General features: G+C 32.5%; 1 protein-coding gene across 1 annotated transcript; it reads left to right on the top strand.

Moving 5' to 3' along the window:
* The first annotated feature begins 102,251 nt into the window (after window positions 1-102,251).
* LOC140434900 (E3 SUMO-protein ligase KIAA1586-like) lies at window positions 102,252-103,355 on the top strand. The gene has a single exon (XM_072523522.1). It carries the CDS (start codon window positions 102,252-102,254, stop codon window positions 103,353-103,355), a length of 1,104 nt encoding a protein of 367 aa, XP_072379623.1.
* Window positions 103,356-144,179: the final 40,824 nt, after the last annotated feature.

Here is a 144,179-nt window from a genome sequence, read left to right as displayed (position 1 = left end):
CGCAATAGCGACATCTGATAGAAAAATTGGTAAGATAGTTTCGAAACAAATTCAGATTTCTGCTTTAATCTGAAACTTCTAAAAATGCAAGGTATAACAGACGTTGATAAAGATGTTAATAGAGACATGGGGAATCTAAAATTTGCATTCCACGACATGTCTATCAACTAAGCAGAAATCCTTAACGAATTTGTTTCTTGTACTCATACAGAGTAGATCCGAATAAAATGAAAAAGACAGCAAAGATTTGATTTCACGTACAAAGCGTCTATGTATCTGTTGATACGTATTTCGACGTAATAAGTCTCATCAGAACAGTTATTCATAGGCGTTTTCAACGAGAAAAATGAATCTTTTCTGTCTTTTAAGAAGCAACAATAAAATGGCTTCGTTTTGGACGCAATAGCGACATCTGATAGAAAAATCGGTAAGATAGTTTCGAAACAAATTCAGATTTCTGCTTTAATCTGAACCTTCTAAAAATGCAAGGTATAACAGTCGTTGATAAAGATGTTAATAGAGACATGGGGAATCTAAAATTCGCATTCCACGACATGTCTATCAACTAAGCAGCAATACTTAACGAATTTGTTTCTTGTACTCATACAGAGTAGATCCGAATAAAATGAAAAAGACAGCAAAGATTTGATTTCACGTACAAAGAGTCTATTCTGCTGTCTGTAAGACATGTCGTGGAATGCAAATTTTAGATTCCCTTTGTCTCTATTAACATCTTTATCAACGTCTGTTATACCTTGCATTTTTAGAAGGTTCAGATTAAAGCAGAAATCTGAATTTGTTTCAAAACCATCTTAACGATTTTTCTATCAGATGTCGCTATTGCGTCCATAACGAAGCCATTTTATTGTTGCTTCTTAAAAGACAGAAAAGATTCATTTTTCACGTTGAAAACGCCTACGAATAACTGTTCTGATGAGACTTATTAAGTCGAAATACGTATCAACAGATACATAGACGCTTTGTACGTGAAATCAAATCTTTGCTGTCTTTTTCATTTTATTCGGATCTACTCTGTATGAGTACAAGAAACAAATTTGTTAAGGATTTCTGCTTAGTTGATAGACATGTCGTGGAATGCAAATTTTAGATTTCCCATGTCTCTATTAACATCTTTATCAACGTCTGTTATACCTTGCATTTTTAGAAGGTTCAGATTAAAGCAGAAATCTGAATTTGTTTCGAAACTATCTTACCGATGTTTATATTCTCTTCGCGATTTCTGAGCTCTCTCGTTTTTAATTGCTTACTAAAAACGTTTCCTTTTTCTAGATTTGGATTTTTTCCTTTTTCAAAGTGGATAGTATTGATGGTTTCTTACTCGATTTTTGTGAGGAAAAGTGTATTAAAAAAAAATTTAGTATTTTCTTTTAACATTAATTGACGTGGTATAAAAGAAATCCCAAGGGTCAATCTAAAGTAGGTAGTTGACTTAATGGTTCAGGAATACATTAAACTGATATATTTAATAAATTCTAAATTATACCACTTTGATTTTCGCAAATTACAATGTAAATCGAGTTACAGCCAATGAAAGATAACATCACTAAGGCACATAAAGGAAAGCATTTTCGTAACATCACATGCATTTACATAACGTTTTATTTATGCGAACGAAATGAATATTTGGTGGAAGTGATATAATAATAAGATGCTTTCCAACATTACTGCACATTTCTAAGCACATGGAGCACTAACTGTGGGAAAATGAACCAGCTCCAGCTTCTAATAGCATAATATATAATGTCATATATATGCAAAAACAGTTTTATGCTTAAATAGTTAATAGAACAATTTAAAATCCCTTTTACACTCTTTCGTTGTTTTCTTTAAAAGACATAAAATGATCTCGGTTAAATTATAAGCAATAGCGATATCGCTGCAAGAAGGTGAAAAAATAAATAAAAGAAATTAAAATTTAATTAATTAATTAATTTAAATAATTAATTAAATTAATATTTTTCGTAAGTGGCAAGGGGTATTTTAAATAACAGTATTTGAAATTTTTTAAATTAAATTGTCGTAATAAATGTTTACATCGTATTTTTAAATGTACATTAGCAAATTCGATGGGCCATAAAATATAAATAATTAAAAAGGCATTGTAACGAGTCCGTTACTTACATAATCGTTTACCTTTTTTTTGTGACTGGAATCTTTTAATTTAATTCTAAATTAAATTCATATTGAAATATTCTTAAACTAAATATTTAAATAACTCCCAGTAAATCTTATTTTCTAAGGTTGGCATTAAACCGCGCCACCAGTGGTAAGATTCTGAAAGTACATCCATCCGACGACTTGTAGAACCTTAACAGGGTTACTTGTCAACTGGATGTGAAAGATCGCTTCGATTAGAATAGTAGCGGCTGGGAAGTGCCATTTTTCCCGAATTGAGTTTAAGTTTATTTTATTGTCAAGAGCTGTTCGTTTTGGAAGAAATCATTTGAGTTATTTTGTTGTTTGTACGAGGATACTTTCAGTTGGGTCACCCTAACCGGTAAGATGAAATTACAAATAAATTATAAGAAAAAATCCTTCATATCATCCGCCATTGTTAGTAAAATTCAGATCTATTTTAATTTCTTCTTTGATAGGTATTTCATATATTTTATACATGTCATATTTCACCTTATTCCATTAAGGAAAATGTTTTATACCTAAATAAATTATAAGTATTAGATTCTATTTCTATCTCAAATTTTTATTTTCTTTCAAGAGTGAAAGCAAACAATTATTTATTTTAATTTCATACCGTTTAAACCGGCTAATATTTCTTTTTTTTCCTATTCTATAATATATAAAGATCATGCTTTCCGTTAAAACTACCTATTTAATATATCCATACATTATAAAAACATTGTCACACCATTCGAAGGTCACTATTTACCGAAAACCATTAAGGTGTTTATTTCAATTTAAGGTCACTTGTTGACATTTCTTGTATCGCCTTTCAAGGTTGATAAACCTTGTGTTTTTCCTTACCTTTTGTACGTACAAAGAACATGAAGTAACACAATTGTTCCTTTTTAGCCTACTCCCAGAATCCAGTTGCAAGTTACGGGAATAAATCTTTTTAGTTTTTTTGGGTTGTACTTACTAAGGACAAGGGGAAGAAGTTTTAAGTTCACTGGTTTTTATTGGCAATTTAAAAAGAATTTTAAGTTGACTTATCTGTCTAAGAGTACTTGATCCAGGGAATCCAGGTTTGGTGTACCTTTTACCACCTGAGTCTAGTTCTCCACCGGATCATCTTCAAGGGCAACCTACGGAAACCGGCAGGAAGAACTTACTTTTATTTTTGTTTCTCATTCAATTATTTTAAATAACTTTTGCTACGTCATCTTCAAGGTTTTAACTTTTGGTTCCAATTTTAATTAAAATATATATCCTTAATAATAAATACCTTCAATTTTCTTAAAACATTAATCATTGTAACTTAATTTAATTATTTATTGTCTACCAAGGGATGAGGTTATAACTCTCCCTTGAATTTCTCTTTGTTAGGTTATCATGTGCACACATATCCAGAGAGTTTTCACTTGAAAACCTAAACAATTCTTGAACGAAAACTAAACTATTAATGAGTAGTATATAATTATATTTATTATTTATACATTATTATTGGGTATAACTTTTGTCACGATTTGAAATTAACGGGTATATCAGGGGTAAATTGTTTTATAATTATATTCAGGGATTTTACTGTAAATATAGCTAAGTTAACTGTACATAAGAGGTGGTGGGTAGTATATAAGCATTTAAAATAGTCTGTACCTAAGTTTGGTAATTATTAAAGTTGTGGTTAAAATTTAATATTTCAATTAGTACCTATCTTTCATATTTCAGCAATACAAGATATCTCGGAAGAAAATATTTAACTTCCTGGCGCCCAAGCATTCATTAGAGCAACTTTTATCTTTCATCTGTTTATTTCTTGGTGGTTTTCTTGTCATTAGTTCTTATATCTTACGGTCTCTGTAGGGCATGTAAATTGGCCGAATCCTTCTTTGAGTGTCAAGTGGTCATTCTCCTGCATAGTCTCTAACCAACACTTAATTCTGCTATATTTTAAAATTCATAATTACCCTTTATTTATTTCTTTTACATAATTTATTTCTATCTAATCCCTTTCATCTTCCGTTATTCCACATATTAGTTCGTTGGTGTATCAAGGTACATTTTAGAGTTCACCCTTTTGCTACACTGGATAGAGTCACCCAGACTCCTTAGCAGATTTTTGTTACAGCACCTCAAATAAACACCGTCTACCGAAAATTTATAGATACTACTATTTTTTTTAAATAGCTTTAAAATTAAAAATATACACGAAAAAAAACTGTCTAATGATAAGTAAAGTTCATTCAATGCGTCTGGAGACCTGAAAATGTCGGTAAAACGACTGTGACGAATTATATAGATAAATAGCTAATTTTTTTAACATACTTTCGATACTTTCAGTGTCGAGTGAGAAGTAGGCAGATTGAGACCTCAGTGCCGTTTGACGGTTCTTGTATTTATACAGAACAAGATACCAGTGCGTCACGAGTGAGGGGAGTAGGCAACGGAACCGTATCCTTCTTGAAAATGGTTTCAAAATGGGTGCCGAAACGTCGAGGTTTAAATTCTCAACTGGGTTCTTCCCGAGAACTTAGTAATTTTCATTTATATGACCGCGAAAATTTATCCGAACAATATATATATATATATATACATATACATATATATATATATATATATATATATATATATATATATATATATATATATATATATATATATACAGGTATTCTTTAATTAAATTAAAAAGTATTTTATCTTCTATATGTTTATGACTGGACACAACGAATGGCAGCTGGTAAGCCGACTCTGGAAAAGATACTTCTGGGATAGACGTAGCTGGAATTGATAGGATATCCCGGATCACATGAGCCATGATACGAAATTTATTCTGGTTGTCTTTATAGCAAGATAAGATGTGAACTTTTATGTCTTCTTTTTCTTCTTCTAGACATTGATCCAGTTTGTCGAAAGACACAGCATTTTCTTGTAAATTCACAAAATTTTAAGATCGTCCTTGCCAGTAGAGTACCCAAAGAAAAATAGACCATAGGAGGACATAGACCAAAACAATTTTTTGCATACCAGGTGTGCATCGCAATAAATCAAAATAAATTGTCAAAAACATTTTAAAATTTTGTGTTATTCTAAATGTATTAATTATGTTTTAGCAATAAGAACTATTTAAACAGAAACAGTTTAATTTCTATAAATTCTTTTACGTTGCAAACATAGTGCAGATAGTTATAGATACTTATATATATATATATTTAGTTACCAAATCATTCTAAAAATAATAAAAGTGCAGTTTTTGCGGGACATGCGTGACAAAGCGCTAGTTCCTTCCCCTGTCTCGTCCCGCAGAAAAATTGCTGTTCCGTCCTTCGTCCCATCTTGCACCAAAAATGTCTTGTCCTATCCCTCGGGACCGATCGGGGACGGTGCGGGACGAGACATCCCGTGTGCATCCCAAGCAATATCCTACTACATCGTATGAAAGCCTTGATGCTGACAATTAGCTCATTGTGACGCCTGGAAAACTTTGAGATGTGGATATTCAGCCGCATTCTACAAATTCCATGGACTGACCATATTAAAAATGAAGAAGTTTTAAGACGTACCAATAGAGATCGTGAACTTGTAGAACTTATTAGAAAACCGAAAACATCTTATCTTGGACATATATTCAGACAATAGAGATACAACTTCCTTCAACTAATAATGGAAGAAAAATAAAAAAACGTGCTTCTGGCAGACAACAGTGTACAGTGTGTACAAAAGTGTACACCTCGCAAGCTGTACACGTGGAAATCCCCTCAAGACAGACCCGGGAAAATTATTAGAAATCAAATAGACTACATTTTAGTAAATAAAAGATTCCGAAACAGCTTTACATCTGTCAAGACTTAGAGACAGACTTAGAGACAGACCACGTTCCACTGGTGGAAGTATTTCGAGTCAAACTCAAAACAGTGCAGAAAATAAAAGCAAAATCATACGACCTACGTCTGCTAAAAGACCTTGACACGATTATGGGAGTCCAAGGCACGTTAAACGAGCAACTGACTGCAATTAGAAACGAATCGAACGAAGAACAAACGATCAAACATATTACAGAAATAGTGCAAAATGTAAGGGATAAACACTTAAAAGCAGATAGATTAATGAAGAAAAATCATGGATGACAAATGAGATCCTAAAACTAATGGACGTGAGAAGAGAAGCCAAAAATGACCCCAACGAATATACAACCATAAATATATTAATAAGAACGAAAATCAGAGAAGCAAAAGAAAAAGAAGCAAGGGAAACATGCGAAGAAATTGAGACTCTGCAGTCAAAGTACAATAGTCACAATGTACATAGAAAAGTTAAAAAAGTCACAGGGGGACTAAGACGAAGGCAGAAAGCAAATATAACGGATTCTGACGGAAACGTCATCTTGGAGAAACAGAGTAAAATAAGAACATGGAAAGAATATCTAGAAAAACTGTTTGAAGACCAAAGAGATAACACCTTTGAGCTAGAAGAAGAGATGGAAGATGGACCAAGAATATTACAGCAGGAAGTTTATTCCGCAATAACACAGTTAAAGGATGGCAAAGCGGCAAGCCCTGATAATATACAAGCAGAACTACTCAAACTAATGGACAACGAATTAATAGCAATAATCACAAAGATATTCAAAAATATATACAGCTCTAGAGAAATACCAACAGAATGGCTGAAATCTGAGTTTATTGCACTTTCAAAAAAATCAGGAGCCAGAAAATGTGAAGATTACCGTACAATAAGCCTTATGAGTCATCTCCTAAAATTGTTCCTGAAGATAATTCATAAGAGAATCTACAAGCTGTGGGAAAGTCAAATTTCCCCCAACCAGTTCTGATTCACAAATGATGTTGGTACTAAAGAGGCTTTGTTCTCAAGTCTTTTTCCAAAGATGCAGAGACGTCAACTGCGACGTATGCGCATGTCTGGTTGATTACGAGAAAGCGTTTGATCGAGTACAGCACGCCAAGATGATGTAAATACTAAAATAAGCAGGAATTAACAACCAAGATCTGAAAATAATTAGAAATATTTACTAGAATCAAAGAGTAAATCTCAGGTGAACATACTAGCTATGTGAAAATCATACGTGGAGTGAGATAAGGCTGTATTTTGTCTCCTCTAATCTTTAATCTGCACTCTGAAAGAATATTTATCGAAGCTTTGCACGAAACTGAAAAAGGTATTCTACTAAATAGTTACCCGCTAAACAACATCAAATATGCAGATGACACCATGGTATCTGCGAACAACTTAAAAGACCTACAAGTTCTTATGAACGAAATCACGTATTACAGTCAACAATAGGGACTCAATATAAACGTTAAGAAGACCAAGCTTATGATAATAAGCAAGAAAAGTATAACAGAAGGTCAACTCTATGTCAACCAATCCCCTGTAGAAAGAGTGACGTACTACAACTACCTCGGCACCATAATAAATGAAAAATGGACCAACAACCAGAAGATTAGAGCACGCATCGGAAAAGCTAAATCCATCTTTATTCGGCCTTCTTTAAGAGTCACAAGTTCTCTTTTTGATACAAAAGTAAGAATGGTGAGACGTTGAACGAAGATATGTGCAGAAAACGGAAAGTATTTAAGATATGGCTATATCGGAGAATACTTAAGATCCCGTGGACTGACCGAGTCACAAATGAGAAGGTCCTCAGAAGAATAAATAAGAACCGAGAGGTACTGACCACCATTAAATCTCGAAAGTTACAATTCTTCGGACATATTATGCAAAATGAATCCAGATATGCTCTCCTTCAAGCCATCCTGCAAGAAAAAATATTTGGTAAACGAGATCCAGGAAGAAAAAGAACATCTTGGTTAAAGAACCTTAGAATTTGGTTCAATACAACACCTGTGCAGCTTTTCCGCGCTACTGCAGATCAGATAAAGATTGCCATGATGATCGCCAACATTCGTGACAGATAAGTACATCAAGAAGAAGAAGGTAGACAACAAATGGCTGCGTAACATCAAGAATTGGACAGGACTAGACGTTCAAGCCCTAATAAGAAAAGCACCGTTAGACACGAATTTAAAGAGATCATCGCCAACCTCCATTAGTAACGGTACTTATAGGAGAAGAAAATTTATGCTAGATTGGTGCCTTAAAGGTTTATTAAAAGATGATTCATCATTTTCTTTTAGAATTTTTAAAACGATTTCCCTATTGGACAAAACAAATCTCAAATGTAATTCTCATTACAATCAATTGTGGTTTACCCCATAGAAAATAATATTTTTTATAACTAATGTAATATGTCACGATTTCTAGCGTAAATTTATTAATATTATTACATCATCAACAATTTCTTGCATGACATACATATTATTGGCTACTAAGCTTTAGATATATATAGTATATTTATTAAAAGAATTCTCAAATAAAAAAATCGACTCTACCCAATAATGGTTCACGTCCTAACTTTCCCCTATTCTGATAAGCAACATATAAATTTAGATAATGGACTCTCTGTTGTAAGTGTGGGAAAATATTATTATATTGATTTCATTGACACGTGGGTTAATTTTGTACTCAGTGCTTGTTTTTGTAAGGAAAACACATACAAAATTAACATGACTTTTTTGTAGGTTAAGTTGAGTATCGTCTAATAAAAACGGGCAATAAATGAAATAAATATGTTTCTTTTGTAAATAACGATCAATAGAGTCTCTCTTGTCTGTTAGTTATTATCTTAATATATTAATACACAGTATAGTCACATAAATAATATTAATTTATTTGTAACGTAATAATCTTAGCTTAATTTGGGATCCATATGCAACAAATTTGGCAAAGACAATGGAGAAGAAGGGCACAAGAAAGATCTGAATGAAAGGACATAGCCAGACAGGCAAAGACCCATCCAGGGTTATGATGCCAAAAGAAGAAGAAGAATAGGCAACAAATTTGGCAAAGAAGGCTTTGAGAAAGAAGTAGACTTGAAAAAGAAGGCGTCTCTATAAGCAAATATTTTTATTAAAAAAGGGAGAAATATATTTATTATACAAAGTAAATTAACCCAATATTAACTTATAACAGCTATATTTTCACAAGATAACATAATAAATTAATAACTAAATAATTGTTAATTAATATTAATACTTGAAATTTTATTATTACTAGCTACAACTAAAAGCTTTTTCATCGACAAATGTAATTGGAGCATATTGGGAGGGTGGTGATAAATCTGCCTCAATTTGTATTTCCTCTGAAAATGCACTATTCAAAACTTTAGTACTTTAGTCACATTATATAAACACCAAAAACTAAAAAACGTTTTTAATTTTTTTTTTAAATATTAATTGACCATTTTTTACAGACGCCGATTTATTTTTTGACTTTTAATTTTTCTGATTCACATATATTTACCTTTTGTCTTCCTAATAAAGTAATTCTCGCAACAATTAATTTATAATTGCTACATAATATATGCAAGTTGCTGTTTTAATTTCGGATTTTTTAAATATTTTGTTTGTTCCCGAATGGCTTTAGATATATCATCATCAGATACTAACATTATTAGATCTATTTCATTGCAGTGTTTAAAGAAAAAAACTGCTTCGAGTCATGTCCCCACCTTGTAATTATTGGTTTTGGTGGCAAGATGACACCGAAAAGTTTTTCTTTATATATTTGCACCCTGAGCAGAGCCTCTACAAAAACTTTTTTCATAAAATTTATAAAATCATTAACCAGCGGAAACATATTTCTTATTTCTTCTGCAATTTCATTTATTCCGTGTGCTACGAGACGAATTAAGTTAGAATAAAAAATCTTCAAATTAGCCGCAGCAGCATATGAAAACATTAAACTTCTTTTATTCACTAGTATAGGGTTAGATAAAAAGAGGTTTAATAAACTTTCTTGTATAAATCTACTTATGGTTAAATTGTTTGTTTTTTTTGCTTGTTTACAATTTTTTAACTTAACAAATATCGGTTTTATCGCAAAGTTTTTGTTTAAAATTGAAATAATTAAATTAGCTATATACCTACCGTATACATCTGTCGTTTTGTCTACAATAATGTACAAAAAATTGCCATCTAACTACCAGTTTTTGAAATACATTCCATAAAGCATTTTTCCGTAGTTTGTTTTCTCAATGCAATCTCCTCCGGTAAAGATTTAAAAAAATAAATCTCGAAAGTATAAAACCGAAGATTTCTATTGAAGAAACCAAAATTTAAATTTTTGCTTTAATATGTACCTTCTATAAATTTGCAAGGTAATACAGATGTTGTTAAAGATGCAAGAGGATATGGAGAATCCAAAATCTTTGGCGAATTGGTTTCTTGTACTCATAAAGAGTAAACCGTAATGAAAGAAAGGACAGTTAAGATTTGATTTCACGTATAGTGCGTCTGTATATTTGCTTATACATATTTAATCCTAACAGGAATCATCAAAGCGACTGGTGTGGAAGCTCTTTTCGTAAAAACAAATATTTTTTGTCAAAAGAAGCAACAATAAAATGACAATCAATTTGGAAGCTAAAGCGACATCTGATAATAAATTTCGAAAGTAGAAATCCGAAGATTTCTATGGACGAAATCAAAATTTAGATTTTTGCTTTAATCTGTGTCTTCTATAAACTTGCAAGGCAAAACAGACGATGCTGAAGATGTAGAAGAGATATGGGGAACCTAAATGTTGCATTCTATAACATATCTCCTCATATAAGCAACTCATAAAGACCAAACCGCAATAAATGATTACTGCTAGGATAAAAGAAGTATAAGCAAATATACAAAGGCACTATACGTGAAATCAAATCTTAACTGCCCTTTATTTTATTCCGGTTTACTCTTCATGAGTACAAGAAATCAAGTTATCAAAGATTTTTGCTGAGATGATTTGAATGCTTACAAAATGCTTCATCTTCTTCTAGAGAAAGTTTTCTATATGTTCCTGTCCATTCACTTAACTCATAAGTCATCTTTCTAAACAAACGTCTACAACTTTTTAAAGTGTATGGTTTTTAGCTTTTCAACATGCACAACAAAAATAAACTCTGATACAGTGACCGATTGTACAACTGATACTTGTTCATTAAACAAGGAAAAAAGGTTAGGGAATTTCTAATATTTAGGTATCAAGTCTCATTCAGGTAGATTTTAATAGAAATCTATTATAAATAAACGGTTGATAATAATTATTAACCTAAAATTTTATTATAGAAAAACTAAGTACTAGTAGAATGAATAATATCGTAGCATACAGTTTAAAAAAATAACACAAACAGGTGGAATTTACGAAAAATGCAAAATGTGAAAAAAAAAACACCTAAGATCTGAAAAATCTACAAAAAAGGCATTTTGACTCTAATCCGAGATTTAGTTTTAAAAAACACTATAAAGTGTGTATACCTACGGGATACGGATACATCTTTTAAATTTTTTTTTTAATTTTACACTTCATCCTTTATTTACAATTTCCAATGTTTTTGACACATTTTAAAATTACTTAAAATTAAAACAGTAATTATTTGAAATGTATCAAATGTATTAAAATTGCATAAAAATAACTATGGCAAGTAAACGAAAAGCATTTTTTCTGACCCGAAAACCTTTACAATGGGTACCTTCTATAATAAATTCAGGTCTAAACGACTGCAACCCAAGATATATATGTGGAATCTAAGACGATGATTTTATATTTTCGAAGAAAATAAAAGCTAGTAATTTCATAGACCAAAAATATTGGAAGAAAAAAGATATTTGTTGCGGGTATATTTATAGGGAAAGATATGACGAGGTTCTTGTTAATAGAAGATATTGTAACGTTTTAAAATAAAACGAGCAGTTCGAATTTATATAAATATATATTTATTTATAAGTTTACAGCACGAAAATATCTTAGCAACTAATTTAACTCATAGAAGGTATGTTTATATATAAAAGTAATTATGTACTAGAACATTCTGGAGTATCCCACCTCTAATTCGCCTATTTGACGGGTTGATCTCTCTCGCGCTCGAGACATCGCCGGAAACTTCTAGTCGCTTTCGAGATGCAACCATTACACGGGCCACGCCGAATGCATGCTCGTAACAATATCTTTGACCACTCTTAGTAAGAAATTAACCTCATTCAAGGCTCGAATGAAAGAAATTTCCAATGTTGGGTTAAAGAGTAAAAAGAAACGCCCTTAGTTAACCTTATAAATTTCAATAATGGGGCTTTTTAGTGTTTAATATAATTGTTTTTTTTTGTTAATTCGGTACCTCTTATAGTGGTCACCTAAATTTATAAAATAAATCTGGGTATAAGAAGTAGACCTAAACTTCCTACCTAAAAGTAGTTATAAAAATGTGTAAATTTCAGGCGGTAACCAGAAAAATTTAATAATAATTTTTGATAAATAAATAAAAAAATGTCGTTACGATGTTAAAACCTCGTTTCTCAATTTTCGATGTTTTTTTTTATTCTTGTGTTGCCTACATTAGGACTTCAAGTTGCATCGATTGCAAAACCTATTATCTTAAAGCGTGTGAAATTTCACCTACGCCACTTGAATTTAGAAACCTCGCATGCTGTACACAAAACCTCGTAAGTCAACACCTGTCTGCAAAATTTGTAAATTATGAACTTTTTTTTGCAAGTTATGTGGGTTTATACGAATTATAAATGTTTATTAAAAGCTATGGTAAGTGAAAACATATTAATACTTTGTTTTAATAATACGTGGACGCATTGTTTTACATTAAATAGAAATATAACTAATATTATTACAAAAAATTTCAGTTGTTCAACAAAAATAAATTATATCAACCAATTAATAAAAATAAGAGATGGTTTCGTCCGTTACTTAATGGATATTCATTTTATATAACAAGAAAACACTGAAAACTTTTATTTTCAAAAGTTCCACAAAATTTATTATAAATTCTTATTACTACGCCTGTTTCGACAGCATGCCTTTCTCTACTTGATTTCTTTCTCTATTTATTTAAGAAATATTTTTTTAAAATCTGTTTCAATAAAACATATATAATACATAATGATATATGATGTACAATATTACAATTAATAGTAGTTTTTGTCGATAGGTGGCGCTGGGGTTTTCATTACGGAAAGACAGACAGAATAACCAAATTTGTTTTTGTGTGCAAAAAAGGCGTAAGAAAGATAAAAATATGCTACCAAAACCTCGTCATGTAGCTTCATCACAGCTTGCCATGAGTTCGCTCTGATGAAGCCAAGAGGCAGAAATATACATATCAGCGAATGGTGGTACACTGCAACGAAATCAACCCTAAACCGTCTACTTTTTTTTGTATGTTTTTTACTCTAGTATGGAGTATTAGGAGATCGTTTTCATGAAGCGATTTTTGTCTAGACGAATTTTCATAGCGTGGATACAATTATAAATCCACATGCCAGTACATTTGTCGTCTGCTTGTTTAGCAACGTTAGAAAACGCAAATTTAACGTGAAATCCTGAATTCAATTTCCGATTTATATTCTCATAATAAAATAGAGTTCGGCCATCCTGATAAATTATACCACGTTATCAGCTGTTCTGAAATATTGTCATTTAGATGGTAAAAACAAGATAGAAATATAATTTTACATTTTATATTTTTACTACAAATATAGTGTTGATAAATTCATCCTGACAGTTTCATTTAATTTCGTAAATTTTTAGAACTACGACAAAAATAACTTACCAAAAATACCCTTAACCAGTTTTTGAGCGATCGGTAGAGCCGGTTCTGATCAAGGAAATTAATAAAATCAATTGTTGAGTAAATTATTTTTAACATCCTTCGAAATAACAAGCTATAATCAGTTCCAGAATTGAGGGTACAATAGTTTATGATTTTATTGTACCTGTTGGATCACTAGTTACTCCAAATAAAGTGATTTTCACCTCTAGAGATTCTAATAACAGGATATGCATATACCTAATGAACCTAATGATAATATGCATTTACAGTATTACCAGCTGTGGATAAAGTATATGTAGATAACAATACTATGACACCAAAAACATCAATATACTCAAATAATGTACATAATTCCAAACTGGTGAGAAGACATTCTACATCGTCTCCTAAAACTAACGGAGATAATTAAAAAACCGTCTTACGCATCTTCATCTGTAAGAAATCTAGATTTAAAGAAGCTCAAAACTTTATCCAAAACCTTCCGAGAAGATCTCGTTCACTCTTTAGAAACCATCAAAGACAAAATCGAAAATAGATCACCTTCGTTTCTAACACATTATAATAAAATATGTGATTTTCTGTAAACTCCTTTATACTCTCATTAAGATCCTAAATTTTGTTTATTATTATACCCAAAATTCTACACTAAAAAATAATATTATCAAGTGAGAAACAAAAACCACAACCATTCTTCAGCTGGTAAAACAGGTGAACCATTTTCACAAGTTGAATTATAATTACGACAGGCCACTTCGTTTATAGCTCAATGGGTTTTATGCATATTATAAACACTTAAAAAAAAGAATCCAAAGACGTCAACCTGCAGAAACTATTCCGTTCCGTTGACGGTCAAGCATATTCTGACTGATTGCCGGTATTACGAAGAAAAAACACGAAAATATGGAGTCTCAGATGACCTCAAAACCACCTTGACTACAAACAGTGAACATGTATTAGATGATTTAAAAGTATATGATATTTAATGTAAATAAATCAAATCCTTGTGTAAGTTACTGAAGTTGTAACCCTGAGTGGTTAATGTGAATTGTATGTTTTAAATAATAAAACATAATTAAAAAAAAAACTAAATGTTTAATTTAATTATATAAATATTTGGAAAAAATACAATTTTTAATGATACGTCATTGATAGATTTTAATTCAACAGAACTAAAAACTCCAGATATACTTAAGTAGTTCATGCAGCTCCACTGAAGTAAGATGATAGCCGCTAATAGCTCTTTTGTACCTAAATCTTTCTACAATGTTTCAAGTTGTACCGTTTCTTTTTTAATTTCCTAATTATACGAGTAATACCGTTACACGGACTACTCTTTTGACAGGCTACGGAGCTGAGTATTACTCTTAAAAACGAAATGATCCTCCAACAAGTAGTAGGAAAACATTAGCGCTAAAATGCCGTAAATACCGCGGCCGTAGATAAGTAAGTCTACTAATGAAGGATAATTAAGAAACTCTGCAACGTTTTACGGTCTTCGGTGGAGAGACCAGGCAAAAGGCAATGTCGGAACTTTTATGATTTTTTAAGGGATCGTCGTTGTGATTACATTCTATAAAAGTTTCCTTTTTTATTTATCCGTAAAGTTCAAATTAATATGTCTCATAAACTAAGTATATATGAGAATAAAAACTACTAGATTTATAAAGGTAAAACAAAAAGCGTTAACATTGTTTCAAAGCTTTGAGATCATTTATTCTGTTTCATGAGTTTATTTTCTTTTATTCGTTGTAATATTTTATACATTTACACAGTAAGATGCAAAAATATGGAAAGAGACGACGGTAAAAAAATCTTAAAGCACGTTAATTTTAATTTTTGAATGGAAATTAATTGCTACATATGTGTTGGACATGACGTCATCAGTGTTGGCAAAATGAGGTAATCGACCTTTTTTAAATACAAGCCTAGGTCACAGGACACCTCGTTTAAAAGTTCTTCTAAACGCCTTTGTAAAGATGTATTGTTTGGATATTTATTTCTACAGGCATAACCAAAATTATATACTTAGTTTATGTTGTAGTTTATAGGCATAAAACAAAGCGTGCAAATAATATATAAATATATAAAGTGCATTTACTGTTAGCACCGATTCTCGCATCCTAATTTCCAGCGTTTTTTGTTGAAGCGTGGTCATTACATCTTTGACATCTTTGCTTCGTGACCGTTTTGGTCTAAGTCGTTTTCTTCTATTGGAGAAAGCATTTTTATAACTTCTTTGGCTATCTGTTTGCAGAAGTTCTCTGCACTTGTCCATACTAGTTTAGTCTTTTAGCTTTACTAGTGTCTATTATGTCTAGGTTGATTTACATTTCTCTCCTAATATCTACGTTTCTCACCCTATCAAGTCTAGTGGGCCGGCAACATTTTCTCCAGTAATCCATTTCCAATAATTTTTGATTTGTTTGTTTGATTTATTTCCCAGAGTTCGGCGTCTTAAATTCTTCCATGCTATCTACATAGGATCCGCCTGCACAAAAGCCATTACTTTTTCAATTTTATTTAAATATTTAATATTTTTAATAATAAATATTAAATATTTTTTTATAAAGTCTTGAGAGTGATATTATAACATTTAGCCTCCTGTAGTATAAACAATTATTTTTCCTTTTTGGTGGAGAATGGTAATATGTGGTTTCATCCACTCCGGTGGTAAATCATGTCCTTTACAAAATAAGATAAAAACATACGCCAGTAATTCACGAAATGCTGGTGAGCTCTGTTTTAGTAATTCAGCGGGAACACCTTGTGGCCGCATGCTTTTTGATTTTATAGATTTCGTATTGTATCTTCGCCTTCCTGTTGTGTTATTTCATCGTTTTTATTGTCTTCCACTTCTATGTTGTGTTTATAAATTTCAGTCTTATTTCAGTTTGTAAGTAATATTCGATCCAAGATCTTTCTTCTATTAAATCTATCTTACTCACTTCTTTCTTGTTTGTTCTCAGGTTTTTTCCATTTTCCATGCTTCTCTTGATATTTATCCTTTAACCCTATATAGTTGTTAAGCTCTTCGCATTTAAATCACCAAAGTAAAAATGCGAAGATTTTTTTGACGAAACCAAAATTTAGATTTTTGCTTTAATTTGTCTCTTTTGCAAATTGCAAGTTAAAACAGACGATGAAAAGAGCGTAAGAAAGGTATAATGAATCTAAAAATTGCATTTTACAACATATCTCCTCATCTAACCAAAAATCCTTGGTGAACTGGTTTCTTGTTTTCATAAAGAATAAACCGAAATAAAAGAAAAGACATTTAAGATTTGATTTCACTTATAGCGCCTCTGTATATTTGCTTATGGGTATTTAATCCTACCAGGATTCAAAATGTCTTCAATATAAACGCTGCTATAGCGAAATCTGAGAATAAATCACTAAAGTAGAAATGCAAAGATTTCTTTGACGAAACCAAAATTTTTGCTTTAATCTGTGCCTTTTATAAATTGCAAGGCAAAACAGACGATACAAAAGGTGTAAGAGAGACATAGGAAATCTAAAATATGCATTCCACGCGATATCTCTTCGTCTAAGCAAAAATTATGGGTGAACTGGTTTCTTTTACTGATAAAGAGTAAACCGAAATAAAAGAAAAGAGATACATTTTACGCATAATAACAAGCTCCAACATAGGAGAAAAATAGTTCCTTTAATTATCTTGCAATCGCCTAGGGCATATACTCACCATATGCCCTCAAAAAAAAGTTCCATTTTAACTATGGTATACATCCAACTACTGAGATTTTCCTATTCATTTTTTTTTGTTCTTCTCTCGACCAAACTTCTCAACTTGGCTACAAACGAACTTCCTGATGAGTAATTCGACACCTTAGAAGCAACGTCCCTAACATATCGTAGATGGTTACAAGATGCAAGCCAAAATTCTCAATTGAAAGAGCCGTTTCCACATGTATAGCTGGTAATATGCGAAGGTACCCCTCACGACGGCATCGCTAAAAATCTTCCTCAACAAACAATTTTGACTACTGCTTCTTAGCAACCCAATTGTCTTCCTAATCTCTGAATACTAATTAAATTCGTAGACTGATGTCTGCTCTTGGCCCAACTCTCTCCCTGGCAAGGAAGCTTTCACACCTTGAAGAGGCGCTCTGCCTAAACGAGGTATAATAACGTTGTCATTCATTACTTTCTTGTCTATATTTAGTAATTTGTTCTTTGTTTACGTCTGCTAACTATTCTTTGGCTTTCCATAACTGCTTAACATTTATTGATTGTTTTAAAGAGTTTTCTCACAGTATTTTAAGTTATGGCCGACTATTTCCATTTTTTTTGGTAATATTTCTATGGTAAGTATTTTATTGCTTCTATATCAGTCATAAGTAGTGGTTTTCGATAGTTTTAAAAGTCTGTTCTTCTTCTTTAAGTGCCATCTCCGCGACGAAGGTTGGCAATTATTATGGCTATTCTGACCTTCGAGGCAGCTCTGAACAATTGCCTTGAGCTGCAACCAAACCACTCTCTCAGGTTCTTCAACCAGGAAACGCGTCTTCTTCCTACGCTCCTCCTACCCTCTACTTTTCCTTGAATTATGAGTCTCAAGATTTTGTATCTTTTGCCTCTTATCACATGTCCGAGATATTGCAATTTCCTTTCTTTTATTGTATTTTCCATTTCCCTCTCTCTGCCTATTCTCCTTAACACTTCTGTATTCGTGATTCTATCTACCCATGGAATCCTTAACAATCTTCTAAATGTCTACATTTCAAACGCTTTAAGTCGATTTATTGTATTCCGGTTTAATGTCCATGATTCAGCTCCATAGTAGAGTACACTGTGTACATAGCATTTAACTAGCCTTAGTCTGAGGGCTAATGTCAGATCTTTGCTGCATAAAATCTTTTTCATTTTCACGAAGTTGGCACGTGATTTTTCAATTCTGACTCTTATTTCTGCAGTATAATCGTTATTTTCTGTGATTATCGTTCCAAGTAAGTATATCTTTTTACTCTCTCAATTTGCTGGCCGCCTACCGTTAATATTTCGTTTATTGTTGTTCTTGCTAAGTCTTCCAAGTTGTCGGCTATTATGACTGTATCGTCGGCATACCTAATGTTTTTAATTAAACTTCAGTTCACTTTTATGCCGATTGTCTCGTTTACCAAAGCTTCTTGTATGATTTCTTCAGAATTAGCATTAAACAATAACGGCGACAGTATACAACCTTGCCTGACCCCTCTCCTTATCTCCACTTCTTCTGACACTTCTCTTTCAATTTTTATATTTGATCGTTGGCTGTAGTATAAATTTGATATCAATGTTACATCCCTCACATCCAGATTCTTGTTTTTGAGTACTTATTTGAATACCTTATAGAATGCCTTGTTGTAGTCTATACAGCATACATAAAGATCTCGATTAACAGTTAAGTCTGTTAGAAGTATCTGTAAGTCTTAAACATTTATAGCACTATAGATAGTGGGGTTCATTTTTAACTATTTTATGTATAGTTTAAAATGAAATTTCTGTTAAATCAGAAGTTGCTTGTATCAACAGTTTTTTAGCGAAGCCGAATTTCTTATGTAGATTTTGTACACACTAAAACATACTTCATATGTTTCAGTAATTAAATATATTCTAATCTTCTTTACAAGTATTTTTTTATGAACTATATTTACACTGGCTCTGGCACTGGAACTTTCTACAAAATAAGTGTTGTTATCTTATGCAATATTTTCAACCACATTGTCCCACGGATGCCACATCAATATTGAAAGTAATTAAATTACAGCAAACAACACTCTACACTCCACTAACGAACTGATTCCCAACTAAAACGCTCATCTTACTAAAACGACATCCGGTGGGTTGTGATCAAGCATCGCCGCATTTAAACCATTCTTAAATATAAATTACCGCGACTATAGATACAAAAATGTGTAAAATTCAAAGTGGTAAAAGATTTTAAAAAACGTATTACTGAACGCAGAGATAATTTTCTGAAAAAACTTTAAAAATACGCTGTGACTAAGTCTTTATCGAAACTGCTACACGATTTAGTTTAGATAAATTAAAAAAGTTAAAATCAGTTTCTACAAAGTTATTGCTAATATCATACACTATTTAAGACAAGTTATCTTAATAAAGGTGAGATAGATGATGCTGTTAAATTCTTTGTATTTTTTTTACAATTCCTAACTAAACAAAACATTAAAATACGCCATTTATAAATAATACAATTAGAAAGAATCTCTTGTTGAGTTACCTCTTGAATACAGAGACAATAAAACATTTTCGTTACTGTCTCATGGGGCGTAAAGTTAGCCAGAGGGTGATGCAAAATACCTGTATTATTAAAGCACAATCTGTCACCGGAAATCAAGATAATGTGAACGAGGAAAGGTGACATTAGATGTGGGTCATTGCCGCGGATAATTGTAATGGTCCTGTTGTCAGCATTTCTGACGGGAGGTATTCCATGCGGGATGAGATTTGTGGCGAAATGTCGATAATTATAAAAGAAGCAGTCAGCAATGCGGATATCTAGTTAACAGTATATCGACAGCTTATACAAAGGAGTTATTAGAAAAATTACTTTAACCCATCTTATACCAAGGGTAATAAAAATTAATATAATTTCACAAAATAAGTTTTATTCATTAGTAAAGCCTAATCAAGGAAAAACTAAAACAAAAAATTTTTTCATGCACATAACTTAAGAGAAAAACACTGGTGCGTATACGCACCACTGGCTAAATCTGTTAAGAATGGTATTGCGAAAAACAATTATTGGCGTAAATATTGGTGTAAATGTACTTTGCACTTTTGGCAAGTATACTCTGTATGATTATGGCATACTCTGCAACGTCTACCATTTTCTTGCTTAAAAATAACGTGATCCAGATGATCTGTGCGAAGTTCATTTGGTACATTCACTGGAGCCGCTTGAGATTCTCAGGTATTTTTGAATTTAAAAAGTCGCAAAGCTAAGTAAGATCTCAAGTCGATTTGCGACATTTTATCATCATTTGCTATATTATACTGGGTGTTTCAAAAAGGTATGTCATAAATTAAATCACGTATTTCGGGGACAGAAATAAATTGATTGAATCTAACTTACCTTAGTACAAAAGTGTACACTAAAAAAGTTACAGCCCTTTGAAGTTACATCATAAAAATTGTTTTTTTTTGCATTATCTCCTAAACTACTTGTCACTTTGTAATAAAAATGAACACGTTACTTTCTTGTTCTGAAAGCATTTCTTATAAAAAAGAAACAACAAAATCTAAGCGCACAGAAAAATTTTAAGGGGTGTGTGCAACCCTAAATCCCCCCAAACTTTTGAGTACGTTTGAATCAAATGAATTTTGTAGCATCATTAGTTTAACAAATTATTTTTAAAATTTTTTTGCCTCTTATTCATTTTTTCAAAAAACAGTTTTTATTGAGTTACGGCCCTTTTCATTAACCTTTAAAAAATTACGTGCAACTAAATTAATGGCTTAAATGAATTAACAAGTACAAAAAATGTCAATAACCTCTAAAAATATGATACTACAATAAATGTTCAAAATGACCCCCATTTTCTTCAATACACATTCGGTATCGTTTTAATAAGAAAAACCCAATGCGCTGAAAATCATATATTTCTGACAAAGTTGATTTGCAGCTTTAATTATTCTAATCCTCAATTGTTGTTTGTTCCCTATTGTTACAGAATACACTTATATATATATATATATATATATATATATATATATATATATATATATATATATATATATATATATATATATATATATATAAGCGGGGATCCTACAGCTTCTGCCGCTTCCCGCATTTCGATCTCTCCAGGTGTCTTCATCAATGGCTCTATCTTTCATGGTTTCCATAACACCTTGTATCCAAGACTTGGCTGGTCTTCCTCGTTTCCTTCTATTACTTGGATTGTATTCCATAGCTCTTTTTGGCCATCTGTTGTCGTCCATCCTCTGTACGTGTCCATACCATATTAACTGTCTAGTTTCTATTCTTTCAGAAGTTGTATGTACTCTATCTGTTTTTCTTCTAATTTCAGAATTAGGTATACGTTCTACTCTTGATATACGGCAAGCTCTTCTTAGGTAGTCCATTTCAACCGTGTCAACTTTTTTCTTTCCTTTTACTGTCATTTGCCAACATTCTGCTCCATATGTAAGAATGGGCTCTACAATTACTTTGTAGATAGTCATTTTAGTTCTCATAGTAGCTTTGTTGGACCAAAGTATTGAATTCAGAATTTGAACACTCTTCCTGCCTTGTTGCACTCTATAGTCTATATCTCGTTCCGTTGTTCCTTTACTGCAGATAATACTTCCCAAATATTTGTATTCGTAGCACCTTTTTATTTGTCTAATTTCCAAATCCGGGTCTTCGTCTTCACTGCCTATTCGCATATATTCTGTTGTAGACATATTCATACTCATCCCCCATTTTTCGTATTCATCTTTCAGCTTTCTAAGCATATAATCTGCATCTTCTTCACAGCTTGCAATTAGTACTGGATCATCTGCAAAGAACAGCGTTGTCAGATAATGGTTGTTAAGCTTCAACCCCATTCCCGCACATTTTTGTCTCCATTGGTGCAGTGCTTCTTGGATATATATTTTGAATAGGGTGGGGGAAAGACAACACCCTTGTCTTAAGCCTTTCGTTACTGTAAATACCCTTGAGAAAGTATTTCCTGTTTTTACAGTGCTTTGAGGACATTTATAGATGTTCAGTATTGCTTTTAGATATGTTTTACTAAGGTCCGTTTTCGTCAAGACACTAAATAAGAGTTTTAAAAGAACTATATCATAAGCCTTCTCCAGATCTATAAATACCAGATGCGTAGGGAGGTTTCGAGCTGTTCGTTTTTCAATTACTTGTTGAAGGGTAAATGTGTTGTCCACGCACGATCTTCCTGCTCTGAAGCCGCTTTGTTCTTCAATTTCTTTATACTCCTCTTCTATTCTTCTTTTCAATATACGACCATATAACCTTCCCAGCGAGCTAGTTACGCTAATGGCTCTATAATTTCCGCATTCTTTTCTGTCTCCCTTTTTATAAATGGGGCTAATGTGGGCCAAATTCCAGTCGTCTGGAATCGTTTGGCCTTCAATTAAGCATTTATTGAAAATATTCACTATGCTTTCCAAAAGAGCATCCAGTCCATGTTTCACCAACTCGATGGGAATGTCTCCAGGCCCGGGTGCTTTTTTATTTTTCATTTGTTTCAATTCTTTTTTCAGTTCTTCTTTGTTTATCTTATGCACCTCTGAGTTTTCTGTCATTGAAATATGGTCAGGTCTTTCCATAAATTCGTGCCTACTTTCTGTTAATAGCGTTTCGTAATATTTTTCCCACTTTTTATTTTGAATCAGGTTTTTATATTTCCCTCATCTTTTCTTTCTTTTCTAATACTTTTTATGAATTTCCAAGCTTGTGTCACTTTGGTCCCTCCTAAGCATCGGTCCATTTCTTCGCATTTCTCTTCCCACATTTCGTTTTTTCTTTTAGTGACTTCCTTCTTTGCTTCCCTGTTGAGTCTGCTGTAAATTCTGCGGTCTTCTGAGTCTTTCGTGGATAGCCATGTTTGATAAGCTTTTTTTTTGTCTTTAATTAATTTTCCTACTTCTTCGTTCCACCACTCAGGATTTTTTCTTTTGTCAGCTTCTTCGTACCCCAATGCCTCTTTGGCCGCCTGATGAATGCAATTTTTTATATCTTGATATTTTTTTTCGGCTGTTTCTCTTCGAGTTAAGTGAGTTAGTTTTGAGGCTAGTCTAAGTTTGTAGAGGAATTGTACTGATTCTTGTTTGAGGCTATCAATATTATATCTTATCTTTGTGGAAGCTGCTACCTTCTCCTGTTCAATTTTGTTCTTGTTTACTTTCCTGTAGTGTATGGCTATTTTGCGACCACCATATAGTGGTCAGATCCGCATTTGGCACCACGATACACCCTTACGTCATTTGTTTGGAGCCTTTTGTTTTCTGGTTGGATGAGATAGTCGATTATAGATTTTATCTTTTTCTTTGGTTGTTCCCAGGTAAATTTATGTATATCTTTGTGCTGATAAAATCCATTCATTATTTTAAGCTGTAATGTTTCACAAAGATCAATGAGTCGCTCTCCGTTGTTGTTTATTTTGTCTTCATCCATATCTTCCTACCACATTGTCTTGTAATTGTTTGCCTACCCGAGCATTGAAATCTCCTAATAGGCATATTTCTTTGGATCGGTTTACATGGGTCAACACGTCAAGCAATTTGTCATAGAATTCATCCTTAACTTTTGTATCAGAGTCGTCACTAGGAGCATATACTCCTATTATAACTATCGTCTCCCCATGTTTCTCAAGATCCATCATAATGATCTGCTCGTCTATCTCTTCCCAACTCTTGATATTGTTTTTGAGTTTTGTATGCACGGCTATAGACACACCTCTTTTTGCTCTTAATGATTTTTGCTCTTAATGATTTAAGAGCATAAAGAATACACTTTCTACACACACACACTAGACACACACATTATACACACACTATACACACACGAATTACACACTACAGAATACACTTTCTCTTTCATAAACCCCCAAAAGCAAAAGTCCATGGGGTTAAGACCTGGACTTCTGGGTAACCAAGAAATAGGTGTGTCACGATCCTTCCAATCCACCGACCAGGATACTGCCTGCAAAGGTATTCCCGGATTTCATTACTGTATTGCGGTGGAGCGCCATCTTGTAGAAACCACATATTTTGCCTTATTGCAATATTCACTTCTTCCAAATACTCTTATAAATCGTTTGCCAAGAACTGCAAATAATTATCACCATTTAAATTGTTGAGAAGAAATACTGGGCCTATTAGATTGTTATCCACAATTTCTGCCCAAACATTAACTTTGAAAGTTCTTTGGTGATGAGTCGTTTTGTTGGCGTGAGGATTTTCATCGGCCCAAATGTGCTCATTATGATAGTTTGTTATTCCATTTCTACTGAAGGTAACCTCGTCGGTAAACAAAATATTTCTAATAAAATTAACATTTCAAGTGTTTTCCATTAACAACCAATCGCAAAATCTAATCCTTTTAGGATAATCTTCAATCAATAACTCTTGAACCGTTGTTAAGTGATAGGGTTTAAGCAGCTGATCCTTCCAAACCCTTACGTGAGGAACATTTAGTTGAGTACCTATTACCCTCGTACTTGTTCCAGGGACTTCTTCAATGATTTCTAAAATGTCTTTATCAGTTGCATCCATTATTGGACGACCACTATTGCCAGCAACTTGCGGTTGGAATGTACCCGTTTCACGTAAACGACGATTAATGGTCAGAAATAATCGTCTATCGGGTGTATTTCGATTGGGGTATTTTACTGCATAACACCTTGCGGCTGCTGCACTATTTCCTTGACATTCACCTACGATATTCCTGATAGTTTATTGAAATCATAATTTAATCTGATCCAACTTACCCAAAGTTGAATGCATATCTGCCATTTCCTGAAATGTGTGGGCCATTGTAATATCAAAATTTTTAATATTAATCTTATTCACACAATAAATAATAGCTTTAAATTATTGACTATTATTAATGGGACTGTTTGTAATTATTGTATTCGTATAAACTAATTGTAATTTTATGGCCAACTAGGAAAAAACTAGTTTTTCGAAAAAGTAATAAGAGCAAAAAAGTTTTAAAAATAATGTGTTAAACTAATGATGCCACAAAATTCATTTTATTTGAACGTACTCAAAAAATTGGGGCGATTTAGGGCTACACACCCACCTTAAATTTTTTCTGTGCAGGTATGTTTAGAAAGTTTAATGTCACTACGATGTGAAGTAAGGCGTCCTTTAAGGGAACGGCCCGTCTGACCAATATAACATGCATCACATTCAGAACAGGGTATGTGATAGACTACACTCACTTGTTCCAAAAAGGATAGAGGTGTTTTAAATTATACAAACAGAACAATATCTCGGTTAAGATTGCTATCAATAATGCTAAGACGGTTAGGAACTTGTTTTCTAAAATTAAATTTCTAAAATTCTGTGTTTTTTTTTGCTGATGTATTTAATATATTATTTTTTGATGTTTGCCTTTTTGATGTTTCTTCACACTAATACCATTTTAACGCTACAGATCTTTTAAAGGTAAGATCATTTACTTAATTGTTTCTCTTATTAGATGTATCGCTAATAACACTCTTTTGGATGAACAGATGATGCTCAATAAACAGTGGGCGAAACATCTTTATTAAATAGATAAAGTAGCACAACTCTTGTCTTTTTTATCTTTAAATTGACCGAAAACATCCCATTCACTTACGAGTGCACTTTATATATATATATATATATATATATATATATATATATATATATATATATATATATATATATATATATATATATATATATATATATATATATATATATATATATATATATATATATGTGAATGGTAAAAACCGAAATTGGATAAAACTAGTTTTATCCAGACGCTTCGCGTAATATCTAAATTAGCTGGATAAAAGGCAAACGAGATTAATAACTTTTTAATTTACCATTCATTCTAGATCTATCCAATGTCAAAAGGATAAGGCATTTTAAACTTTGGTAAAAATAACACTACTTACATTTAAATTTATTTTATTTGACTGCTTTTCTTTATTGATAATCTACTAAAAAATTATTGTCCAAAAGACATAACGAAGCATTGAGAACTTAGGAACTCGAGATATAGATAACAGCGATACAAATTATATTCATTTTTATTCCACATTAGAAATTAATATTTATTTGAACAGGATAATATAGTATTAACCATATTAATCCAGAAAATAACGAAATATTTACAAATATACAGCTTTATCCTCCATGCCTGCATAATTCTAACACTATCCGGGTAATTTTAGTCTAGCATTATCCGATATTGGCGTTTTAACCGTAACATAATATACGTAACATACATCGTAAGAATTGAAATAACGTAAAAGAGGCTTTTATGATCTTTTTTTTGCTGTAGACAATTATTATCTTACTGGCGCATGAATGTAGGTCTGACTATCAGCAAGAGCGTAGGCGCAAAATTTCGGGCAAATGCTTTTTAAATGCATTCATTTTTTTCGAATCCTGAGAAAACTGATAAGTATTTTTGAAAAATTTAAACGCAGAATGAAAGAATACATTATTACTGAGGACCGAAAGTCCCTGAAAACTTCTATAATGTTTATAAGTAACATAAGTGAAAAAGAAGAGAAAACTTAGTGTGATTTGTAATTTCAAATATCTCATTCAAAAAAACTTTTTGTTTATTCTAAGGGACTTTCGCTTCTTGCTAATATAATCTTTCATTCTGCGTTTAAAGTTTTCAAAAATATTTGTTAGTTTTCACAGGATTCGAAAAAAATTAATGCATTTAAAAAGCATTGGCTCGAAATTTTGCGCTTACGCTCTTGTGTTTTTTACACTAAAATGTGTATCCCAGTATTTATATTGTTAATTTCAACTTTTTGGTGGATTCGCCGGACAAAAACACAACCAATTATGTCTATATCTAAAACAGTTTTCTTGTGTGGCATGTTTAAGTTAAATATTGTATTTATATGGCATTAAACCACAATTGATTGTAATGAGAATTATATTTTACATTTATGTGTGACGTTTCTCTGTAGGTTTTAATCTAACAAGAAAGTATTTTAAACAGCCTTTATTATAGGTGGGAAAAACCTACCGGTTATAACCAAAAACCGGTCTTTCGCCCTGCAATAATCAGTTTTTCCAGTTTTTTTTTGTCACAGATAAAAATTGGCAAAATTTTGCCACCGCGCAAGCAGGGCGCTCAACGGTTTGACTAGTGTAGCCTTACATAGCTGCAATGTTGGCAGATCCCTTAATTAAAAAAGCACCGCGAATGATTTCTGGTGCAGACAGAATTGATCAATGAAATTGTAAGAATTTTATTGCCTTTCGATATGAACGCAATACACTTAACCAGTCATTTTAAAAACCAGTTATTTCAAAAAACGGTTTTCAGTTTTTCTAATCAATAGTCAATATCCAATAGAATCGATATCCAGTAAAATCAATATCAATATTATTAATATCGATACTATCGATTCCATTTGGCTACTTGCTTTTCCCTTCTTCAGCAATTAAATGACTTAAATTCTTTGTCAATATTAGGTGACGACTTAAAATAAAGGAGCGTTGACGTATTTTGTCTAGTTAAAGTTTTATCACTTGATTTTGCGTTATATGTTTTCTTGAGCTGCAAGGTGATGCATTTTCTGCTCTAGGATTAATTTTTGCTTTTTGTTTTCTTCTGCGTATGCTATTCTATTTTTCAAACTATAGTATGTAGAACACGTAAGTATCTCTTTGGTTTTTTTTTTTAATTATAATTCTAGTTCATGAAATTTTGCATAGTAAATTCTCATTGAAACACAATTTTTTATTTTGGTGTTTTCTTTATAAAGGCCATACATTTTAGCAAGAGTTAAATCTGATTGTAAGTATAATTTAGATTGTATTTATCTACACTTCATCTAATTTAGTTAACGATGTACGTCATTGGCGTCATAGCGTGTGACGTCACATGATACCAACACGAAATATTTAGGGTGTAGGTGTGTTCTTTTTTAGAATCACTTTACCGAGTACACTGGCATTACAGCCACTAGACATATTTTATTATATACGCTTAGAACTAATATTTAAAAGTTTCTATTAATGTTAACTTAAAGAAATACACAATAATATGTTTCATTTAATTTGTATAAATGCATTATAAAGCGTTTTTATCAAGAACATTTGTTCGGAACACACTGTAACTGTAATTGAACGAAGGTAAAATTTTGGCATAAATTGGTAACACCTATTTGACAGTTGCGGTGTTGACACTTTTTGTACATTATTATTTTAAATCTTAAAGTGAATACCTCTTGTTTTATATTTTTAACTATTTAATAAAATCTGTTCTTTTTAGAACAAAATTAGTGTATTTTATTTCAAAAATGTCATGTAAGAATTTAAATAGTCGTTGTAAAGAGTATATTAATAATTATGTGACCTATTTGATTTAAAATGGATTCAGGATTTTTTTATACTTTGGCAACTATGTCAACTTCAATCTCTGACGTATATAATGACGTAAATCGTTATCTAAATTAGATGGACTGTACAATAATGACTCGCATATGCAGGAAAGCTTATGGGACAACACGATTTAAAACTTTTTACGACCATTTATTTTTGGGTTAACTCAGACCTTTTTGATTTGCTATAATTGTCGTATACGTCGACAAATGCCTGTTTAATATAATCTGATTTATGAAGGCATTGCTTTCTTCAAATGTAGTAATGAGACACTTCTAGTATACTGGTTCCTGTTTTTTACTAACACAAACTTCATATTTACAGAAAAATTTTCGTGCTCTGTCAGAATTATTTTGCACTCATAGAATTTTTTATCCGCTAGGCAAATTAAAGAGGATATAAAATTTGCCCTTTTATTGTGGTCATCAAGTTTTCAGTATTTATCAAAAAGTAAACCTCTTTTATCATCCGCAAAACCTTATTTAACACTTAAGGCGACAGTCGTTTAGTGAGTTCATGGTTCTTTCTGCTATTGTTTTTCTCTTTTGTGTTATGTATGACTTTCGTGTGTTTCTTAATACTTTAACTAGTTTTATCTGTTTCCTGGATCGACGTTTTTTTCTTACCTCTACGTTTAGCTTAGGTAGTAGGAATGTCTTTATTCTTTTTGTTTGGAACTGTTGTTGTTTCTTTATCTCTTTTTATACCGTTATTTAAATTCGAAATGCAGGTAAAGTTTGTATCATCTATTATCACTAAGATTCAAATAAGTCTTAATTTCGACTCATCCGATATTAAATTCGATATTTTTTATGGCTTATGGCACTATAATTATCTATGACGTATATGGTGAGAAGATTCTACTATTTAAGTTTTAAGTGGACACAGTCGGCCAAATCGCATTGTGGATAAGCAAATAAAATAAATTATCTGCTCATTGCCAAACCACAGAAATTGATTGAAATAGTATAACACTGGTTATTTTTTTAAATTTCATAATTTTTGAGATATTTGAATATACACAATCATGCTCATCATTTGCTAAATTTAAAGATATTTAACTTACTTGCTTATACAAAGGCTTGTTTGCATTTTATTATTAAGGACATAAATATCTCACTTTTGAAAATTTGCTGACTTATGTCTTTATTGATAGGAGCTAGAAAATTTTAAATACGCTATTGTAAAAAAAGGTACAAAAGCAAGTACAAAACAAACAATAGTAGCAAAATCAACAACATAAATGTTATCGAATAATAACTGTAAAAAATGGAGTCTAGCTAGAAATTTGCGAAAAATCTCAGTTGAACATTAAATTAAAAGAAAATAATGAAAGGGTATATTATTAAAATAAACGAAGGATGTTGACATTAATGTTGCATAATGACATTTTAAAAATCAGCAATAAGAAATGGCATATCGAAGAGAAAATTAAAAAAATCCGAGCAAAGTAACAAAGTAAAATCTGCAATTAGCTAGATTTTTATTTAGAGTTATTCTCTTTAAAATATATATTAAAAAACCACTTTAGCCAAAATTTTAGCTCCCTAAATGGTCCCTGGAGTCCCCTATCGTAAAAATGTGTTTAAAAAAATTTTTATTCTAAGCGATCTTTTGCTTTCAAAAATCTGAAAAAAGTTTATAAACATACATTTTAATTCTTAAAAATTCTCCCATTTTTTTCAGATTTTTGTCATTAGTAATGATATTGTTTAGATTACAGTAAAACTTCTGTTAAACGACAACTCTCCTCAACTAAAACCTCTGCTGAACAGACAGTTTTTAGGTCTACGAAAATTTCATATGTAGCTTAATAGGAAGAGACCTTCAAACAACGGACCCTTCTTACAACGACTCGGGATAACATTTTTTGCCTTTGAAAGTTTGAAGACATTATTTTAGTTAAGAATTATTGTAATTTCACCTGTCAACAATGGACAGTCAAGTAGTGATTATAAGATTAAAATTGAGCCTGCGGAAATCCATTTATGTACATATCTTATTGTTTCCATAAACTAATTATATAAGTAGTTATTTATGGTATAACACTAAGTGCTTTAAGTACATAGAGTTTGATTTGGAAAAACTGATTTTAGAATTGATTCACCCTTTGTTTACAGTTTTAATTTAGATGCAATATTCTAATCTAAGGGTAAAAGTGTCTTCGACTAAAAGAAAGTTTTTAAGTTTGGAAGAAAAAATATCGGTGATAAAAGGATCTGAAAAAAATAATTATAGTGCTCGAGTTTTGGCCCAGAAAGTTCAAATGGGAAAAACTCATGTTAGTGACATTTTAAGAACACGACCGATTTAAAAAGTGGTATAGTGAAAGTGAGAATGTTCAACAAAAAAAAAAGAGAATTAAAACTAAAGATGTTGCCATCGATACTATAGTGTACGATTGGTTTTGTAAAGTGAGAAGTATAAACATTCCATTATCTAGACCGATAATAAAAAAAAGAGCTTTAGAAGCGGCGAAAAAACTCAATTTGAACTTTAAAGCTTCTAATGGTCGGCTTAACAAGTTTTGCTTAAGACATAATATTAAATTTATAGCAATATCTCTAAAAGCTGCAAATGTTAACCTTAACGACTTTTCAGAGTAGCAAATAAAACTGCCAAATTTATTAAGTGGCTATTTACCTGAAGATATTTATAACGCTGACCAGACTGGTCTAAATTATTAAGCCTTGCTAGGTAAAACTTTTATATATTGTAATGAAAGCTGCAGTGGGGGTAAATCTGCTAAGAAAAGGCTGACCGTATTATTGTGTGCAAATTGAAATGTGGATAAAAAAAACCTTTGGTGATTGGTAAAACTAAAAATTCCCCGATGTTTTAGAAATTTTCATGTTGATAAACTCCAAGTCGACTGGTACTACAAGAAGAAAGCCTGGATAACCAAAGATATCATGACAGATTGGCTTTACAAATTTGACAAAAAAATTCAACTTCAAAATAGAAAAATTCTCTTATTCCTAGACAACGTAACATCCCATCTGGATATTCAGTTATCTAACATATCGATAATATTTTTGCCACCTAATACTACAGCACATTGTTAACCGTTACACCAAAGAACAATTAAAAACTTTATATCCCTGTATAAAAAATTTTTGATGAGAAGAATGTTATCATGTATAGAATGTTCTTTATCAATGGCTTAACTAGGGAACACCTTAATTTGGATTGTGGAAGTATGGAGACACGTTTTAACAAAAACAATAGAAAAGTGTTTCATTAGGTACGGTTTTTAAAAAACGACAATAACGGAGAAGAAATTGTGGAAAATCTGGAGCTACAAGATCTGGAAGATGATTTGCCATTGTCAACCTTTTTTGAAAGTCATGGAGTTGAAAATTTTTTGAACTACCTAGGAAATTATGCAGCCCTACTGACGGGAAATCCTGAAGTAAGCTTAGCTAGTAGTGTTATTGATTTTAAATAAAACGAATAGGTGTCCAATGTTTCCGACAATGAGAGTGAGGATGAACTAGGACTTACTACAACTGTAAGTAATTTACCTATATGATGCTTACCTAAAATTAATCTTTTTTACATTAGTATTTTATTTGTTTTATTTGTGTATATGTTTATGCAAATATGTACGAAAACGTATATATCAAGCAAATTAAAACATCTTTTTTATTTCAATTAATCGAGCGATAATTCTACACAACGGACAATTACTTTCCCCGTTGATGTCCGTTATGGAGAAGCTTCACTGTATGTATATTATTTTTTTATATTTATGACTTGGTGTGACCCCATAAAATTCTTACAACATTATTACCATTTAGTTCGAATATTAAAAAAACAGTATAAGATGAATTTTTAGTTTTAATAGTTATTTAATCAACAAGTGTATTAATAAGGGCGATTAACAATTGAGATATATTAACGCGCGAGCGAAGCGAGTGCGTTAATGTTCGAGATTGTTAATCACCATTTTAATTCACGAGTTCGTAACAAAACTTTTCCGTCGACCATACTTTTCAGAAATAAAAATATCTTAGTTTAAATTTTTATTTACTTAACGATAAATAATGACATACAATGACAGACAGTACTTACAGCGGCTACTTCATTTTAAATAATTTGTTAGTGAGAATATACATAGGTATGTTTGGTTGCCTACACCACAGGTAACTGCCAATCACAGAGCGTTAAATGTGGTTAAATTAATTTATGCAAGCAATGTATGTTGTGTTGCCTATACTAAAATCGTTCATTAATAGAAAATCATTCATTAATAGGGGTCAATAATCAATGATTTTGAGGGTGTTAAAATTAATCATAAATGGATGGTCGACGGAAAAAGTATATTAAACAATACAAATAGTATTATTATAACAAAATGTTTTAATCTCAAATACACTCAAAGCAATAAACGTTATTATTCGGAACATTATGGTATGCAATTAAAAATACGACTGATCTTTATCATCTATTTTTTAGTTTTTTTTTAAAGGGTTTTATTATTACTGTCATCGCATAAACTATTATTTTATGTAAAACCATTTCAGAGTATGTTTGGAGACAAGATAGACGGCTGGTATTAAATTTTGGCAAACGTGATGGACGTTTATAAATACTCTGTCGCCACAAACTTCTAATTTAAATCCAGTAATCTTCGAGGACCATTAGTAAAGATTTAGATTAAACTAAGTTTATAAGTAGAGTAAACGTTATTGATTGCTTTGATGCAAGACATACAACGTAAATCTGAGATTATCCCTTTAACAAGAAAGGACACTTCAGTCCAATGCAAATTCTATTGATCACATCGGATTCTATAACTACATTCAATATACTTAAAGTCGATTTTACTTCAAATCGCCGCATCTTACGATGTCCTGTTTAATTTCATCTTAGTCACTAAAGCGAGAGATAGTAGTTTAGGAATTTAACTGGCTTAACAGAATTTACATTTATTTTGTGAAAGTTTGGACTGTCTAATAAATAAAAATATCGTACATATATATATATATATATATATATATATATATATTTATATATATATATATATATATATATATATATATATATACATATATTCAACTTTGTAAGATATTTTGTCTTTTTTAGCAGCTCTTGATAATAATTGTAAACACAATTAAAAGCTCGAGATAAAAAATAGTTAGCCAATATCCCTTTTATTGACTCCAACCCATCCAAAACAGTTATATATTTTTTCCAAACGACTCACAAGTATTTTTTTTTCTTATTCTTATATATACATATATATATATATATATATATATATATACATATATTTAAGATTCCAAATTTTAAACAAAACAAATATCACCGACAGTAAAATAATCGAAAACACCCTGTAAAGAGAAATATATTATTTGTAATGATATACCAGTTACTGTAAGAAGAAACCAAGTTTCTTTGTTAAAAACATTCGTGAATGGACATAGATATCAAATGCAGGACAATTATTCCATATTGCAGAAGATCGAAAAGCCTTCGCAATGGTGATCGCCAACGCCGGATAATTATTCTGATATGACACGCGAAGAAGAAGATACCAGTTACGGGAAAAGAAAGTTAGTGTTTTTCTAAATTTAGTAAATAATAGTTAATTTAGAGGCTTTCGGGGAGAAATGGACAATAGTAATTTTGTAAATAATTTCGATGAAGTGTACGGTCCGATATATTAAGTGGGATTTTTGGTGAATCATATTATTTTGTTCTTTTCATAAATATAGAATTCCAAGTCCTTTTAAGTAAACTGTTCGTTGTGTTTAGTACATCAGGTAATTTTTGGAAAAACCAAAAAAACGAATTGACACAAATAAGTTGGAGATGCGTTTGAGAGGGGCTGAGTTTCGGATAGGTTAGGAAGGAAAAAAAAGTAGGAGAGTAGTCGGATAAACCTTTTATATATGGAAGAGTTGTATAAGTAGTTTTCCTTATAAGTAGTATCCGAAAAATTGACAAATCTTTTAGCTAAACATAACATAACAGTTGTCCACAAAGGCAACAACATTTTAAATAAATATTTTACTAAACTAAAAACACAAACTTCAAACCTCAAAAAATCACATGTTGTTTACGAGATACCATGTATTATCTGTCAAGGTGTCTATATCGGTCAAACCAGTCAACTGCTACAATCCAGAATTCGTTCTCACAAATATGAAAAGAACAATATCACTGCGCTCACAAAACATGAAAATGAGAAGAAGCATAAATTTGACTTCTAAAACATCAAAATTTTAAAAACCGAACAAAACAAAAAGAAAAGAGAGTTACACGAATTAATAGAAATAAAAATAAATTTCAACGCAATAAATGACAAAAAAGTTACACAAAACCTAAATAAAATATGTTTCAATCTGATTTAAATAATAATAAATATAACACCATAAAAAGCTCTTAAAGTCATAACATATCTCCACTTTACATTTTTCGAAAACATCAATGATACGTCCATATAAAAATAAGTCTACACTAATGACAGTAAATCATGAGATATCAGATATCAACTTTTATTTGTCACTGCATTAATGTCAGTGTCCCGTTTAACGTTTTGGTAAGTTATATATATACATATTTTACAATAACTGTTTGTTCTTAATCGCGTGCATTTTAGACTCTTGACAAAGGCAAGGGTTTCCTGCCGAAACTTTAATTTCTATGGAAAATAAAATCTAGTTCCACATGTAATATAATTTATTGAACGTAAACCCAAGAAAAACTAATTTTATATTAAATATAATACGGTTCAAGAAACTAAAAACTATAATCTATCACACGTTTGTGATAGATCTGTAAGATCCGTTTTATTTAGCGACAGTATGCGCTTATGTCGCCAATAATAAAATTCTGAAACTACCAATAAAGCTTGGATTTGGACCTATAGGATAACGCAGATATTAAATTACATTCAAAACTCCCGCGGTCGTTCCTACGGCTCAGGTTACAGAAAGCTCAATTTTAATTAGTCGAGTGTCGACCAGTGAACGGAAAGAAGTTGTCTTGTTGAATTAGGTAAGCATGTTTTTGCATAATAGTGACTCATAAAATCTTAGTTTTATGATAAGTTGAATACCTATATAGTAAATATATGACTTTAAATAAGTTGTTGATAAATAATTTTATGGTAAATATTCCTAATGTTTAATTAAAAAACAGGTGTCGATATTTGTTACAGAAATTGCTGGGTGTAATATCGACTCAGGTCGATAAACGAATCTCAGCAAACCAATCTTGATTTTAGTTTACTAATTTAACAAACCAGTTTTACAAGTTTCTATCTACAGTGTTTTACTTAAATTTCTTGTTAATTTCTGCGTACCATTTATCGACATCCCGGAATTATATAGAAATGATTAAGTAACTTACAGCAACTCTTGTGACATCGCAATATATATATATATATATATATATATATATATATATATACATATATATATATATATATATATATATATTTATATATATATATATATATATATATATATATATATATATATATATATATATATATATATATATAGCAACAGCAGCCTTAACTTAACGCTTCGATATCGCTTTGTAAAATGTTACATTTACTCCATACTACTATAAACCTGGACCATAAAGGCCAATGTGATCAACTGATTGGATGCCTTTAAAATGTGGGTATTTAGAAGACTACTTAAAATTCCCTGGACAGATCACACAACAAATGTCGAAGTATTTAATCGAATGGGCAGAGAAGGAGAATTGCTGCCAATAATAAAAAGAAGAAAAACTGCTTATCTGGGTCATATATTTGGAAATTCCAAGTACCAGTTGTTAAAGCTTATTAGGGAAGGAAAGATAGAAGGAAAACAGGGCATCGGAAGAAAGAAATACTCATGGCTTAAAAACAAGAGATTATGCCAGAGTATGCCAGAATTGTCGCCAACATCCACTAATTGGATAGGGCACCATAAGAAAAGAATCAAGTAACAGCTTAAAATGTTTTGATGACAATGTAAGTTTCACAGTGGTGTCGATAAATGGTTCACTAAGTCGGTTTTAATAAAATTTAAAGTTACTGACACTCTTTTAGTTGCCGCCAATATTAAAGAGTAAGAAGATTTTAATTGGTCATGGACACATTAATACTTTTACTAGTTTTTTCTAATTATTAGTAACCTACATTTGTCTAATTTAAAAAATATATTAGTATTTTTGTTTAAATTTCAGTTTTATTTCTACATTAAAAATGTCTAGAAAATTACAGTACACAGAAGAAAACATGAAAAGTGCAATAGTTGCTGTAAAATAATGTGGGATACCAGCATTGACAACATCTAAAGAGTTTGGTGTGCCAAGAACAATCTGGCTTGATGAAATAGCCGGAAGAGTGCAACTAGAGAGAAAAATTGGTCCTGAAACAGTATTGTCAGCGAAGGAAGAATCATTGCTCGTAAAATGGATGTTTCATGTTGTGAAATCTGGTTTTCCTTTGCCTGTTACTAAAACAAATAAATAAATAAATACCTTTAACGAATGGTTAACCGGGAAGAAAGTGGTATCACTTGTTTTTAAGACTTCATCCAGAGGTCTCTCTGAGAGTACCGCAAAATTTACCAAAAGCTAAAGCTTCTGTAACAGATCAAAGCGTACGAGTACGTATTTCTGAAATCAATAAATATATCAAACATAATAACTTAACGAAAGTATGGACGGACTCAAGACGAGTAAATAATTGTGAAAAATCAGAAGTCCAAAGAAAGAAAAAGGGCTAGTTAAAAAGGAAAAAAACTCATATATTCCTTTATAAACAACGATGAGAAAGTGTGTGTCACCACTCTCGTAATTTCAAATGCTACTGGAGAATTGCCACTCATGATGATTATGTTTCCTTATAAAAGGCTGCCTCAGTATATAACTGCCAAAGTATCTCCCACTTGGGCCGTTGGTCGCTCCGATTCCGGATGGACGACGGGAGAGTCAATTTATGAACATATAGTTAACCTATTCTTTCCTGGTCTAAAAAATAGCATAATCTTTCTAATAGTACTATTTATCGATGGACAGTCCTCCCACCTTACGTTATCTTATAGCGAATTTGGTCCCAGAAATAATATTATTTTAGAAAAAAGACAGTTAAGATTTGATTTCACGTATAGTGCGTCTGTGTATCGGTTTATACGTATTTCGCCCTAAAAGGGCCAGAACGGCTGTTCACAGTTCTTCTGAACGTGAAAATAAATCTCTTCTGTCTTAGGAAGCAACTCTCACATGGCTTCGTATGGACGCAAATAGTGACTAATTTTCGAAACCAAATTCAGACTTTTTCTTTAAGCTGTGCCTTCTAAGAATTGCAAGACAAAACAGACGTTGATAAAGATTTTTGCTTAGTTGAGGAGATATGTTGTGGAATGCAATTTTTAGATTCCCCATGACTCTATTAACATCTTTATCACCGTCTGTTTTGCCTTGCAATTCTTAGAAGGCACAGATTAAAACAAAAATCTGAATTTGGTTTTGAAAATTAGTTTATGGAGTTTAATATTATTTTAATTAGTCTTTTTACTAATGCACATACTACAGCCGCTTGATATTGCATTATTTCGACCACTCAAAATTGGCTGGAAAATCAAACAAACCGATTGCGTAAAGAAGACTTCGCTCCTTTGCTAAAAAATATATAAAACAGCGTCAAGGGGTTTCTGATATACTAAAAAGCGGTTTTCGATGTTGTGGGTTATTTTAATTTGACCCAAACAATATAAAATTTGATAAATACTTAAGAAAAAGAGATTAACAAATCAATTTTATTATTTATTATGATTAATACAAGAGTGGAAAAAAACAGCAGTGTGTGACTTACACAGACTCCTCAGAATATAACATTTTCAATCGTTGCGTGAAAGTCTGTAGCTACCAATCACAATATTACACATTTTCTACCAAGTTGTACAACGCTCAAACAGCAGTTATACATTTCTCGATGTTTCTCTACCGCATATACGTACCGATCACGCCGATGAAAATGCCTAGAATGCTTTTAGCATGATTAACTCATTCCCGGCTTCAATATTATCGAAAAATAAAATTGTACCGTTTCAGATGAAAATTAAAACCATATCTACCATTTTATTTCAATTAAAATTCCATTCATATCGGACATATCTACTGTTTTTAAACAATGAACTTGATTGCCTGCTTTTGTTAGGTGAACTATGGGGTATTTGGGTTGTATGAATATTATCCCATTGATTTTGATCCAGTAGAATATATGTAATTCGCTGAAAAATTGGTTTGTCATACTATTTTTATATTTTTTGTTTCAGTTAATAATAACGCGTGAAATAATTTTTATGAACTTTTTTTTGTTAATATGTACACTACCATAAACCTTATTAATTACTATTCCTATACATTCAGTAACTAGTTTCGTCGTCTCACGTATAATAATTTTTTACTAAGTGACTTATTGCTGGCAATATAAGTATTATTCTTTTCCTGTCAATTTTCCACTGAGGTTCTCTGCAACCGTTATTCATTATTTTCTTAATTCTAATTAGGTTATATTTTTGATTCCGCGATAACCTACCACATAATAACGAACTACACTAAACACAATTTATTTTCCAGATAACCTTGTATTCAGTACTATTTGACAGATAAATATTTTATATTTTATGTCCGAAAATTTTAATTTATTTTATCTGTTAGTTTATCTGTTCAGATTTCTCTGCTAGATGACGCTAGGTTATGTTCATATATTTCTATGTTAAACGCTATGACTCATAGGTTGAAATATCAGTAGTTAAAATTTCTTTGTTCAGATAGCGTTAGGGTTTTAAATCTAAACTAACATAAAGCTTTAAATTATTTAATTTAAAGCTTAATTAATTTATATAATTAAATATTATATATATATATATATAATTATATATATAATATATATATATATATATATATATATATATATATATATAATTATATATATAATATATATATATATATATATATATAATATATATATATATATATATATAATATATATATATATATATATATATATATATATATATATATATATAATTCCATGATTACTTCATTTTCATAAAATTTTGAGTTACTGCAGTCTTGCACTGAGTGTGCGATATATATATATATATATATATATATATATATATATATATATAAAGTAATATGGTGTATCAACTACATCCTGAACTGATTCCAATAAAAAATACTTCTATGGAAAATGTCCATTATTATGGCCTGCTTTTTCACACATCCTGCCTGGACTAAAGTACTCATATTAATTGTTAATAATTAAAAAAAAACCGAAATTTCTGCAGACAACGTATAGGCTTGCTAACTAGAGGTATATATTAACAAGAAAACTCATCAAATACCTGGCTATTGAGAGACCTGAACACGGATAAATTTTACTAAAGTATTCGGAAATAATTAAACGTAATAATATTCGTATAATAACCAAGCCACAACGAAGCGTGGCTTGGTTATTACATAAATAATAATGTTTATTATTGTAATAGATTTAATTAAATAAAGCAGATTTAATTATTTTCAGGTTCATTTTAATTAGTAGACTGAATGTACTTCCTAGATGTTTAAATAATAAACTCTAGGTGCTCTAAATATAAATCGTATACCTAAATAAACATACAAAAGTATAAACGAAAATCGCCTTGCGTATAAATTTCATCACGTTGTAGACGATCCGGTTATAATAATTTTCGCGTAAATTCGTCTTTGTGCAGAGGGCTTGTGATGTTTTCTGCTGGATAACGTTCTTATTTAAAATTCGAGACACCGTGCGATCCTGCATGTGCAAGCTTCACTTATCGAAACATAATTTGCACCGGTTTGTTTGCGTTTGTTATTGGGTTCTATAACCGGAAGTAACATCCAATTACACCTTCTCCAGTTTCTGATGTAATTATAGCAATTAAATCCGCTAGTAGATATGATTCGCAGGTAACTTGATTGTCTATTGACATTTAATTAATAGGAAATAAGGAAGGGTGTAAGTGAAATGAATAACTAATGATGTAGGTGGATCGTGGTATAGTGGAGCTGTAGGTGTTCTCCAAGTTTAATTAAATATCAATACCTCACGCGTCACTCCGTCTTTTACTTCTGATAGACCTGAAAGGAAAATAAATTTCATATTCGCACGGTTCGCTTTCTATTGCCAATGTAAATAATTAGTCATTTTAGGGGATAACGTTATGTAATGCTTTAGGATTTGGGAAGATTATATATTAGCTATTTATGTTATATTTGTTTTGTGGTTTTGAAATATGGTTTTGGTCTTTATCTTCTACGTATGTTGTACAAGTTTAAATTATTTCTGCGTATAACTGCTTTAAGTTACATAATTATGTAAGAATATTTAGTAAACTTTAAAGATAAGGGTACTATTGCTAATAACTTACTATAGAATAATTAACATAATAAATGAATGTAAGTCTATAAAACAAACTGTTGACCTAGTATAATAAACAACAGAGAATGGAGGTTTGTAGTGAAGAAAATGATCAACAGAAACAAGGCCCATTCTAGATAGTCGGCTGCCCGCGTGCAAAGACCTAATTTGCCAACCTTTCTAAAGAATTATATTTTTACAAATTAATACTTAACGATAGCGATGACATAAAATTGTAAAACACTGGTAAAAATGCAAATAAAATTTACATCATCATCATCAGTAGCTCGACAACCCTTTCTGGGTCCTGGCTTGTTCTAGGATTTTCCGCCATTCTGTTCTGTTCCTTGCTTTGTTTTTCCAGTTGGTAATCTCAAGCGTTTTCAGATTTTGTTCCACTTGTTCCCTGTATTTAAGTTTGGGTCTTCCCTTTGACCTTCTTCCTACTGGTGTTTGCCTCATAATATGTTTTGGTGTTTCAGTCTCCAACATTCGTTCAACATGGCCCATCCAGCGCAGACGTCCGATCTTTATGGATGTTATGATCTCGGGTTCATTGTATGCTGTGTATAGTTCAAAGTTATATCTTCTTCGCCATATGTCATTTTCCTTTACCCTCTTATATATGTGTTTAAGGATTTTTCGTTCAAATGTGCCTAATAGGTTTTCATCGCTTTTCGACAGTGTCCAGGTCCATGTCTCTGATCCATATACAAGGACCGGTTTTATCAGGGTCTTGTATATTTTGCATTTGGTTTTTTTTGTGATGTTAGATCCTAGATGTTTAATTAGTCCATTATATGTTTTATTAGCGATATGTATTCTTCTCTTAACTTCTTCACTGACATTGTTATCTGCGGTAACTAGTGAACCTAGGGATGTAAAATTTTTCACGCTTTCGATGTTATAGTCTCCTATTGTCAGATTCTGTAGGTTCTTTGGCCTGTCGATTTACTGGCCTTCATGTATTTGGTTTTTATTTCATTAATGTTTAGGCCACTGTTTTGTGCCGCTGTTTCTATCGCATTAAATGCTTCTATCATCTCTCTTTCGCTTCTAGCTATGATATCAACATCATCTGCAAATGCCAATATTTGTACACTTTTTGTTATTATTGTTCCTCTGGTGTTGACTTTTGACTCCCTAATTATTTTCTCTAATGTGAAGTTGAATAGAATACAGGATAGGGCATCTCCCTGTCGTATGCATGTTCTCACATAAATTGTATCTGTTAGTTTGTTTTGAATTCGAATTTTGCTTTGTATTTTAAGTGTTTCTTTTATGATATCAATGAGTTGAGTTGGAATATTAAACTCTTTCAGTGCATGGATCAGAAATTCTCGATGGATGCTATCATAGGCACTCTCAAAGTCAATGAAAAGATGATGTGTGTCTATATTAAATTCACTAGTCTTTTCCAAGATTTGCCTCAAGACGAAGATCTGATCTATTGTGGACTTCTGCCTGCGGAAGCCACATTGATATCCCCCAACTATTTATTCCGCATATGGTCTCAATCGGTCATACACAATATTTGACAGTATTTTATATGCCACAGTCAGTAGCATTATTGCCCGGTAGTTTTTACATTGAAGCTGATCTCCCTTTTTATGTAGTGGAATAATTACTCCGGTATTCCAGTCTTGTGGCAGTTGTTTATTATTCTATATGTTTACTATTAGTTCGTGTATCTCATTCAATAGGGAGTCTCCTTCTTCTTCTTCTTAAAGTGCTCTCTCCTCAATGGAGGTTGGCTACTACAATTTTAAACTCTTCTCTATCTTCAGCTGTTCTTATTAGCTGTTCAAAATTTAGCCCTGTCCATTGTCGGATGTTTCTGAGCCACGATAGTCTTTTTCTTCCTAGGCCTCTCTTTCCCTCGATTTTTCCTTTCACTATAAGTTGGGCATATTGGTACTTATTATTTCTCAGTATGTGGCCTAGGTATGATGTTTTTCTAACTTTTACTGTGTTAAAAAGTTCTCTTTTCTTGCCTATTCTATGCAGCACTTCTTCGTTTGAGGTATGCAATGTCCATGAAATTTTGAGTATTCTCCGGTAGATCCACATTTCAAAGGCAAAATTTATTTACGGTTGATGTTTTAAGGGTCCACGTTTCAACTGCATATAGAAGAGTCGACCAGACGTAGCATTTTGATAAACGTAGTCGAATTTCGAGTTTTATTCGAGAATCACAAAGCAGTTTTTTTATTTTTTCGAGGGAGTCTCCACCTTCCTTTATTAATTCTGCGCTAATATTGTCTAATCCAGGTGACTTGTTGTTTTTCTGTCTGGTAACTGCTTCTTGCATTTCAGCCACTGAAGGGGGGGGTTGTTTCTCTGGTATCCGTTTGATCCAGTATAATTCCATCATATAGTGGATCTTCGTTTTTTTCAAACTTTTCTTTGAAGAATTCTGTCCATCTTTGTAGTATTTCACTCTGTTGAGTTACTATATCTCCTGCTTTGCCTCAACACATCATTGTTCTTGGTTTAAATTCTTTTCTACTTTTGTTAAGTTTTTGGTAGAATTTTCTGGTTTCTGATGGTTTATTTAGTTCTTCTATTTCTTGGAGTTCTTTTTCTATGTGTTCTCTTTTCTTTCTGCGATGTATTTTCTGCTCTTCCCTTCTTAGCATTCTATATTCCTCCTCTGCCTTTCGAGTTCTATGTCGTTGTTGTAATCGTTGATATGCATTATTTTTTCTCTCTGTTATGTTACGACACTCTTCTTTGAACCACTGCCCTTCAGTTGATTTGGGCTTTTTTTGTAGACCCAGGGTCTCTTTGACCGCGTCTTGTATGATGTTTTTACACGCTTCCCATTCTCTGTTTATATCCTCGTGCTTTTGTCTGTTTTCTAGCCTTCTTTTTATATATTCTTTGTATTTTGCCGTTTTGCTGTTGTCTAAGTTTTTTATTTCATATTTTTCAATTTTGGATCCCTTTTCTTTTTTAATGTTTGAGATTCTGACTCTTATTCTACTTTCCACTAGATAGTGATCCGAGTCTGAATTTGCCCCTCTTCTGCTGCATACGTTTATTACGTCTGAGTGATGTCTTGAGTCAATAATAACATGATCGATCATGTTTACTGTAACCCCATCTGGAGATCTCCATGTTCCCTTATGAATATTTTTTCGCTGGAAGTATGTGCTGGCAATGACCATGTTAAGGGAAGTTGCTAGATTTATTAGTCTGATGCCATTGTCATTGGATACTTCATGAAGGCTGTGCTTACCTATAGTTGGTAGGTATCGTAGCTCTTTTCCTATTTTTGCGTTGAGATTACCATAAATAATTTTAATGTTATTCTTTGGGGATGAATGGTATGCAGCTTCATCGTTCTTCAGTTCTTCATCAGTTCTTCATAGAATTTTTCTTTGACATCGTCTCCCTTTTCCTCTGTAGGGGCATGCACATTTAAGATACTGTAATTAAAAAATGTTCCCCTTAGTCTCAGTTTGCACATTCTAGGGTTTATAGCACGAAAGTCTCGTACGAGGTGTTTAACCTTTTTATTAACAATGAAGCTAGTACCTAGTGCGTGGTCTTTAGCGTCGCAACTATAGAATATAATGTGGTGTCTTTTGTCAATGGTGCCACTCCCGGTTCATCTCATTTCCTGCAGAGCTATTATATCTATTTCATATCTATTCAAAATAAAATTTACATATTTGCATCAAATAAGATTTGATACGAGATTATTTTTAGTCCAGCCGTCAGAGAGTTGACCCCTAAAAATTATACGAACGAGCTGAATTCTGCAGAGAATATTAATTTTGGGACCCCAAAAAAGATGCAAAAAAGTTTACCACGTTTACCTCCAGGGCTTCCCCCTAAAACCCCCCTCGAAGTGGGTAAAAATGCAAAAAAATCGATTTAGCAAGAATCTGTACACCGTAGAAAAAAATATTTCAAATAAAAAATGTAGCTGAGATAATTCTAAACAAATATGTTAATAATCATTTTTTGTGTCGAATCAACCGTTCTCTTAGAAACAACGCTTGAACAACGCTCGACAACCGTCGATTTTGCATGTCAGTTACGCGAAATCTTTGTTCAATAAAATTTCAGGATGACGGTAAAAATTCGATATCTTTTGATCTAAACGTCCTATCGACAAAAATTAAGATGCGTTTTATAAGCAAAGAGTGCAGCTTTCATACGCAGTTTTTGTATTTTGCCGAGAATCAACTCAATTTTTGCCATTTTTTACGATTCTCGTGAGATCAATAAAACTGATCACTTTCATTGACCAGTTGTAGTAAAATTTCCATTTCTAGAGATGTCTTTAAAACCCATGAAATAAAGTTTTAATTTTGAGTCGTGTTAATAAATGTAAGGCATTTGAAGTATGAATAAAAAACGCAGAATTTAATGTTTTATATTATAAACGATCACACGTCACGGTAAATGTATTTAAAAAGACGATTTTCGATACAGTTTATTGAAAAAGTTTAGTTCTTTTGAAAAAGGTACTGGTATAATTAAAATAAAAAGTTTTACATGTTTTAGATCGTTTGTTGTATGAAAGTTTGAATTCTGCATTTTTTAGGTAGGAATGCCTCACATAAGTTAGGCACTAGTAATCAAAACTTTATGGTGGCCAGCCAATTTTATTGATCTCGCGAGAAACATAAAAACTAGCAAAAATCGCGCCACGTTTATTTATTTAAACACCTGTATAAAATCTAAGTTTATTTGCAGCAAAATACAAAAACTTCATTAGAAATATAAACTCTTTACCTTTAAAATGCATCTTGATTTTTGTCGATAGGTCACTCGGATCAAAAAAAGATATCGAATTTTTTCTGTCAAGCTGATACAAATTTTATTGAACATTGATTTTGAGCGCGTAACTTACATGCAAAATCGACGGTCGCTTCAAACGTTGTTTCTAAGATAACGGTTGCTATACAAAAAATGCATATACACATTTTTGTTTAAAATTATCTTAGCTACATTTTTTATTTGAAACATTTTTTTTCTACGGTGTACAAACTCTTGCTAAATCGATTTTTATGCGTTTTCATCCCGCTGCGAGGGGGTTTTAGGGGAAAGTACAGGGGTAAAAGTGGTAAATTTTTTTGCATCTTTCAAAATTGTCACATCTTTTTAATTTCAAATATTTTTTTTAATTATCTAAGCCATACATGCAGTTCGCTATATATAATTTAGAATGTTGAAGCATTTTGCTTAAAATAAAATGCTTTAAGTAAAACGAGGGTCAACATGGGGCCTGTAGATATTTAAAAATATTGAAGATGTTTTCGAGGACGCGGCGCAGGGACTCGATCTTTGTCTTCTACATGTAGGTCAGACAGTCTACCGCCTGAGATATGCAACTCTAAAGCATTTTACTTAAGACATTATTTCTCATTCAATTGGGGCATTTAATCAATTCTTAATGTTATTTTGGCCTTTTTTTAGAGGTCTACGAGCATTGTTACGACTTTCTAATCGTATTCTTTTAGTAAATCCAGTCAATAAGGGGACACGGAAATCGCCATTATCATCCACCTGTATGCATCTACTGCTGGATAGAGGTCTCCCTCAGCTCTTTTCATCTCTGTCTGTCTTATGCGGCTTGCATCTGGTTACTACTAACACGGTTCTGTTCGTCAGTCCATCTGGTTCGTGGGTATTTTTTCGATGGCGTCTGTTGTTTTTGTTTTACGAAGTATTTCTTTGTTTTTAATTCGGTCTCTTAGAGAAACATCCAACATCTGATGCTCCATAGCCCTCTGAGTCATTCGAATCTTACTCACTTCCTTTTTTGTGAGTATATTTTATGTTTCCGCTTCACAATTGAGTATAGGTTACACACATTAGTCAAAGATTTTTCTTTTGAAGTATATGGGTAGGTCCGATTTAAACACATAGTTTAATTTAGAAAATACTGTCCAGGTTAATCTTATGCCACTTAGCAGCTCACATGTCTGGTTAACTTCTTTCCAACCAAATTTCATGTCTTTATTCCTTATACGTTGCAGTGTGTACAATATCCATTCCATCAACAGCAATATTTCTATTTAGCATCAGGTTTGTCATTATTTGCGTCTTGTTCATATTAATCTTTAGTGTGACCTCCAAGAACGCGTGATATAATTTTTCAAACATAATCATCATCCATTCGATCGGCTATAAGAACGATGTCATCTGCAAATCTCAAATGCATGAGCTACTCTTTATTTATGTTAATATTATGCTCATTCAGATCTACCTCCTACCAAGTATGTTCTAAAAGCGTCGTGAAGTGATGGTCTATTCGGCATTCTGTCAATGCTTGTAACATTTTCTGATGGCTAATGCTATCAAATGCTTTCTCGTAGTCCACGAACGAGGACATCCTACGACAGATTTAATCTATAAGCCGCACACGATATGTGTAATATTCTATGATTTATATCAAGAACTCGTTCCTCAAGCCATATATGTTCGATCCCTTTTATTTTATATATCTGATCTCCTATATCTTTAAACTCGAGCTGCAGATTGGGAAATAGCTTCTCTGGTAGTATTAATTATTGGAAAAAATCCTATAAATTTTTTTAAAATATCTACCTTACTTTCAGTAGTATTCACACACCTAATAACAAACGTTATTTGTTCTTACCGTTTACTTGTTTTTCAGTATTTCCTTTTAAACTGTCAAACTAATAGGTTTTGATTGTTTTTTGATAATTTTTGGATATTTAAATCATCACTTTTAAAAATAAATTTAAAAATTAACTTAAATTTACCCTATACATGACAACTTAGTAATTTTCAATTTTAATTTGTTGACATAGTTCGCTTAGGTTGGCTTTGGCCTTCATTACATTCCAATGCACGGCTGTTCTCTTGTTTTAAGCAGGCAGCCTTTGGTCCAATAAGGACTCTTAAATGTGATAGGGCTCTATCCCTACAACAAAAAGTTTGGCCTTTTCATGTGTCTTTTGAATCTTGCAATCGTGACATACGGGCTCTCAGACCATACTTTTAAATAAATTAACTTAGTACTTTTAGCCTGTAGTGTATTCTGTAGCTGACAAGTCTTTGCTTGTGCTGTACCAGCTATTGCTTTGGAAACTTAGTCTGTAAGATCAAGGTTTCTACCACGTCCTAATATTTTTAAATTTTTTGAGGTATAACGTAAAAAAAATTGTCGTTTGTACTAAAATTTTTTATATAAATAGTTGGTTTGATTTTATGAGTCATCTGAGATCAAAATAGGGGTCGATTATGGTTGTTCATATGTCAGGGAATTATAATGTCACAAAATAATACATGAAGGTGGTCAATTGTACTTTTTTACACTGTAATAAATGTCAGGAATTAATAGCTACGTTATAGCTGAACACTGAAGAAGATAATCTCGTACCTAGGCGATCTTTCCTTTATACACTTGTCAACCAACTGACATGCACATATGCCCAGAAGGTCAGCTGATATTCATTTGTCTTAGATATTGAGGGGGAAGCTGACTAGTGCCTCATAGCCCAATTTACAGCATGAACCAGAGAAAACAGTAGCTAGAGGTCGTTGTGTAATGTGCAATTGGAAAAAAAATCGTAAAACTAAATTCTCCTGTAACAAGTGTAAAATATCTCTGTGCCTTGAAAATTTTATCGGTATTTGCGCAAAGTGCGTACAAAATACAGATGGCGCAGTGTTATGGTTTGTTTTATTTTTTCCATTTATAAATTATCGACATGTTTAATATCAATAATTTTATTATTTAAATATTAATTCATAAGTTATTTAAGGTGTTTCATACACTATAACGTATATTAAACATTTTGAAAAAGAAAAAATATGTTTGTTCTTTTTTTCTCAAATACAATGGGATATTATCGCTTAAAACATAAACACGGTTTGAGAGACGTGGTCACGGCACTTTTTTCACGTCACGACTTCAGGGTTAATGTGTTTTTGTTGGCAGTTACTTTTCTATGAGGTATTTATAACCTTCTATAAGACGTAAGTTTCTTTTTATGTTTGTAATTAATATAAAAAATACTCTTAAAGTATTGTTTTTGTAGGAAACTGTGAAGATGGCATTTGAAATATTAAAAGTACTTAGCTGATTTTAATAAACATTTTACACACTACTAAGTTTTTGAAAACATACACCTGTTGCCAGTTTGATCTATATTTTAGAAGTGTGTACAAGTCATACAGTCATTTTCTAACAAAACCAACAAAATATTATATTGCACAATTTTTACCAGGTTAGGTGCATCGATGTGCTGTTAGTGAAAAAATCTAAATAATGTGTTTTTCGAGAAAATGTCAAAAAAAAAAGAAAATAGTTAAACGCATTATTTGTCAACATACTCAATTTTCATATTTGTCAAATTCCTGTGTTCCCACAAATTCTTCATTCTGTGATGCTATAAAAGCTTTAGCAAGTGGCCACTCGTCAAAAAGGTTATATGTATTAATCTTTTGTCGATCGTCCGAACCGTGTATTGTTTTTATAGTTTCAACAGACCGTTCGATCTCGTGTCATTGTAATATATAATTCAAATATATCATTTTACGAAATGCATCGTCTGTAAAAACCAGTTACTTCTGTTTTAAAATCAGTATTACTAAAAAGCTTACTCAATAATAACTGTTTCACTTCTTGTGGTACAAAATTGCTATCCATACGTTTTCTTAAATCCAAAATAATAACAAGTGCGCTTGCTTTACTTTTTTCCATGAATAGTACAGTCCTATTAAAATTTTTTTTTTATCCATTGCACATTGGACAGTTTTCTTGGAAAAGAAAATATGATTTTCTTCTTTCGAAAATATTTAGAATTTTTTCAATTATCGGCAACAGAGATAGAAATCGAATACCTCTATGGTGGACTAGGTTTTTTATTTCACATCTACACATTCATAAAATTCCTTCGACTAAGTTGTATTGTCAACGTATTGTGTACCATACGTGCACCGCATCAAATTCCTACATACATCTGTACAGTACGTTAAGTTTTGGATTAGGTATTGTACACAACATACAGGACTAAAATCGGCAACATTGCCTCTCCGTAATTATAATTGTCCGATCCCGTTTAGACAGAAAATGACATCTAGACATGACATCCAGACAGAAAACGAGAAAATCATTTAGTAACACATGTTCACTGTATAGAATATGCATCTCCGTCCGTCGATTTTTGTTTTCATTAAGTATGCCCGGTTAATTTCTTATAACATAAACTCGATAAAATATACACTCATTTTTATAAGGCGGTGTATTAGTATCGGTTTTTGATAATATGAACAGTTTTTTGTTGTTACAATAAAAATTCAAGCGCATTTCTTTAAAAAGATAACACAAAAAATATACTCTTATTGAAAATAAAAAATAATTCCTAATAAAATAAGAAATAATTCTTTATGCTCTACAGTGATGATTAAAATATTTGACCTTTTACGGCTGAATAGTATCCCAATCGGTCATAAAAACTTCTGCGGACAGATAAAAGAGTTTCTGCTGTAACAGAATTGGAGATTTCTCTCATTTGACTTTTCAATTCATCTCAATTTTGGGTTCTAGCCTTATAATGATATGAATAGATAAGGCTTTTAAAATGTCCACAAAAAAAGTCCATGGGTGTAAGATCTGGAGATCGCACAGGCTACTTACTATCGCCTTTTCCATTGGTAACTCGATTCGGGACTAATTGTTCGAGCGTTATGTACTGAACAGCTTGATGACACCAAACATTCACCAGGCTTAGATCGGAAAGATTAAGAATAGCGAGAAGAACATCATCCTGTAACAAATCGAGATATACTCTACTATTTAAGTTGCTCTCAATTAAAAATAAACTTATTACGTCTACCCAAATGAAAGTCCAGACATTAACTTTTTGAGGACGTTGAGTTCGGTAAATAATACTTCTAAGCTGGTTTTCCCTGGTTTAACTCAAACCTCGTAATGGAAGGATTGTATCTATCTACTATGAAACAGAAAATTCATTAGTAATTAAAATGTCTTTAATATAATTTGGTTCATCATTAGCCTTCGTTGTTAGAGTTTCACAAAACTTTATTCTTCGAAAGTACTCTGGATAAAGATACTGCGTTTTCGAATATTTAAAAATCTTTTAACCGTGCTTTTTCCAAACTTTCGTTGCAGTAACATTGCTAACATCCAACTCTCTAGTATCGCTTCTACTTGAACGTATTGAATCTACCTCGATTGTTGCACAAATTTGTGTATCCCGGTATTCTCTTTCCTTAAATTTTTCTGGTGACACTTTTTGAGCGTGACATTTTTAGCAATTTTTGAGGCAATAATAACTCTCAAAATTTTTACCAATAATATGAATTGACTGTACGCAAGGAATTGGTCTCCCCCCAAAAAAACGCAGAAAATAAATCTACACACTCTTGTCCAGAATAACCACCATAAAATCATTTTATTATTTGAACCTTTTCTGCGGGCGTATAAACAGACATGTTTACAAAAATAACTTAAAAATCTACGCTGTTATTGCTTTAAACAATCACGGTATAAAGACAAATTATTGGCAACGGGTCAACGGAGGTAGAGATAGTTCAAACACTCCTGACCATGGAGCTGCGCGAAGGCGGAGTCAAATTCACGTAAAGGCAGAGAGGTTCTATTGTAAGTTGAATTATACAGTGCATAATACAATGCGTTTCGCATGGAAGTGGGGACTAAACCAAATTTCGTCTACTGCGCCATGGTCAGGAGTGCTTGCACTATCTCTACGTGGAAAGTCGACGGCGCACAATGTTGCCATTTATATGCAGATATTGCATGTCTAATTTAAAACTTAACGCAGTGTATCTAAGCCGAGTTCTTGTTTGAGCCTATTGTTAACATTATTCTATCCTCTTCTATCCACACCTCCAAAATTTGTATTACAATTTTCGCCACAAAATGCAGCTAGTGTTTTTACAATGTTATGACAGCGTAATTATTGTAATACGTATCTAACAATAATAGGTATATTTTATGTGTTTTCTATCTGAAGTGTCGTTGGTAACATTTACAAAAAGAGATTTCTGCAAATCGGTCTATTGCAACTCGTAGCACAGAAAAAGGGACCAAAACATTTATCGCTTTATATTTTGGTTCAAAGAATTCTGATATTTTTGACGTACAAACTGATGTTTTAAAACTTCATACAATGCATTTCTGTGTAAAATGTGGCCTCTTTGGCTGCAAAAATTAAATCATTTTAAATAATGCTAAAATATGTGAATAGGTGAAGTACTTGCAGTGTCCGTTACACCTGCTTTGTGTTTCGCACGTTTCAACTGATCTTTGATCAGTTGCACAATTGAAACTAAAAACATTGTTGGAATTTCTCTCTGCTATCATTACTACAAAGTTTTTTTATACAAGGGTAATCTTTTAGCCGTTCGCTTGTGAATTTATAATTGCTTTTCGGCATTGTAAATCAAATTCAGAAATAAAATAAAAAAAAAACAAGATTAAGCTTTCTCGTGCTACCGTTCGCCAAAAAACGAAACGTAATCGCGTTGCAAGTGATTATAGTAAAATAAGCTGTGTTACAGTATTGTGACTTTTAAGAATTAAACTGTGGCTATGTACTATTATGCTAAGAGCAAGCGAAGCCAAAGAAATAGACAAAGAAGAGGAGAAGTTCGGGGAGGGAGCGCGTGTACTTCTCATTTTCCAACAGGTTTACACTAAGGGTAGCTACCACTGAATATGTTTTGAATTTGTAGTTTTTAGGTTGTACAACCCGGACAAAATATCATATTGGGCGGGACGCCAGGACCGATGTCTAAAACTGGGACAATCCCGGTTAATCCGGGACGCATGGTAAGATGAGTTATCTGATATACCTGTCCCTTGATAGCTTCATCATCATCACCATCATCATCCAGCCTTCATTTATTACATCTACTGCTGGAGATAGGCCTCCCTTAAACTTCTCCATTTTTTATGATTTTGTGCTCTTTGTCGCCAATTTTTGGTGATACGTCTAATGTCGTCAGCCCAACGGTAGGTGGTCTTCCTCTACTACCTTTTTCTGATTTTGGCCTTCAATTCGTAAATTTTCTCGTTGATCGTGAGTAGTGCATTCTAGCTACATGACCTGCCTAGTTCCATTTCAGTTCCGCCATGCGTTTCACAACATCAGCAATACTCGTCTTTCTTCGCAGATATTCGTTTCTTATTGGGTCCCGTAGTGTTACTCCCAGTATAGACCGTTCCATTCGTCTTTGTCCACTCTTAATTTCGAGTCTTGGTTACTCCTAGTTTCTGCCCCTGCCGCATTGATCAAATACTTTTCTTTTAAGGCTTATTTGCATGTTGGCCCTAACTGTGTCTCGCAGTTCTCCAATGGCTGCTCACGTTAAAGTAATTCTTCTTTGAATTTCGCATGTTTGGTTATCCCTACTGATTCTTATTTCATGACCCAAATACGTATATTTTTCCACCAGTTCTACCACTTTCTCTGGAATAGTTAAACGGTTATTGGGGACCATATTTGTCATAAACTTAGTTTTGGTCAAGTTCATTCCGAGGATCTACTTCGAACATGTAAAGTCCAATTCATTTAATATATCTGTGACTTCTTCTAAATTATCTGTAATAAGGACAATGCCATCTGCAAAACGGAGATGATTAAGCTTTTCGCTGTCTATTGTAACTCCTCTGTGGTCCCAATTGAACATCTTAAAGGCATACTCTAATGCCGTTATGAATAATTTCGGTGACAATGCATCTCCTTGCCTCATTTTTATTGTTCGGTTTTATCTTTATTGGTTTTATTTCACCTCGTTTTATTTTTATTGGTCGGTTTTATCGTGTATCTTAACAGTCATAGTGGAATTTTTGTAAATATTGTAAATAAGTTCACTATACCTATGATCAACCTTGCTGTCATTCATTGCTTCTATACGGTTGTCAATTCGATCGTGTCGAACGCTTTATAAATATTTATAAAAGCAAGGACAGGATGTTTATTGTATTCTATAGATTTTTGAATGAGTGTCATTACTGTATGGAGGTGATCATTGGTATCATAATTTGAACGGAATCCTGCCTGCTCGCTTGTTTGGTAGAAATCTAATTTTTTCTCCATTCTTGATATCACTAACCTAGTGAAGTGCTTGTATATGTGGTTAAACAGACTAATAGGTCTATAATTTTCTAGGTCCGTTCTATCTTCTTTTTATGCAAAATGATGGATATAGCATTGTTTTATTCTTTGGGCACCTTTCATTGCTGCAAACATAGATTAAACAGTTTTCTTAATTTATTTATTAGCATATCTTCTTCATTTACGATAGCTTGTATTAAAATTCTATCCTCCCTACGGCTTTGTTATTTTTCATTTTTCTTAATGCTTGTCGAATCACATCTACCTTTATCTCTGGCATTAGTTCGGAACCTTGATTCATGATCTTCTTTGAAATGGCTGTTTGTATTCCTATTTGACTTTCTCGTCTACTTTTATATAATTCCTCGTAGAACTCTTCGATGACCTGTATTAACTCCTCTCTATGTGATATTATTTCATTTTGCTTATTTCCTTAATTTATAAATTTGGCATTTGCCATTCGTTAGCTTTCTACGTAGAACTTTTAGGCTGTTATTTTTCTCTATAGTGAGTTAGAGTGATATTATCGGTTTTAAATTTTCTTAAATCTCTCCTGATTGCTTTTGAAACAATTTTATTCATTTTTCTTAGAATGTGGCTGTCTGCATTCTTATCGCTTAGCATTTGTCTTCTTTGATACAGCAGCGCTTCAGAATAATGACTTATTTTACTCTCTAATAGCTTAAATTCTTTAATTTTAAAACAATGTCGCACTTAAATGTATGCTGTATGGCTTTAGCAGTGTCCGGTATAAATAAAAATTACTTATCTGCTTATAGTTTGGTTGATAGTTCGTTTACACAAAATATACAACAATATACACGTACGACTAATATAACTGTACTAACTAAATAAAACGTCCCAGCCGACAATTACATCACAATCAACTTTATAGTATTGAGCTTTCATACTACTATCTGACAAAAAGTTATCTAAACGTATTTAAAATTAATAAAAAAATGGCAGCTTTTACTTAAAATATAAAATTTCAAATAAAATATTTCTGTCCTTACTGTAATTCATCGTAGAAAATATTAAGCTTTTGCTTAAACGTTAAAATGTATATTTTACTTATGTGTTTCTCTGCGAATAACCCGACTTTGCTTCGAAATATCAAGTTTCTTGAAAATAGAGATCTCAACCTAACATATTACTCGCAATAAGTACTTCATTTACTAGCAGTAAATCTAAAATAAATCTAATCCCAATCGTAGACTTTGAGCGCCTAAAAGCTTCTAACTGGAAGACGAAAAGACATTAAAGTTTTAAACAATGATTGAGTAGCCCCTAGGGCTTCCGATACAGCTGAATTCCATTTCCGTTACTAGTCGACGACGTGTTTGTATACACTCCCAATTACGCTAACCACACGATCTCGGAATTTATGAGCTTTTCGAAAGCGCCAGCGTAATGAACGAAAATTAATTGTGTAATCGTTTATTCTTAATTAAACGGGTATTTTAAGAGTAAGTTTGGAAATTATAGAAAACATTAAAAAAAAATTTGTAATATTTTTTGTTATCTACAGTTGTTTATATATACAATATACTTCTTCCTCTTCTTCTTTTTATATAGACATGACTGTCTTTTTTTTAATGTGCCTTCAGTAAGTTGTCGTTCCATCGTTTTCGTGGTCTTCCTACTAATCGTCTTCCTATTGGGGAACCTTATCTTGCCATCTTTACCACTCTCTTTGTTGTCATTCGGCTTATATGATCGTTCCATTCTACTTTTCTATTTCCTACCCAGTTCTTGATGTTCTCCACCTTGCATCTACGTCGTATATCTGTACTTCTAGCTCTGTCTCGTAGTGTCGTACAATTAATGTTTCATCTCTGCTGTTACTAACATCCTTTTTGTCCTTTTTGTGTCAGGTCTTGTTTCTGCCGCGTCTGTTATTATTGGTCTGATGACTGTTTTGTAAATTCTGCCTTTCGTTTCTTTCTCGATATTTTTATTTCTCCATACTGTTTCGTTTAGGCAGCCTGCGGCTCTGTTTACTCTATTCACTTGATCTTTCACTTTAGTTTCGAGCTTTCCGTAGCTAGATAATGTGATGCCCAGATATTTAAACTCCACCACTTGTTCTATTATCTGACCTTCCAGCTCCAATTTACATCCTAGTAAATTTGCTGTTGTAACCATGCGTTTTGTCTTTTTTGGGGAAATTAACATGTTAAATTTTCTGGCGGTTATATTAAATTGGTGCAGCATATCTTGTAAATTTTCTTCACTTTGAGACAGTAGTATTACGTCGTCTGCATAGCAGATTTTTTAAGTTGTTTTTCTCCCACTTGGTATCCTTTTTTAGTTCTTACTTTTTTTATTATTTTATCCATAATCAGGTTGAATAATAATGGACTCAGGAAATCTACCTGTCTTATCCCATTGCCAGCTTCAATAGAGTCGGTTAGTTCTTCTTCTACTTTAACTTTTATTGTGTTGTGTCATTGATTATAAACCACACATGGTTGATTGATATTTTCGATCGTTTTGATTATTCCTAAAGGTATCTCTCTATTCTTCTGCTAGTGTTATAATTTCATTCAGTTTATTTTTTATTAATTTGATTGTTAATTTTAGTGTTGTGTTTAATAAATTAATTCTGTAATTTTCCACGTCTGATTGTCTCCCTCTTTGAGGAGAGGTATTAGGATGCTTGATCTCCTTTCTTGAGAAGTTCTGTTTTGTTTTATTTTTTTTGGATTAGTCTTAGTTCGTTCGGTATTCTATCCTCTCTTGGTGATTTTCTATTTTTTATTGTCGTTAAAGCTTCCTTTACCTATTTCTTCTCAATATTTATTTCTTCGTTTATCGTCACCTCTGGCGTTGGTGGTTCATTATCGTCACCTTTAGCAAATATGGATCAAAAGTAGTCCCATGTTTCCTTCTAAATGTGTTTTGTTTTTATTAGTTCGTTCATCTCCTTTCTTCGTCCTCTGATCATTCTCCATAGTTCTTTTTGTATTCCGTAGAAGTCATGTTCCATCTGTTTTGAGAAACTCTGCCAATGTTCCTTTTTTATTTGTCTAGCTTAAGTATTCATTTCTGATTCGTTTATAGTGGTTGTATGCCTGTTGTGTTTGTTGTGTTGTGTATTGTAAAAAGGCATTCTTTTTTTACATTTTGTCTTCATTTTTTCTCTAAACCATGGTGTTTTCTTTTTTGGTATGTTAATGTTCGTTACTTTCCTCTCTTCAAGTTATTCTTTTGCTGCGTTAATTATGTTATTTTTGAGATTTTCCCAGCTTTCCTTGATGTTATTGTTTCGTTATATTTCATTCCCAACGATTTTCTCTGATATTCTTTTCCTGTATAAATATTTCGTAGATTCCGTATTTAGTCCTTCGATTTTGATTTTTGTTTGTGTTGGGGCCGCTCTCTTGGGTGGGAAGTATTTCAGGATAATTCTTATTTTACATAATACTAGGCTATGGTCGCTACCTACATCTGCTGAGTTGAGGCATCTTACGTTGATTATTTTCGTTGGATGTATATCTCTGTTGGATATAACGTAATCTATCATAGATCTTTGTCCACTGGTGTTATTAAAGGTATTTGTGTTAGTCCTTGTTGTCAAAAAATATGTTGTTTATTCTTAGTTCGTTATTCGTGCAGAAGTTGATCATCAGTTCTACATTTTCGTTTTTAACATTCTCGTTATGCTTTTGTTTAATGGCGGGTATTACTTAATTGCCCATTCGAACGTTAAAATCCCCCAACAATATCATCTTCCCTCTGACTTAATCTACTACTTTTGTAATTGGTCATAAAACTCTTCTCTTGTTGTTTGAGTCTTGTTATTTTCTGGGTCGTATATTTCGATGATGTTCAGGTCTTCCTACATAGCTGACCTAATTAGATAAGTTACGTCTGTTTTTTAGTGCACTAATTTTCAATACTTCAGTAGGCTTCAAAGCTTCAGTAGGCTTACCTTACATTTCTAGCTCTTTTCACCTAAATAAATTGTTTATAAATTAGCTAATGTCCATTAGTAAAGTACAGTAGTGATGAGTTATTTTTGCCGATATGTAAAAAAACGCATTTTTCAATGTTAAACGGAAGTAACCATTCTGAGGACCATTTAAATATTGCATCAAAATCTTGTTGAAGAACATGTTGGTTAACAGTTGTATTCACATATAATTTCGTATCATCAGCATAAATTAAAACCTTACCGGATACAATGAGTGGCAGATCACTGATGTAGATACAAAAAAGTAGCAGTCCAAGTACTGATCCTTGTGAGACTCCACTCTTGGCTTGTGTAGTGAGTGAGCTTCCCCAACACGAACCCTGAAGTATATGTCGGATAAAAAATTCCAAATGATTCACTTTTCGCGGATACCACAATAATCCAATTTAGCTAGTAATCGACTTTGGAGTCGGTCGAAAGCTTTGGAGAATTCTAAGTAGACTACATCCACAGGATGCCGATTTTTTAAAGATAATGATCAATCATTAGCACAATGAAGTAAGTTTGTGATCGTTGAACCACCTTTGATAAACCTTTGTTTGTTCTTAAAGAAGAAACTTAGACATAGCTTCGGATATAATTGATTCCACGACCTTGCCGACAATAGGAACCACGCTAATTGGACAATAATTATTGCAATCAAGTTTATTTCCTTTCTTGAATATAATATTAACCAAAGCCAATTCCCAGAAGGATAGGAAAGAACCTTGAATAAAGCAATCATTCATTAGGGTTAGAAAAATTACGCTGGGTAAAAATATCATCAAGTGAATCAGTAAGTTTATATGTTCGCCAAAGCTTTCGCTTATGTCGAATTAAATGGGTCGCTGAGATGCAAGTCCGAGGTTTTTGCCGATTTTTGTATAGCTGCTGTTCGGTTGTGTGATCAGAAATTGTAGTAATAGCAGTATGAAGAAAAGAGTAATACATTAATGATGGATCAAAGTGATTAAGAAAAAAAGATTGCCAGTTTAACTGGAATAAAACTGAATTTACATTAAAGAAATAAGTAGTAGAATACGTCACAAAATTATTTTTGTAAAGCGGTGTTTAACTAAATTGAATGTGAGCAGTTATAAGCGAGTGCTCACAAAGACTCACAGGAGAGGACACTTCAAGTGTAGAAATTAATTGATCGCCATTTGTGGAAAATAAGTCTAAAATTGAAGGATCATTGTTGGCTCTAAACCTGGTAGGTTCAGCTATCAGTTGTAATAAATTTGAGTTCATGATACAGTTTTTAAACAAATTTTGAGAATTGATAATATCAGTTTTGGAAATATTGGGCCAGCTTATCTCTGGAAAATTGAAATCTCCAACAACAATCAGATTTTCAAGGGATGATATTTCCTTAAGTTTGTCAATAAGCATATTGTCCTAAGTAAGTACTGTATCCGGAGGTCGGTATATGCAAACTATATTAAATGTGAAAGAGTTATTAGTAATAAATAAGTGGATAATTTCTACAGCGGGTACGTCTATTGTTTTATTACTGATGGAAAAAGTATTATTAATTTCATTTGCTAAATAGAAAACCTCTATCTCTACGAAATATAGCAAAATTATCAACGTTAACAATGGCACCGGGAATAAAAGAATTAAGCCACGTTTCTGTTGGGAAAATAATATGAGGTTTTAAAAGTTGAATAGTACTTATAAATTCATTAAATTTGGACATAAGAGAGTTAATATTCGTATACATTCGTATACGAATCCGTAAATTTTGGTGCAAAAAAAATTATGAAATTTCATTATCTTTGGACAGCCATTCACATATTTGATCGTAAGGTCATTTTCTCCATTATTTTTACGAGTTTCAAGCTCAGTACGAAGTTTCTTTAAACGAAGTTGGTGCATAGGTGTCTTGTTACCAATAAAATAATAATTTTCAATAGATTTGTTTTCCAAAAGTTTATTCTTGTTACGAAGAATTTTTCGAGTGTGGTTTTCAGAACTCATTATCACTTTAATCATGCGGGGATACCGTTCATTTTAATTTGGTTTACTGACTCTATAAAATGTAACAGGACTTTCTTGACATCCAATGACTTCTAGGGCTAAATTTATTTTATTCTTATCATGATTTTTTTTATGTCAGTAATAAATTTAGCAACGAAAGGCAACAGCAGGTTACTAATGTAACAGCATGCAATTTGAAACAATAATTTCAACAATTGAACATCATAAATAATCCTTTCGAGAAAGGGCAGTTTCGATGCAAAATAGTTTTAACAAAGAAAAATTTCCAAAACTGTTAAAAAAACAAGTTATATTTATAAAAGCCCCGATTTATTCATACGTTAGGACCAAGAGATCATGACAAACGATTTAAGAATCGGTACACGATTTAAGAATCGCGACATGGAACATCCGATCCCTATACAGATCGGGAGCCCTCCAAATCTGCTCGGTGAACTGAATAGATATGATATAGATATAACAGCTCTGCAGGAAATGAGATGGACCGGGAGTGGCACCATTGACAAAAGACACCACATTATATTCTATAGTTGCGACGCTAAAGACCACGCACTAGGTACTGGCTTCATTGTAAATAAAAAGGTTAAGCACCTCGTACGAGACTTTCGTGCTATGAACCCTAGAATGTGCATCCTGAGACTAAGGGGAACATTCTTTAATTACAGCATCTTAAATGTGCATGCCCCTACAGAGGAAAAGGAAGACGATGTCAAAGAAAAATTCTATGAAGAACTAGAAGCTGCGTACCATTCATGCCCAAAGAATGACATTAAAATTATTTATGGTGATCTCAACGCAAAAATAGGAAAAGAACTACAATACCTACCAACTATAGGTAAGCACAACGTTCATGAGGTATCCAATGACAATGGCATCAGACTAATAAATCTAGCAACTTCCCTTAACATGGTCATTGCCAGCACATGCTTCCAGCGAAAAAATATTCATAAGGGAACATGGAGATCTCCAGATGGGGTTACAGTAAACATGATCGATCATGTTATTATTGACTCAAGACATCACTCAGACGTAATAAATGTATGCAGCAGAAGAGGAGCAAATGCAGACTCGGATCACTATCTAGTGGAAAGTAGAATAAGAGCCAGAATCTCAAACATTAAAAAAGAAAAGGGATCCAAAATTGAAAAATATGAAATAAAAAACTTAGCGGACAACAGCAAAAAGGCAAAATACAAAGAATATATAAAAGTAAGGCTAGAAAACAGACAAAAGCACGAGTAAATAAACAGAGAATGGGAAGCGTGTAAAACCATCATACAAGACGCGGCCAAAGAGATCCTAGGTCTACAAAAAAAGCCCAAATCAACTGAAGGACAGTGGTTCGATGAAGAGTGTCGCAACATAACAGAGAGGAAAAATAATGCATATCAACGACTACAACAACGACATAGAACACGAAAGGCAGAGGAGGAATATAGAATGCTAAGGAGGGAAGAGAAAAAAATACATCGCAGAAAGAAAAGAGAACACATAGAAAAAGAACTCCAAGAAATGGAAGAACTAAATAAACCATCAGAAACCAGAAAATTCTACCAAAAACTTAACAAAAGTAGAAAAGAATTTAAACCAAGAACAATGATGTGTAGAGGCAAAGAAGGAGATATAGTAACTCAACAAAGTGAAATACTACAAAGATGGACAGAATTCTTCAAAGAAAAGTTTGAAAAAAACGAAGATCCACTATATGATGGAATTATACTGGATAAAACGGATACCAGAGAAACAACCCCACCTTCAGTGTCTGAAATGCAAGAAGCAGTTACCAGACTGAAAAACAACAAGTCACCTGGATTAGACAATATCAGCGCAGAATTAATAAAGGAAGGTGGAGACTCCCTATTAAATGCGATACACGAACTAATAGTGAACATATGGAATAATAAACAACTGCCACAAGACTGGAATACCGGAGTAATTATTCCACTACATAAGAAGGGAGATCAGCTTCAATGTGAAAACTACCGAGCAATAACGCTACTGACTGTGGCATATAAAATACTGTCAAATATTGTGTATGACCGATTGAGACCATATGCGGAACAAATAGTTGGGGGATATCAATGTGGTTTCCGCAGGCAGAAGTCCACAATAGATCAGATCTTCGTCTTGAGGCAAATCTTGGAAAAGACTAGTGAATTTAATATAGACACACATCATCTTTTCATTGACTTTGAGAGTGCCTATGATAGCATCCATCGAGAATTTCTGATTCATGCACTGAAAGACTTTAATATTCCAACTCAACTCATTGATATCATAAAAGAAACACTTAAAGTATAAAGCAAAATTCGAATTCAAAACGAATTAACAGATACAATTCATGTGAGAACGGGCCTACGACAGGGAGATGCCCTATCCTGTATTCAATTCAACATCACATTAGAGAAAATAATTAGGGAGTCAAAAGTCAACACCAGAGGAACAATAACCCTTAAATGCCCAATCGGGGTCACTATGGGACCCCAGACATACATTTTTGGCTATAATATCTTTATTTGAAACATTTGGCAACCGCGCAATCAGGTATTTGTGTGGACGTGTCTCCTACGTTTTCTGTTAGTATACCACGAACATTCGTGAGGTGCAGTGGTCTGTAAGAGAGATTTAGATAAGTGGGGTCTCGCTGTGACCCCGATTGGGCATTTAGAGGCACCAGAATATTTTTATTATTTTTAACATTTTTCGTCAGTTTACATTGAAAAATGGACCGTAAGAGAATGAAAATGACAATAAGCGACCAAGAACATGAAAAAATTATCCGAAATATAGAAGAAGGGATATCAGACTCCGATTTCGACTATGAGATTACCGACGAATCAGATAGCGAAGAGCAAGATGTTTTTGAGGAAAATGTTTCGGAAACTGAGGACAATTTAGAAGTCAACAGTGACGAGGAATCAGATGCAGAACCTACCGAAGTGGACGATAATATTAGTGAGGTTAGTGGTCCAACATATACATCCAAATCTGGAATGCAGTGGAATAGCCTACCTTTCGTGAGATCCAAGAGGCAACAAAAAAATATTATAAATGTACATCCAGGCTTAACAAACTATAGTAAAAATTCCAACACGTTTTTAGACTATTTCAATTTATTTTTGACCGAAGAGATGAAGAATGTCATATGCCTTCATACTAATGAAGAAGCTGTTAGGCGTTATCAAGAGTGGAACGAAAAACATCCGAATAACAAAAAAGAGTGGACGGTACTTACCAACAATGAACTGGATAGCTTTTTAGGAGCACTTATCAAAGCTGGTGCTTTAAGGTGTGGGAAAGTATCGACACGAGAGATATGGTCTACAGACACCTCAATACGCCGGTCATTTTTTACAGCCGCATTCGCTAGGAACCGATTTGAAGAATTATCGAGTTTCTTGAGGTTTGATGACAAAGTGACCAGGGTGGAGCGGAAGGAACAGGATAAGTTAGCGGCGATACGAGTAATTTGGGACATGTTCGTCTCTAACTGTGACAAAGTATTTGAACCATACGAACATATAACCGTTGACGAACAGTTAGTGAGTTTTAGAGGAAAGTGTCCTTTTAGACAATATATAAAATCAAAACCTTGCCGCTATGGGATAAAAATTTGGGCTGCCGCGGATGTTAAAACATCTTATTTATCAAAACTTCAGGTGTACCTTGGAAAACTACCAGGTGGTAGAATAGAGAAAAATCAGGGATTTCGTGTTGTGAAAGATCTGGTGGAACCATATCATGGCAGTTGGAGAGGAATTACAACTGACAACTTTTTTACCAGTGTTCCTCTTGCTCAATATCTTTTATCTAAAAACCTTACTTTACTTGGGACCGTCCGCAAAAATAAACCTGATACACCACCACAACTAAGTTTGACAAAAAGACCTGCGGAGTCGTCAATATTTGCTTTTACTAAAGAATTAGCTATGGTTTCGTACATACCTAAAATACACAGGATGGTACATCTTCTTTCAAGTCAACACGATAGTGATATAATTTGTCAAGACTCTCAAAACAAACCCTTGATAATTTTAGACTATAATAATACCAAGGGTGGTGTTGATAATGCCGACAAACTGATTAGGGAATATTCCTGTAAAAGAAGAACTGCTCGTTGGCCATTCAGGCTCTTTATGAATATTATAGACATATGTGCACTAAATGCCTATATTTTATACATTGAAAAAAATCCTGATTGGAAGAAAAATAATTTTTCACGAAGACGTATTTTCCTGTTACAATTAGGGGCTGAGCTTGCTCGAAACAACATGGAAAAAAGAGCGAAATATATAAAACATAAAGCCTATGTAAAATCTGCTCTAAAAGATTGTGGCATACCAATGGTAAACCCAACTACCGAAGTTGCAACTCAATCCGTCCATTCAGCTAAGAAACGTGCTCGTTGTTACCAGTGTCCGCGAAACTGTGACAGAAAAGTGAATACCGTTTGCTCTTTTTGCAAAAAATTTATATGCCAGGTGCACAGAAAAGAAGAAAAAAATATTGTATGTAAAAATTGCAACTAAAAGTTATATGCTTATATTATTATTTAATTTTAATTTTGTTCGAATTGAAAATAATTTGTTTCTAGAAAAGCCGTTAATTTTGTATGAAAAATAAATAAAAATTATTCAAATATGCTTAAAATTATTTTTAACCGTGTTTTCCTTTTAGTCAGTGCTAAATGACGTTACTAAATTGAAAATTTTAGTGGGGTCCCTAGGAGACCCCACATGGGCATTTATGGTTATTTTCATATCATGGGTATTTAAGGGATAATAACAAAAAGTGTACAAATATTGGCATTTGCAGATGATGTTGATATCATAGCCAGAAGCGAAAGAGAGATGATAGAAGCATTTAATGCGATAGAAAGAGCGGCACAAAACAGTGGCCTAAACATTAATGAAATAAAAACCAAATACATGAAGGTCAGTAAATCGACAGGCCAAAGAAACCTACAGAATCTGACAATAGGAGACTATAACATCGAAAGCGTGAAAAATTTTAATCACTAGTTACCGCAGATAACAATGTCAGTGAAGAAGTTAAGAGAAGAATACATATCGCTAATAAAACATATAATGGACTAATTAAACATCTAAGATCTAACAACATCACAAGAAGCACCAAATGCAAAATATACAAGACCCTGATAAAACCGGTCCTTGTATATGGATCAGAGACATGGACACTATCGAAAAGCGATGAAAACCTATTAGGCACATTTGAACGAAAAATCCTTAGACACATATATAAAAGGGGAAAAGGAAAATGACATATGGCGCAGAAGATATAACTTTGAACTGTACACAGCATACAACGAACCCGAGATCATAACATCCATAAAGATCGGACGTCTGCGCTGGATGCGCCATGTTGAACGAATGTTGGAGACTGAAACACCAAAACATATTATGAGACAAACACCAGTAGGAAGAAGGTCAAAGGGAAGACCCAAACTTAGATACATGGAACAAGTGGAGCAAGATCTGAAAACACTTAAGATTACCAACTGGAAATAAAAAAGCAAGGAACAGAACAGAATGGCGGAAAATCCTAGAACAAGCCAAGACCCAGAAAGGGTTGTCGAGCTACTGATGATGATGATGATATTCATAAAAGCCCCGATTTATTCATACGTTAAGACCAAGAGATCATGACAAACGATTTGATTTTTGCTGTAATATCTAAAGAATGTTAGATATTACAGCTTAAAACTTAATAAAAGATAACGCATTTATGCCAAGACATATTTTTTTTTTCGGATGAAGCTGCAGATGAAAATGAATTAAATGGAACAGTTTCTAGCCAAAACTGTAGTTGGTGAGGTAATATAAATCCAAATTTTACCATCAAAATTCGAAACCACATACATACAATAGTAATCCCTGACCTGAATGACAGTTGCAAAACCGCAGAAACATTTAGGCATACAATTTATTAGGATGAGGAGAATTGATCCAAGTAAATCAAGGACAAATTATCTGAGTTCCAGTGCTTTTCAGGTATTTCTCCATAACCCTCTTTATAGCACGCTGATGCACTATGAGAGGCTACTATCATAATGCTTGTCGCGTGAAAGTCTTGTGAAACGAGACTCCCACTTAAAGTCTTTACTCCGTGAGGCGTATTAGTCCAGTGATCTTTTTTTCTTGTTATCTTTATGTGTTTCGTGTCTCCAACCATCGAGCTTACATATTTCTACCAGAGCCTTTCGGCCGAGCAAACTGAATAATCTTAACACTCAGATGAGAAAATAGACTCCTCTGGCCTGATTTCTTAGTGTTTTGTTAGTACTTTTTTTTTTGTTTTGCGTGAGCCAGTTTTGTTTTAATTTTTTATTTTTATTTGGTGACCTGGGCCTTTTTGTGTTTTTTAGGATTTTTTGAGGAAGTTTGGGATGAGGATCGGCTAAGGGTGGGAATTAGTTGAGCATTGCAGAGCTACCTACTTATATGCTATTTCTTCTTAGTCATTGCCTAGCAGTTGCAGTTTTTGTCTTCTGACTTATCATCGGTAAGAGACTTAATACCTTATAATCTTACGCAGAACGTGGTTGGAATGGTCTATTAGTTCGGCGAATTTTGTTCTTGCTTTGTCGCGTATCTGGTCTAATACTTTGAGCTTTTGGGTGTCTCTGAAAAGGAATCTTTCCGCTACGTATCTAGATACGTTTGCTGCTTCTTAAGTGCTCCGTTGTGGACAGCTTTGATCTTCTTTCTGTTCGTCTTGCAAATTTGTTTCTATGCGAGAGATGCGTGTGTCAGGATAGGTAGTGTGGTATTGTTGATGAGCAATTTTTTGTCCATGGTGACTCCGAGGTACTTTGCTTCTTTTGACCATCCGATGGGAATATCGAACATCTCTAATTGTTCGACTTGGTACACCGCGTCGACGTTAAAATCCAAGAAAACTGTTGTCTATTCCCGAAATTGACCAAATTTCTTTTAGTTGTGGTTTATACAAAACAGTATACCACCAAACTGTTTTCCAAGAAACACATTTTTTATGTTTTTTTGGTCCTATTATACATAACTACACAGTCAGAAACTAATGTTTTAATTTGGTTTGATTAAAGGCTATTAGGGCATTTTAATAAACAATACAAGGTAGACAAATAATAAAAAAAAACATGTACAAATGAAAAAGTCGTGTTATATTTATATTCTCGGTATTTTGACGACTGATAACAAATAGTCGTAAATATACATTTTCTATCTAAAACGAGCAAATACATTATGTTATATAACCTTCCGATGTTTAATTGGGAAAGTTTTCTGAACTGTTCATCAAATTGTAACCTATATTTTCATCAGTCAAGGAAAATGTGGTCGGGGTCTCTCATTTTGTTACAAACATCACAAAGGTTACTTTGAAGTATTTTGATTTTATGTAAGCGTACTAGATAACTTTCCCGATCAAACTTTATTCTGCTAATAATAGCTGTTATACTTTTGCGGTTGTAGTCATTTTTATTGTACCAACATTTTCTTCTCAATTTGGTTTTTAATCTGGTGTACTGTGTTGGATTTGCAAAAAAGGAAACTTTTTCACAAGTAGAACCATTTTCTCTAAATTTTTTGTGTTGATATGCTTACTTTTTTTCTGTTGGTAATTGGCAATTTATTTTCTACCTCATCTATATGCTTACTTTTTGTTTTTCCTGCACGTGCCTTTACCCAGAATAACTTTTTTATTTTGATCTTAAATTTTTTTTAATTGTTTAAGTGTTAAAAATAATATGACTGGATGTTTTGAATTGTATTTTGAATTATTAAGAGCTGGAAGTAAATTGAATTTTGGTAATCTTCTTTTTGTATCTGATCTAGTGCTTTTGGAATAGCTATTAGTTATGCTGTGCTGTAACGACAGATGAGTATTTATGTATTTGCTATTAGTGTTCTTTGATGCATCGGTAAAAATTTGTTGTATAGATTTATTAATACATGATGGTAAATCACAGTACATATGCTTGGTCGAACATCACGCCACTAGAGTTAATTGAATTTAAATAAAAAAACACCCCATCGAGTGTTTTTAAATGAAAGTATTTATATACAGGGTGGAAACCACTTATAAAATAAAATTATTTCTGTCCTTTTTTAACAAAATTATAAAAAAAGCTGGGGCCCGCCGACTTTTATATATAAACTAGTGATTTTATTCGTGATCCAATCAATTACCATCTACAGTCACTCCACTCAATTTATTCCGATTTCCTCCTATTAGAAGTAAGGGTTCTTGAGCCAGACGGTTAAAGTTTTATTCTGTCAAATGTCGGTAACTAGTGGATCTGCAATACCGGCGGATGCGTACAATTAATTTAAGGTCATATTGTAAAAAAAAATTTCTAATTTGTCCCATAAGAAGTTGGAAATATTGATTTTTTTAATTGTTTGAAGAATAAATGTGGACTTTCGTAATGAACATTCATTCCATGCGATTGGTATTATTTGTTGTTCGTTAATTTGTGAGGTAAGAGTATCAAATTATTAAGATATTTACTATGAATGGTCATATTTTAAGGTTATGTTATTGTTAGATTAAAACCTTAATTATTTTTTACTGTATTTCAAGGCATATTGTTGTTGTTTTTATCGCGGTGTTTTAAAAAATAATCTGTAAATCATTGAATTAAATTAAAAAAATATTTACATTTATGTTTTATTCTTTATTAAGTGCTAGTGATTTTATCCCCTAACAGACTAAATATATTCGTTTTCTCGTAATTTAAATAGTTAATAGTAGTTTTATCATTACTAGAAAATTCAGTAATACTGAATGTCTTCAACACATGTTTACTAGCCAGTATATACTAAGATGTGAAAAAAATAATAAACTCAAAAAATATTGCAAAATGTTCAAAAACCATTTTTTAAAACACTCATTATAACAATTTGATAGCATGGTTTCCACAGAATCTTATTTTACAATTTAAACTACGAGAAGACGAATATCTTTCGTCTTTTACAGGATAAACTCACTAGCAACGAAAAAAGAATAAAATAGTAATTTAAATATTTATTAACTTTGTAAATAAGTTTATTGATTTATTTTGAAATAACCCTGTTAAAAACAACAACAAAATACCTTGAAATACAATAAAAAAAATATTTAAAATTTTATTCTAACAATAACATAACGCACATAATGAATGTTTATAACCAAAAGTCCTTATTTACTCTTCACACAATTAAAAACCCAATATTTCGAACTTCTTATGGGATATATACACACAAAATGGAAATGTTTGGAAAGGTTTTCTAAGCCTCGCCCATTGTGACATCTGACTTAGGTAGTCTATATTTTGTTAACAAACAAAATGAACCTCAAAAAAAGTCAAATCGTTATCAGATGTGCCTATTGTAGAGTATTTGTGCCAAATGTAGGCAACTTTAGTTACAGTCCGGCTTTCTACATTTCCTTAACACTAGAAGTGCCACCTTTCGACCAGTCGTATAACTCCGAACGAATCATTTTTGATCCGTATGATCTATGTTGAAAATGTAAAAGAAAACAAAATATTATATATTTATTTTATAATAAATGATGGTGATAAACTAAATAAAAAACTAATATAAAACATTATATAGTGCTCTTACCTACATAATGAACACAAAATATTGCGTGAAAGTGCATTTTTTACAAACTAATTTTTAAACGCGTGGCATTTCACAAATTATTTGTTTCCAGAGTACTGTGATTTAATTTCACAACGTTTTGGCTTTTTTTGAGGTTTATCGGTTTCATTTGGATGGCAGATCGATTAACAGCAGCTCTTCTTCTTTTTGTAGGGTCTATCCGTTTCGGATGTTAGCGACCATCATGGCAATCTGTATTTTGCAAACTGCTGCTCTGAAAAGATTTGTGATTGTTGTGTTAAACCACGTACGCAGATTTTTCAGCCAGTAAATTCTTCGCCTTCTTGGTCCTCATTTTTTTTTTCTGCTTTTCCTTGAAGAATTAATTGCAGCAACCCATATCTTGCGCTGTTCCTCATGATGTGACCGAGGTATTCAATTTTGGCTTTTTTGGTTAACTCTTTTCATTTTTGCATTATTAATAAAACGTCCTGGTTGGTAACGTGGTCGGTATAGGATATCTTCAGGATTCTATGATAAAGCCACATTTCGAAAGCCATAATTTTCTTACAAGTAGCGTCTGTGAGAGTCCACGACTAAACTTCGTACATCAGTATAGGAAAGATATAACATCGTAGTAACCTGATTTGTATGGATACTGATAAATCGTGGCATTTGAATAGCTTAGCCATTTGTTGAAATGCAGATCTTGCTTTCTCTATCCTAGATTTTATTTCTCGATAATAATCCTAATTTTCATTGACGTTCGTACTAAGGTATGTGTATGCTTTTAACTCTTTCTATTGGTTGACAATTAACACTAATTCTTTTAATTTGCTGTTTCCTCTTAGAGATCATGATACATTTTGTTTTCTTAGTGTTCAGTGAAAGTCCATATCTCTGACTCACTTCTGTGATTCTATTCATTAACTTCTGGAGGGCCTCATAACTGTCAGCGAATATCATCGTATTATCCGCGTATCTGATGTTATTGACACATTTTCCGGTAATTCAAAGCAGCTCTAGTCCCTGCGTATTTTTCTGAGGGTTCTCCTAGCTTCAGACTAGTTTCTGCGACTTATTTGCAAATTATTTAACGATTTATATAAGATCTAGGCATTTATTACAGCTAAGTCCAGTAAATTGTAAAACGTGTGAAGTATCCAACGCCTAGACATGCCTTCATTGAATACTTGCATGCCATTTGGTCACTAAATCAACACCGTATATTGCCTCATTATAAAATACAATAGTTTCAAGTTTCTTTTTCTCAGTGGATGCAATTTGTACATCTGAGAGCGTTGTATTAAGCATGATCATATTTTTGTTGCTTTTAGCCTGATGAAAAGTCAATAAGATATCACCTGTCTTTCCAAGTATTGTACTGTACAAATTTTTTTCGCGAACTTCCCACAAGCCGAGATTTTACATCGATCTTTATTCATAGTACCAACGAGACTAATATTATTAGCTTTCAAAAATTTACCCAGTGATAGTGACTTGACGAAACTGTCACACGTGTCATTTCTTCTTTTTTTTTAATATGATTGCGTCAACTTTTTACCACATAATTACCGAGGCGCTCGTTATTTGGTCTCGCTTTGTAGTTAAGATAACGTAGTTTATGTTTTTGTCTACGACCATCTAGAATTTTTAACTATATTTATTGGGTCTTGAGGCAATAAACTCAATAAACGTACACCTACATTTTGATGGAAACATTTGCTCTTGATATATGATCCTGGAATGTAGTTGTTCTGTCAATTTGCAATGAAATTGTACCGAATTTCCGACACAAATACAAACTTGTCGTCTTTTAGCCTCTACGATTGTATAGACCTAACATCAAATCTTAATTTTTTTTTTAATTTGTCACGTGACATTGCCGCTTTTACAAAATCATTGCCCTAATTTTCGGACCTCAGCGAATCCAAATCTATACCTTTAGCATCCATGGTTCCTTGGACATATATTATAGCTATAAATGATTCTAATTTTTCTATTCTTGAAAAACAAGTGTTTAAATGAACTCGAAATGCTTCTTGAAAATTATAGTCGATAATATGTTTTAAAATTTTATCGTCAATAAGAAGTTCCCAAGCATTGTTACACGTTTCATCGACACGACGTTTGGCATATGTTGTAGGCTCGGAAACTTTGAACACGTTTTGATGGGTTCTTTTACCAAGAGATGCATTACATAATGCTTCGATCTTCTTGGAAGTGTATTATTAAGAGCTATAATTTCTGCGCTAACAAAAATTTAAGAAAGAACATAGTAGTTAGATCCTTCTGCTCTCACCGTTGGTCGACTACAGCCACGTCTACTTCTAAATCTTCTTCGTCCATCACATCCTCGGCTTTTTGCATATAGGCTGCCATTATTCACTGAAAAAATCATTCTACAAAACAACGACTTTGACAAAATACATAAAAGTACGAAAAAGTATCATCATCTTATCTTATCACATAAGAACTTATAACATACCTTCTACAATGTTCCTCCCAACAGACTCTGATGCACTGTCAATTCCGTGTCACCATTAAATGTAAAATCAACTTATTATTTCTGGTTGTTCCCAGTCTTTATCAGATGAAAAGTACAATACTTTGTTGTTGATGATTCAAGAGCCGAGTATTGATAGTCACGATATTAGATATACTCAATAAAAGTAAAAAAGACATACTATCATTTCACTAGCACAAAATCGATTAAACGATGCGATGGACGATCTGGCGAACTTAAGTATGGTGTCCCCTCCCACTCAGACGGTATTTATGTATTTCGACATTCTGTTATTCCATATAAATAATTTTAGTCCACAAGTGACTTTTCCCCTATATAAGCATTAGGAAATACAAACGCTCTCTGTAGACGCACCGAAAATTTCAGTAATTAATACGATCAACCGACAAATTCCGAGCAAAACTAAAGGCTATAAATTGAGCAGATATTTAGGGAATGTCATCACTGAACGACAGGAGATTAAGAAGATTAACGTTTTGCCTTTTATAATGTCTCACACAGTTGTAGGTGAAATTCAAAAAGTAAATCATTTTAAACCACGGCCGATATACCCCGTAAACAGGGGGTTTAAACCCAGTTTTTATTAAACTAGTCAAATAAAAACATTGCGTTACCTTTACAATTCATTGAATATATGTCAATATACATAAACTGTCTCTGCATTTACGAAATGCCATTCTTAACCATGTATTTTTCATTTCAGAACACGAACACATAAATTTTATATTTTTGATCTTCTTTTCAACAGAAATAATATTCCGCAATAGAAATGCAATACTTAGGAAACAGAAATAAGTGAAAATAAAAATATTGCTATAACCCACGTTCTCGGCAAATAAAACAGTTACTCCACCTAGCGACTGGCGTACTGATTAAACTGCCAGAACGTAAAAAGGAAATAAAGATTTAATTTTTATGACGATAAAATTATATGACTTCTCCATTATCTTGGACATTCGAATCTCGTCCTTTTGCAGTAAAAACAAATTATGACGCAATAAAAGCTAAGAGCTTGTTTTCACTTTTTAGAAATGAACAAATTTTAAATTCGACGAGGGAAGTTTTCGGCACAATTATTTGATTACTAAAAATAACCATAAAAAGGTATTTTCAGATTAAGATTTTTATTTTCTTTTTTTTTTGTTTTGTTTTATTAATATTACCTAAATGTTTTTTTTTACTTATTTAATGTCGTCCGAATCACTCGCGTTCTAGACGACAACAATGGAAAAATACATATTAAAATCAAGAAAGGTTACAATACTAATTACAATTTAACATAAAAGAAGATTGTAGCGGTTATATTGCCTACCTCATTAGGTATCACTTCATAGGGAATTAAAAACTGGGGACTGAACAATTACTGAGCTGGAGATAGGGTTAGCAAATAAACCGGAACGTTTGCGAACGGCCACTCTTGGTTTGTTTGGAGAGGTGGGTCGTAGGTAAGTGAATAAAAAGGGGGACTGGAAAGGGGTAACTACAAAAAGAAGAAATCAGAAGGTACTTACATGGATTTCCTGGACAAGACAACACAAGAAGGTTCCTAAACTATTTAATTTTGGACGCCGTTTACAAGAATCTTCCTGCTGGATTGAAAGAAAGGCTTTTCTATCCTAAAAAATACATTAAAATGGTTATAATCTTTTTAAAGGAAATAATACTACTCTTTTAGGGAGAAACATATTTATTATTATTTCACCATAAACAGTTACAAATACAAATAATAATAACAAAGTGCGAATATAACCTACAATGATGCTATCAATTTAAAAAAAACTCTAGACGTTGGGTACACAATAAGAACTTTAATTATTTTTAAATTGAAATCATCTAAATCTTTTAATGGAGGGTAAAATCATCAAGGTCAATCTTTTTGGAACAGAACAAAACAAATTCGAAATTTATGGTTTGGTATGTACCAAATGTCCGAAGAAGATAGTGCTAACTGTCAACTGTCGAGATTAAATATTAAACCTTTTTAAGAATAATTAATATGACAGTTAGCCAATACCTAAAATTTATAATTTTATTTATTACAATTTTTTAACCTATCATATCAATTATTAATGAAAAATATCTATTTTTACTTTAAAAAATTTTTAACAAAAAAGAGTACCTGATATCACTGGCTATTGTATTTGCTTTAAAAGTTTTGGGGTTGAGACTGAATTCAAAACACTATAAAATAACACAAATGCGTCTCACAAGCTGAAAAATGGTCTGAAATCACCAGGAATAACAAATAGACGATGGAGGTTGGGCACTGGAATGTTGTTGCAATCGTCAAAGCTTGGCTTTTCAAAAACTCAAGTTCTGGCTTCAAACCATGTTGACATCATTAAAATTCAATACAGTTCTGTAAAACACAGAACGAACAAATCGGTGATTAACTCAGACAAAAACTGACACATTACATTTGAGTATAAAATTCTCTCTACATAAAAAAATTGTCGGTTTTTCCGAAGATTACACGCCGAGCTGTTTTCACTTCAAGATCTTACTCTAACCTAAATTTGACCTTCTTCACTCTCTGTACCGGCTTCTCTCTCTTCCATCTCACCCCTTCTATCAGTCAAAGGGACTAGCCAATCGGAATTCTTTTCAACGACGCTATTCAGGGTATTCGACCTTGATCATTGCTTGGCTTTGAAAATCGCAAAATTTAAAACGTAAAATATGTTTTTTGAAACAATAGTTATAAGGAATTTATACATGCTACAAGATTGATATAATTTACGATATTAACTACATTTTAATTCAAATATCTTTTATGCTTATACCCGTTAAAAACTTTATGATGTTGTTTAGAAAATTATTTTCTCTAAGAAACTCGGCTCTGTCACTAGGAAGATTGAGTTTTCTTCTGGTTTCCTGGAAAATTTGACATTCGATTAAAATATGTTTTACTATACTGTTGGTTTGACACTAGTTGCAGTATCGGGGGCTGTCTCTCTTGTGATTCGGTAAAGGTGTGTATGGCAGGTGTGGCCAAGTCGGAGTCGAGTGAAGATGACTTGTTTTTTCCTAGGTAACAAAAGGGCTTGATTTTGTCAAATATAAAGCATTGTCTTTAATTTGACTTAGTTTTTCGGAACACTGCGACCATTTGTTTTGCAACGCTTAACTAACTACATCTGTTTTTAGGCACATTTTAAGATCACTTGTTGCTTCGTGAGCTAGGCGGTTCACAACCCAGTTACCGTGTACTCCAATATGTGATGGAGATGTGATTAATACCACACATTTGTTTTCCTTTTCAGCATTTTAAAGTTCTTTGTCATTAATATAATATTTTTGGGAAAAAATTGCCAAGTACTAATGAATCACTTATGGATCCTAATGAAGAAAATAAGATTATGTGTTAAAATGAAGAAACCTCGAGTAACGCTGTAATTGTCAGAATTTTCATCAGATATTTATAATTTAAAATAAATAAAATGCTCTATTGTATGCTATTTCTCGAAAAAAAAAAAATGTAAAGATATAATAAATGTGAAGTGAAAAGAAAAAAAATGAAGGATTTTGTCATCGAAAATATAATAAGAAAAATTGCTTAAGGATCGGTAGATTCTTACAAATGCTAACATATTGTGTATAATAATAAACAAGTAAAGAAAATATAATCGATATAAAACTCTCTTCTTCTTTTTCTTCTTATGTAAACTGACTGTGTCTGTTTTTCAATGTGCCTCCAGTAAGTTGTCCTTCCATCTTTTTAGTGATCTTCTTATTAGAGAACTGTCTCTCGGAATATTTATTACTCAATTTGTTGCCATTCGGCTTGTAGGCTCGTTTCATTCTACTCTTCTATTTCTTACCCAGTCCATCCAGGCATCTACAAGTACGTTGTATATCTGCACTTCTAGCTCTGCCCCATAGTTTCAAGGTATACATTGTTTTTGTAGGTATACTAGTTCCGAGATGCTGGTGGTTGGATTTAGTCCTGACATTAACTTTCCATAAATGCTGTATATATTTTTGAAACATTTAATTCTGTAGACAGTGGTCTGTCTATAGTATCTGCATTTTGATTCTTCACTCATCATAAGTTTATAGTTCTTTACCTTATCATCACACAGACTGTAGTTTCCAATACTAAACTGGCCTTCCTGAGTTGTCTCCACTATCCCCATGTTGTGCCGTGTAAATCCAGTTTGTTGTTATCCTTGTTATAGCATCTGCTTGCCGTGTTAAAGTTCTACAGAGACCTCTCCTGTCTGAAATTTAAGACACTCCATTATACGTTTCAAACACCTAGCACCATTTTTTATTGCCAATTTTTTGATCCCGTAAGTTTCTATCCGTGCCATCATTTTCAAAGCTTATTTCTTATTGGGGCTTTTATAATGACATTTGAAACTTAATCTCTGAGCGTTATTCATATCATCGACCGCTTTATGGTTCGTTGTATTACTCTGATTTTTTTTTAATCTTTAGTACCTTTTAAAGTGGGCCGGCGTAGCGCAAGCGGTAGGATGCTTGACTCGCAAGCTGGTGGTCCGGGGTTCGAATCCCACCGCCGGCAAGAACATCTAGACATTTTAAAAATGTCTATAGGCCCCAGGTCGACTCAGCCTGAATAAAAATGAGTACCTTGGGTAAAACCAGGGGTAATAATAGACGGTTGAAGCGTAGCACTGGCCATGTTACCTTCCTTGTATACCGTAGGCCCTAGATATAGCAGACTACCCTGCTATACTCCCAAAGCCGCGACAGCGGTATAAAACGGGAGACTATTATATTATTACCTTTTAAAGTGTCTGCATCGAAAGCACACACTATTTGAAAGCCTAAAAATCTTTCTTTTTAGAAATATCGGTATATTCGTTATAACTACGGTACTACTCTGTTTGCCGAAAGACGCCGTAGCTAATTTTGTTCGTGTTTTAATTTCGCATCTTTGGTTATCTCAACCTATCTCAGCCTTAAATTTGTAAAGTCAATATTTTTTAGGGACTAAGTTTTTCGTAGAATAAGTAATTAAAGATACTTTTAAACTTTTCTGTGTCGATGGAGAGTTTGATATACTTCTTGTATTAGTTTCTTAAATATCTGTCTTCTGCTTTTTTTTCTTATCTTAGTGATTAATTGGTACTGTCGTTGCCAGTTTTTTCCACTGTCATTCCTTATCTAGATCACTTTCTGTTTTAATAATAAAATGCTACCTTTCTTCGATTTATCTATCGCTTGTCTCGCACCGTCACAGTAACGGCTGTTTGGGCCTTAAGTGTTTTAGATGCTATGTGAATGTATGTTCGAAAATAACAAAAATAAATAATTTTTTGGTGTCCGCAGTCATATAAAACCAAACAAACAAAAACAACAATGGCGACTTAAAAATTATGGCGAAAACTAATCTTTACACCCTATCCATTTTCAGATATCTTGTATTAAGTGCCGTATACACCGCCCCTTACTAGTGTTTCTGACCATTAATTATGCCATTTTTGCATGGTAGTTTCTCTAAAGTCTTTCCTATTTTTACCATTGGTGCGATTTGTGACATATCTACTCTTCTGCACAAGTAAGGCCATTGAAACTGATTCAATATAACATGTAGAGCCGTCGTAGATATTGCTTTAAAATACCTGGCTATTTTCTTCTGCTTCAGCCTGTTTACATTCACTCTTGGACAAAGGCTTTCCTATGACTTCTCCACTCTTCTCTGTTTCTCTGTTTTACACAGAAAGTATAATCATGTTTGGCAGACGCTAAGAGTCCAACGCTCACGTGGCTGGCGCCAATGGCGGTAATCATTGAATCTATATTACTAGGCAGTGCTTACGGTTCAGAACCTTGCGTAGTTATGATTGGAGCCGATGACTTCATAGTCGCCGTAAACTTGTCGCCGCAGCATCGCTTTCCTTCTTTTTGATGTATATGGGTTCGTGCATCTCCATCAATATCTATCCGATCATAAAATGTGTTAGGTATTGGCTTTTACGTAGCCTGGCTATTTTTTTGAGCACTTTCGAGTTTACTTCTATATAAGTTTGCGAGTAGTCTTCTTGATCACAGTACGTCCGTATATAGTAAAATCGCGGGTAAAACCCTTGATAATGTGGCAGTCTCAAGTAGGTACAGCTTTATTGACTACTTTATTTAAAATATCATGTCCTCTTTGCCTTTTTTAACTGAAGGAATTACCGCTTTCGTCATTTTGGCTGCCAGCTTTAGGTTTTTTTTTTTAGTTACTAATTTATTTCCCAAATTGTATAGTATACTCAAAAACTGAAACTTGATCTGATTCAAACACAGAAATCAAGGTAGAATTAAAACACAGGATACAACATGATCTGGAAGAAAAAACAACCTTCAAATGGAATGTAAAAAGATATTTTGTTAGAAGAGACGATAATAGGTGGATTATTATTGAATTGAGATCCTAAGAAAATCTGCCACTCTATGAGCAGAACAGAAGTTTACGAAGCACTAATTATCAAATAAAACTGACTAACTATTTTTTGCGATATAAGAAAATATACGATACAAACACCTGGTATTAATTTAGATTCCATCTTATATAGACTACAAGTTTATTGGATATTTTAAAGGGATCATTTAACCTAACATGAATCACATGTGATTCAATACTTCTTAACTTTCTTGTAATGCCTATCCATGACGACAGTTGGCGAGTGTCATGGCAATCTTTGACTTATCTGCAGCAGCGCGAGAAAGCTACACAGTTGTGTTGAACTGGGTTCTAAGGTTTGTAAACCAGAATGTTCTTTTTTTTTCTGACCTTGCATTCCAAATATTTTGTCTTGTAGAAAGGGAAATCTGGACTCATTTCGTATAATACAATATGTACGCACTACAATATGGAATACGCACTACAATAGGTAATAACAACTTTATAATATTGTATACCGTGACTTATTATTGGTACTCAAGGCATGGGGGTTTAAATTAAGGCTTGCGCTTAAAAGTTTTTACCCCTGTTCCAGCCGAAATGTACAGCGTTACAAAATAATTTTTCTATATATCAATCCGAACCTTTGTGTCTGAATGCTGTACTGTGTCAAATTGCCAAAAATGGGGAAAGAGTTTTTCGAAAATAAAAAAGAAAATTTCCCGATCCTAGTACCAATATTTTTTTACGGCATTAAGTCGCAGGTCATCATTACTTACGTAAGTTATAAATGCCGTACAAATATGTTTGGCTAAAAAGTCCTTCACCCTCCGTAAGTAGTAAGTTTATCTTACTTACTTCCTAAAATTGTTATTGCATATTGTAGTATTGGCTACTACTACTACTACTATAGGCGTTTACCAATAACTGTTACTGTTTTATTTCTTTTTGGACAAATATATGTTGTTACTGATACTGTCTTAGCCCTTTTAATATTCTCTGAATCTAAGCGCTATTAGCGTCATTAAATAGATTAATTATAGTTGCGTTTTTTTTATTTCCGATTGTTTGTAATCAAGTTTGAGATTTTAAGTTTTAACTCAACGTTCTTTTGGGCGTATAAAATTTAATCAAAATACTCTGACCTGTATGCAGATTTTAACTTAATAAATATTAATGAGGTAAGATAAAAATTAATTGGAAGAATAATTTGGTTGGTTGCACTATTGCGGAATTGCTTGATACCAATCTAAATATCGATAAATGCAAATAAAGCTGCAAACAAGGTACCCAATTAGATCGCAAATTGGAAAAAAACTTATGTACACCGGAAGAGAGAAGAAATGTTTAAATTGGCTATCAAAAATAAATCGTCAATAAGAGGAGTAAGTATGCTAATGTTGTGTTAATTATAGTCTATCTTCGATTCGCACGGAACTAAATAGATCGAATTTAGATGGGTAAATACGAGGGCTAATCGTTTTCTTCATTGTCTAACGGAGAAAACTCGACTTATAAAATATTTTAGTTGTTCCTTTCAGTTGGCCTCCAATAACACTCAGTATTTAATTTTTCCCTTTTGTAAGTAGTTAGCTTAAATAATAGTTTTTGCATCTTTTCATGATAGAAAATCTTTGTCTGTTCATTGTTTGGACTATTATTTGACTTATTATTAATGGGGTCCAATATTAAAAGCGGTTTCTTTGGAGAATATGAAACGATACATATTGTGTCTAATTTTCATTTAAACCTAAAAAAAGAGATAACACGTTAACGATTAACTCGTTGCTCTGGTAGATCTATGTATCTTTTTCATAGGGTCCATTTGGCTGCTTACCGACGTATACTTCCATTGACGATGTATAACACATGTTCGCGTCTACAAGAGCATATATTTTTATGCCATAATTTCGTGATCTGTTAGGCATGTAAACTCGAAACTGACACCTGCCGCGAAGTTCTAACAACATTTCGTCTACCGTTGTGAAATGGGACATTAAATAAATAATGTTTTGGAAGCAGTAAAGATGTCAAAAAATTCCCTCATTGCAGCTAGTTTGTCACATTGTCGGTACTGTATTCGAGTAGTTTTATCATCAAAATGCAAATTTCTTAACAGAAACCTAAACCTTTCTGAGGAAATTGTCAATGTGTATATCTTCGTTGACATCATTGGTTTTAGAAAGGTCTTTAGAATTTCGGAGGTTACTCTTGTTGGCAGCTGCTATCTACAGTAATCATAGATATTTTTTTGGTTTACTTACGTCTATCGTCCATCGGGCTAGCTGTTTTATAGGTCTGGTCGTACTTTTTTAGTAAAATATATTTATTCTTATTTTGGACGATAATGTCTAATAAATCCGGCGTAAAAAATAAACTCAAAATGTTGAGGGCTTCTATTTTTTAGTTAGCATCTTTTTTCATGCCAGGCACTTGCGTTACAAGAGATTTAGGACGTGAGTACGTATAGCTGTTTGAGAGAAAATATGCTTATTCCATCTAATAATCTTATTTTTTCCAAGAAAATACGGAATTCTGTGAAGAGAGCCATTTTTGTCGAGATTTTTGTTGGAACTATTTCTTTAAGTGACACTGTCTGTTTCAGTGTCAGTATTGTAGTCTTGAGCTTCTAATTTGTCAAAAACCAGGCTATTATCATCGCCATTGTCTTGTATTTGTTGATTGTCAGATTCGTCCTCCATCTCATTTCATAGTATTTAAATTTTCTCTTGTTGAATTTATCTATCATGAAAAATATGCCATCAAATCAAACGCCAAAAAAGAACACTACGGTAAAAATTTTATAATAACACGTTTACTGACCTCAGTCTCAATAAACGGTTCTGATTCTAGCAAGAAAGATGAACACAGTCTGTCAACATCGCTGTTACACTAAACAGAAGACGTCAGTCGAAGAAGCTACTGCGATGTACTGTCATCGAATGCGATAGTCTGTGGACTAGTGCGCATTTCGATGCGCATCGCCACGCCTCGAATTTTCCCATTGGCTCTTGACCTGGAAATCCCTATTTATCGCTCGAACAGCGCATATAAATATTAGCGATTTTCAGGTCAGCCAGGTCAGTCCCTCACGGGCTCTCCGAGAGTTTATTGCTCTTGGGGCTCTGCTTCCTGCATTTTATTTTCCATACTCTGTGGCTGAGAATTGTTTCAACTTAACTTGGTGTTTTTATTTCGACGAAGAAATTGTCATGTAAGAAATATCTTGCCTTTTCCAAGGCAAGACACCGAAGATAAATATTTTCCAAGTCCATAACCCGAAAATGGACTTAAGTAGAGGACCTCTCGATGTTCACTCCGAAGCCCTCTACAGAGCACCCGGGGGTATCAGAAGGTGGTTAGACCCTTATTTGTTCCCCCGAGGTGACAGTACCGCCTTTGATATTAACGAATCGGCAGTTTTTGCCAAATTTTCAGTCTGTATCAAAGACTATAGGTTAGTAACTAATGGTTAGGAAAAAATTTGATAATATATAAAAAGTCAGGCAATTAATATTCTTGCACACAAATAATCATCAAAAATAATATTATGCTAGTTATATACGCATATATGATACTCAAGTGCTTCTATAAAATTGTTGTGCTGTTATACATTACAAACATCTTTTAAATTTTTATGTTTTATTTTATCTGATGTGGTTCAATTCTGTTATATTGCAATGTCTGTAATCCTGTATTAAAAGGGCTACATCGGGAGAACAGCCTGACAACACAGCACTCAAAGTGAAAAATCTTGTTGGAAAGAAAAATATAGCAACCTCACAAAAGATTGATATTTGATAAACGAGTTCTATTTTTTTCAAACAGCAAATTTATTTCACTTAGTTTCTGTTTTGCGTGCTTCTGTACTGTTCTATATGTATATATTAAAATGTAAATAAGTTCGGAAAAAAATAACTACATCGATTTGTTAAAAGCTTTAAGGAATAAAAAAGTGTTTATATCCATATCCAATGTAAATCCTGTACCTGGTTTTGTAAACCAAAGACAAATGTCTCTAACGAAAATAGGCCATTTCTGGTATGCAAATTCCATCTGATTGCTTTAAATTTGACAATCCGATCGTAATCCTTAGGGAGCTCTACGCTGGTTTTTTTCTTCGAGTTGAAAAGTAATTGAGGACCGGAGAAGTTTTGAATAATCTTTTATTTATCGAAAGTATTATGGGTATTGAAACGAAAACAGTTTTTGAATTTTCGTGGATTTTATTAACTTTCCTTTGTATAAAATGATAATTATTTTAAGGTCCTTCAATAAATGTTTATTTCTTTTTTTATTTTGTTTTATTTCTTAGTAAGGTTATCGCCACTTATTGTATACAAATCTTCTGCGTAAAAATGCTGTCTCAACAGAACACAAGGTCAACCGAGGATATTTATTATTATTATTATTATTATATCTAATCCTTGTAATATCAAGGATTAAATTTAAGTGTATAAAGAAGTAATTATTGACTCGTTTGGGAAAAATATAAATATGTTTGGATGGATTGGAGTCAACAAAAAGGGGCTATTAGATAACTATTCTTTACTACTCGAGCTTTTAATTATGTTTTACAATTGATTTTAGAGTTAAAATAAAATTACAAAATATATGATAAAGTGGAACGAATAATTGCAAAAAAGTAGTAACTCACCAAATAAAATTAATTTTGGTAATAAAATTTTGCTGCTCCACATGCCTAAAAAAAACATAAAAAATCTTTGGTCTACTAAATGTTTCTGTCTCTTTTTTGAATTCTTATTACCAAAGACGACTCGTATACTGGTTCGCCCAATTAATGTTCTTGGAATATTGTTCGTTTTTTATTTCAATCAAAACTCTTCTATAGTATATTTGAAGAATAAACTGGAGTAAATTCTCAGAATACTAATCTTTGCATCTCGAAATACATAGGCGTGCACATCTTCTAACTAAAACGTAATCTTAAAAGAAAAGTTTGCGTTAAATTTATTTGGATATTCATACCAAAGTAATTAATCAAATCCAATACTGGTTTAATATAAAAAGATAGACATAAAAAGAATAAAAATTCTATTATTTGTGAAACATACAGTTAATATAAAATAATAAAATACAATAAATTATACTGAAACGTAAAATACATACACAAAAACTGTAAGTTTTTATATATTCCTATCAATAAATAATAATATTCTTATTACTAATAATATTGGAAATAAGAATGAAAACTATATTGGCAATAAAAAATAAACAATGAAGTCGGTTATTAGTTCAAATGTAAAATAAACTTCTGAGCTACAGTTTAAAGTTAGGCTTAATCATATTCGGTTTCAGACGAAGTGTTATCCGATCCGCGATGAATTATTACTGCTATGTATTATATAATCAAGCTACCACATATTTTTCTTAATATCCATAACGTGATTAATACATTTTTGCCAATGTTCAGTCGTTACTTCGGATATTGATTTATGAAAAAGAATAGTAACATCTGAAAATTTGAAAGTTGTATTATTTCGAGTAACGTTACTTTTATCTTCGGCCCATACTAATTCAATCGGATTTAGCTCGCAATGATACGATGGTAGGCGAAGTATTTCAATTCCTCGTTTTTTGGCTATCTCCTCAATCACATATTTTTTATAATTTTGTTTATTAATTTTAGCAAGCTCTAATAATTCTGCTTTTGTCATTGTATCGTCAAAGATTAAATTCTTAGAAGTTAACCACATTGCAATTTCAACTTTTCTCCATTTTGAGTAGTTGGTAAACGTTCAACTAATCTAGAGTGGAAATTTGCATTGTCCATCACAATAACTGAATTTTTAGGTATGAATTCAATCATCTGTTCGAAATATTCTTTAAACACGTCTCCTCGTGAAAATCAGTCTTTTCGTGATAATCATAGGTCTTTTTTGATTCAAACAAAAGTAAACCCTCCTTAACAAATTCATTCATACTATCTATATGGGTAATAATTAATCGTCGACCTATACCTGTTGGTTCCTTGAAACCAGGTGAATATCCTTCCAGAAATGCTTTTCGACATGTTTTTATAGTTTTGTCTCTCCAAACTCTCCCTACAGTATGCCCTTCATTAACCTACGTTTCATCTAAATAATAAATGTTCCTATTTTCTGTCATCATTTTTTTTAATTTTTCTAAAGTAGCCTCGTCTCCAACACACAATTTCTTCGGAATCGATAAGCATTGACTGTGTGCCCACTTTTTCATACTTAAAGTTTAACTCATGCAAGACTGACCAAAGTTTGTTTCGACTTATTGTGGGTAAATCGGGATCGTCGGGAATGGCTTGTTAAACTTTATCTAAAGTTGGTATTTGTATGTTAAAAAAAAATGAGTGGACCATTCTATGAAATGCATTTTTGAAAAATTAATCCACATTGACTTTCGAAAATTTTGGTCTTCCTGGTCTCGGTTTGGTTGGCGTTATACCAGCTGATTTTTCCTCTTTTAAAATGTTATATACAGTTGATTTTGAATATCCCATTACTTTCATACTACGAAATTTCAACTATACTATCAACAGTAATGGAAGGATTGTAGTGCTTAAAATAATTATAGATGTTAAGTATAACACTCTTTTCGTTAAGTGATAAATGATTCAACTTTAATTTTTTAACTGGTGCATAATTACACGTTAATACCATATTCTATAAACTCACTATTCACTCTTGCAAAAAACAACTGTGTCAGATCTCTTCACTCGCTTATAGTTGACTAAACAAAAGTTTTCTGATATTAATAAATGACTATTTAAAAACCATTAACCATTTTATTAATCATTGGTTTTCCAAACAAAATCGAAATTTATACTATTTTAAGATAGCGTTCACATTTATCAGAAACCATCTTTCGCTAATCGACTTTTTCTATCTAAACTATCAAAATACCATTAACTAAATACCTATGTATTTTAAGAGTTTCTTTATTTCTTGTTATTTAATGGGTCATTATCGTAACGATAAAAATAACCATAAATAACGTTACTAAAATAAACAGATTTATATAAATATAATATGCTTTGAAAATGGTTTAAATATCTAACAAACCAAAACAAATAATGTAATTCCCTTAAAGTACGTCTATGACCAGCTAAAAAACCCTAGGCTACACAGTTCTAACAATAGCAGGTATTTAAATTTTACGATAGTCCATGTGACATGGAAAAATTTCTATCTAAATAGTCAAACCCAACGTAAAATAAGCTAAAATATTGATGTTGCACGAAAAGCACACGTACTAAAATATGCTTAACAATTTAGTTTTTTTTTTTTGAGAATTTATTCCAGCTTATTCTTCAAATATACTATAAATGTAAATTAATAGGTTACAATTTATTATTTTTTTTATTATTATTAATAAACAGAACAAAGTCAGCTATTAAAAAAGTTTTAAAGAACAAAAGTATATAAAAATGTGTGTTAACGAACAATATACGTTCTAACATGGAGCACAAATATAATCCCCGAAATACTGATAGTGTGGTTTAATTATCGTTATTATCGACACTATTAGTGGTTATACGTTAAAAACAACTGAACGTCTAATTCTATGGTTCCTGAGTTAAACTTTTGCTTCACTTCCATCTTTCTATAGTTCCAAATTCTTATGAACTGATGATGTGTCAATATTATTTCTTGAAAAAGGCATGGAATTCCTGCCGAAACGTAGTAAAAAGTAAAGATAAATGTCTTAGTGTCATGATAATCTTTTTTATGAACCTAAGCCCAAAAAAATCTACTAAAAAATATATAACAAGCTTCAAGAACTAAACTCAAACAATATATGCAGGTATGGGTGAAAATATACCTTTTTACCGTGTTATTGAAACCTACTTTGGAAGGACAACCGTCTAACAGATAAAACTATACAAAAAATTATTGGCTAAAAGGACAAATCAAAGAAATTAAAGAATTTTTTTAATTAGATGTAAGTGTATGTAGAGTCACATATTCCTAATTTTACAGGAGAGCAAAAAAACTAAATAGTTGAAAGATGGATGAAATGGATGACCTTCAAAGTTATATTGTAATTGTGTTTGTAATCATAATGATCTATAAATCGTCTCAAAAAAAATAAAGAATTTTTAAAAAATGACTTTTGAAATATTGGACTAACGCTGTTTTTGCATAAAACGAAAAAAAAAACAGAAATACAACCATTTATATTTTTATTTCGAAAGTCTAGTAACTACAAAAACTGGTAATTATTAAATAATAAATAATATTATGGAACAAAATCAAATTCATTATCTGACTCAGGGACTACGTCGTCAGCTTGCTCACTAGTAGGCCACTGGAAAATTTTCTAGTAAAATGGTTTATATTCTTCTAAAATGCTGTTTTGAACTTGCCTGATATTTGCAATTTTTTTCGGATTAATGGCTACAGCATTATGGGTAAGCTAATTATGTTGGCAGCAACACGGAGCGTTTGGTTTTGGAAAGACGAAACATGAGTCACAACAACTGTACCTTTTGCATGCTTACCGTATTTAAACGACATAAACAACGATGGAGAAAAGGTTCTTTTTTGTTGTTTTTGTAACTTTGAACCTAGGCTTTCATTGGAGAGGCAGTTTCACTTCTTCAGCATTACTTTAAAGTAATGGATTATTTTGGAAAATCTGCCTGTATCCTTTAATGAGAGCAATAACCGGATCATCGTATGGTTTTTATTTTGTCCAGGACTGTTGTCACTGAACAAAAATACTTCTTGTATTTTTTATCTGGGGGAAAAAAGTTTCAAAATCATACGACAACATGGAACAAACTTCATTAGCGCCTTTATTGGCTTAGCCTTAATGATAAACGTAAAACACAGATTCCTTGATTTTAACATTTTTTATACCAAAGCAGTTCACCCATAGTTGACGCAAATAAAATATCTCTTTTATTGGTATACAAGGCAGAGAAAGATTTGGCATACAATCGAAAGTGAGAACAACTGTGTCCTCTCGATTTTCACAAATATCTCTCACAGAATTTATCTTGTGAAATTTCTTGGACTTCTTTTATGAATCGCTAGTTCAGCATTTGCGGTACGTTTAGCATGTGCTCCTAGGGACTGGCTGTTGATTTTAGTAACCAATTATTCGCACTTAATACAGGTATAAACTTGGGGTCTACCAAAAGGCAAAGAAAACTGTTCTTTAAAATATTTTGCGTAGTATTTATACTTAACATCCACATTTAGATGTTTTTCTTTAAAAAGACTATGCATGGTTTTGACATCTAGGCGTGCATCAAGGTATTCCATTTTTTTACTTGAATAGTGTGTCTGTTTTCTGGGAAATGACAAAATATGATCATAAATGAGCTTATGTACTTCGGGGGATTTGGTATTCCATTTTGGGTGTTGTCCTTGCCTATCACGGGGGGTCAAAGACTTAAGAAGCGGGCTGCAAATTCTTCTTACACGACCTTTTGATATCTCATAAATCGAAGTAAAATCCTTTTTACAGACCTTTTCGTTCTTCTTTCGATTTGGAACATGATAGGTGAAAAGAACTTCTTTCAACACTGCTTCTTCTTTTTGGGCACGGTGTCTCTGAACAGGCACCTTTTCGATATTTTGCTGCAAAAATATGTCTTGGTCATTTTTGGTAAAAAATTTGTTTAGTGTGTCAACACAAAAAGCCAATTCTTCTTCAGAACATTTTTGGAAACATTTTGCTCTGCATCTAAAAAGAAAAAAAAAATTAAGGAATGGTAAAATTTCTAGCACACTAGAACATAAAATAAGTTTGTAGTTAATAAATTCCTGTATATTAAACCTCTTATTAATATTACAAAAAACGCCGATTTTTATCCTTGGAACAAGTATTCATTGAACTGACACTAATTTTTAAAATTAGCAAAACAAGAACTTTAACGACAATATTACATTACTGTAGTTTTTTTATTTATTGCGGAAAAAAATATGGTTTTATTAATGAAATATTAAACTATGTTATGAAAACTATAAAAATTTGCCTATTGCTAATACAAACGGTAATAAACAAACCTCTGTAAAACTACATAACAGCATAAATTATTGCTTGCCTTTAGGTCCTGTAGCTCTAGCCAGTACAATATTTCCTTTATAGTTAGTGTGTTGTAAACCTTTATCTTTGGCATTACGTACAACATTCCTTCTGTATTTATCTGGATTGGGTTTTCTCTTTTTTAAGAGTAAATGTTCATGCACACTATCGTCAAATGAAGTAGGCACATTATTTCTTTGTTTAAGTAACAAAAAACTAATTAATTTAAATTAATCGATGTTAAGCACTTAACCTCACAACACAACACATTATTGAAAACTAAAACAAAAACATGGTAACATAAACGACTCAACAATCATACGATCTCGGCTACCAACCAAATTCTTAGAAATTATGTTTACAAACTCACAGCAAAAACTGCATACGTCCTGGACTAGCGTTGTTTTTGCACAGACCTTTAATTTTAGTTGTAGAGTATTTCGACATATTATGTACGGACTGGTGTCGTTTTTGCATACAACGTGAGTTTATCTTAGAGGAGCCTATTCCGCACCAAAACTTAGTTTCTGAAAATTGTGGACTTATGCACTTTTTAAAATGAACGATTCAAATAAAGATTACATTAATCTTAATTCTGTATATTTTACTCAGCAGGTACCACTATCTCATTAAAAACTTTGGACTCGAAACTAGAAAAACCAGAAACAAAATTAATCGAATTATTACCAGTTGCTACTTTTATTACATTTAAAGAAACATTCATACAATACAATGAACGTATTTTTTGTAAAATTGGCGATAAAAATTAATCAAAAAATTAATTTGGTATCAATAAAAATCATAACAATAAATTTCAGGATACTTCGTTAGAAAATTTAAATGTAGAAATTCCCAATGACGTACAAGATGTTTTAAGGTTAGGAGATAATTTGGCAGTTCCCTTCCTTAATAAAAATGATATTCCAACATAAGAAATTATTTGTTCGATTGAGAGTTCCATTTTTTAACTTAAGTACCAATGTACAGGATGATAATAAAACTTAATGTTGTAATCTTTTAACAAATTTTAAAAACAAAAACAAATACCCTTTTGAAAACAAAACGCTACAAAAGAAAATTAAAAAGACAAAAGCTTTTTTAAATGAGAATTCCAATTTAGTCGTTCTGAAACATGACAAAACTAACAAGACTGTTATTATGGAGTCCGATGACTATGACAGTAAAATGGATTCTCTATTGAATGACAATACAACATACCGTGAAATAAAAAATCACCTACAAATATTTCCCAAAAAAGAAATAACGAATTAGTCGATAGATGGGAAAAAATGTGCTATATCTCTCTAAACATTGCTAATTCCCTCAGTATACATAATGCTGTAACTCCAAAAATATACGATCTGCCCAAAACACATAAAAAGTCTTCTTTTTGAAAACCTTTCAAAATATTTAAAGAACATTATTTCCAACGTAATACATAAAAATCCATACTATTTAAAAGACGCTGAACACCTGAAATCAAAACTCAAAAATATACATTTACCTCCAAATTATAAATTAGTTTCTCTCGATGTGGTATCTTTATCCACCAATATTCCAATAGCTTTAGCGAAAGACATTATTAAAAAAAAGTGGAATGAAATCAAAGTATTCACAGACATCCCTCTAGAAGAATTTCTACTAGCAATCGAAACAACATTAAAGTCAACCTATTTCCTATATAAAAACAAAATCTTCCAACAAATAGATGGATGTGCTATGGCTGTTAGCACATAATTATCGGACTCGCCGATAGAGCTATCAGATTATCCGATCCTATCAATAGACCTAAGGCCATTAAAAAAGCAAAAGCGGCACTAACACTTAATTCATACCCACACCACCTTATCGACAACACTTTCAAATCGCGACTGCATACATTTTACAATAACAATAATGACAATAAAACCAACACGGTAAAGAAAAACTTTATGCCTCTCCCCTATATTAAAGGTTTATCAGAACAACTTGCAAATCTTCTGTCTAAACATAACATTACGGTTGCTCATAAAGGACACAATGTTTTGAAAAAGAATTTTACAAGACAAAAAACAAAAACCCCTCTATTAAAAAAATCGCATGTTGTGCACAAAATTCCCTGCTCGAATTGTGATGGAGTATATATTGGACAAACCAGTCAGCTACTTAACTCAAGAATACGTTCTCGCAAATATGACAAAAAAAACTCAACCGCCCTCACAAAACATGAAAACGAAAAGAAACATAAATTTGAATTTGCCAAAACCAAAATCCTATAAAGTGAACATAACAGGAAGAAGAGAGAGCTTCTAGAGTCTATACAAATCAAAAAGAATAATAATAAAACAGAATAAATGATAAAAAAATGTGTCAAAAATTTAAACAAGATAAATTTTAATTTACTTTCACACAAAAAGATAATCTCCATAATAAACCAACATCAATAAACCACATATTAAATTTTAAAATACATTTTACATGTAGTGACTTAGTGGGTCTGTCCTATGCTTTTATTATTCTTTCAATTGTGACGTTTAATGTATACTTGTTAGCAACGAACTTTTACATGCTTGGTAAGTCAAAAAAACCTTTGATATCTTTGATAAAATGTTTTTTAGTTAATATTATTTCTTAAAAAGGGCATGGATTTCCTGCCGAAACGTAGAAAAAAGCAAATAAAAACGTCTTAGTATCATGACAATCTTTATTATGAACCTAAGCTCAAGAGTATAACTATATTCTATATACATGTTTCTTCACTTTTCAGAAATTTAAATGCAGCAACATATAAACCAAAAGTCTATCTTTGTCTGTGTGATGTAAATATCGTATGTGAATTAAGTGTGTATTGGCATCTAGAAAACCTAAACATCTTTATAACCGTGCTAGCTAGAGTACCTATTGTTACCTCTGTTACACATTTTCTTTGTCATCGCTTTGTAAATATTTTAATTTGCATCACGAGTATCACATCAAAAATGTAATAAACCTAAAGCACTTCATCTAAAATAAATTCTACAATGCAAACCACAAGGGAAAAGGGAAAAGGGAAACCAATACTTTGTTGACAAAGCTCGGTTACGCCGTCACCAGACTGACTAATTGAAGAGATCAATATCGAAGTGACTTCCAACGTCGAATAATCTACGTTTAATTTAAAACGTTCGATCATTTTTTAATCTAGTACCTCCACACAACAGAACGTCAAACTCAGCAGTTATTTAGCAATTTTTCATTGGGAATTCGAATGGCGATTTGATGAAATTCGCAAAATGGTGTTAATAATGAGTTTTTAGGAAATACAGATTTAATTACTGTTGTATTGAAATGACATCAATTTTGAAGGTTGTCTTTGAATTGTTTTATATCTTGTATATAATTTATTGTTCTAATTGCATTTTACTCTAAGAATATAGCATCCAGCTATATATATGAATATATATATATATATATATATATATATATATATATATATATATATATATATATATATATATAATTTTCTTTGATATACGTTAGGTTCTGTCGGTCTGGAATTAAAACAATTCTATTTTCTAGTCACTTAATATTTCGCCAACTGATTGTTGGCTTTATCAGAAGTGCACTACAAATTTATTAAAACGAAGAGATAAGCAACATGAAGATACAATTATATAAATATTTACTTACAGAGGTAGAACTGTTCACAAAAAAAATACAAGACAAACATTTGTTTTACATCTTCACAATTAGACTGACAATTTTTAAAATAAGTTAATATACACATAAAACAACAAATAGTGTATAGTCGAATAGACGAGTTCCTTTAAATTTCTATATATAAAAAAAAGGTAGCAGGTATACCGTAAATTAATTTTGACTTAAATGAATTGCAGATTATTGCTGTAGATGCTGATTAGCTGATTCTGCTTACTATCGTATCTGCTTTGTAATTTATTACATTTTTTGTGTTAGTAATATAACGGATTCCAGAAGCAGCCTGTTTTTATAATTAGTTGCTGTTTGTAGGATTTCAACATTATAGTGTATTTTTATGTATGAGAGAGTAATAAAACAATAAATTATGTATGCAAATCCCTAAACTGTTGATACGGGTGACTCAATGAAAAACAGATATTTGTCAACAAGTTTACAGAAGTATATAGGAAAACAATTTTAAATTGAGTATGACCACCAGGTATAAAGGTTGGAGCAGAATAGAATACAATAGTTGTGAGGGTTACTAATCTCTAAATAAGGTTGCCAGTGTCGGAGTGATGGAGGTTAACAGATACTAATGAATTTGCAAGAAATGTAAGATGTTTATTTTATTTGTTATATATAACCAATAAAAGTTTAATAAGTACCTACCTATTTGCAAAATAAAGTTTAATTCTTTAGATGAAATAAAACGTTTTATTTTATCTATTTGCAAAATAAAGTTTAATTATTTGCCTATTTGCAAAATAAAGTTTAATTCTTTAGATAAAATAAAACGTTTTATTTTATCTGAAATGAGTGCATTCCACGAAGTAAGGGTTTCAACAATCAAACATTTAATTCTTTAATTCCAAGAATCTACGACAGTAATTGACTAGATAATTACCTTCTAAACTTATTCCACAGAAAATGTGATAGTGGGTTTTTCCATTTTGTATATAGGAAGGTCCAAGTGGCGTATTCAAAATTCTTAACAGTTCACTAAAAGTAGGTACTTCAGTTGCAAGGTGCAGTTTATTGTGTATACTAGTGTTATGGAAAATTTGGAAGTGCCGTGTAAACGCCGAAAAATTGGTCCTCTAACAGTTAATGAAAAAACATTAATATTTAATTGTTTTAAATCATTTACAGACAAACGTTTATGTGAAAGTGTTGATGAGACCGTTGAGTTAGTTAGCAGTACACTTGGTGTTGGGAAATCTACGATTTACAGAGTTATTAAAGAAGAGAAATGTGGTAGTTTTCAAATGCCACGTAATGCTCCAGGGAAACCAAAATTTCAAATAGAATATCATTTTAAAGAAGGACTTCGACGGAAAGTGCATGAATTCTTCTTTAGACAAGAATTTCCAACATTGGATAAAGTTCTTGTCTCAGTTCGAGATGATAAGGATTACCCAGAAATGAGTCGAAGTACGTTATGGAAACTTTTAAAAGAAATAGGCTTCCGCTGGAAAAAGAATCCCAGAAAGTCTATGTTATTAGAAAGAAGCGATATTGTCATATGGAGAAGACATTTTCTAAGAACCATAAAGGAAATGAGAAACCAAAAAAGAAAAATATTTTATCTTGATGAAACATGGATCAACGAGGGTCATACACCAAATAAATTTTGGCAGGATGAAACTGTTACAAGTCAAAGGCACGCTTTTGTAAATAACTTATCTACTGGTTTAAACCCACCATCAGGAACGGGACGCAGGCTGATAATAGTACACATTGGCAGTTCAGACGGTTTTGTTGAAGGTGGTTTATTAACTTTTGAATCAACTCGTACCGGTGACTACCATGAAGACATGAACGCTGATGTCTTTCAAGAATGGTTCGAACAAATGATAGATCTTTTTCCTAAGAACTGTGTAATAGTAATGGATAATGCAAGTTATTACTCCAAACTTATAGAAGGACTGCCTACAACCAAGTGGTTAAAAAAAGACTTGCAGAATTGGCTGAGTTCAAAAAATATTACGTACCATCCCGGATCTATAAGAAAGGAACTTTATTCGTTGTGTGCCCTTTATAAAGAAAAATTTAAAAAATACGAAATTGATGAAATTGCCAAAAATCGTGGAATGACAGTACTTAGATCCCCACCATATCATTGTGAATTAAACCCGATTGAACTGGTATGGGCACAGATAAAGAGTGAAGTTTCAAGAAAAAATACCACTTTTAAAATTCATGATGTTAAACAGTTGTTTTTGGAGGCCGTAAATAATGTAAAACCTGAAAACTGGGAAAAGGCAGTAAATCACACTATTAAAGAAGAGGAAAAAATGTGGAAGCTGGACAATATTACTGATAAAATGATCGAGCCAGTTATTATAAATCTTGGTTCTGAAAGTTCATCTTCTGAATCTGATTTGGATTTGTAACAAGTAGCTGTAAGTTTTATAATAATATTTTTATTCATCTATTTAACATACCTTAGACGGTTTTAAAAACTCTTTTTCTCTTTTGTAATTTTTAAAAATTAAAAAAAATGTGAATTTTTTAAAACCCTTTTTAATGTAGGCCAGTCAGTTCTAATATAGTGTGTGATAAAAGAGGTCACTTTTGTTTACATACACATAACACTTTATAACACTGAAATAATTCATTTATTTTTTACAATTATTCAAAGTAATTTTTCAATTAATCTTGAGCACGCCCATGGAGTGGTCGGAGCTACCAGTTTAAATTATGCTAATTACTCTCTCGTTCATAAAAATAAACTATAGTATAGTCAAATTTGTGACCTGTGTTAATGAACTGTTTGACAACAGCGCATGTGTATTTGCCTTTATGGCAGTCACTTTTGTGCTGGGTAATACGTTGACTTAACCACTGACTTGTCTTTCCAATATAGCAACCTTTGCAGCCTAAACACGCAATTTTATAGATTGTATTGTTAGTATACATTAGTGGTGTCCTATCTTTAACTCGAATAGACTCTAATAGAAAATAGACTTTTGTTACTAATACCGCTGTATCTACCAATTCTGATGTTAATATATGGTTCGAATAATTTGTAATACTGTTTGTTAGATTATAATAATAATAATAATAATAGCGTTTATTGTCCAACAGAATCCATTTATAGGACAAAATACAATACTAAAGTTAAATGAAATATTAATAATTCATAGGTACTAACTAAATAACACATTTTTCGAGTATTTTGCCTTAACATAAAGAAACTACTCAATCACCTAGGTAGATCTCAGCCATCCTAGTAAGCTGCTTTAAACTGCAGTGAAATATATCGCAGTAAGCACTTAAGGAATTATAATAGTTGCACATGAGAAATAGAGGAGAATTTAACATAAGATTAGTTCTAGCTTGTGTATTTATAAACGTAATCGAATTTCTCACTGGATAAGATGGAATGTTAAAATTTATTTGTCGAAGAATATCAGGGCAGTCAATGAGATTATGTAGTAGCTTGTACAGGAATATTAGGGAGGCATTAATTCGTCTAGATACCAATGATACTACGTCCAAACCGCTACACAATTCACTATTGCTGATGTCCCTCGTGGGATATATGCCGTTAATTTTGAAAGACAAAAATTTTCAAAATTTACGCTGCACCTGCTCTATAATTTGGATATGTACATCATAAAGAGGTGACCAAATGACTGAGGCATATTCCAGTTTACAGCGTACAAAAGTGTAATAAAGTAATTTAATTGCCTTAGTATTAGTGAGATTTCGACTATTTCTAATTATGAATCCATAAGATTTAAGTGCTTCTTTAACCTTTAAATTAACATGTTCAACAAAGGTGAGCTTATAATCAAATGTAACTCCTAGGTATTTAATTTTATTCAAACGTTCAAGTTCATTGCCATCAATAATATAAGGATGGTATATATTAGACTGTTTCCTAGAATAACTAACTACTTTGCACTTATTGGCATTAAAATTCAAATGATTTGCATTACACCATTCATGTACACGATTCAGTTCACTCTGCAGAAAATGACAATCATTAAGATTATCAACGAAAGGCGATTTTTTATATGTAAAGTTTTGTGGGGCATCTTTCTCCAATGGTCCATCATAATAGTGGAAGTTGTAAATTGTTTAAGGAGTGTCTTCGGATAGCCATTGTTAATAAATATCTTAAGTAATTTACTCTGACTATTACTTATGAACTGGTGGTCACATATATTGAGTACTCTATTTTTCATAGCAAGAACTGTACTGTATTTCTGGTTTTTTGGGTGTTTTAGAAAAAAAGTTTAGAAATCTGCCTGATGCAGTAGGTTTTTGGTATCAATCTAGTATTATAAGGTTGATTGTGGTGTTTTCTATTAGATAATCTAAAACAATGAATGCCAATATATTACTCATCGGTTTACCCACGGGAGTTCTGAAGATTTGATGATAAAATGTGTTACTGAGTGAAAAGTAGGTATTTTTAAAAATTAATTTTAGCAATGTCAAAATATTTTCTTTAATTAAGATTGTGTGGGATGTTATTAGTTCCCATTTTAGACGTATAATTGAATGTACTAAGTCCACCGGAATATAAGTGAATAGTGAGATTGCATCTAGAGAGATTATTACATAAGTATCAGGTAATTTTGTACCTCTGATCTCATTCACAAGTGTAAACGTATCTCTAACATTAAAATCTGTCATATCTTCAAAGGCATTTTGTAAAATGTTAAACAAAAATTTGAATAAATTATAAGTAACAGAGTTTATTGAACTAGTTATGGAACGTAGAGGAACATTTTCTTTATGGATTTTTGTTAGAAAGTATAGTTTTGGACAAGAAGAATTGTAGATAGTAAGTTCTTTTGTCTGTTGATCAGTAAGCTGTTTTTCGAATTTTAATCGCTTTATTCAGTTATTGAATGAAGTTTGTGTTGACGTTGTTGGATCTTTAGGTAGTCGTAGATATGTTAGAGGGTCATTCAGAAGTAACTAAATTTGTTTTAATATAGTCATCCTTGTTGAGAGCAATAGTACAACCACCCTTATCACACTCCAAAGTAAGCAGTTTCGGATGAGAGTGAAGAAAAGTTTTAGTTTTATTAAACATAATATTTAGGTGGAATGGTTTGTTATTTTTAGAATGATGCACAAAGTTTGTTACTATATTTGTGGCTTTGGCCCTAGTAAGATTTTGTGATGTACTTGGGATATAATTAATAATATTTTCCATGTCAGCAAGAAAGATAGTCAGCCTTAAGTCACTACGGACCGATGGTATTGCAAATTTTAAACCAAGAGAGAGGAAGTCAAAAATCTCTTTTGGTATTACTATATTGGATATGTTTTTAACAATATTCCACCACCCAAAAAAACCAGAAATACATTACAGTTCTGGCTATGAAAAATAGAATACACAATATATGCGACAATCAGTTTCTAAGTAATAGTCAGAGCAAATCACTTAAGATATTTATTATCAACGGTTATCCGAAGACACTCCTTAAACAATTAATTTACAACTCCCACTATTGGATAAAGATGCTCCACAAAACTTTACATATTAAAGATTGCCCTTCGTTGATAATCTAACAAATAAGATTAAAACCCCTTTTCAAACCATACACTAACATCAGAATTGGCAGATACAGCGGTATTAGTAACAACAGTATATTTTCTCGAGTACCGATCGAGTGTTTAGGTAGGTTGCTAAATTGGACAGACGAGCCAATGGTTAAAACAACGTATTACCCAGCACAAAAGTGACTGCAATAAAGATAAAAACAATAAGAGATATATATGTATATATATATATATATATATATATATATATATATATATATATTATAATAAAAGATATATATATATATATATATATATACATATATATATATATACATATATATATATAGATATATATATATATATAGATATATATATATATATATATATAGATATATATATATATATATATATATATATATATATATCTATATATATATATATCTATATATATATATCTATATATATATATATATATATATATATATATATCTATATATATATATATGTATATATATATATATATATGTATATATATATATATATATAGATATATATATATATATATATATATATATATATATATATATATATATATATATATATAGATATATATATTATATTTATTGGTATTTAGATATTTACTAGTGTAGAAGACTACAAAAAGCAATTAGAAATAAAAGACAAATATATACAAAATTTATTTAAATTATCCATCACTCAAATCAAAATTATATACGTTTAAAAATACAAAATTTTATACATATACAGTGTGTAAAAGCCAAATGGAATAAATTAATTATTTAGGTTACTGTACATATTTATAAAAAATCCCGAAACACGTCAAATTTAAATTATAACTTGACATTCTTTAACGTGAAAATGCAACCCCTAAATTTAACCCCTTTAGAATAACAGGTACAACCACCAATTTTTAAAATAGGAAGTATAGGCTTGTGATATATCGTTTGAAAGGTCTTTTCATTCTCCATTCAAAAATGTTGTCGCTTTCAAGTTTATTAAGATTAATTAAGATAAAATAAATTAAAATCATGTGGTTACCGAAATTCGCTAAAATATACTCAAAACTTATTTCCCGTTTGGGTCTTGATAATGAGAAAGTGAACAAAAACCATAGCAATGTGATTTTTAGATGGTAACCATTAAAAAACTTTAAAGAATTTCCGTGGCAACGTTGTTTTAACACGCATTAGTAAATTGTTTTATTTAAGTTGTCAGTATTTTAATTTAAGTATAAAGTTCGTTTAATTCAATTCTGAAAAATGGTTAGATTAACGGAAATGCATAAAATAACAGTTTTACAAATGATTGGTTACGGAGATAACACCCGAACACAGCAGGAAGTAACTCGCCTATTTCATGAGAAATTTCCTAATTTACCGCCTATATCCCTAAGTAAAATAGAGAAGCAGTTTCGCGAGTTTGGTCATGTAAGGCAGATAAAAAAAGGCAGCTGCCAATGCACTGAGTGATGAATTTAAATTAGATAGTCGTAGATAGCCATACATCGATAGTAAACATAATGAAAGAAAATAAATTGCATCCCTATAAGATGATACCTACTCAGGAGCTCATGGAAGACGATTTTGATAGGAGAACTTTTTTTGTGAGCAAATGATGGACATTGTTGGATAAAAATATTATCCAATTAGAAGACGTTATGTTTTCTGATGAGTGTACTTTTTCACTTAACGGTCATGCTAATCGGAAAAATTGCCGCTACTGGGCCACGGAAAATCCTCACTGGATGAGAGAAGAACACACTCAATACCCTCAAAAGGTTAATGTTTAGGCAGGGATTGTAGGAAACAATATCATTGGTCCCTTTTTTATTGAGGGCAACTTGAATGGCAACAATTATTTGGCACTACTTCAAAATTATGTCATTCCAACGTTGGCAAATTTATATCCTGATCCAGGAAACCCTCAAGTTCCAGCGAATACGATATGGTTTCAGCAGGATGGAGCACCACCACATTACCAACTTAATGTCCGGCAGTACCTCGATACAATATTTCCCAATCGGTGGATAGGGAGGCGAGGATCGATTGAATGGCCAGCGCGATCACCTGATCTTACATTATTAGATTTCTTTTTATGGATATATGTAAAGAGCCATGTGTACAAAACTAAACCTTCTGATTTAAATGACTTAAAAGAACGAATAACGCTTGCGATTAGGTCGATCACGCCTGTTATGTTAAATAATGTTAGAAGACAGTTTTATTTGAGATTAGGATGTTGCCAAGACGTTCGCGGTGAACATTTTGTACATCTACTTCATTAACATTCATAGTTTTTTTTTCGTGTTCTACATTTTATTACGTTTTGCATTACATTTTAGTTTTTGATTGTATTGTAGCGAATTTCGGTAACCACATGAATTTAATTTATTTTATCTTAATTAATCTTAATAAACTTGAAAGCTACAACATATTTGAATGGAAAATGAAAAGATCTTTCAAACGATATATCACAAGCCTATACTTCCTATTTTAAAAATTGGGGGGTTGTACCTGTCATTCTAAGGGGGTTGAAGGTAGGGGTTGCATTTTCACGTTAAAGAATGTCAAGTTATAATTTAAATTTGACGTGTTTCGGGATTTTTTATAAATATATACAGTAACCTAAATAATTAATTCATTCCATTTGGCTTTTACACACTGTATAGCTTTGCTAATGCAAAAATTAGAATTTTATATAATTTCTTTATTCTTTATATGATCAGATATTGCAAGAAACCCCCCTCATGGCTCATGTATCATGTACTATGATGGTAACAATATTACTTTCATTGATCATCTAGGGTAAGCAGGGATGCGCATAGTACGCTGATTGGCCAGGGTCCTAGCTAGATTATGGCGACAGCGTTTAGGTTATTTCTATTTACTTTTCGTATATATACATATACAGAAAAGTTATTCAAAATTAAATTTTTTTATACCCTATAACTTTTTTACGGGTATAGGCATAGGGTAGATCTACAGTGAAAAATTAGAAGTCTTTACAATTTACAGTATCTGAGAGAAGATTTTTCAAATTTGCCCTTCATGCCATTTTTGGGCAATATTCTTTATTTTTGCGCAAAAATTGTTCTATAACTCTTTTCTACGCAGTTTTACGTAAATGCAGTGTTACACTAAATTAAAAGAAAAAATAATTACCTTTATAATGGTCTTCTGTAAAAGCATCTAGGACTAATTTTAAGCATTTTATGCGGTTCTTCAAAATTTTCTACTTTTAACGATTTTTGCTATTTACGGCAAAATACAAAAGTTGCGTACGAAAGTTGCACTCTTCATCTTTAAAAGCCATTTTAATTTTTTAGATCTAAATTTTTTTGATCTAAAGCTGTCGAATCTTTACCGTCGAGTTGATATATATTTTATTTAAAAAATTGATTTGTTGTTTCTCAGAGAAAGCTTCATTCAACGGAAAAAGTGTTAATAAACATGTTTGTTTAACATTATCTTAGCTACAGTTTTTGTTTGAAACATTTTTTTCTACGGCGTACAGATTCTTGGCGAATCGATTTTTTCCTTTCCTCTCTCCCATACGATTTTTTATACGAGGCAGTTTTAGCAGAAAGCTCGGGAATATTAGTGGCAAACTTATTTGCATCTTTTTTGGGGTCTTAACATTGAAATTCTCTGCAATATTTATCTTGTTCGTATGATTTTTAAAGGTTCAGTGGCATTTTCGTCTATGACGACTGCGACTGGAATATCTTTTCCTTGTACATTTAGTTATATACAAATCGTTGAAAGCGTCACAATTTGACAAACCATATCTTAGTTACTGTTAGTCCAAGAATCGTTTACAATGGACTATTTTAAAGTACAAAAAATAAACTTTTTTGCGTATTTAGTAATGCATATATCGTAATATACTAGAAAAAAAGTTATATTGAGAAATTGAAAAATTGTCGTAAAACTTCCAAGTTAGTCAAATAGCCAAATTCCTTAAAAGTTAAAAACTTTAAACAACCGTATCGTGCTTAAAATTAGTTTAAGAATCCTTTAGTTTACAGCATTTTCAAAGTAATTGTTTATTGTTTTAAGTAAATGTCAGTGGTTAATTTCAGTGGGAACGCAAGGGAACGGCGTTTCCTTACCTCCCAAGAGTGCCGGAACGCAAGGGAACGCTTTTAAAACTACAAGTTTTAGTTAAAAAAAATTGTAAGTAGGATCAATATTATGCTATGCTTTGTTTGCGAGTTTAGTTGTTCACCGAAAAACAGCAGAGAGTTGGCAGAAGTTGCTAAAGGACTAGAGGAGCAAATGTTGAAAATCGGCCGTGTTTTAGATACTCGTTGGGTAGCCTCCAGCTTAATGGCGGTGAAAGCAGTTTGGACAGATTTTAAAGCTTTGTACAATCATTTCATTGAAGCATCTGAAGACAAACAAAGGGACTCGAAGCAACGTTCAACTTACAAAGGGCTTTGTAGTACATTATCTTTTACAACTTTTGTACGCAACCTGGCATTGATGTTCGATGCTCTAGAAGAGTTATCGGATTTGTCCTTACAGCTTCAAAAATCAAGCCTCAACCTTGTCCAAGCCCACAGTGATGTAACACTGTTAATCAAAGTGTTTGAAAACCGAGTTGAAAACATGGGTAGACGTTCAGTGGAAGCTAAAATTGCTATTGACGATTTGATGTTTCAAGATGTTAAACTTTGTGTAAGATCCAAGATACCCAGTATTCCAGAAAAACAGTTCTATCGGAGCCTCGCTAACAACTTGACTTCAAGGTTGCTATCATCTTCAAATGCGGCTGAAAACTACACCAAAATCATGAATGACATCAAAGTGATCCACCCCATGTATTGGCCAAAAGACTTATCCATCACCTACGGAGAATGTGAGATCCAGCGAATCTGCGGTAGATTTAAGATTAGCAGCTCTCAGGATATAATTAGAGACTTCAGACACTTCAAGCAGGGACTGAAGCCTATGTTAAGTGGAGAGAAACCTACTATTCTAGAGCAACCGCCGTCGTTTAAGAAACTGATTTCCATCATAAATAGTATTGCAGTGTCTAGTGCTGAATATGAACGTGGGTTTTCTGCAATGAATCTAATTATTTCTCCTCTTAGATCTTCACTCTACATTAGCACTGTTTGCGATTTATTGCGGATCAGGCTCCTAGGACCTCCTGTGGCTAGATACAATCCCGAGCGACACGTCAAAACCTGGCTGGCGAAGGGACAACATTCTGCACTTGACACCAAGTCAAAACAACGAGGGCAGAAAACTTACAATGAAGACAGCATTGCATTGTGGGAACTTTTTTCCTAAATCTGTTTTTTAAATATCTTTTATAATTTCAGAACATTAAGTTTTCATTAAAATAACTAGCCTCTATGCCTAACTTATAGTTGTGTTCTGAACTCAAGTTTCTGAGTTCTTTTTTGTACTTACTACAGTTAGTTTTGTGTATTGTTGTTTCTTTTGTAGTTTTCACTTTAAAGTTTAAAATATTAACAAACAACTAATTTTACCAACAGTCTTGGCATTGCCTTACAATATTATACTACAAATCCGTCCATACATATTTGTTTTATAATAAGCAAATAAAATAATCAATCTTAACTTTTTAAAACTACACTAAATTTTAAAAAATGAAACCGTGTTACTCCACTCTGTGTGTCATTTATTTTGTGTGTAATTAAACGCTTCCTTTTCCTTTCCAAGAAGTTGGTTTATTTTGAATGTATTAATATTGTTTTGTACCCATAAGGTAAGCAATTTTTTTGTAAAATATGCAAACTTGTAGTTCAAGCAAGCTGTTATATTAACAAACATCCATTTACATATTAATATGTATTATTACTACTGTAATGTGTATAAATAAAACTGTGAGTGAATAAGGCTCAATTTGTTTTTATTTTACTTTACCATTCTTAAAAAATTAATATTGGCGAGCTTCATTGATTCAAACAAAATGGTCAATGAAATCAAACCAAATATTTCTGGGAAATTTAAAGTAGGCAACAAGGTGTTAATGGAGTAGAGTAGAGTAGAGAGTAAACTCAATAATTTAAATTCATGTTTTTATTTTCTTACATCCTAATCAAGCACCTTAAAGAAAATAAACAGCATTAAAATATCACTTGGTATTTTATAAAAATGAATGTATTATTATGTCTGGGTGGCCTAAAAACAAAGGTTTACAGTTATAATTTTCAAAAGTTTTCCTGGGTGAAGGCCCCCCTCCTTCCTGGGGTGTATTCCATACCCACCGGTCTGAGCTTCCCGCTTTAAGAGTTCCCACACCTAAAATTTTAGAAATTAAGCACTGGTAAATGTACCACTGCATATACTTAAAACCAAGTAGAAAAAAAGGCCAAAAAATGATTTGTGCCGAACTTTAACAAATCGTATCTTGTATACTATTAATCCTTAATACTTTCACTAAACGTCATTTTGACAAGGAAAGGAAAAAAAATTAAATTTTTATTTGTACAGCAATACCTATACCCTTGTAACGCTTTTTTAACTGTCGGTCATTTTGACAGCTGTTAAGTGATTTATGTTAAGTTCTGTTTGGCATTTCAGACCAGATTACGTTAGACTTGACGCCCGAACAACGCTTTCAAATTGTACAAATTTATTTTAAAAATTGTGGTTCTGTTCGAAATACGTATCGCGCACTAAGTTCATTTTATGGTGAACATAAAAGTTCATCAGAGCAAGTAATTCGATTATTCATGGAACCTTTTTGCACCATGTTTACTCTAAATGATAATATGAATTCACATACATGTCGCACAGTGCGTACAGAAGAAGTCGTTGCTGCTGTGTAGCGTAGCATACAGGAAGACCCGAATCAGTCTATTTGCCATCATGCACAGCAGTTGGATACGTGTCCATCCACTTTATGGAGAATTTAGCGGAAAGATCTTGCTTTGCGTGATTACAAAATCCAATTCATTCAATCAAACAAAAATTAAAGGTACATCATCAACTACAAGGCGTAGATTGGTAGATTCGATGAGTGGGTCCAAAACGAAATTGCCGTTGATTCCGATTTTCATACGCGAGTTTTGTTTAACGATGAAGCTCACTTTTGGTTGAGTGGCTACGTCAACAAACAAAACTATTTTATTTGGAGTTAAGATATTCCTTAAATGTATGTTGAGAAACCAATACATCCAGAAAAACTGACTGGTGTGCTTTATGGTCTGGTGAAATTAGTGAACCATACTTCTTCAAAAACGATGCTGGCCAGAACGTTACAGTTAATGGTGATCACTATAGAGCCATGATTAATGTTTATGGCTAATTTTCCTTTCCCAATTGAACAACGATTATGTCACCCGTCTTGTGCCACAATTGATTTATTAAATAAAACGTTTGTCAGTAACCGCAGAGTTTCACATTTCGGACCGTAAATTGGCCTCCAAGATCTTGCGATTTAACACTGCTAAACTATTTTATGCGGGGATATGCGGATAGTGCTAGTCTACGCCGATAAACATAAAACGATTGATCACTTGGAGGACAAAATTCGCCGCGTTATTGCCTGTATACGGCGACAAATATTGGAAAAAGTGATCGAAAATTGGATCTCTAGATTAGACTACGTCAGAGCCAGCCAGAACTGTCATATGCCAGAAATCATATTTAAATTATAATGACAAAAGATTATCTTTTGAATACAGTAAATTTTATGTGAATTTAAAAAAATCATCTTTGTTTTATTCTATTTCACAATTCCATATCCCTAAAATAAACAGCCTTTAGAAATAGTTATGAGATAAAAAATAAAAACCGCGCGTGTTCCTCTTATTTTTTTGCTTCATTTTTTAAATACATTTTTGTTAAAAAAATAGTTTTGACTTCAGGAGGTGACATTTCTATAAAAAATTTAATTTGAAACAATTTTTTGTGGATTTATATCTACCAAAACTGCATAGAATTCACACAAATGCACCCTGGTGCATAGGGATAAATTTACCACCTTTCCCAAAAACGCACCTCTTTAAAAGGTAGCACTCGACGATTTTTTTATATCTGGGGGTCTATTGACCATATGAAACAAAAAAAAGTTATTTAACGTTTTAGTTCCTTTCAGCCCTATTTTTTAACATAATCAACAGCCTATATCTTGTGGTATGAGAAGGAATTTCCTTTGCGAATTACGACGCTGCGATCTCGAAAAAAATATTAGATAGAGAAAGATTAACCTTTTTTAGGCATACATGATAAATTTTAATGCAATCTGATCATTATTATATTTTTGACAGCTGCATAAATTTGAATTGTTGAAAAAATGACGTAGATACGTATATAGAGAAAAGCAATTTTTGAACTGTCAATAAACATTATTATTTTCGAAATAAAATGGCAAAGGGAACAAAAGAGAAGCTAGATAAATATGTATTATATCAGTACTGCTTCTTTAGACTACACTGTCAAATTTTGGTTCCGTAAATTTAGTAATGGCAGCATATTATATACATTGGATAAACCACGTACTGGACGTTTCTCAGATGCAGTTATACCGAAAAATATAAAGAAAGTCCACGAAATCGTTTTAACTGATCATAGAGTGAAGATGCGTGAATTGGTAGGAGTTATAAGAATTTGTAAAGAGAATATTAATTATATTTTAAACGAAATTTTGAATACGAAAGAACTATCCTGCTGATGGGTACCGCGATTGCTGACCATTGACCAAACACATGATCGTGTGACCATTTCTCACCCGTATTTGGACCTAACGAAGTGCAATCCAACAGACTTTTGGCATCGATTGGCAAACAGTGATGAAAACTGGATCGACTATCCATCTGATATTCATCAGAGAATAGGATGAACGTACGGTAATAAACTGAAAATGATTTAAAGCAGTTAATAGTCGATCCATTGGTCGGAAAACTCATGGTCAATGTATTTTGGGATTGTAAAGGCATAATTTTAATTGACTATATTAAAAAAATTTTAACCATAAATTCCCAATATTATTGTGCATTATAGGACAAACTAAAGTAGGAACTCGATAAGAACGGCCCCATAAGCAGATAAAAAAAATGTTATTTCTCCAAGAAAATGCAACAACTCACAAGAGCGTTATGTCAATGGCAAAAATTTATGAGTTGGACTTCGAATTGCTTTCTTATTCTTCTTATTTTCTTGATTTGGTCCCCTTCTTAATTAATAATGTTATTCTGTGTACCTCCGAGTATTTTGTATGTAAACAAAGAGATAATTGAAACAACACCTATTTTGCAGAGCCTGCAGAATCATATTAGTGGGAAGGCAAAAATAATTTGGAAAATCGCTAGAATCACTGGTAAAAAATATTTTCATTTCAAAGGAGGTTTCTTACTATCTATTACAAGGAAGCTCAGACTTGTAGTGTCTACAATATATCACAAAATATTTAATAAACAAACAATCTACTACCGGCTACTACAACAAAACTGGAGCCTAGATACTAAAATAAGTAAAGTTTTATGAAATTGCTTATAAATACAAAATATAATTGGAGCATCTAATCAAGCGTCTAATACTTATAGTTGGTGTAATTGTTTGTAAGACGTTGCGTAATTACTAAGTGCCAACCGTAAGCCTTCTTGTTTTTTTTTATATAGACATAACTGTCTGTTTTTGAATGAGCCTCCAATAAGTTGTCATTCCATCGTTTTCATGGTCTTCCTACTGATCGTCTTCCTACTGGGAAACCGTCTCTTGTCATCTTTACTACTCTATTTGTTGTTTTTCTGTTTATGTGATCGTTCCATTCTACTCTTCTATTTCTTACCTAGTTCTTGATGTTCTCCACCTTGCATCTACGTCGTATATCTGTACTTCTAGCTCTGTCCCATAGTGTCTCATCATTAATGTTTCTAAGTGTTTTCATCTCTGCTGTTTATAACATCATTTTTGTGTTCTTTTGTTAGATCGTATTTCTGCCGCGTACGTCATTATTGTTTTGATGCCATTTTTTTTAAATTCTGCCTTTCTTAACTAACCGTAAGCTTGATGTGAGTTATTCGTCCGTACTCATTTCGTGTTTTAAATATTGCTATTTTACTTCTTTTACTCGTATCTAGTATCTCCTAATTTAATAAAGACTGGCATATTGCTCCGTCACCGCAGCTTGTTATGTATGAAATAGACACTTGATAACAATTGGTAACATTCGTCAAGCGCGGTCATATTGCCTCAGATGCCTAGAATATTTCGATTAAGACCTGAAAATACTTTTGAATTCTTTTGTGATCGACTCCAGAAGTTGTCTCGATTGACTGTTTTGGCACCGCTGATCTATTTTATGCATACTTCAGGATGTGTTTTAGTAATTTTGCCCAAATATCAAATTATATCACTATTTTCGTTTCTCTCATTTCATGTATGGATATATTTTTTATTTTTTTATTTTATAAACAAAACGTAATAAATAGTATTAACTGATTTAATACAAAATACAGAATATAATTTAAATGTATTCATTTAATGAATAATAGAGTAAATTATAGGCTTTCAAAATTTAATGAATACCAATTATTTCTATATGAACTAATGAATTAAAATTTCTGTTTCAGGTATGAAGCCATTTATTCCAGTTTTAAAACAATATCCTCATAATTGAACAAGAGAGTGAGTATATACATTACCATAATTTATTGATTCAATGTTAACTTTTAAAAAATCTTAATATAAAAATGTATGTAAAATGAGCCAATTCACTGCAGTATGGCTTGTTTATAACAGATGGTTTTTGAGACAAAAAACGAAACAACTTTAAATGTGTCATTTTTATACGTAAGCAAGCAAGCAATCTAATTAAACCCAGCCTGTGAGAAATGTTCACCCCTAAGAATTACGTTCGGGTGTAACAATTCATTGGAGGGAGGTGTATTAACTCGAGTAAAAACAGGAGTCACCCCATCTCGCTCCAATGCTCCAGACCATCCCTTTCCCCCCTATAGCACTCTGATGAGCGATAGGGGCACAACTATCAGCCAAATGCTCTTCATGTGGAGATCCTAGGTAATAGAACCCCAACATGGTTTCCTAACCGAATTCAAAACTCAGGACAGCGCATTGTCGCTATATTCCTGTTATCTTAATGTGGCTTATCTGCGAACTAAAATTGCTTACTTGGGCCTCAAGTCTTCGCTCTGAGCTAGGCCCAGTTCGGCGACTTGGTGCTCAAGGCGTTGGGCCCTACATGCCCGAGTTTTTAGTGGTTTTTGTTAATATTTTTTTGTGGCTTGCGCCGGTTTTTGTTAGTAGTTTTTTGATTTTTTTGGTGGCCGAAGCCATTTTTTGTTGTTTTTTGGATTTTTTTGTAGGATGCCTGAAACATAAAATCAGAATTAGTGCATATTAATATAATAAATTATCTACATAAAATTTACTGGGTCCACGCTGTACGTTGCGATTTTCCACGAGGGTTATGAGCTACGAACTATATTCATTGTGCGTTGTTGTTGTTTTTTGAAGTGTTTTCTCTCTGGTGTTTTGTTTTCTCTCTGGTGTGATTGTTGATTTTCTCTCTAGTATTATGATTTTATTTTACTATTTGTTGTTTGGGTCTTTTGTGCTTCCATCTGTGGACAGCGTCGTACCTCAATATCTCTCGCAATATGTGGCTGGGGTGGTTCTCTATCTCCGCGAACTTTATCTTAGCTTTTTCTTTCATTGTGTCGGTCACTCTGATTTGTTGTAGTTCTTTAAAGAGGAATCTTTTTGCTACGTATCTCGGTACGTTGACTGCTTCTATTAGGCTGTTGTTATGTGCCGCTTGTATTTTCTTTTTTGATGTATTGCATATGTGTCCCCATGCGAGAGATGCATCTGTTAGTATAGGAAAAATTATACTATTTATTAATCTTATTTTTGTTTTCAATCTAAGTTTGCTTTTTCTTCCTGCTAGGCCTCTTATTGATGCTCTTGTCATGTTGGCTTTTTGTACTGTAGCTTCTACATGTTTGCTAAACGTTAAGCCTTTGTCCATGATTACTCCGAGGTATTTTGCTTCACTTTTCCACTCGATGGGATTGTCTTGCACAGTTACCTGTTCTTCTGGTTGTTGGTGCCTCTTTTTAAAAAGTATAGCCTGTGTCTTTTCGGAGTTTATAGCGATTTTCCATTTTAAACTCCATTCTTCTATGTCGTCTAGCGCTGTTTGTAAGTTGTTTACCGCTATGTCTACATTTCTGTGTTTGGTCGCTATAGCTGTGTCGTCGGCATAGAGGCTTAGTAGTGTACCTGGTGTTCTAGGTATGTCTGCTGTGTATATCGTGTACAGTAGAGGTGACAGTACCGCTCCCTGTGGCACTCCAGCCTCCGGGTTCCCGAGTTCGGATAGGACTTGTCCTATCCGGACTCTGAAACTACGATTGCTTAAGTACGAAGAGATTAGTCTTGTCATTGCTCCGCTGTAACCGTATCGTCTCATTTTGTAGATCAGTCCTTTATGCCAGACTCTGTCGAAAGCTTTGCTTACATCTAGGAAGACAGCTCCTGTAAATTGTTTGTCATTAAATCCAGCTGCTATGTACTCTGTTAATCTGAGTACTTGTAGCTCAATGGAGTGTTCTGATATAAAACCGAATTGGGCTTCGGGTATTATATCTAATCTGTCTGTTTCAGCTTGGAGTCTGATAAGTATTATTCTCTCTACAATCTTGCTGATTGCAGGTAGTAAGCTTATGGGCCTGTAGTTTTGCGGGAATGTGCTGTTTTTTCCGGGCTTTGGTAACATTATGACATGAGCCTCTTTCCATCTGTTTGGGAATTTCTTGAATCTTAGCATAGCGTTGATAATATTTGTTAGATATACTATGGCTCTCGCTGGTAAGTATTTTAGAGCTCCTTTCATTATTTGATCGGAACCAGGTGCTTTTTTCGGCGAGCTATTTTTAATTAGCTTGTTTAACTCCTCCGGTGATGTAGAAGGGGTGATTTTGTTCGAGTTTTCGGGTCTTCCTCTTTGTCTTTCGACTTCTTATATGAACTCGATGTCCTCATCTGGATGGTAACTTAATGTACACTCTCTTTCGAGAGTACTCCTCATTACTTCTGCTTTTTCCTCTGTGGTGTAGACTATTCCGTTTTCTCCATGTAATGGAGGGATTTGCTTTCTGTCGTTTCTCAGTATTCTCTGGAGCCTCCAGATATTTTGCATATTTGGTCCTTGCTCCTCCATATCTCTTATGTGGTTTTCCCAGCTTTCACTACGGTATTGTTGTAGTGCTGTTTTGACCTCTCTGTTTAGTTTATTTGCTCTATTTTTGTCTGCCTGGTTCCTTGTCCTTCTCGCTGTCTGCTTTGCTCTGTTCTTTTCCCTTATTAAGTCTTTTATTTCTTGTGCTATATCCTTAAATCTTCCCGTGTGCATTTCTACTTCCTCTTCTGTAGTGCTGTTTCTGAGTGCTTGTTGGATGATGTTTTCCAACTCTAGGACTCTGTCTTCTATTTCTCGTGGGTTGTCTATCACTGGAACTATGTTAATTCCAGTGATCACGAGTCTTTTAAAGTTTGTCCACTTTGTTTTCTTTTTAACTCTTTTGATTGTACTTTCTTCTTCCCACGTCCCTAGTTCTAATAGGATGGGGTTGTGGTCCGTTGTGCCTTCGTTTAATGTTTGTATTTCTGTTTGTACTCCTAGGTTTCTTGCTACTACAATGTCTATGTGTGTAGGAAGTCCGTTTCCTGGGTAATGCGTTGGGTCTGTGGGGCCCATTGCCATAACGTCGTCATTATTTTCTATGTATGTGTTTAGTAGTCTTCCCTTTCTGTTCGTAGCTCTGTCGTTCCAGTTTGGGGATCTTGCGTTTAGGTCTCCTATTATGATTGAGGGTTCGTTGTTTAGGAACGTATTTAAGTCGTCTTCAATCAGTAGGTCTTGTGGTCTTACGTAGGCGGAGGTAATTCTGACTTCTCCTTGCCTCATTTATACTCTTATTGTTGTTGCTTGCATAGTATTTAGTTGTGGTGTTAGAATTCTGATGTGACCTATGCCTTTTTTCACTAGTATTGCTGTGCCACCTGATCTTGCTGTGTTGTCGTTCCTGTATATGTCGTAGCCTGAAAACTTGATGTTGATGTTGTTCGTGAGCTTTGTTTTCTGTATTGCCACGACGTCCATTTCATATCTATTAACCAGTTCGTCCAGTATATTCTGGTTTGTCCTTATGCCTCCTGGGTTCCAGGAGCCTATCCTCAAGTATTTCCTATTTGCTTGCACTAGTTCAGTGCTAGCTTTATATCTGCAATCACCTCGTGGACAATTCTAGTGACCAGTTCCTTAACTGAGATCACTAGGCCGTCTTGCTGTTGTTTCGAGATCAAGATGGTGTTATCGGTATTTTGCGCTTTTGCTTCCTGTGCGTAGGAAGGTCCGCTTGATGTTTGTTGCGGCCTTTTTTGCGGGGCTTGTTGTCTATGTGGTTGTTTTCTACCCCAGGTTGGACATCTGGGGCATCCTCTGAAGTTTGCCGGGTATTGACCCTGGCAGTTGGCACATTTTGCCTTTTGTTCTCGGGGTATTTGGCAGTTTCTTGTGGAGTGATTTTCTCCGCATCGTACGCATCGAGGTGCCTTAAAACACGCTCTCTGCGCGTTGCTTTTCTGAGGCCTTCGATGTGAACCTTCATATGCATCAGATTAGTAATGCGCCTGGCTTTTTCCTCGTCCCCCTTCTTTTCCAGTGTCAGCACAAACATTGGTAGGTTTCTTTTATCACTCTTTCTGGAAATGATGTTCTTTATCGATCCACATTGGATATCATACTCTTCTTTGAGAGTATTGAACATTTCTGTAACGTCTGTGTTTGGAGGTAGTCCTCTTAAAAACATTCTTGGTTTTATGTCTTCCTCTAGTGGGAAGGCAATCCACTGTATAGGTGTTTTTTGACTATACTCCTCTATGATTTTCACCATAGACCTATAATCTTCTGGACTTTTCGCTTGTATTAACGTTTCTCGTTCACTTCTCGATAGTCTATTCGACGTTATCACCTTCTTTTTCTGAGCAATGTCTAGTATAGCTCCTGTCTGGCTGACGCTCTGTAATTTAATTACAGGCGGCTTTGGTTTCCACGTTGGTTTATCTTGTTTCGTGGTTTGCTCTCCGTCGGTCTCCATTGCTTGTGCTTGGCATGGAGTCGGAGGGCGTGGTGTAGCGCGCGCATCTCTTTCCTGATGTCTCTCTAGTTCTGTTGCACTAGGGGTCGCTAGTGGAGGGAAGTCTTCCTTCACGGCCTTCTTCTTGCTGTTTTTGGGTTCTTCTTCTTGTGTTCCCTTTTTTGTATTTTCTATGGTTGTTTTTGTCTTTGGGATTATTCCGGTGGTTTTCTGTGGTTGCTTTTGTCTTTGGGATTGTTCCCGTACACTTTTCCGGTTTTGACGCCTTTTTGGCCTGGGTTTTTCAGGTATCTTCTTTGCTGCTCTCTTTTGAGACCGTTTCTGTTGTCTTCTTGGTTTTTTTATTTTCTTTTCCATTGCTAAGTTTTTGGAACTTTGAGTCAATATGGCCAATTATTGTTTTTTGCGAGGTTACTATCGTATCCTGCAGTTCTTCAATTTTCTGTTTTAGTGCTGCTATTTGGGCGTCCTTTTCTTTCAATATCATCTTCATCTTTGCCAGTGCGGACTTTTCGTCCTCACTGCTCCTCTGTCAGTGGAGTACATTTCTTTTTCGCGGTTTCCCTCCGCGCGGTCTTTTGTTCGTTTTTTCTTGGTCTTGGGGCGTTTGAAATCCCCTTCGTGTATGTCCTCGGTGGGGAGATCTTCAAAGATCTCGTAATTTGTGTCCTGGTCTTCTAGGAGGGCATCATAGATATTATAGTTGAGTTATTTTTATACGTTCAAAGATAATTAAGGGATAAGATATTCTGAGATACATTCTTTCTGATAGATTTGAGGAGATCTGGTGTAGAAATAAGCTTTAAAGCTTTTTAGGTTCTTTCTCTTTCTTCTTAGAGTATATTGTTCTGGTTATTGTTTCTTTGATAGATATTGAATGGGCTAATTTTTTACTGTTATTTAAAGCATTTAATTGATTATCTCATTTGTACTCTTTATTATTGGCATTCATATTTTTGAAAAAATATATTAGACCAATGTGGATCTGTTTTAAGGTAGATGTGAGAGGTGACATTCGAATTTTTAAAGAAATAGTTAGGTGATAACTTTAGTAATAATAATTGACTCATTTCCTCTCTCTCAAATAGGCCAAGAACAGTAATAAAAACATTTAAATATTTAAAAATTACTAAAAACATCGAGTTTCTTCCACTTTTCTTGCTTATACCTTTAAAACAATTTATTTTGGAGCAAAGTCGTAATGATATAATATAACGAATATTTCATTTTCTGTAAGATAGGGCTGGTTAATGTAAGGTAATAATGTTTTAATTTATTACCATTGCTACAAAATAGGAATAAATATAAAACGAGAATGGAAACAAGTCTTTTCTTATTCAATGTTATTCAACCACTTACATTGCACTCAAGACCTTCATATTTTGTCTGGAAAATCTTTATAACATAATAAAATAGCTTACAAAAATTTATTAAAATCTATTTAGCAGATTTTCCACAATAATTTTGCAATCTAATTTTCTTTAAAATTGAATTTTTTTAAAATTTTACAAAACAAATACTAGACCATAAGTGTGCAAATATTTTTAATCATAAAAACGCACTTAACTTACCTAAGTGCTTTATGGAATTGAAATTAAATTATCTAAACAGCCTCAGTAGTGTGTTGAAATTATAAACAATTTTTTGGCCTATAAACAAATAGAATATCTCGGTAACTATTAGCTTAAATTAAATTCAGAGAAGGGCGTTGAAAAAGACTCGGCAAGACGTTTCTCATAAAAGAAAAAAAAACGGGTGTGGCAGTCCAGTGGGACTGCCGCTAGAAGTTATACTTCTATACACGCGTTCGTCGTTACAAATTTATATGGGAGTCAACTGCACAATCATTACATATATGTAATGCTATAGGTAAGAAAGAGCAGAAAGAGAAAAAGAATTAGGTATACAGGTATATGGTGCATCGTTTGCTGTATTTAAACATTTGACCTGTAATAGGAGTATAGTAAGTAAATAAAGGATTCAATATCATGATGAAAATATATATTTTTATTTTCATATATGTATAAAAAGAATTGAATTAAAAAAAAATTTACACGTACTCTGCAGTAAAATTCATTGTTTATTTTGTTATTAATATAAAAATACAATACAATACACTGCAACATTATTCAATATAATAGTACAATACAAATTTAAATGCAATATTCATAAGTATTTAAAAATGACAATATACATAACTTACTTACGCATATGTTTAATGTACCATGATAACAATATTAATAAAAATAATATTGTTTGGTGATACAAAATATTTAATTGTTGTTTGTTGTGTATATAAGTACCTACACATTTGAACTTTCTTGAGATATTTACAAGTTTTAATTTATAATTTAACATGCCTAACGAGGTTGTTACTCCCGTGCAAATTTCCGATTCACTTCCGTGCAAATTTCCAAAGTCGAACGCGCGTATAGAAGTATAACTTCAAAAACCAAACACTCGGATTATCTTGTAAATTTTCATTTTATTCCCTCAAAATTTTACGGTAGTTATCGCATATCGCAGCCATTTCTGCTAACGTTTTTATGGATTGTTGAGATTCTACAGTTTTGTTCTTTAAGCACTTTTTAACACAGAACTGAAATAGTTGCCCTAAATTATATTATAATTATTAAAGTTCATACGTAATAAATCCCAGTAGTTGGCTGTATACCATAGTTTAAAAAAAACTTACAGAAAAGTAAAAACTTCTAGTGTATAATGGTATATTATTTTATTAAACAATTAATTAAAATGTATCCAAAAAGATTAATATTATTCCAAAAGATTTTTCGGTCTAGTGAGACCATCCGACCAAGTTCACTTGTTTTACCCGATGGGCAAAGTTTAACGAACAGGGAAAAGTGTGTTCCTTTTAGGTGAAATCTCATAACTTCGAACTTTTGTCATCACTTTAACATATATAACCATGATTGTCAACTAATTTAAAGGTTCCTAAACCTATTTTAGCAGCTAGTTTCAAACTACTTTAAAATGTTTCTCTGATGATGGTGCGACTGGACCCAGAAAGGTTTTGGAATAATTGTAAATAATATACCACTATAACTTAAAAGTTTTTACTTCTCTGTAAGTTTTTTCTCTGATTAATTCTTCTTTGGTTTTTTCCATATCTAAACGCTCTGCGTATCTGATTTACCTCCGTAATTATCCAGTGCCCATCCAGCCATTATTACATTTCTGCTTTTGTTTATGATAAGATACTCTACTCTACTTTCGGTTAATATCTCCTTAAAATACTTGCCCCATTTTTGTGGTGTTAAATGTGTAATTTCCTTTTTTTTTTGGTCATTTTTGATTATGTGTGTTTATTTCCGTGTGTGTTTATAGACCTCAACACAACTATTCCGTATAGCACCCTGAACTTCTAATATGTGGAAAGTATACAAAAGTGTGGCTGGCTCGATTTTTCACAGACATCATGGTAACTGGAAATATTCCACAAGAACTAAAGCGCTCTAAGATAATAGCCATACTAAAGCCAGGCAAACCCGCCGACAACCTAAAAAACTACAGACCAATTGCGCTTCTCTCTGCCAACTACAAACTATTAGAGAGGCTTATATATAATAGAATCAGTACAGAACTGTTCCAGGTGATCCCAGTCGAACAAGCGGGTTTTCGACCAGAACGAAGCTGTGCAGACCAGGTAATGTCACTCACCACCTACATCGAAGCGGGTTTCCAAAGAAGACTTAAAACTTCAGCGGCATTTATTGATCTCTCGGCAGCTTACGATACAGTATAGAGAGAGGGCCTTATATACAAAATTCTCCGTGCAGTCCTCTGTAAACCAATAGCACGCCTAATAGATAACATGCTCAACGACCAAATGTTTCAAGTAGTGATGGGCACAGATATCAGCCTACCAAAGAAACTTTAAAATGGCCTACCACAGGGGTCAGTGCTCTCTCCACTACTATTTAGCTTATACCTAGCAGATATGCCGGAAACACAGTCAAGAAAGTTCGGATACGCCGATGACTGGGCCCTCGCTACACGATGCAGAATACTAGAAACGTCTGAAGAAGTTCTGACGGCAGACTTATATATATTGGGCAAATATTTTCGCAAGTGGCGACTTTAACCAAATGCATCCAAAACAGAAGTTAGTTGCTTTTACCTGAACAATAAACTTGCTGGAAAGGAACTCAACATACGGTTTGAAAATACCACACTTACCCACAACAAAACACCGAAGTACGTGGGCGTAACACTAGACAGAACGCTATCATTTAAAAAGCATTTAACAAAAACTGCCCAAAAGTTGAGTACAAGAAATAACATTATACAGAAGCTCTGCGGTACCACCTGGCGAGCATCTGTTTCCACTCTCCGCTCTACTGCCTTAGCCCTTATTTTCTCGACCGCTGAATATTGTGCTCCAGTCTGGCTACACAGTCCACACGTAAAAAAGGTCGACAATCAGCTGCACAGCACTATGAGGATGATAACTGGTACAATTAAATTAACTCCCACCCAATGGCTTCCAGTATTAAGTCACATCCCACCTCCACATTTACGACGAGTCGACGCACTTACACGTGAATACAAAAAGATCATGAACAATATAAACCTGCCGATCCACCAAGATACCGAGGATGCACGAAATACCCGTCTCCGTTCTAGAAAACCACCAATGAAAACGGCAAGAATGATACATGAGGAGTTCAACATCACGAATGCATGGTCCCAAGAATGGAACGAATGGCAAAATAACATGCCCTGCATTACCCACAAGCCACCAGGTTTTGATCTTCCACGCAAAACATGGTCCCCTCTAAATAGGATCCGAACCAGACATGGCAGATGTGCATACATGCTACATAAATGGGGAAAGAACCCGTCTCCTCAATGTGACTGTGGGGAGAACCAAACCATCGACCACATTATTCAAGAGTGTCCCTCAAGATCATGCAATGGTAGCCCTGAAGACTTCCTGTTTGCAACTTCAGAGTCAATTGATTATATAAATACACTTGATGTTTGTTTGTAACTATTTAAAGTTTTGTCAAATACCTATATTACTAGTGTTTGTGTATTTGTTCTAAATGTGTTGTAATTGCCATACGATAAATAATAAATAACCAACAAAGTCATCATAGCCATAATGATCGCCAACGTTCGGAAGGGACAGGCACCCTAAGAAGAAAAACTGTTTATTTCATTGCACAAAACTCTGACTATTTTTACACATTGTTCAAATCTTTAAAATATCCCTTTTCTATTTTGATGTTCAGTTTGCTTTATATATCTAAGCTTTGAATATTGTACTATTTTTCATCAGTGTTTGATAAATTTTTCTTGGATGTACTACTTTAGATTCTATTGTGTAAAGAAAACTGATACACGTAAGTTGCTCCTTACATACTCTAATACATCGAACTTTTATCATCTGCCTCATTATATTCTTCTATATAAGTGATTTTAGATATCACATATATTTACAGTTAATAAATAATCTTCCTGGTTAATTTTTTGTACCGTATCGCTTCTGGTTGTAATGTACTAAATCATTTAAATCGGTCCTTTGTACGTAATCAAATTTATGTTTGAAACTTTAGTATATTTTTGAGCCATAATTCGTTAAAATGTGTTTAGCTTAATTGAAACATGGCAATTTGCAGGCGCATATTTTCGAACATTAAATTTGGTTAAATTGACTTCTGACATAATTGGAAAAAGCTACATTCAAACGAACTCTAACCAGTTTACTCATTTTAAGCATGTCAGATTACTGAATTTAATAATAACAGTTTTCGTTAATGTCGCTAATAAAATAATAATCATATAAAAAGGGATATTAAAAACAATTTTATCATATTGCCAACGGTTTCTTCCCTAATAATACCTGTATCAGATCAGAATAAGGATATATAAATACGTTAGAATTATCAGGTACAGTGGTCTCAAATAAAAATCTTTCTTTTTTCTAAGAAACTCATTATTTCTAAAAACTGTAAAACAATTTGAACATTATAAATAATGGCGTACAAAATTAAAAGATTTTACAAATAAAAACTGACATTGAAGTATTTAAAATATTGAATGTCAAGATTAAATTGTCTCAAGTACGTTCGTTACAACAATATGATAAATAATTAAAATTACTTCAAAGGTAAAAATAAAAATAAAAATAAAAGAAACGTTAGAAGAACGATATTTCTTTATTAAATTAATAAGGTTATTTTATTATTATTAAGAAAAATCCTTCCTAACTAGTATTATGTCAGTATGTTTTTGTTTTTAAATTACATATGACGGAAATACAACTATTTGAGTGAAAAATATCAAAATTAAACTAAGCTAAAAGCAATTTTATTCCAAAGGCGGATAAATAATCCAACCATGACTCTCAGTATTGGAGACTAGAAAAAAATAAAGCGAATCATTTAGAAAAACACGATCTAAATCGTAAAGATATCCCGTAAACCACTAAGAGAAATCGGCTTTCGAGATTGCCAGACATTTTTTTTATTCAAATCCTACTAAGAAAAATCTCGAAGACAACTTATCGCTGAAATAAAAAAATGTATTAGATGAAGGCGTAAATAAATTTGCTGTTTTATATTTGAAGTAGATTTAAAAAAGATTTTAGAAAATTACAATTGTTTGTTGTACTTGTATTATTTATTTATATATATATATATATATATATATATATATATATATATATATATATAAATATATAATATTCCATATTATATATATATATATATATATATATATATATATATATATATATATATATATATATATATATATATATATATAATATGGATAATATGTCTCGGCATATCTCTCAATAAAGAAAAAAAAAAGGGTATAAAAGGTGGAAGGCAACCGTAAATACGTATTTCTGACTATTGGTCGTTATCAGTAATAATGTTAGAAGACCCTAAGGTTTCAAAGCAACAACTAACTCATCCACGGAGGAAACTGCAGCCACCTGAGAATAGAAATGGCAAACATCTAGAAAGTTTAAAACAAAAAGAAAAGGGTAATTCGAAGTTAAGAATGTTAAAAGGTTTATTTCCTTGTTCTGAGATATACCATACTTTTTATTTTTGTTTAACTATTTATTATTGACCCTGCTTTAATCTACTATTCACAAACAACTTATATACAGGCGCTGCTTCAACCATCTAACCATCTAAACTAACAACCAAGACGTTAGAAGGTTGAAGTCAAATCTCCACGTACTCATCACACATTTAATTATTTATTTTACACTGCTATTTGTTTTAAATACTGTGAATATATTTTTAAAATTTCTTACAAAACCTACTGTGTTAATGACATGCCTATAAATTTTCTTAAATGCACGATGTCTAAATCTTAATACTTTGCTCCAAAGTATTTTTTTTGTTTTTCTTTCTTTTTTGTTTTGTCACTTGTCAATTGTTAAATCGTAATATTATTCGTGACAAGTAAGTTTCATTATAACTATAAAAAATTGTGCTTATTTTTAAAACTGGTAAATGTAGAACAATTGCGTGCTTTATAGTTTGACTACGAGAGATAAAGCTTTCTAATGACTTCTTATATCTACCGATTTCCGCTAATTTTTTGATTTTTGAAGCTTTTTTACAAGATATTAATTTTGCTACTCGTTTTAATTGGTAAACTCCTGTCATTTCACTTTTTGCTCCGAATGAGTATCATCTTTATTGGGTTCGTGGGCACTCTCAATTATTGTGTTTTCACCTTTACTTTAGATCTTTAGTACTTTAAATCAGTAGTATGAAAATCAGACCTGGTTTTCTTATGGACCAGGCCAATATTCTGCAATAGTAAAATAAAATATCCAAACAAGTATAACATAAGCTTGGTGGTTTTTTAGTGGTGTCCTACGGTAGTAATCAAAGCTACTAATTTAATAAACAGGTACTTAATACAGTATATCGATTCTAAAGTCGCCGTTTAAAGTTCTCTGACCTTCCATCATATGATTTTGTAGGACACTGATCTGTAAAATATCTGAAGGTATCAGAAGTTTCATACATCATATAATTCCATCTGCTTAACTGGATTCTAATTCTATTTAGTTTAGACCTTGTGTTGTATGCCAAATGTTACCATTATCACCATGCTTGGTACTTTTTGAGTAATACAAAGCATGCCACTTCTTCTTCAGTTTTGTTTAGTCCATGCGGTCTAGTCCAGGTCTATGCGGTCGTGAGGTTGAACTATTCTTCCATAGCTGACTTTATTGTTTGTATTGGAGGTCGTCTGGAGCAAAGTTGGTTATGACATATGGTTTGGGACTAGAAGCCATTGCGTAGGAGTGGATTTGACTATACTAGCAATCATTCTCATTATTTTGTTTAGTTGGAGATTTATTTTTGGTACGTGTGGGCTGTTAAGCCAGACTGAGGAACAGTATTCAATTAACGAGAATACTAGGTATGGGTTTAGTTCTATTAAATATTCTTTCTACAAGCTTGTTATTTAGGTGAATGTTGAAAACCTTTGTTTTCGTAGGGTTTAGTTGGAGTCTCCATATGTTCTCGATATGCTCGCGACCTACAGGCTAAAAAGCTTTAACCCTTTTTCTAAACTATATCGTAGTTCGCTGTTAGATCGATGAATGCGGCTGAGTTTTAAGATTTCTCTGAAAACCTACCTTAATAAAGGTGGTAAGTAAAAGAACTTTTTGGTCGAAAGAGAGACTTGAGAGTTTAAGTTCTTTAAGTATCTTACCATTTCTTAAGATATTTGTGAAAAAGTGAGCCACCAATTTCCTTGCATATTGACCACTGTTTATTCAAAATTCAGGGCAAATATTATACAAGAGTTTACGTTTATGAGAACTATTGTCACTTCTTCGCTTCTGAATGAGCGAGAGTATTCCGTTTTTATGACTTCGGATGTTAGAGTTCTAAGCTTTCCTTTTACGTTGATTGTGTGTGACCATTCCTTAGTCCCTTTAAACGTCAATACTAGGTGATATGCAATGGTTTGGTATTAGTTATTCTTATGTTTCTTGTTATGGGACAACTAACTTTTTATGTTATTAAGACACCCACAACAAAAATACAAACTGGGTATAAATATATCCTTTGACGTAAACTTTAGGTCTCAATATGCCTGCACCAATGTAGTTAAGGTTCCACTTACAGTTTGAAATAAATTCCCTCGCTAGATCTAAAGATATTTTTGATAGCTATATTCCGTTGGCGTCTACTCCATGAAATTTTAATGATAAAATAGGTATATTTATAAAAAAAATGTATATAAAATAAAAACAGTACTCATCCTGACAGTGGCATAATCATATCATATTTTAAACAGTTTTGTTATTATTCAATTTTTAAATATTTAATACTGAACAAAATTGATATTGATTGAGTTTTTGGACAAAATTTATCAATAGCTACAAAAATATACCTATGAATACACACCCTTCTCACCAAAGAATAAAATATAGTGGTTACGACTGTGAGCAGTTCAGTACTATCATAAAACTAACCCAAAACTTCCCCCTTGGTTAGTTAGTGCACCAATTTTAAATAACTCCCTTACTTGCTATCTCAAAACCTCCACTAACTCAACAGTAATATATCAATTATATTATGAAATAATATCCTTATATCCAAATTCTGAACACATCTACACTGATGCAGAAAAAACTAAATCAGCACTTGCTATTTTAGAGGCACTAAAAGTTTGCAGAAGAAAATCTGCACTACATCTGCATTACATTATAATATCTGACCCTTTAAGTACACTAAAAGCTTCACAACAAAGCAATTATATGCATTAAATAAAATTATAATCCTCATAAAAAATAAACTCATATAACTTATAAAATATGTAAATAACTTTTTAATGGGTGCTTTGACACGTGGGAATTAAGGGAAGCGAAGCAGTGGTCCAACATGCGAATGAAGCTACACTAGAGAAAAGCTACCCCTAGTTAAACATGCTAACAATAAACTACCATAAAGCGCCTATAAAAAAAATTTTACCAATTTATGACAGAATAACCGGAATTCCTTATTTAAGAAATTAAAAGATGTTCTAGAAACTGTTGGCACCACCTAACCACTGCCACTCAAACGTAGTGAGCAATTAATAATAATTCGACTGTGATTAGGACATACTATACCAACAAATATTCACACATATCCACTTAATAAATTAAGAACCCATTTCTTTCTGCCACAACTGCAAGATTCCAATCACTCTTAAATATATCTTATTAGAATGCAAAACATATATCCACAAAAGAAGAAACAAGAAACTCACTACCAGCATGAAGGATCTATTAAGCTGCCACTTTAACCAAGTACTGAAATATTTAAAAGACGTTTAATTTTACAACATTTAATACAATATATTTAAATTTTGTACATTGTAATAAATTAATTACTTGTAATTTGTGTTTGTCCCCCTTCTAAGAACTCAGTAGTTGATGTAGGGTCATTTTTGTTTAAATAAAAAACAGTAGCCAATAGTATAGAAATGTTACAAAAATAAATACAAGCACCTACTAGGGAATAGAAAATGGAAGCTAGATCAATAACAAGAAGCATTGGAATACTATTCCGTATGTAACCGTTCCTTTCTAATGTAATCTCTAAAAATTTCTTTCATTTATTTTATTTTTACTTAATTTGGTTTTATTGCACAGAAGATTATGAGGACATTTGAAATTTGTAAGTTTGACCAGACGATCTGTGACCCACGTCTTTTACTTAATTAAAAATATTACTCATTATTAAATAAAATTAGACATCAAGAATCTAACAATCAAAATCTGTTCTCAGATCCAAACTTAATTTCAGGATGACAATAATCCGATAAACTACATCCCTGGTAAAACGTTTCCGTGCGATTCATACATTTTTCCTGTCAAACAACTAATGCATTACGACCCCCATTACCCATTGTTTTGAATATATACGCCGATCTTTGTGTAAACCCGAGAAAAACTTTTTCCAATATCAGTTCGAGCGCAATGAGTTGATTGCTACTCGAATTTTTTCTCTTGGCAAATGACGCTTTTATACGCCAATTAGACCCGGATTTACCGGTCGGCTGTTGGCTGGCCGTCAATGGTTTTTTATTCATGAAGGTCCTTTGGGGTCGTGGTTTTATACAAGTACGGAGGACACCTGGACCCTTTACTCCGACTTTGTTTTATCTAATTCTATCGCTTTGAAGCGATATTGGGTGACAAAGAACATAGATCTAATCTCTTTATACGGTAATAATTATTGTTTAATCTACTTTGATTAGTAGCTGGTCTTGTACGGCATTATGGGTGTTTAAATACAAAATGGTGTACCAGTTTATTGAATGTGATGTTGAGAAAATGTTGGAATAATGTTGCAATATTATATATGTTATGACAATATATAGTTAAAGTGCCCTTCGGCAAAAAGTTTATGATCGATACTTCCTTCAAACTTTAACTATCACTTCATTAGGCTGTCTTACACGATTTCCCTCAGCGACTTTTTTTGGTTCTGGAGTATTTTAAATTTTAAAAATCATAGTTTGTAATAATTATTAAATTATAATTTGCGGTTATTGGTATTTCAACAATCAATATTCAACTTTCTGGAAATAATATAAATAAAAATACTTTATATTGATAAATAATTTAAATGAACATGAAGTATTGTATTAAAAAGAATAAAGAAAGTATAAAAAAGGTACAATAAGCGGTACTGCAGACTACAGCGATGCTTTATACTATGTTTCTGAATTTTTAATTTTAAAAATTTTAAAAATCAAAATAACAAATTATGGTCAGTTTTGACATTTTGTATATCTAACGGACATCCTCTAATTAGGTACACAAATGGACAAATCTTCTTCTGTGACTATAAATATAAAAAATTTTAAAATGTTTTATAAATTGTTTTTATATAAAATTATATTTATATGAAATTATGAAAATATAAATAAATATCATTTGGTAGTAATTTCATTAATATATAAACTAAAAAAGATGTTGGAAAATGACAAGTTATATTGAAAAGTGGAACAGAAGGAGGTACTGTACACTAGCTTGAAGTATCATTCTGTTTTTTCTATGTTTTTTAAATTAAAATTATATAAAAATCATGAATGTGTTGCTTGTGTGAGTCCATTTCAAAAGGCAAAAGAAATAATAAATTAGACTTACTCACAATCAATTTAATTTAAATATCAGACGACCGGTTTCGCTTTCTACAATATGCAAAGCATCTTCAGGTCACGATACAAAGTTAATTAAATGCTCAAAATAATAAACCCATATTAGGGTGTTGTCTAATAAAGGTAAAACAAAGATAGGTGATATAAATTATATAAATTACAGTAATTATGCCAATATTACATGTCTGTGGTTTTTAAAAATGAATAAAATGTTTAAGCAGACAAGGTAAGACCCACAAATTGGTGAAATAGTCTATTAAACTGTAATGAATTAATAAATAAACAAATAAATAAAACATTACTTACATGCCGGTACTCTATTAATTGATGGTTGAAAGAACATGGTTCAAACTATCTTGTATTGTTGATTGGAGAACTCAAGTCAGCTATTGTAATTGTTTAACAGTAAACGAGGAAGTTCTTGAGGAGACAGATTTTATCCAATGAAGTAGGGATAGGTAAATGTAATTGTTTGTTTGATGAAAGTAATGTTCTATAACATTAAGTTCTTTAAAGGTATTTATATTTATTCTGGAGATATATTTATGAAATGTGTGTTATTTATTAAGATTTTTATTTTTGTTTTGGAAGGTGACAGTTGTCATTCTACTGAAGGTGACAGTTGCGTAACTATTTTCATGTATTTCGTTTTATTGGTGTTTATTATTAAACCCATTTTTGTAGCCGCTTCCTTTAGTGTTACGTACGCCTCTCGTGCTGCGTTTTCCGTTCTCCCAACAATATTGATATCATCAGCATATGCTAGGATTTGCATATGCTGATGATATATGAACTATCCGGTTATATATTGAACCGGTAGTTGTGATTTGTGACGTACGTATTACTTTTTCCAGAGCTAGGAGGAACTAGGAGAGTGGGTCTCCCTGACGTATCCTGTTATTTGTTTTCAAAGGTTCAGAGAGTTCCCACTGGATTCTTACTCTGCATTCAACTTTTTCAAGGGTTAGTTTGGTTAGACTTACCAACTGATTTGGTACTCCTAGGTCTATCATTGCTCTAAACAATTCTCTTCTATATACAGAGTCGTAGGCTGCCTTGTAGTCTATAAATATGTGGTGCGTGTCTACACCGTATTCCAATGTTTTCTCTAGAATTTGTCTTAGGGTTGAAATCCGATGAATTGTTGATTTACCACCTCTGAAACTAGCCTGGTATTGTCCTATTATTCGCTCTGCATATGGTGCCATAAGATGGCATAGTTTAATGGAGAATATTTAATACGCTGCATTTAGGAGCGTAATTCCTCGATGGTTAGAGCATTCAAAGATATCTTCCTTTTTGTGTATGGTGCAGAGTACTCCAATATTCCAATCACTGGGAAGGGACTTCTGTATCCTTATTTCTTTTATAAGCTGCTGTAGCAGTATTATGTTATCGTGGCCACCTTCTTTATATAATTCCGCTGAGAGATTATGTATTCCGGGTGATTTGTTTCTGGCTAGCTTACTTCATTTTAATTTATATGGAATATAAAACAAAAAAACACAGGGAAACTTTCAAATCAAGTTAAAAAACAACAAATATAACGTTTACAGCAGACAGCAATTCTTTAAATAGAGAATGAAGTGTAACGACAAGATCGTATGTTAAAATTTCAGATTTAGTCTAATGAAAACTGAGTATTTTGCAAAGGTTTGTGTTTTTTGAAGTACTGTACTGTTTAGGTACTCTATAATAACAATAAAATTTTAATTTATTTTATAGACAACTATAAGATACCTGTCAAAGCACACATGATAATTTAATAATTATATCGGTCTTAGATTTAATTTTTACGTAATTACTTATGTGTTTAAATAAAAACTTAAATTTTTTTTGGTTAGCCTCTGTAAAATTATTAGGTGGAATATGATTTCGTTGCCAAGTTATCGTTAACTGCTTCGTTAAGTGCGATGTTGCCAAATAATCGCCTTGAATTAAAAATTGTTTTAATATAGACGTAGTCATTTATATTGATGAAACTTGGTTATTTACAATAGGGTTTTATAGGAGTTGTTCCTTGCAGAATGTCCTGAAATTGATAGTATTATTAAAAACGTCAAAGGACCTAGGTGCTCGAAATCAATTATTGTATAATCACAAACTTCTGCAATATTTTGTAGTTCGATGCGTATTTGAGTGGGTTTTCTAATTTTTTTTTAGATAAATCAAAAATGTATAGTACCTCAGGTGAAAGTGGGTTATCAAAACTTCTTGTATAAGAAAAACTATGCTATTATAGGCATTATATCTTACTATATATATGGACACTCACTGAAGCGATGGAGAAAAAACTTGAAGCCTTCGAGATGTGACTATATAGAAGAATTTTAAGGATATTATGGACGGACAAGTTAACCAACTAGACTGTACTACTAAGAATGGGGAAAGAAAGAAAAGTGATGTATACGATTAAAATGAGAAAGTTAGACTATCTAGGACATATAACGAAAAACGGAACTAAATACCGATTATTAAAATAATCCTTCGAGGCAAAGTATTTGGAAAGCGATTAATCAAGAGAAGAAGAATATCATGGTGAAAAACCTGAGGAAATGATTCTCCACAACAACAACTAATCTACAGTAGACTCCCTCTATAACGAGAACTGAAATGGAAGACTAATTACCTCGTTATAAGCCGATTTCATTATATCAAACAACAATAATACTGTTCATACATATGAATATTATGTAGTTTTTTCAAACATCAACTTCCTGTAATAAAGCCATTCGGAGCAATATAAGACGCTAATAAATATTGTTTGGATGGCGTTTTTGAAAAAAAGTTATTTACTTTTATTGTCAATGAAATACATTAAAACAAAAAAGAGTTGTTTACTTTTATTTTCAATGATATGCGCTCAAACAAAAAATCCGTACTTACATTTTTTTTCCAACTACATAATGTATAAAGCGTATTTTCAAGGATAACATAAACTATTGCTTCTGCAATTGAAAGAAGTCTGTCATTTTTGACTGTTTTAAATTGTCCAGTATCATTTTATCTATCATATTTTTCTAAAGATGTAAAACAGTTGTATTTATTGTAAAGAAGTTTATTGCGGGCGGCAGATAAGTTTATTGAGGGGCCGTTTAAAAAGGTATTTATTTATAGCCACGGCCGGGCCAAAATCGTAAAAAAACACGTTTTTCGATTTTATTTTCTCTCGGTATAACCAAATTTGCCTCGCTATAGAGGGTCATAGTTCAATAAAAATTTCACGGGACATCGAATGCACCTCGTTATAAGCGAAACCTTGTAATAACCGTGTTCGTTATAGAGTGAGTATACTGTATCTAAAGCATCAGTCAATAAAATAATTATATCCAGAGTGATCGCCAATATACGAAACGAATAGGCACCAAAAGAAGAAGAAGATCTATAAAAACAATTTTACATATTAATTAGTTAAACAGAAGGGCACAATAATTTACTTTGATTACCAGAGCCCTGGCATGTAAACTGTTGAGCTATATTTAAAAAGATTGTTAGGGGATTCCAGAAAAATTAAAAGTGCATACCCTATAGAAAATTTTTGCACTGCACTGCACTAGATATGTAGGTAATAAAAAAGTTAACATGTGTATTTCTTCAGTTGACGCGAAAGAAGACATTTAGAGATCTTATCTCCAATATTCACATACGTTTTGAAATTAATTTTAACTTTCACTATATTGCTGTAGACTTCACTGACTAATTTTCAACTGAATTAAAACTGAATTATCACTTTGTTTTACCTTTGTTTAATTGTTATTTATATATTGAACTGTACTTATATATTCGTAGTACTGAACTATATTATCGATTGTCTTACCTGTTTTACGAGTTACGTGCCCCATTGTGAATAAAACAAACTAAAAACAGGCCAAGCCTGACCGGGATTCTACGTACCCCTTCGTACCCTGACAGCTGTTAACATCAAAGTCACCCTTGACAAAATTTATTCTCTCGCGAGTATAAATTTTCCCCACCAGCCTGTGGAAATATTCTTATTTATTTCCTGTGTAAACATCTAGGCGGAACCGAGATCAAACCAAAGAGCAATTGGTTTTATAAGTAGACTCCAAAATGTTTAGATTATCAATGCAAAAAGATTAAGAATCTTTTTGGTTTTTATAATATACGGGGTGAAACCAAAATACTACACAAGTATGTTCTTAAAGTGTCTTAAGTAGCTTTGTAGAGACTTTCCGTACTTCTTTTTGAGATCTCACTGAGATTTTGAGTCTCACACAAGCCATTGCATTTTGCTAGATGGATTATGTTACTGTAGCGACAGTCTATTCGGCATTCTGTCAATGCTTTTAACATTTTCGGTTGGCTTATACTGTTAAATGCTTTCTTGTAGTCCAGGAATATACATGTCAAGGATTTGTTATCTTATGCAATCTACTTTATCAGGTTCTTATCTAGTGCTGTATCCCGATCTTAATAATAAAAGATAGAATCGAAGTGCTATTTGAAGGATACTAGAATAAAGAAGTAAAAGTATTTTTAATTATTTTATTTAAATTTTTTGCAACGCAAGTCAAGTATCATAAAAAAGTTTAATACCTAACTCATAATTACCGATTCTTTATAATTCATCGTGAAAATCCTCTTAAAACATAAGGATTTATAGATATTACAGTCTATAAATTTTAAAACAAAAAAATCTTGAAAACGGCCGTCGACAATTCCTTGTAATCACTTTCATAAATCCAGTTCCAATATCCCTCAAGTATTGAAAACTGCTTTTTTTCTTACAAAAGTGGCATTAAATACATAAAGCGTGCCTTATCTGGTTAAGAGACCGCATAAAAAATCCTTTAAAATGCGTTTAACCATTAAAAAATCTCCACCCTCTTTATACTTTGAATAATAGTAAATCGAGTAAAGCTTTTTCTATGAATTTGTTAATAATTGAAATTATCAGAAATTGCTTGGGGGAAAAATGGACCGTACCTATAAAAGTATAATGGTCCTTTGGAAATACTTCTAACGACAGTTTGGTTTTGTAGGCTATTGATTATGTCCAAAAAAGAGGGCTAAAAGGAACTACAACATTAAAGGAGTTTTAGTGTTTCATATAGTCAATGGACCCCCAAATATGAAAAAACCGCGAAGAGTTATCATTTAAAGGGGTGCCTTTTGGGGTATGAAATGAATTATTCCCTATGCACTAGGGTGAATTTGGGTGAATTCTACGCACTTTTCGTACATATAGATTTAAAAAAAAGTTGTTTAAAATTAAATTAATTTTATTTGACAAAAAAATATTTAAAAAACAAACAAAAAAAAACACGAAAACACGCAATTTTTCTTTTTTGTCATTTAACTTTTTTCCACGGGGGTATAGGTATAGGCATTGCTTCACAAAAAAAATTCTATCTGTCCTATTACGACGTTTGGTAGAAGTCTTTAGGATTCACAGTATTCGAGATAAGATATTTTAATGTTCGCTACATAGATATATGTAACATAAAAAAATAAAAATCAGTTAATATTTTCAATAAAACAAGTATATGCATTATTGAGTAAAAAAGAAAGCTTATTTTTTGTACTTAAAAATAGTCTATTGCAAAATATTCTAGGACTAACGATAACCAAGATATATTTCGTCTAAATATGATGCTTGCATGGATTTTTACGGACGTGTTTGTAATTTCTAGTTATAACTTCCTTCCTTGTCCATTAAGTTTTATTACACAACTTTTTACTATATACTATATATTATATCATACTACTATTCGCTCTGTGCGTGACTGACGCGACACCTACCGCCTTCATCTGACAGTTTTGGACCTACCAATTTTCAGGTTAAACACATGACATATGTTTGACATTGTTAAATACATGCGAAAGTGACAATTATTAATAATTAACTTTTTAATTATATTTTTTCAGTTTATGTACAAAATAAATGTAGTATTAAAAAGTGAGTTTCTCAAAATTCATCATAATATATCTTTTCAACCACAAACGGAAAAGAAAGGGAAAAATCTAGTACTGGCAAATCAAGTTTTTCACGTGAAAGAGCAATTTAAAAACAGTAATAGTAAAAGTTATGATATAAAAGCTGAAGTCATCAGGCACTCTGCAGTTAGCTTGAAGCCTTATAAAATATCATTTAAGGTAAATTATTTAAATTTTTTTAATTTCAATTGCATAAAAATGAAGTTATGTCATGTTTACTTTTTCATACTAATAGCACGGATCCATCTTTTTCTTTTCTCTAATTTATATGTAATCTTTGGAACCTATAAAAACTTCACTTACCATTTTTCCTATTATTAGCACAATTAAATACGCAATATGTATTTGCACACATTTTTGATAAAATTTATGCGTAAAAAGGTAGGTCCAATTTTGTCACATTTCGCCGCTACGCACGCTGGCATCGTTTCAAAGTATCCCTAGCATGGTCACGCATGGAGCGAATATACTAATTTCAAAAAATGTGCCGGCATCTGTTTGACATGGGATAACAATATTAAATATTGATAAAGGTTTTTGTTTCAAATTATTTCCGCGTAGTTTATTTATGCATATTGCTTCTTGTACAAACCAAGAATAGCAGCCCTTCCAAAAAACAGAAGTATAAAATTAAATTAAAAATGATGACAGTGATTGGTTGTACTATGGTTATGTGTTACAATAAAGTACCATCTATCTCACATTACTGGTCACAAAACGAATATTTCTATGATTTGTCCTGTTTATTTTTTTGTAATCCGTGTTTTTTCTCGATATTCTCGTAAAGAAATAATTGATTTTGTTTTCTTTTTTTATTTTATTTCCCTTTTAATTTTCCTGTCGTCTTTTTAAAATTTGTCAGCAAAAATGATTTAGTTCTTGTTTTATGTTATATGTGTTATGTGTTATAAAGGTCTCAGATACGTTTGGTATTATTGTTATTATCATTCTTCTTCTTGATGTGCCTATCTGTTACGAATGTTGGCGATCATTATGGCAATGTTTATCTTATCTGCAGCAGCGCGGAAAAGCTGCACAGATGTTGTATTGAACCAGATTCTGAGGTTCTTTAACCAAGATGTTCTTCTTCTTTCTGGACCTCGTTTACCAAATATTTTTCCTTGCAATATGGCTTGAAGGAGAGCATATCTTGATTCATTTTGCATATGTCCGAAGAACTGTAACTTTCGAGATTTTATGGTGGTCAGTACCTCTCGGTTCTTATTCATTCTTCTGAGGACCTCCTCATTTGTGACTTGGTCAGTCCACGGGGTCTTAAGGATTCTCCGATATAGCCACATCTCAAATGCTTCCAGTTTTCAGTTATTATCATAGTATTATATATATTTTTTAGTAATTGAGTTTTACATATACGCTTTTGTCCTGAAAAATAGTTTTGTTTAAATTATTCATATAATCTTGCTGTGTTGTTCTCTCTATGTGTTATATCTGCGTCTGTACTGCCTCAACTACTATCATGCTTCCTAATATTCGTATTTTACTGACTCTAAGTACCTTGGAGTATCTCTTAAAACATTGTCTCAAGCATCTGTACGTCACGAGTAGTACCGCTTTTTGTATGGTCTTATACAGTTGTTCACTATAAAGTTTTTCGGAATGACGCCATAAATAAAAAATATAAAGGTATGGTCTGGATACTTTTAATTATTTATTGTATTGTGGTGTAAAATAGATGTTCCTAAATATTTCTGAAAATAAGTTTATAAATAAGCAACCTACTTTACTAATTGCCGGCCTATGTTTATTAGTCCTACTTCTCCTGGTTATATGAGTAGGCTTTCCATTGTATCGAACTTTGATGATTATGATGATTATGTCTAGGTAATATCGTAAAGGAGTATGCTGAAGATCTTCGATATAAATTTTATTCTAATTATATTAACTAACGAGCCGACAAGCGCAAAGCATGCATATGTATTTACTTACATGCATGCATGTATAAAATGTATTATTTTTTTTATATTTGGAGTTTTCCAACAACAACTTAATAATATTATTTACATAATAATATTAAATTAGAAAGTACGACTCCTATTCGCTCCGTGCGTGACTGACGCGACACCTACCGCCTTCATCTGACTGTTTGGACCTACCAATTTTCAGGTTAAAAATATGACATATGTTTGACATTGTTAAATACAGGCGAAATTGACAATAATTAATAATTAACTTTTTAATTATATTTTTTCAGTTTATGTACAAAATAAATGTAGTATTAAAAACTTTGTTTCTCAAAATTCATCATAATATATCTTTTTAACCCCAAACGGAAAAGAAAGGGAAAAATCTAGTACTGGCAAATCAAGTTTTTCACGTGAAAGAGCATATAATTAAAAACAGTAATAGTAAAAGGTATGATATAAAAGCTAAAGTCATCAAGCACTCTGCAGTTAGCTTGAAGCTTTATAAAATATCATTTAAGGTAAATTATTTAAATATTTCCTATTTCAATTGCATAAAAATGAGATTATATGATATTTACTTTTTCATATTAATAGCACGGATCCATCTTTTTTTTTTCTCTAATTTATATGCAATCCTTGGGAACCTATAAAAACTACACTTACTATTTTTGCTATTATTGGCACAATTAAATACGCAACATGTATTTGCACACATTTTTGATAAAATTTATGCGTAAAAAGATTCCATGATTCCAATTTTGTCATATTTCGCCGCTACGCACGCTGGCATCGTTTCAAGGTACCCCTACCATGGTCACGCACGGAGCGAATACTAAGCAGATCACAAAGCTTTATATCGGCCCTGACAAATTTATAATTTCAAGTAGGTAAAAATAAAAATATGTTATTTTTTTACGATTTACAACGTAAAATTCAACGTGACAGTGCACTGATAATTCTACGCACCTGTGACTACAAAACTGCATTATTAATAACCTTCAAAGTCAGGAAAGTTTAAAGCCAAATACCCTTTCGATTTCAATTCAACTTATCAACTCAAAATTACATTCCAAATATTTTTAATAAAATTAAAGAAAAAATCGAAAACAGATGTCCTTCTTTTATACTTTCCTTTTAATGAAATATGTGATTTTCTGGTAAATTCCGTTAACTTAAAACATCCTGAACTTAAATGCTAAAAATTACTCAAATGAAATCAAAGAAATAAAAGAAATTTTAAACGAGAATTAAAAATAAATTGCATCTAGGCTGATGAAATGGACTATGAATCTTCTCAAATAAATAGTTAAACTGGCCGATAAATTCATATTATAATGAAATCTCAATGATTATTTTACACATATAGAATCCTACACAAATATCTTCCATTAGTCATATGCTTAGAAGAAACCTATTTCACGCACCAAAATGTAACATTAAATAATTATGTTCCTTTTCTAAGAAACCAAACTGCTTATGACTTAACCGGCGGGACAGCAATTTCTGTAAGGGATGACACAGAATTAACTGAAATACAACTACAACAAACAACAAACCTCGAAATAGTTGCAGTGTCAGTCACCCACAATTTAAAATTCAGTATTTCAATATCAGTATATTCCACACCCAACTGGGTGATATTGGGGTACTGGGGTCATATTAGGTCATTTTAACTGATAATTTAAATTTACTTTTACTAAACAAACATTGGCAAATCTATTAGGTTCAGTTCATACAATGGTATATTTTCTACTATAGATCTCCCTTTATACAGTCTTTCGCTTGCTCCTTTATTATATTGGGACACATTGAAGTATTTATATGATACTGATCATTTCCTCATCACAGTAGCCATAGACAATAATGATAAATCAACTTGTCTAGTTCATCAGACACGGAAAATAAAGTCAGTTGACTGGGATTTGTATCGAACACTCATACAAGAACAATTAAAAAGCTTTAATTTAACCAACAGTGCAACCCAAAATCTTGGATTAATTAATAATATAATTATTTTCGCTGCAACAATCGTAGTGGGAAAAAGAAAACCGAGTTAAAGGCAGCGTTCCTTGGTGGAATAACGGAATTCCACAAACACTCATTTTGTCCAAACAGGCTTTCAACGTTTGCAAAAAAACATAAAACCAATCGTAAACTTTTAATCTTCTTTACAACGTTTCGTATTGTTTTATATTCTATTGATTTAAATATTACCTTCAAGCCTAAATATAATAAATAATACTACTCTTTCTTTTTCATTGTGATTATAATTATCCTTCTTAATATTATTCTGAAGCTAGTTTCTTGTGGCATTTTAAAGTAATTACTATTGTAATGGGAGAAGCTTATGGTAAAAGAAATAAGCTGAACAAAGAAGGCAAAAGGAAGTCTATAGAATATGTAGAAATCAATAAAAAAATAAGCAGAATGATAAAAGAAAATAAGAGAAAAGAACAAGAAATAAAAATAAAAGAAGTAATACAGAACCACAAAAATATGAAATGCTTAAGACCGAAATTAGGTAAGTGTGAAATAAACAAAATAGAAGATGTAAACGGAGTAAAAACAAACATTAAAGATGACATTATAAATATAATTTACCGTTTCTACTCAGAATTATATAAAACAAAAGAAGAACCACCAGAAGAAATTAAAAACCAACTTAAGGCTAAAATAAAAAATGTCAACTCAGAGCTACAGCCAGAAATAAATAAATCAGAAATAAAGAAGGCATTGAAAGAAATAAGAAACAACAAATCACCTGGAAAAGATGGAATAACTGCAGATATCCTGAAATTCGGTAGAAAAGTAGTAATTAATAGACTACATTCCATAAGCTTTTACTTCTTGTTTGGCATAATGAGACCATGCCTTGTGAATGGTCTCAAGGCGTGATATGCCCGTTACATAAAAAAGGTGATCAGCTCCAGTGTGACAACTATAGAGGTATAACCCTGTTAACAACTGCTTACAAAATACTAGCAAATATTCTCTACGAAAGGCTGCAAGTGGGCATAGTTGGTAAATATCAAGCTGGATTCACTCAGAAAAATTAACAATTGACCAGATTCATTCAATAAGACATATTCTCGAGAAAACATTAGAATTCAATATTGAAACCCATCACCTATTCGTCGACTTCAAGGCCGCATACGACAGTGTCAAGAGAACAGTGCTATACCAATCAATGCATGAGTTTGGTATACCAGAGAAACTTATCCGACTAACGAGAATGACAATGTCTAACTTAGAAGCCACTGTTAGAATACAGGGAGAGAATTCTAGATCCTTTGAGATAAAGGATGGACTTAGACAAGGGGATGCTCTGGCTTGCCTCCTATTTAATATTGCCTTAGAAAATGCAGTCCGAGATACACGAATTAGGGACGGTGGTACTATTTAAAATAGATCAATACAAGTCTTAGCATATGTTGATAAGATTGACATAATAGGGCGTAGCAAGCGAGATGTTGAGCAATATCTCCTAGAATTGGAAACAGCGGCGAAACAGGTCGGTCTAGTCATCAACGAAGATAAAACTAAGTACATGTTGGTTACAAAGGATCCGATAGCAAATGAGGAACGAGAAACAGTCTTTGGAAGTCATACCTTTGGACGTGTTGACAACTTCACATACCTTGGGTCGCTTTTGACTGCTACCAATAAAACAAGCGAAGAAATCAAAAGACGAATAAATTTTACAAATAGGGCATACTATGGGCTCCAAAAGCATTTCCACTCAAGAAACATTCAAAGAAGAACTAAAGTTATTATATACAAAACATTGCTGAGGCCGGTCCTCACATATGGAGCAGAAACATGGACTCTTACGCAGAAAGATTAGAGACTTTTGGGAATATTTGAGCGTAAAATACTCCGCAAAATATTTGGAGCTATAAACGACCAAGGGCAGTGGCGCAGAAGATATAATTTTGAATTGTATCAGCTCTTTGATGAGCCAGATATCATAACGTTCATTAAAACACAGCGACTTAGATGGGCTGGACACATAATACGAATGCCAGAAAATACAATTGCTAAAAAGCTAACCACAGGAACACCTGTAGGAAGAAAAAGTAAAGGCCGACCGCGAATTAGGTGGTTAGATGGAGTTGAAACCGACTTACGGATATTAAAAATCAGAAGATGGCAACATGTTGCCAGAAACCGAACAGAATGGCGACGAATCTTAGAGCAGGCCAAGATCCACAGATGATTGTCGAGCCAAAGATGATGATGAATAGACTACATTCCCTTTTTATCAAGATATTAAAAGAAAAAAGAATCCCAAACATCTGGAAGGAATCCGTAACCATTATCATACACAAGAAAGGGGATAAAGCAGATATAAAATGCTACCGTCCTATAACACTCCTCAATGTAATGTATAAATTCCTAACAAAAATTTTAACCAATAGATTGGCGACAAATTCGACGGATACCAGTCGAAAGAACAAGCTAGTTTTAGAAAGGGATTCAGCACAAGTCACCATTTACTAAGTATGAAAATACTTATAGAACGAGTAAATAAATACCACATTCCTCTATATATAGCGTTCATAGATTTCAAAAAGGCTTTCGACAGTGTCGAACATTGGGCAGTGAAAAGTTCTTTGATTAACAGCAGAATTGACCACAGATATACTGAACTAATAGCCAATATATACAGTGTGTCCGTAAAGTATGGAATAAATTCGATATTTCCTAAATGAAACCTTTTTAAAAAAATCTAAAACACGTCGATTTTTAAGTTTAATGTTCTACATTCTACAATAAAATTTCATTATAAAAGATGATATACATTAAGATGATGACGTCATCGGCTCTTTTTTTTTATATAACACCCTATATTTTATGAATTTTCTAGATAGATAAAAATTAGCTGATTCCAAAAAGTATAATACTCGGGGCCTAATGGATATAATTTAAAAGATATGCGCTTAGAAAATAAATTATTTATTATCAATTGCAAAAAGTAGCCTACTACTAGTTTTTAGTAAAATAACACAACGTTCAATAACAATTAAGTAGTACAATGATTGTATTAATTCGTGAATATTCTATATTATTGCTTAGAATTAATTTGAACTAGAAATGAATTGTCAATGAGTGTCAAGCAAAGAATTGAAATACTCATGATGATTGGGTATGAAGACAAATCGCGAACTCAGATGGAAGTGTGTAATTTATTTATTGATAAATATCCAGAAAAACCCATAACGCAGTAAACAGTAAGTAAGATTGAAAAGAAATTTAGAGAAACTGGTACGGTTAAAAATGCGCGCAAATCAGGTCGTCCCTGTAAATTATGACACGACGTTAGATGTTCTACTTGCTTTTGAAGAAGATGCGCACACTTCTGTTCGTAAAGTTAGTCGTGATCTCGATGTTTACAAAACAACGGTACACAAAGTAATAAAACTTGAAACATGGCACCCCTTTAGATGCACACTTGTACAGGAATTAAACGAGGATGATCCAGATAAAAGAATACAATTTTGCGAAACAATGATGGATAACTTCCACCAAAATCCTCTCTTGGTTCAAAGTATTATATTTTCTGATGAGGCTACATTCACAATAAATGACGAGGTCAACCGTCAGAATTGTAGATACTGGTCAAAAGAAAACCCCAACTGGATGCGGGAACATCATACACAACACCCGCAATAGGTAAACGTATGGGCTGGCATTGTAAGAAATAGAATCGTCGGACCCTACTTTTTCGAAGGTAATTTAAACGGACCAGCATACCATCAGTTTTTAAGAGGGTATATCGTACCTACTTTAGTTAATTTATTCCCCAGTAGAATTAATCCTGGAGGTTTTGATGAAAGTTTATGGTTGGAACAGGATGATGCGCCTCCGCATTGATGCAGATGTTAGAAGGTACCTAAAATTTTTCCGAACAGGTGGATTGTAAGACGTGGACATATTGAATGGCCAGCGAGGTTGCCAGACCTCAATCCTTTGGATTATTTTATGTGGGGACATTTGAAGAATTTCGTTTATAAAACGACACCTGCAAATATTGAAGATTTAAAAACAAGAATTCGTGAAGAAATAAACAATATTTCTCAACAAAATATAAATAAGGTTCTACAAGAATTTGTACAACGTTTGGGTTACTGTCAAATACAATAAGGGGTACAATTCGAACATTTAAGATAAACTCATGTATTAATTACTGGATTACTCTCAAGTTATTTATTATAATTTATTTATAATTTATTAATATTTATTTTCTAAGCGCAATACAAATAAATAGAGACGTGAGACAGGGTGACACCTGTATATCACCGAAACTTTTCAATCAGGCTATGGAAGATATTTTTTTAAATGATTAGAATGGGAAGAAAAAGGTATAATAATTTGTGGACAACGTTTGAACCATCTAAGGTACGCTGATTGCATCGCATTGATAACCGATAAAAAAGAAAAATTATTTGAAATGATGAAAGAACTGGACGTAGAAGCTGGAAAGGTAGGCCTTAATATGAATTACAGCAAGACCAAAATCATAAGAAATACAGATGAAGACATCTGTGTCCCAAGTGTGACCTGTGTGATGAGGAAGGCCCCAAATGAGATGGGCAGATGATATCAAGAAGCACGTGGGCTCTAGGTGGATGACTGTAGCGACAGACAGAGAAGAATGGAAAAGGATTAGGGAGGCCTATGTCCAAAGATGGACCGAAGAAGGCTAATTAGATATATAGATTAGATAACTTTTAGACGTGTAGGTAATTCACTTCTTCCAAGAGTCTGTACGTGCTTTTTTTCTTTAATATTTTTATAATAAATATAATATCTTTTATAAATGTTCTTTAGGAGACTAATAAATCATTATTTAAAATATGCCCTTTTAGTACTCAATATTCTGAAATTAAAATTTCACGGAGATAACAAGCCAACCAGCAAATAGTGGAATAAACACCGCAAACTATTTTACTGGCAGCGCTGCCAACACAGACCCTCTATCGCATATAATAATCTAATCGAAATTGTATAATTTTATGTTTAAATTTGATCGTAATTTACTGTCAGAATATTTCAATAACTGGAGCGCAATTGAAACATAGCAGCTCTAAATAAATATTCCAATTAATAGGGTATACTCCCAATTCGTTATTAGCGCACATAAATAACGTGATCCACGCTAAATACCATCAAAGGATTACATTAATTAACTTACATTTAGATATAGGGCTATGACTAAAATATGATTGTATATCGTAGGTATCACGGTCAACATTTTTAATGACAGTAGAAAATTATAAATTAAAAAAAAAGTATAACTAAACTAATACAATAGAATATAATTTATTTAGACAATGTACAAAAATAGCTTTTTTTGACAAATCAAAGGAATAGCGACAATTATTACATTACAAACCTAAAATTTAAGTAAAATTTTTGCGAATTTAAATATTACATACAGATATTTATTACTAACAACTTAAAAAACGACAAACACAATAAATAAAAATATAAAAACATGAAATATTGTCATTATAGGCAAATACTCTGACCAAACTAGTCTTCATCTTCATCTTCTTCATCTTCCCTAACTTTTCTCTTACCAGGGGTCGCTACTCCTTACTCTTTGTCACCACTTATTTCTGTCCATCAGGTATTCTTCACCTAAACCTTTCTCTCTCAACTCCTGTGTCACACAGTCCTTCCATCTTTTCCTCGGTTTTCATCTACCTCTTCTTCTATCAACTTCTAATAGCTTTATCCTTCGTCTCACATGGTTTTCATATCTACGTCTGACATGACCGAATCATTACAGTCTTTGCTATTAAATCTTTTTGAGACTGTAGTCACCCCGAAACTTTCCCTAATTAAGTCGTTTCTCAAGTCATACGCAGGTCTCACCACACTCTTGTATACCTTTCCTTTTAGCCCTTCCCGGATTTTCGATTACAAAGTACCCCGCTCATTCAATTTCAATTTAACCAACCAGCAGCCTATATGATGTGGGCAATTTCTCGATATAGTGTCTTATTTTCCGTTATGTACGAGCCAAGGTATTTAGATACTCCTACTCGTCCTAGCCTTTCTCTAATCAATTCTACGTCTCCAACCATTCATCTTCCTCCCGATCACATATAATTCGTTTTCGACCTAAAAACCTTAATTTCTTCCTCTTCGATTGCTCTTCTCCAACATTTAAACTTCTTTTTCAAAATTTCTTTATTCTCCTCTAGTAACACGATACGATCAGCAAAGAGCATTGACCAAGGAGCCCCCTTCCTTACTTTCTCTGTCAATACATCCCTTAAACAGATAAGGACTGAGTGAAGGGCCTTAATGAAAACCAACCGTCACTGGAAAACTTTCTTTGTATTGGTATTATTTGTATAAAAAAACTTTGTATTGGTATTATCTGTTGTCCATTTTACATGATCTAACGAGTTGCGACATCGTGCTCGTGTTCATCTCTCCACATCTTGGACTTCAGATTCTTTTAATGTATATCCTTTCCTTGTCCTTTATCTAGAAATTTGCCTTATGGTTTTAATACTTTCAATTCTGTAGTTTTCATTAATCGTTTTGTAAGTAACGTTTCGGCTCCTGTTTTCCCTGCGTATGAAATTATTGGCCTTACATTTCCCTGCAGTATATTTATCATACAATGTTTGTATTTGTTCTATGACATATTCGTTAATCATTAGTTGACATCTCGTGGGTCTCTTGGCTACTATCATTAGCTGTGTCTCTTCGTGGAATATTAACATCTTCAACTTGTATGCTGTTATATGCAATGTATAGAGTCCTAGGTGCCGGAGGTCATCTTTATTTTTTATAATCATAATAAAGAGATTCGTACTCAGGCTATCCCTCTGCCTGATTTCTGATGGCACGTGTATTTCTTCAGTTAGTCAGTGTTCCGTCTTTATTTTAATTTTATCGCGATTGTTAAATTAAGGCAGATAGACAAGACCACCTATTAAATTGATTAAACTGATAAGGAACTTAAGGAGATGCATTATCGTCTCTATTCAAATTTTAAGTAATCTGTGTTGGGGTAGCAACCTCTTCCGAATCCTCCATATTGAACCTTTTAAACATCCGTTCAACATAGAATTTTTGATCTAGAGTTGTAACATCATTATTTATATTACAAGTTAGACTCATACCTAAAAAAGGGTTTAATTTTAAAACGTTTATTTAATTTTAACTTTAAATTATCTGATTAATTTGAATCATTAGCAAAAATTTAAAAAACATCAACATAAACACAGACAATGGTTTTTAGACTATTTTTCATCTTTGTGTAAAGTATGACTCATAATCAGATTTCTTATAACCTAGATTAATAAAAAAATTATCGATTTTTTCATACCAAGACCGAGTTGACTGTTTTAAACCATATATGACTTTGTCGAGCCTTAATACTTTGTTATTTTTGATTTCTAAACCTTCAGGTAGTGTCATAAAAATATTTTCATTTAGATGACCCTTTTAGAAAAGCCGTCGCTACATTAAGATGAAAAAGATCCAAATTTAAATTTGCTGACAAAGTGAATAAAAGTCTTAATGTAGAATGCCTGACGACCGAAGAAAAGGTTTCATTATAATCAACTCCAAATTTTTAAGTGTAACCCTTTGCTACCAATCTTGCACGATATTTCACTTTACATAAGTTATCAACCTTTTGTTTGTTTACTCACTTACACTTCACTACACAACTATCTTCAGGAACATCAAACACTTCCCATGCTGTCTTATCCTCGAAAGATTACAGTTTTTGTGTCACAGCCACTAACTATAGGTTACTATCTGATTTCGACATGGCATCCTTGACACTTACTGGATTACTGTCACTATCCGTGTAACACAAATAACTCACAAAATTTTTAAACTTTTTGGTTTAGGTATTCTGGTTAATCTTCTGATTTAATCTGGCAAATTTGGCAAGTCACATAGGTAATGGGGATCATTGTCTTCAGAAATTTCATCGGTCGATGTGTTCTCTTCATCCTGTCATGATTCCTGATTATCTCCCACTGAATCTGATACTCCTGACCACTTTTCACCAACTGCAATTTAAACATTAACTTTTCAAAAGGAGAAAAAAGTTAAGATTTGATTTCACGTACAGAGCGCTTGCGCATCCGCTTATACGTATTTCGGCCCAATAGGCCTCATCAGAACGGCTTTCGCAATCGCTCTGAACGTGAAATAAATCTTTTCTGTCTTAGGAAGCAACTCTAACATGGCTTCGTATAGACGCAATGTAGCGACATCTGATAATAAAATAATCGTAGACTAATTTTCGAAACCAAATTCAAGAATTCCGCTTTAATCTGTGCCTTCTAAGAATTGCAAGGCAAAACAGACATTGATAAAGATGTTAAGAGAGACATGGGGAATCTAAAAATTGCATTCCACAACATATCTCCTCAACTAAGCAAAATTCTTAACGAATTGGTTTCTAGTACTCGTACACAGTATATCGAAATAAAAAGGAAAAGACAGTTAAGATTTGATTTCACGTACAGGGCGCTTGCGCATACGCTTATACGTATTTCGGCCCAATAGGCCTCATCAGAACGGCTTTCGCAATCGCTCTGAACGTGAAATAAATCTTTTCTGTCTTAGGAAGCAACTCTAACATGGCTTCGTATAGACGCAATGTAGCAACATCTGATAATAAAATCGTAGACTAATTTTCGAAAAGTGACATAACATAATAACTAATAAAGTAGCCAGTGGATGGACATGCTAGAAAATATTTAATTTATATATATATATATATATATATATATATATATATATATATATATATATATATATCGAACAGTTAATGCTGACTTTTGAATATATTTATATATATATATATATATATATATATATATATATATATATATATATATTATATATATATATATTATATATATATATATTATATATATATATATATATATATATATATATATATATATATATATATATAT

This window comes from Diabrotica undecimpunctata, chromosome 1 (assembly GCF_040954645.1).
Source record: "Diabrotica undecimpunctata isolate CICGRU chromosome 1, icDiaUnde3, whole genome shotgun sequence".
NCBI classification, from domain to species: domain Eukaryota; kingdom Metazoa; phylum Arthropoda; class Insecta; order Coleoptera; family Chrysomelidae; genus Diabrotica; species Diabrotica undecimpunctata.
This window is presented reverse-complemented; position numbering and strand designations above follow the sequence as displayed.

Excerpts from the sequence above, each read along its gene's own strand:
- LOC140434900 (XM_072523522.1), top strand. The coding sequence starts at position 102,252 with ATGCTATGCTTTGTTTGCGAGTTTAGTTGTTCACCGAAAAACAGCAGA.